Genomic DNA, 121,896 nt, shown 5'->3' with positions numbered 1-121,896 from the left:
ACTGTAGCATAATTAAAGAAAAAGTATTATATGGAAATGGATTTCTAAATAGAAGAGCCTGCGTTTTAGCATAATAGTACTGAGTAATGGTGGTGTGAACCGTGGCATAATAGATGTTGGATATTTATTATGTTTTCCAGACCCCTCATATGTATTATGACATTCAGAGGTGTTCAAAATGCACTGCATTTAAAGGATTCAAAACAATGTTTTTAAACAGACTAGTACTGGCTGGTAATGCATTTTAAAATAAATGTAATAGCACTAATGATGAATTTCTGTTTGGATGGTGTTCATTGGTTGCTGTGAGAAATTGAATTGGGTGTTTAAGTGGTGCAACAGTCAAGGCCATTGTCCCATTGTTTTCAATGAGAGATTGCAAGTTTAAATCATGATTAAAATCCATCTAAGAACATAATTCAGAATCAACTGATCATAAAGTTACTAATCATGTATCCAAGAACATTTATATATATTTTAATTTTGCAGATACTTCTGAAGCTCTACAAGGTGACATCTTTTTAACCTGGGTACTTTAAGTTAAGATGGCTTCCCTGCCACTGTTGTTCTAGGCTTATCTATTGGCATTTTGGAGCTTTCTGTTATTTGGGGAACATTCCAATATGAATTTAGAGATTCAAATTTAAATTTGAATACCCTATATTGTTTCAAATCTTCTAAACAAATGGCACTTAAACAAAATAAATGTTTGCTGGTATGCAAAAATGGTCTGCGCTTACATTTACCCCCTTGTGGAAGATAGATTTAAAGCTTTGGTATCAAAGGGCCTGGACTAAAAAAAAAGAAGATTTTTTAAGATTTTAAGGTGATAAGCAAATGTTTACCAGATTCTAAGGTGATTAAGGTGATTCTCTGGGCAGGTGAAAAGATGTTGGGAGACTATACATGAGTCGGAAAAACGGTGTAATAGTCTCAGCCTTCCTCGGCCAGCTTGGAGGAGGTCCTAGCGCCATGATTCAAACTGGAGGGAACTGGAGATGACTAGACTGGGAGCAAAATGATGCACTATACCTGATAACAGTATAACAGTCAAGTAGGAGTGCCTACAAGTCCCACATAGAATAATATCTGAAAGCTAGTTTGTTGGCTATAATGTGGCACAACTAAGTGTTTTTACCCTGTTTTAGAGATTGTAATGTTGAATTTCAATAAGGTCATTTGCACATTTTTGGGGTCCCTGTCGGGTTTCTCTCAAGGTTTATTTTTTTATTTTTTTTATTTTTTTTAAATATATTTTGTTTATGCATTTTTTCCCCTTTTTCTCCCTTTTAGCCCGATTGCGTCACGCTTCCTCTCCACCAATGCCGATCCCCGCTCTGATTGAAGAGAACGAGGCTAAACTACGCCCTCTCCACCTACACTTCGACGAGTACAATGCGGATCAGCTATGTGTATGGAGAGACACACCCTGACAGCACTCTTTTCCCCGTCTCTGTGCAGGCTCCATCAATCAGCCAGCAGAGGTCGTAATTGCATTAGCTATGAGAAAATTCCTATCCGGCTTTTAATATCCCACCCCTACCTGAACAACAGGCCAATTGTTGTTCATGAGGTTGCTCAGCCCAGCCGGCGGGCAGAGCTGAGACTCGATACGATGTATTTGAGATCCCAGCTCTGGTGTTCTAGCGTGTGTTTTTACAACTGCGCCACCTGCGGCTTCTCTCAAGGTTTTTACCTAATATTATACCATCATATAATATTGTAGTGTTTTTCTTGCCACGGTTGCTGTAGTCTTGCTTATTATGGGTTGTAACCAGTCTAAAATAAAACAAAAAAATTGACACTGACTGGCATCAGTGGGTAGGATGGGATTTCTGTTTTGCCTGTTCATTATTATGACATTATATGGCGTATTTTAAACGTATTTTAAAAGAGGATCCATTAGCATTTAGCTTCTCAGACTGGCTGATTAAGGTTAAGTAAGGCTAAATTGGGATAATATTGGGCAACAACGCTAAAACAAAGCTTTTCTGTGCTTTTCTTGAGATACGCATTAGGGGTATACATTTTATATTCCACAATTATAAATGAGATGACCAAACATCCATCACGCACTACCTCACTCATAAAACAACGGCTAGTTTTCCTCACTTATGAATTATTTGCATATCAGTTTAGGTTTGATTGTTCTTCTTGTCAAGAGCAAAAAAGTTTTTGCTTTGCGGTTTTATACACACCAGTCAGACACACCATTCAGATTGTAGGTAGTGTAGCCCTTGGAATACGTCCTCGCTCCATCAAAAATTGACAGGTAAAAAGAAGTAGAGCTGCTACGGAAATATAGTGTAATATAGACAATAAATTCTAAAATTCTAAGATTATTTTTCCTGTAGATTCAAAGATTACGTATCTGTAGTGTTTATATCATAAATGTCTCTGTTATTAATTACAGATTCAAGTGTCGAAGCAAGGACGTTAGTGTGTCTCTCCATGTACAATTGTGTGTGTGTGTGTGTTTCATATTTTTTACACTTGTACCTGTGCACTATAGCTTTACCATAAAAACATATGGCTTCATATCCATAAATAGTCCAAATTGTCTTTGGGGGTGAGGAGACACGAACTACAGAAGTTCATAAGCTGGCTACAGACAACACGACTCCCTCCAAGTCTCTCCATCTGAATCAGCACGGCACTCGTACACCCCAGCCTCATCTCCTGCCTGGTTTTGTGCATAGCAAGCTGGCTGGATAACATCTGCTTCCTTCTCTCTGTCGTCTCTTTCTGATCGAGGGGTGGGGATCCTCTCTGCCAGATCTCCTCGTGGTTTTATCTGTGTTTGACATCTTTTATCATCTCCCCGTCACTTCTTATGAAAGTACAGGATGTGAGTGAGGCCCGACTCCACCTTTGGTATCTGGTCACTGATGATCTCCACCAGCATTTCAGGGAATTCCACCTTCAGGGCCTGAGACTCACGGAACGTGTAGAAGCAGAAGTCTAACAGGTTTCCCACCAGCTGAAGAAAAAGTAATAAAATGTATTACGGTAGGAAACATAGTAAGATTCATTTGGAAAAAAGTCAATCCGATTATTTGTCTGGAATTTTATTTAAATATTTATTTATTTCCAGCAGTTTACAAAGAGATAAAGTCAGCAAATGAAAATACAGCTACATTTGCAATTATTATACACATCTGCACTGGACTGGTTTTGTTTGTTTGTTTATTAGGATTTTAACGTCATGTTTTACACTTTGGTTACATTCAAAAACGGTAGTTACTCATTACACAAGGTTCATCACTTCTCAAGGTTATATCGAACACAGTCATGGACAATTTAGTGTCTCCAATTCACCTCACTTGCACGTCTTTGGACTGTGGGAGGAAACCGGAGCACCCGGAGTAAACACACGCGGACACGGGGAGCACCTGCAAACTCCACACAGAAAGGACCCGGGCAGGGCCGCTTAGGTGGCGCAGTGGTAAAAACACACGCTGGAACGCGAGACGGGATCTGAAATATATCGTATCGAATCTCAGCTCTACCTGCCGACTAAGGCTGCGCGGCCACATGAACAATGATTGGCCTGTTGTTCAGATATGGGCGGGACTAAGCCGGATGGGGTCTCTTTCCCATGACTGGTGCTGATTGATGGTGCCTGCACAGAGATGGGAAAAGAGTGCTCTCAGGGTGTGTCTCTCCGTACACAACGCTGAGCTGCACTGCACTCGTCAAAGTGCAGGTGATAAAATGCATATGGCATGCTGCCCACGTGTCGGAGGGGGGCGTGGGTTAGCTTCATTCTCCTCAATCAGAGCAGGGATCGGCATTGGTGGAGAGGAAGCATGACGCAAGCGGGCAATTGGATTCGTTAAAAAAAGGGAGAAAAAGGGGAGAAAATGCATAAAGACCTAGGAACTGAACCCAGGACCTTCTTGCTGTGAGGCGACAATGCTACCCACTTAGCTACTGTGCCGCCCCACAGGACTGAGTTAAGTCCATCACAGTACCACCTCCATGTTTGATTGTTGGTATTTTTGCACATAATGAGCCCCTTACTGTTCACTACAATCCAACTTTGACTTCCCAAAAAAAAAAAACTCTTAAAGTTTTGAAGATCATCCAGGTTCTTTTTTTAAATATAAGCCTTAATATGTCATGTTTTGCAGTAGTTTCCTGTTTGCTACACTTGATTTCCATTCCCATCCCAAATGTATTACTCGGGTATTTTTAAATGGCAGGATGAGTTGTTGCCGAATCCTTAGAGAAATAAATCTGGGTTAATTCACCACTGTTTACCACAAGTTTCCTTCGTTTAGAAATAAGGGACACTTGAACTGTTTGACCAAATGACTGAAGGGAAGCTGTAATGTGGCATTACAGGTGTCAGACAGAGCCCCACATATGTGATTTGGAAGGATGAATATGAAGGATGTCTAACATCCACAAAACAAAAAAGAAATAACAAAAGTAAGAGTGGCAAAATTAACAGCATCCTGGGTTCGATCCCCAGGTGGAGCGGTCCGGGTCCTTTCTGTGTGGAGTTTGCATGTTCTCCCCATGTCTGCGTGGGTTTCCTCTGGGAGCTCCAGTTTCCTCCCACAGTCTAAAGACGTGCAAGTGAGGTGAATTGGAGATACAAAATGGTCCATGACTGTGTTTAACAATAAACTTTTGAACTGGTGAATCTTGTGTAACCAGTAATTGCTGTTTCTGTCGTAAATGTAACCAAAGTGTGTAAAACATGACATAAAAATCTACTGACACTTTTGATGGCTCACACTGAGCCCTAATGAATCACCTTTGGGATAAACTGGAATGTTATAAGCCAAGCCTTCTCTCCCAACGTCAGTGCCTGACCTCATAAATGCTCATTTGACTAACAGGCATACTTCAAAATCCTGTGAAAAAGCCTTCCCAGAAAAGTGGAGGCTGGTATAGCATCAAGGTGGACGTCAACTTTATATTAATCTGAATGATTTTGGAATGGAACGCCCAACAAGCGTCATGATCAAGTGCCAGCAGTGAATTTCATATGGCGAGTCTTAGAATGAATGGAGGACCACACTTGTGCTAGCACTTTAACCAGACAGTAGGAGTCACCTTGTCTCATTTTCCTCAGGCATGGTCAATTACGTCAGTGGAAGCATGTGACCAGGCCGGTGGCACTGCTGAGGCACAAACTGGAGAGTCAAACGTGTAAATAGTGTATTAGACCACTTCACCACCCGAGTGCCATGGAAATTCTGGGCTTTTGAATGCAAAAAACGACTAAATAATTCTATATGTTGATGATATGAAACTGTGTTCACGTTGAGGAGAAATTGTATAAATATATACACCGATCAGGCATAACATTATGACCACCTTCCTAATATTGTGTTGGTCCCACTTTTGCTGCCAAAACAGCTCTGCAACTGTGATGCACTGTGTATTCTGACACCTTTCTATCAGAACCAGCATTCACTTCTTCAGCAATTTGAGCTACAGTAGCTCGTCTGTTGGATCAGACCACACAGGCCAGCCTTCGCTCCCCACATGCATAAATATGCCTTGGCCGCCCATGACCCTGTCACCGGTTTACCACTGTTCCTTCCTTGGACCACTTTTGATAGATACTGACCACTGCAGACCGGGAACACCCCACAAGAGCTGCAGTTTCGGAGATGCTCTGACCCAGTCGTCTAGCCATCACAATTTGGCCCTTGTCAAACTCACTCAAATCCTCACGCTAGTCCATGTTTCCTGCTTCTAACATCTACTTTGAGGATAAAATGTTCACTTGCTGCCTAATATATCCCACCCACTAACAGGTGCCGTGATGAAGAGATAATCAGTGTTATTCACTTGTCAGTGGTCATAATGTTATGCCTCGTTGGTGTAAATACATCAAAACTTGATGTATTAAATAAAACTGGACTGGTCACTGATTAATTAAAGTGTAACTTTATCTGATTAAAAACAAAATCTTGCTTGATGAACTTTCCACCTTGAACATGTTCTATCATATTGATCGTACACTCAGATAACAAAGTGTCCCGTGTTGTGAACACAAGAGCATTTTTTGTTGCTTACATCATGCATGGCATCCAGTAGCTTGGTAAGCTGAAAGAAACGTTGCCACGTCTGGCCCGAGTTATTGGTGGCCTTGCCCACTGAACGCCGCAGCTCCTTGATGTAGTTCACCCTCATCTCTTCAAACGCTGCCTGGTTCTTCAAACCATCCTTGGGAACTGAGAAACACAAAAGAGGGACATTCATTAAGGACAAAACACAAGGAATGGTTCCATAGTGATGTGATTAAAGTATGTGGACACCTGACCATGAGCTTGTTATACACTTTATTCCAAAACCTTGGTCTTTAATATGGAGGTGTGTACCCTCCTCTGTGGCTATAGCAGCCTTTATGAGTCTGGGAGGGTGTTTACCAAGATTTTGGTACAGCCTAGCCATTGGTAGTTTTGCCGAGTTGTACAGAGATCTAGCTCCAAACCCCCTAATAACCAAACTTAGGGCAAAAGTGGCAAAAAAACTTTAATATTAAAAAGACCAAAACCATCAGAGGAACCAGACTTGGGTGAAACAATGACTGCAGCTAATGCTGTCAATAATTTAATATTTTGGAATCTGAGCCTACTCTTCTTCACAGAACTGCTTTAAATCAGAAGCACTGCTAGGTTATCATACTGGGGCTGTTTGGTACCCACAATTCCTTCTCGTTTTACATATTAAAATCATACTTTTTGAGAGGTAGGAGGAATCTAGAATACCTAAATGAAATCACCACAGACACAGAGCTAACATGGCAAACAGCAACAGTGACTGCAGGAGAGAGTCGAACCCAGGTCCCTGGGATCCACATCGCCCACTCTACCAGCTGTGCAATCATCCCACCCAATTAATTTTCATATTATTATATATCTGGCAGGCCGATCCGCCTCCCACTACAAAATTAACCTTCTCTGTAAACCTGTTTCCCATTAATATTTGGACAGTGGTTGCTTAGTGGGGACAGCTTTGGTCTATCAGTCAGAAGATTGGTGGTTCAAATCCAGGCCCCTGATTGGGCCCCTGAGCAAGGCCCTAAACCTTGTCTGCTCCAGGGGTGGCATACAATGGCAACACTGTGGTTGTCCACAGTGGATCCTGTTGCCAGCTTCTATGTAGCTTCAGTTTCTATGCTTGTGTGCTCACTGTAGGTGCTCTTTTATATATATATACAGGTCCTTCTAAAAAAATTAGCATATTGTGATAAAGTTCATTATTTTCCATAATGTAATGATAAAAATTAAACTTTCATATATTTTAGATTCATTGCACACCAACTGAAATATTTCAGGTCTTTTATTGTTTTAATACTGATGATTTTGGCATACAGCTCATGAAAACCCAAAATTCCTATCTCAAAAAATTAGCATATTTCATCCGACCAATAAAAGAAAAGTGTTTTTAATACAAAAAAAGTCAACCTTCAAATAATTATGTTCAGTTATGCACTCAATACTTGGTCGGGAATCCTTTTGCAGAAATGACTGCTTCAATGCGGCGTGGCATGGAGGCAATCAGCCTGTGGCACTGCTGAGGTGTTATGGAGGCCCAGGATGCTTCGATAGCGGCCTTAAGCTCATCCAGAGTGTTGGGTCTTGTGTATCTCAACTTTCTCTTCACAATATCCCACAGATTCTCTATGGGGTTCAGGTCAGGAGAGTTGGCAGGCCAATTGAGCACAGTAATACCATGGTCAGTAAACCATTCACCAGTGGTTTTGGCACTGTGAGCAGGTGCCAGGTCGTGCTGAAAAATGAAATCTTCATCTCCATAAAGCTTTTCAGCAGATGGAAGCATGAAGTGCTCCAAAATCTCCTGATAGCTAGCTGCATTGACCCTGCCCTTGATAAAACACAGTGGACCAACACCAGCAGCTGACATGGCACCCCAGACCATCACTGACTGTGGGTACTTGACACTGGACTTCAGGCATTTTGGCATTTCCTTCTCCCCAGTCTTCCTCCAGACTCTGGCACCTTGATTTCCGAAAACAGTACTTTGGACCACTGAGCAACAGTCCAGTGCTGCTTCTCTGTAGCCCAGGTCAGGCGCTTCTGCCGCTGTTTCTGGTTCAAAAGTGGCTTGACCTGGGGAATGCGGCACCTGTAGCCCATTTCCTGCACACGCCTGTGCACGGTGGCTCTGGATGTTTCTACTCCAGACTCAGTCCACTGCTTCCGCAGGTCCCCCAAGGTCTGGAATCGGCCCTTCTCCACAATCTTCCTCAGGGTCCGGTCACCTCTTCTCGTTGTGCAGCGTTTTCTGCCACACTTTTTCCTTCCCACAGACTTCCCACTGAGGTGCCTTGATACAGCACTCTGGGAACAGCCTATTCGTTCAGAAATGTCTTTCTGTGTCTTACCCTCTTGCTTGAGGGTGTCAATGATGGCCTTCTGGACAGCAGTCAGGTCGGCAGTCTTACCCATGATTGCAGTTTTGAGTAATGAACCAGGCTGGGAGTTTTTAAAAGCCTCAGGAATCTTTTGCAGGTGTTTAGAGTTAATTCGTTGATTCAGATGATTAGGTTAATAGCTCGTTTAGAGAACCTTTTCATGATATGCTAATTTTTTGAGATAGGAATTTTGGGTTTTCATGAGCTGTATGCCAAAATCATCAGTATTAAAACAATAAAAGACCTGAAATATTTCAGTTGGTGTGCAATGAATCTAAAATATATGAAAGTTTAATTTTTATCATTACATTATGGAAAATAATGAACTTTATCACAATATGCTAATTTTTTGAGAAGGACCTGTATATATATATAAAATGTGTTTTTCTCCTTTTTTCCCCCAATTTAGTGTAGTGAATTTGTCTTTCGCTGCTGTGGATCCCCAATATTTTGTCGAGGTGGGTATATTGCTGCTCACGCCTCCTCCTACCTGCTCACAGCCCTTAACGGAACCCTTTTCCACCCATGCCTTCTGCACAGGCGCCTCTATCCACCAATCAGAGTCCTTACACAGTGTCTGAAGACCCCACACACAGATTCCGGTCATCCCTCCCTGCAGGCACTGTCAATTATGCCCGCTAGATGGTGCTCAGCCGAACAGTGGCAACGTCGAGTTTTGAACAGAGGAATTCAGAATATCCCGCTGCGCCACCTGGGCGCTGCTGTAGGTGCTCTTGACAGTGGACAGGAGTTCATGGGCACTTTGGCCTGACAAAGACCCACCTCAGAAGGTTGCTGATTTAAGCCCTACTGCTGCCAAGTTGCCACTGTTGGGCCCCTGAGCAAGACCCTTAATCCAGTTGCTCAAACTTTATACAGTCATAATTGTAAGTCACTTTGGATAAAGGCATCTGCTAAATGCCACAAATGTAAATAACCAATCATATTTATTGATGGCACTGAGTCGTAAATGACAAAGCATTAAAGCAGCATGTCATCTTTTAACATCCTCTGATCTTTAATTCATTTGTTTCTATTTGTTTGTACTCCAGGCATCTTGTTATTTACTGTATCCAAGCCAATAAATAATGAAGTATGTTGGTCAACAATCTTTTAATACGTCAAATCAAATCCCTAAAAACAAATAAACCATTTACTATAAACCAATGAAACAGTGGAAAGGGCAGCAAGTCTGTGTACCACGTCTTCATCAGAGACGTTCTGATGATTGACCATTGGTTGAACACAGTTCTGATTGACAGGAACGTCCTAAACCCCTCCTCACTTTTTGCTTTCTCTTTAACTGACCCACATCCAGCACCATCATTAACCTCTAACTGGCATTTAGGGATCCGCTGAGTGGAACGTGGGGTGATTATGAGCTGCTAATACTTGCTGCCAACGTCAGAAGTGGTTTCATATACTTCTTTTTCCAGCCGCTGCCAGGTTAGGACACGAGAAACGTGAAACCAAGTGTTACAAAACTACTGACTCTTATTTAAACCGCCGTAATGTATACAAAGGTATGTTATGATCTGTTTGCCTAACATATACAGATGAGCCAAAACATTAGAACCACCCATCTAATATGCTGTCAAATCAGCTTTGACCTGCTGAGACAGCTGAAGGGAATCCTGCGATATCTGCCAACATCTCCTTCAGCTTCTGTACACTGAGGTGAATTGTCCACAGTGGATCCTGGTGCCAGCTCTTCTGTTGGTAAATAATGCACACGTGTGGCCGTCCACATTATTTGGAGATTATTATTTTGCTCTGATATCCAGTTTCAATGCCTACTTGTCCACTGTAGGTTCTCCCATGTCTGTGTGGGTTTCCTCTCACAGTTCAAAGACATGAAGTCAGGTTAACTGAAGACACTTAAGTCCCCTAGGTATTAGTGTGTGTAAATGTATGTATGTGCGTTTGCCCTGTGATGGACTGGCGACCTGTCCAGGGTGTTTCCTGCCTTTCGCCCAGTAAATCAGACCCACCGTGACCCTGACCAGGATAAAGCTGTGGTAAAAAAAATGAATTAATGACGTTAGTTGAACCTGATATTATACAGAGCAGTGGTCGCTCAGTGGATAAAATATTGGACTATTGATCGGAAGGTCACTGGTTCAAGCCCACCAACACCAAGTAAAAAGGCAGTTGTAGCCTAGCGGTTAATGTAATGGACTAGTAATTGAAAGGTTGCTGTTTCAAACCCCAACACTGTCAGGTTACCACTGTTGGGCCATTGAGCAAGGCCCTTAACCCTCAATTGAGTAGACAATATACTGTCACAGTATTAGACTATTTATCAGAAGGTCACTGGTTTAAGCCCCACCACCACCAAGTTACCATAGTTAGGCCCCTGAGTAAGACTCTTAATCCTGACCTGTTCAGAGTGTTTCCTGCCTTACTGCTGCCAAGTTATTACAGTTACTTAGGCCTCTGAGTAAGGCTCTTAATCCTCAATTGCTTGCATAGTATTCTGTCCCAACTGTAATTGGCCTTGGACTGGTGACCTGTTTAGGGTGTTTCCTGCCTTTCACCTAGTGAATCAGACCCACTGTAACCCTGACCAGAATAAAGTAGTGGTAAAACAGAATAAATTAATTAATAAAGTTAGTTGCCACAATCAGAAATAATCAAAATAAAAATTTAACTCGATATTCCACAGGGCAGTGATTGCTCAGTGGATGTAGTATTGGACTATTGATCAGAAGGTCACTGGTTCAAGCCCCACCACCACCAAGTTACCATTTATAGGCCACTGAGTAAGACTCTTAATCCTCAATTACTTGCATAGTATTCTGTCCTAACTGTAATTGGCCTTGGACTGGCGACCTGTTCAGGGTGTTTCCTGCTTTTTCACCCAGTGAATCAGACCCACCGCAACCCTGACCAGGATAAAGTGGTAATTAAACAGTTTTGCAACCACAAATAATAAAAATAAAAATGTAATGTGATCTTATACAGGGCAGTGGTAGCTCAGTGCATGAAGTATTGGACTATTGATCAGAAGGTCACTGGTTCAAGCCCCACCACCACCAAGTTACTATAGTTGATTGGGCCCCTAAGTAAGGCTCTTAATCCTCAATTACTTGCATGGTATTCTTTCCCAGTTGTAACTGGCCTCAGACTGGCGACCCGTTCAGAGTGTTTCCTGCCTTTCACCCAGTAAATCAGACCCACCATGACCCTGACCAGGATAAAGCTGTGGTAAAACAACATAAATGAATGAATGAAGTTAGTTGCCTCAACCACAAATAATCAAAATAAAAATGTAACTTGATATATAGGGCAGTGGTCACTTAGTGGATGAAGTATTGGTCTATTGATCAGAAGGTCACTGGTTCAAGCCCCACCATCACCAACTTACCATAGTTAGTTAGGTCCTTGAGGTAGGCTCTAAATCCTCAATTGCTTGCATAGTATTCTGTCCCAACCTGTCCTAACCTTGAATAAAAGCATTCAATAAATGCCGTAAATGTAAATGTAGACACAACAAAATCAATTTTTTCCCCAAATCTAGTCCTATCCAGTTTCCCTGGTTGTGTTATGCTTCACCTCTACCGATACAACCCTCCACTGCTGACTGAGGAGCTTCGCAACTGACACACGCCCCCTCCGACACGTGTGCACTACCGACTGCATTTTTTCACCTGCACGAGGCGAGTTCATATGCGGATCAGCCCTGTGCACGAAGAGCCACACCCTGATCAGCATTATTCCCCAACTCTGCACAGGCACCATTAATCAGCAGAGGTCATAATTGCACCAGTTATGAGAAACCCTGGTCCGGCTCATGTGCCCACCAGCCCAGCCAGATGGCAGAGCTGAGATTTGATACACCTATGATGTATTCTAGCTCTGGTGTGCTAGCGTATTTTACCGCTGTGCCACCCAAAGCTAAATTTTTAACTGGCCCCACATTTTTTTCTCCCATCTGAACAACAATCACACAAGCTCTTAACGTGACCTCAAAAGTCTCATACATTCCAGTCTTCAACCATAACCAGCGTTATCAAGCTATCTTGCAGCGTGCATGACCGTGTAATAAGCTTTTGTGACTGAGTTCATGAACCTCAGGAAGCAGCTGATATGAGAGGTTTTTATTGCATTTCTGATCATGATATAACTGAGGGAAAAGATACGACAGCAGAACTTTCACTATTTACACCAACTCTCTGTCTGCAGCACACAACTACGAATTCCTTCTCTCCCTCCTCTTATTGCTCCTTTTTGAAGGAAATAGAGAAAAAAACAGCAGATTTTGTAGCACAGCCCGTAGCTTGGCTGGATTTTATTAAGTACAGCAGGGCTCTCTGGAAGGGCTCCAGAGGATCAGTCGAAATCTTCGTGCTGCGAGGATTCCAGCTCAAACTTTCAAACAGAGAGAGCAGCAACGTAGCTAGCTACAGTAAATGAGACACCTCAGGATCTTTAGGATCTTCACCTCAGGGTAGCACTGTCGCCCCAGGTGGAGCCGTCCGGGTCCTTTCTGTGTCGAGTTTGTATGTTCATCCCGTGTCTGCTAGGTTTCCTCCGGATGCTCCACTTTCCTCCCCCAGTATAAAGACGTGCAAGTGAGATGAACTGGAGATACGATATTGTCCATGACTGTGTTTGACATTAAACTTGTGACCTGATGAATCTTGTGTAATCAGTAATTACCTGTCCTGTCATGAATGTTTGTTTGTTTATTAGGATTTTAACGTCAGGTTTTACACTTTGGTTACATTCATGACAGAAACGGTAGTTACTCATTACACAAGATTCATCAGTTCACAAGGTTATATTGAACACAGTCATGGACGATTTAGTATCTCCAATTCACCTCACTTGCACGTCTTTGGACTGTGGAAGGAAACCAGAGCACCCGGAGGAAACCCACGCAGACACGGGGAGAACATGCAAACTCCACACAGAAAGGACCCGGACCGTCCCACCTGGGGATCGATCGCAGGACCTTCTTGCTGTGAGGCGACAGTGCTACCCACTAAGCCACCTCGGTCATGAATGTAACCAAAGTGTGTAAAACATGACGTGTGTGTGTGTGTGTGTTTGCTCTATAATGGACTGGCAACCTGTCTGGGGTGTTTCATGGACCCACCATGACCCTGAATAGGATAAAGCAGTGGTAAAACAGACAAGGAATGAATAAATAAATATATTAACTATTTTAATGTTCATGTTTTACCATCGCTTTATCCCGGTCAGGGTTGCAGTGGGTCCGGTTTTCCTGAAATCAGTGGGCGCAATGCTGAAACACACCCCAGACAGGTCACTAATCCATCGCAAGCCCACTACTTCTGGGATCCAGGATACGAATCCCCAGCGGTGTTATCGACCGGTCGGGTGTCTCCAACCCCAAATCAGAGTTTCTTACATTTACTTTGATTTTTATTTGATTGCAGACAGGATGAACCTGAGATATTTTATGTTTCGTCTGCTCAACTTCATTTCATTTATTAATAAACATCCATTCCTGCATTTCAGGCCTACAACACATTCCAGAAAAAGTTGGGACAGTAAAGCATTTACCACTTTGTAATGTTGCCATTCCTTTTCACCACACTTAAAAGATGTTTTGGCACCGAGGAGACCAAGTGATTTAGTGTTTTAGCTTTTATTTTGTCTCATTCTTCCTGAAACACGTCTTAAGATGTGCAACAGTACGGGCTCGTCGTTGTTGCATTTTTCCTTTCAAAATTCTCTATAGGGGGCAGGTCACGACTGCAGGCAGGCCAGTCCAGTACCCGTACCCTCTTGACGTCTTGAAGGTAGCATATGTTGCTCTAAGATCTCCCTTCCAATCTTTCTTTGAGGTACATTGTTTCAAAGACTTAGCCTTTACTGGATGCTGCTTTTGTACCAAACCATGATTACAATCACCTGTTGACAACACCTGTTTGGAATCACATCATTATTTAGTTTTTTACCTCATTAATAGCCTTAAATTGCCCCTGTCCCAACTTTTCTTGGAATGTGTTGCTGGCTTAAAATACAGGAATGATTTATATTAACAAGTGAAATGAAGTTGACCAGACAAACTGTCTGCAATCCAATAAAAGTCAAAGTAAATGTAAGGATGTAAGTGTCCAGGATGTAAGTGTCCAGTCCAGGGTGTGTAAGCAAAAATATTATTGTGTTTTTCAGTATTCTTTTTCCTGAACCATGAAATGTATCCTTTTGAGGGACAGTAGTAGCCTAGTGGATAGAGCTTTGGATTATCAATGAGAATGTTGCCGGTTCAACAACAGTGGTTGCTATGCAGCAAAACCCTTAACCCTCTCTGCTCCAGAGATGCCGTACAATGGCTGACCCTGCGCTCTGACTCCAGCTTCCAAACAAGCTGGGATATGCAGAAAAATAATGTAATTGTACTATACACCTGTATATGTATATATGACGAATAAAGGCGCCGTTTTTCTTCTTCCTATCATTTCTGTTGAATAAAAAGTGATAATTGATCTGAAAGGGTTGAGAATCCCTGATGCAAAGAATCCGTCAAATATTCAACCTTGTGATTCCGTCAAAATACAGGGTGTAAAACCCACGTTCTACTTCCGTTATCTGTGAATGATACAGCAGTACGTTTATAATCTTATTTTTAACGAGATTTAATGATCTACGCAGTCAGACAGTTAGTGTACCGTTAGCGCTGTAACACAGCTACAGCAGACACTCATAAACATCACAAAACCAGGAATGTCTCAGCGTGTGAGAGCAGTAAGTAAAGCAATGTAACTCAAGGTGAATTTTTGAGACAGCTACAATATTTTCTCTGTGTGTTTCCTGTTACAATGCTGAACCTGTTAAGAACTTTCAGTGATTAATGACTGCACGTTAGGGCGGTACAACTGGTAAATATAACTCCTGAACTCAGTGACACTGTTTGTGTTTGCATGCTACAGTGTTAGCAGACGTGATTTACCAGTTCCTACACGAGCGTGGTGTCATTACAACCACGGCTCCAATAACACAGTTTCTTAATAAGATAAAAGTTTGGCTCCCAAACACAAAAATGCAACTCTGAATAAAAACAATCCAGTTTATTTTCTCTATAAACTAGTCTTGCAAAAATACCAATTTTGTACCAGAGAAAATATCACAACATGATGAAATATTCCAATACCACAGCAAATTATACTCAAGAAAAAGAAAAAAATTAAATCAATGCATTAGTTGTTTAAAGTAAACATTAAAAATGTTACAAATTAGAAAATTACTATGTAAAATGCTTTTTGTTGTAAATTCATCTGATTTAAAGATTATTATTAAGGTGCTTGGGTGGCACAGCAATCCTAAGAAGGGGCCTAAGATATTCTAAAAAAGAATATTAAAATATATATGATTTAAATGATAAAGTGAGCAGTGCCAATTTATTTAGTTCTATTTTATCTCCTCATAATTAGACAATCACCATTTAAACAAATACAAATCTAAGCAAATAAGTCCTTCATACCTGCTTATTCAATTTGTGTTGGAATGTAAAGAGTTAAAATAAAGAAGCCCCTTTGTCCCCCTATCACAATTTTAACGCCTCTGCTGTTGCTGGGAAGAATGTTGATAATTGGTGGTCCAGCTACGGAGGGTCAAGAAACCATAATTCAATAAGAGAGCAATTTAAAATTACAGCAAAATTGACCAATTACATTATTGCTTTAAATGGTTGGCCTTTGTTATCTCTAACTTAGTGACTAGTTCTGCACACTGTGGGGGCTTGGATACAGTGTATTGCACACAGAGCTTGTGTGACGGTAATATATATTATATACGACATATGACCATGACCAATCATGCATCAATATATACATACAAGTGTGTGAGTGTGTGTATTTTAACAGGTTATTGCAATCATGCCATCATGCAGTTATTGAGTGTAAACGGCTTAAACAATTTAACATTTATTTTGAAATGACCATATATTAACAACAGAAACAAACAAAAAATGAATTAATAAAGTAAAGCCAGTACCATACACTTATTATATACAGGGATTGGACAATGAAACTGAAACACCTGGTTTTAGACCACAATAATTTATTAGTATGGTGTAGGGCCTCCTTTTGCGGCCAATACAGCGTCAATTCGTCTTGGAAATGACATATACAAGTCCTGCACAGTGGTCAGAGGGATTTTAAGCCATTCTTCTTGCAGGATAGTGGCCAGGTCACTACGTGATGCTGGTGGAGGAAAACCCCAAAGTGGCTCAATAATATTTAGATCTGGTGACTGTGCAGGCCATGGGAGATGTTCAACTTCACTTTCATGTTCATCAAACCAATCTTTCACCAGTCTTGCTGTGTGTATTGGTGCATTGTTATCCTGATACACGGCACCGCCTTCAGGATACAATGTTTGAACCATTGGATGCACATGGTCCTCCAGAATGGTTCGGTAGTCCTTGGCAGTGACGCGCCCATCTAGCACAAGTATTGGGCCAAGGGAATGCCATGATATGGCAGCCCAAACCATCACTGATCCACCCCCATGCTTCACTCTGGGCATGCAACAGTCTGGGTGGTACGCTTCTTTGGGGCTTCTCCACACCGTAACTCTCCCGGATGTGGGGAAAACAGTAAAGGTGGACTCATCAGAGAACAATACATGTTTCACATTGTCCACAGCCCAAGATTTGCGCTCCTTGCACCATTGAAACCGACGTTTGGCATTGGCACGAGTGACCAAAGGTTTGGCTATAGCAGCCCGGCCGTGTATATTGACCCTGTGGAGCTCCCGACGGACAGTTCTGGTGGAAACAGGAGAGTCGAGGTGCACATTTAATTCTGCCATGATTTGGGCAGCCGTGGTTTTATGTTTTTTGGATACAATCCGGGTTAGCACCCGAACATCCCTTTCAGACAGCTTCCTCTTGCGTCCACAGTTAATCCTGTTGGATGTGGTTTGTCCTTCTTGGTGGTATGCTGACATTACCCTGGATACCGTGGCTCTTGATACATCACAAAGACTTGCTGTCTTGGTCACAGATGCGCCAGCAAGACGTGCACCAACAATTTGTCCTCTTTTGAACTCTGGTATGTCACCCATAATGTTGTGTGCATTGCAATATTTTGAGCAAAACTGTGCTCTTACCCTGCTAATTGAACCTTCACACTCTGCTCTTACTGGTGCAATGTGCAATTAATGAAGATTGGCCACCAGACTGGTCCAATTTAGCCATGAAACCTCCCACACTAAAATGACAGGTGTTTCAGTTTCATTGTCCAACCCCTGTATGTACCATTTTGTTTACATACATACACATTAAAGGAGTTTTACAAATCAAATCTTTCTCTTGCATTTTTCATAATGTCCCAACTTTTCTGGAATAAACGTTTGTACTTGGCATTTTTTGTGGTTCAAAATCATGATCTATGTAAAACAGGGCTGATGTCTTTCTGTTGGCATTGGAATAAATTATTCTTATTTCTTATTCGTGTCACTGTATTAATTGTGGGGATTTCTGAACCCTGGCTGATGCAGCGTGTGTTTGCCCTCTCTGTAAAACAGCGGGTGCGACGTTGCACTGGGCAACTGATGAAATTCTTTCTAAGCTCCTCTGAGCACTGGGTGCACACTTACAGATGATTCAAAACTTACAAGAACACAAATCTGCAGCACCTTAGGTACACACACACACACACACACACATACCTGTGCTGAGCAGCAGCAGGACCTTCATTGCGAGAAACTCCTCGTAGGTGAGCTGTAGGCGAACAAACTCCTGACTGACCTGCTTCATGCTCACACAGAGGTCGTACATGGCTGACTGGTGCATGCGTTCTCTACAGCAAACAGAAACAAAGGAGAGAACTGTTAGCATTAGCAGTTAGTATTGACAAACCTTATAAAAATAGCTTAACAATAATCGCTTAGCTAAATGCTAATCTATTGCTAAGCAGTGCAAGGCCGGTCCCACCAACATTAGCTGATCTGTGCTGTTTTAGCGAGGTTTTAGTGAAGATATTTTACTTCAGTAGTTCACCAGAAACCAGCTAACTCTGTTCTGTGCTGTTTTGTTTTTTTATCCCAGCAGGGTAAAGTAAGGTCACACTTATCCCTAAATCAAATAGGAGTAATGAAATCCAATCTATATGATCTATGGAGCACTGAGACCTCATGTTGACATATACTGACTACCATATTATGTGAACATGACTAACTAATATACTTTTATTATGTTTAAATATGAATGATGGCGGTTTAGCATTTAATTCTGCACAGAAAACAGGCAGGCACAGAAGTGTTCTGCTAATTTGTCAAACAGCATGCTACATAGTCGTGGTGCACAGCGTACAGTGGCTAGCTAAATGAAGCAGTGCTAACAGCACGACAATAAAGCTAAGTTGCCTCTGGGTGACCATAAGACTTCATGGATGAAATTACTGTTAATACTCAGGTCGAGCTTTTGCATTCTGACTTCTTAAATTCACCCCTTTAGCTTTAATAAAAGCTCTAGAGTGAAATTAAAAGCACACAGAGTAGAAATGTTGCTATAGTAGTTACAAGGTAAAATACAGCAGTAGATTATGCTTCTTTTTACTGTAATCACAGCATGCTGCTGTCAGGACAGCCAATCACACATCTGCTGGGTCTAGAGTAAGAAAGGGAGGCTGACAAGGATGTAACATCTTATCATGTCTGTTTAACATAAAGTGATGAGAAAGGAGCTAGAGATGTGGACAGGGCAGATGATTGGAAGGCGCAAATTTCTGCTCTGCTAGCTCACCAACACTGAGATTCAGGTTTGAAGCTCAGCATTGCTATCAGCCAGCCAGATGTCCATACAGACATGATAGATAGATATAGAGACAGATAGATAGATAGATAGATAGATAGATAGATAGATAGATAGATAGATAGATAGATAGATAGATAGATAGATCACAAAGTAAATTAAAGCCCCAGCTGCATGATACAACAAAGAATTAGCAGTACAAGTACAAAACAAAATCAAACAGAACAACTAGAATTGAATATTTCCTGTACTTTACATATAATGGATAACTTTAGCAACTAACACATACTGTATATGGATACTGTAATGTCACACACACACACACACACACACACGCCTGTACAGCCTGTACAGTGTCGTAGTTATAAGCAATGAATGAATAAATGTGCATGAGGTATAAAAAGTAAGATTTAAATAGTAATTAAATTCTTTTATATGATTGGCTATGTTGGGGGGGCCTGTCTAGGCTATTTCTGCCTTGACCCCAGTGTGAAATGAAATTGTTAATTAAAGGTTACACATGACAAAATGATAAAACATATATAGCAGTGATTGCTGCACAGTTAAAGAACTAGACTATTAACTAAAAGGTTGCTGGTTCAAGCCCCAAATCTGCCGGGTTGCCACTGTTGGGCCCTTGATTAAAGCCTACAGTCTCAAGTGTAAGTTGCTTCGGTTTGGTCAGTGCTATAAATATAATTGATAATTGATTAAGCTCTGGTCTCACTGCTTATCTGATCTGTCTTTTATTCTGCACACTACAGGATGTTAAGCAGTAAATAAAAATTACATTTATACAATTTTAATGTTGGTGTCCCCAACTGGACCTTAGGTAGATTTAATTTAAAGATAATAATAATATTTAAATATTATTATTTAAAATTTAAATTATTATTATTACATATTACAATACTACTAATAATACAATTATAAACAAATAAAAAATACATAAATTAGAATATATATTTTTTCTCTTTTATTTGCATTTTACATACTGTTCCAACTTTTCTGGAACACAGGTCTCTACTTTTTTTTGTTTGGGGGGGCGGGGTGGTTAAAATTATGATCTAATACCACTGTAAACAAATTATAAATTAAAATTAATAAATTATTAAGAAAAAAAAAGATTAACAGCAGATTTAAGAGCAGTACACTGATAGTTTATGAAATGTTTAGGCTGTCTTCTTCAAACACGTGACATCTTAGATTTTGGGCTAGGTTCAGCTTTTGAAGGTCAGGTATTAGACAGACTTTGGGTTGGATATATTTACTAAACCTGGCAACCCTGTGTGTCATTATTCATATACTGTAAAGATAAAAATTGTCTAGTTTAGTAAACAAGTGTTTTTTTTTCTTAATTGGAACCATGACCTAGGGGCACTTTAAAGCAGCTAATCGACCACTTTAATATTTTAGGAGGTTGTGGAAAAAATGGATATGGAGACAACATGACAACATGCAAACTCCTCACAGACAGTACCGGATATACTTTTTTTTTCTTTGCTACTGTACCACATAAAATAAAACAGACCTACACAAACACTACACATATTTACCCAAAGAACAGGAGACAGTGCTGCAGATGTTCACAAAAACTGTCACTGTTTAAAGTTTGACTGCTTATTGTTGTCAATGAAAAGAAACATTAATTAGAACTGTTGAGGAGCTGGGCAGCAGAGCCTGGCAGAAAAGACCACCAATAATGTTTCTCAGAGCACCTTGAAAAGATCCAACCCAGGTCCCCAGGAACCCTGCTGCTGTGCTACCTACACCAAGTCCTGCATGTGGTTTCCCAAATGTATTCTGTATGATACTTTATATATTTATGTGCTACATTATTTACTGAATACATTGAATACAGTGTATACATGATACAGCCATGCTATACTTCTTCAGATTATTTATTATATATTATTATAGCCCAACTCTGTTCAACAGGATGTTTTTAAACCCAACGTGAATGGACATCGAATTGTGCATACAAAAGCAAACCCTCTTTCACAAAATAGAACAAAAGAATAAAAAGAGTTAACAACATAGCAGAGCAGAGCAGAAGGAGCAGCTAAGAAAAATGTGCAGGCCAGATGAAGCCAGCGGGAGTTATGGGTTTTGGAAGCGTCCAGGCTTTCAAAGTAGTGGTGTGTTGACAAAAAAATAATCAAATGCTGAGGTTGAAGGATTGAGACTTTATATGTGATATCACTGGAGAGAAAGAGATCCATGTCCACCCACCCTAATACAGTCAGGGCTGTGTGCATGTGTTTTATTCATTTTATTTTTATTTAACCTTTATTTAACCAGGCAAGTCATTAAGAACAGCTTCTTTTGTACAATGGCGGCCTGGCAAAAGGCAAAGCCTCTTGAGGAACATGCATTCTTATAAACAAAATCACATTAGACATTGAAGCACAAAACAACACTAATCTCAATACAACAACAACAAATAGTCAAACAGTCCAACAACAGTGTAAAAAGAATGTGTGTGTTTTAGAGATGCGTGTGTGCATGCATTTGGGTGGGGGGGGGGGGGGGGGATTTAATGCAGTGTTCGTAGGGGGTGATATTGGAATGTTTGGCATCTATGTTTGGTATCTATCAGAAAATGCATAATGTGCACTGCACTGATGGTTTGTTGTAGGTGCGTTTTGGGTAAAAATCCATTCTCAACATTTTCAAAACGTCTAAAACCACTAATCATATAAACAAGCCTGAAAGTATCAAAAATTATAACAATAAAAAAATAATATAAAGGATTTATTTTTTTAATAATACACAAGAGTGTGTGTACTATTACATGTGTCATTATGCCCGTACTGCTCAGGATTCAGTAATTATTCAAACTCCTTGATGGTTTGCACCTTTTATTGTGATATGAATTTGATTTTGAAACAATAGTAATGCCATTTGGATGCCCAGGTTCTGCAGCAGTAAATTACGCTAACCTTTTACTACTGGGATCCAGGGTTTGAATGTTTGAGGATGGAGGGTGGCTGAGGCCCTCATTGAATGTTAAGAATTCTGCCATTGTCAGGTCCCTCCACCGACGTTCACTGTAGATTTGGCTTGATGAACTGTCTCCCCAGAGACTGTGTGCACCAATCTCCATGCTCCTCCACTTCTGTACAGGCCCCTTGGCTTGCTAACCAGGGTCCTTACACAGCGTTGAAGACCCCACCCACCTATAAGTCCGGTCTTTCCCACCCAGCAGACCGAGTTTAGAATCCCAGCACTGGTGCTCTACCTGATTATCCCGCTGCACCATCTGTGCTCTTACTTTTTTGTGCAGTGAAAGGAAAGGTCTGTGTGTTATATATGTCAGGAGTCATACTCTGTGTTTAATGACTACAACATGTGCAGCCATAACAAATTATACCAAAATACTTTTTTGAGGTTAAAACACCTCAGATCTCAAACCAGGTGACAGATCAACACTTGCATCAGCTATTATGACTGGCAGTAACAAACATAGAAACTGACATTGACTCGTCTTGTCAGCAAGCTCATTGTTCACACTGATTTATGGAAAAACCCCATGCATGGGGTAGGATAGTGGGAATGATTAAAAATAAATAACATGTCCACATTATTACTTCAACTGCAAACATACCTAGCACAAATAATACATCTATTATACACTGTAAATAGTTTTTTTTCTGTATGTGTTCTTTTTCACCTGTGGTCTGGCTCCACTTAAAGACTAAAGAACAGTGAGTTGGCCCTTTGGTAAAAAAGTTTAAGGACCCCTGATCAATAATATAAAGTGTGACAATGTAAAAAATCTAACCAGACCCCTGAAATGACACAATGTAAACCCAGCTTCAAGCAAGCTCAAACTAATTCAAGATTATGTGAATCATTAATGGAAAAAATGGCCACAGCATGTCAAAGCCACTGCTTCTCAAAACAGATCAAGAGCTTTAGACTAGAGTCCAACATAGACTGTCACTCAATATTGTCCCGGGCAGCGTCCCTGCAGTAGCAACAGCATCCAGGCAATAAAGCATCTGACAGCGGTGATTGATACACATACTTTCTGTATGTGTGACTCTGGAGCAGACGTGAAGCACCAGGCTTTGTAAAAGTCCCTGCCAACTATTCCACTGGACATGAGTTAGCCAGCGTTGTGCCAGAATACCAGAAATACCCAGACCACACTCGTCATGCTTCATGTCAGCTGTGTCAGGATGCGTGGAAACCTTTACGAGCTCCACACCTCCCAGAACACACGTCACGCTAAACAGAGAGGGACATTTTGAACACACTGGACTTGGAAGCACCTGAGGAGCATGCGGTGCCAGCCATTTTTTGCCGCGACCCAGGGAACACAAACAATGCATCAAAATAGAACACAAAACACTCTGCTATACTTAATTTAAAACACTGTGCCAATCTGGTTCCACTGTGGTTTACAAGATGTAATGTAGAGCCTCCACAAGAGGGTGTACATGTACAAGTTCTTTTCGTGTTTATGTGCCTGTTAAAATTCACTCACTCTCACTCAGTCTTAACCGCTTATCTAATCAGGGTCATGGGGGTGCTGGAGTAATATCCATTGCAGGGCAGACACGAATACATACACACACACACATACACACACTCATTCACCTATAGGGCAATTCAGTGTCTTCAATTAACCTGACTGCATGTTTTTGGACTGTGGGAGGAAAAAGGAGCTCCCGAAGTAAACTCACGCAGACACGGGGAGAACATGCAAACTCTGCACAGAAAGGACCCGGACCGCCCCGCCTGGGGATCTAACCCAGGACCTTCTTGCTGTGGGCCGACAGTGCTACCCACTTAGCCACCGTGCCGCCCCTGTTAAAATTCACTTATTTAATCATTATTTTATCTTTGTGACCCTAAAAAAGCCTGTCCTAAACTATACTGCCAAAAGTATGTGTACACCTCATCATGAACTTGGACATTTCATTCCAAAATCATACATGTTAATTAAAGCAATAAGCCACGAGAGACCGTGCGTTACTGCGATTTTATCATGGGGAAGGATGTTTTGGCACGACGCAAAGCAGAGTGCCTAAAACGTCTTTCCCAGTGATAAAATCATAGCAGTAACGCACGGTCTTGAGTGGCTTATTGCTTTAATTAACATGTATGATTTTGGAATGAAATGTCCAAGTTCATGATTCAACCCCTCCCATTGTTTAATGATTTTGAGGTCAGGGTACGGTGCAGGCCACTGGAGTTTCACCACACCTAACTTATTTAATCATTTTATTCTTATGGACAAACAGAGAGAAAAGGGGAGAAAATGCATACTAAATAAATAAATAAATAAGGTTCAGGAGACTTAACAAATCATGGATTCTTCTTTTTATTGCATTTTATAAAATGTCCCAACATTTCTGGAAATAGGGTTTGTACAATGTAAATGTATCAACTAATAATGCAAGGATTCCACGATTTACAATTTTAACGACATTTTCATGCATTACCACTGCTTTTATTCTGGTCAGAGTTGCTGTGGGTCCAGTTTTCCAGGAATCACTGGGCACAATGCAGTCACACACCCTGAACAGGGTACCAATCCATCTTAGGACCTCGACCATCCACACCTCCAGACACAGCACTCATGTCTGTACGTAGATGCCCAACCGGCTGATAGCACCGATGGATATTCGAACCCCGGGTCCCAGTGATAGTGGGCTAGCTTAATTTACTTCTATCCCCCAACCCACTTGCACCACACTTTGGCTGTATTTATTATGAGCCTGTATTTGATGAGTAATATTGCAGCTCTCCTAACTTCTCAGTGTCATGTAATCTCTTGTCTGTCTGGGTGAATCACATGCCCCATTAACCTCAACATCAGACTGCATTGATGTGATCAAGGGGTGCTTAAAGAGAAAACGTGCTCTCTGATGTGGCAGAACAATTCATTCAGCTCGCGGGCGCTACGCTGGCACAGCTCGGTTTTACACCGGGAGCTTGTTTTTGTAGTACTGAAATCAGAGCGGTGTTAAACATTTAATGTTCTCCCGGATTTAAGACTGACGTTTCCGATCTACATTTTTTTTTTTACAGTTTTACACATTTTGGTTACATTCATGACAGAACAGGCAGTTACTGGTTACACAAGATTCATCAGTTCACAAGTTTAATGTCAAACACAGTCATGGACATTTTGTATCTCCAATTCACCTCACTTGCATGTTTTTGGACTGTGGGAGGAAACTGGAGCTCCAGGAGGAAACCCACACAGACATAGAGAGAACATGCAAACTCCACATAGAAAGGACCCGGACCGCCCCACCTGGGAATCAAACCAAGGACCTTCTTGCTGTGAGGCGACAGTACTACCCACGAGCCCCTGTGCCGCCCCTGAGTAGCACATAAGCCTGATTTGGACTATACTAATTTGTGGTTTTGGGTTTTTAATCTGGTAACACAGTGCAAGAGTCACACCAACACACGTCCTCTCCGACACGTGTGCAGTAGCTGACCACTTCTTTTCACCTGCACAATGTGGGTTCATGCACTGATCTCCGTTATCCCCCGTCTCTGTGCAGGCGTCATCAACCCGCCAAACTGCAGAAGTTATGAGGTATTCCCTCCAACAGTCCCAGCCTTCAGACGAGCCAATCATTGTCCGTATAGACGCCCAACCTGCTGGTAGCAGAGCTGAGATTTAAGCGAATGAGTTTGATTTGTTAGCTCTGGTGTGCTAGTTTGTTTTACCGCTGCTCTACTTGAGCGACACCTCTTATTGTTTTTCTTTTCTATTTTATTTATGCATTTTCTCCAACTTTCTCCCAATTTAGCGGAGTCAATTCGTCTTCCACTGCTGGGGGATCCCTAATTGCAGTCGAGGAGGGTATATTGCCCTCCTCCGACGGAGGGTACAGCCCTTTGCGGTACCCATTTTCACCTATGCACTCGTGCCTCTCTATCCGCCAGTCAGGGTCCTTACACAGCATTTGAAGACCCCACCCACACAGTCCGGTCATCCCGACCTAGCAGAACTAATTATGCCCACTAGATGGCGCCAAGCCGACCAGTGGCAATGCCGAGTTTCGAACGGAGGTATTCAGAATCTCTGCACTGGTGTGCTAGTGGAATATCCCGCCACGCCACCTCGGGCGCACACCTTTTAATTTTTGGCTTAAATAAATAAGTGCTTCCAGCTTTAAAGCAACAGTATGGGGAAGACGTTTTCCTGTTCCAACATGACAATACAAAGTAAACAAAGCAATGTCCATACAGACATATTTGAAGTTTGGTGTGGAGTAACTCCAGTGATCTAAAACCTTCTGAACACCTTTGGGATGAATTGGAATGTTGACTGCGAGCCAGTCTTCTGGTCCAGCTTTACTGTCTGACCTCACTTGACTAAATAGGCCTGAATTCCGACAACCACACTCAAAAATCTTGAGAAAGACTTTCCAAAAGAACAGATGTTGTTATTTTACCCCAATGATGACCCTTTCTGCTAAGGGGATAAATGCCCCACCCAGCACATCAGAGCCATTAAACTAACTCAATTTAGGGGTCAAACAGAGACACCAAAGCCCCTCACTTTAAGGAACAAGCATTTAGGCCCGTACTGTTCTCTTAGTGTACACACGAATCATGAAACATACAACACACATCACAGTCAAGCATTCGTTCCCATGATCAGTTACTCATTGATAAATGCAAAAAAGTGATGTACATGTTCTTCTTTTTTTTCTTAATATGTTATGGTCAGCTGAACCTGCTCACCCTTCTCTTCACACCACAGGGTGTTCGGGTGTTATTTCTTTAATCATATTATGCAGTATGACCTGCCCGGAGGCATCCACGATCGATACGTTTCTCCATCTTCAACCAGCAAACATGTTTACAATAATCAAATAAGAAAGGAAAACGGCTGCTTACTCATTGAAAACCAGATCCGGGGCAAAGTAGAGCATCTGGCCGTTGGTGTGTTTGTAGGATCTCCAGCTGAGAGAGAATGAGGAGAGACACATCCATGAGTACTGGATCAGCGTGATTTGGTCCTCAATTGGCAACGAACGGAAACCTGGAGAAACGAAAAGCACAAAGAGACTCAATTTAACTAAAAAATACACACGATTCATTTATTCCATTCATTCATTCATCCGTATCAGGGTCATGGTTGGTCTGGCACTAATACCAGGCTCATGGCAGGAACACTCTCACTCCTTCACATATAGAGATGATTTACAGCAGCCTGTCCCAGTCCACCCTCTAAGGGCAGCTGTAGCCTAGTGGTTAAGGTACTGGAATACTAATCGAAAGCTTGCTGGTTCAAGCCCCACTACTGCCATGTTGCCACTGTTGGGTCCTTAAGCAAGGCCCTTAACCCTCAGTTGCTTAAAACAATATACTGTCACAGTACAGTAAGTCGCTTTGAGTCAAAAAGCGTCAGCTAAATGCCAAAAATGTAAATGTAAATGCATGATTTTGGGATATGGAACGAAATAGGAGTAAAGGAGGAAAACCTGCATGCAAAACTCAATGAGAATAGATAAGCAGCGAACCTTGGTCCTCAAAACCCATGTCACTAAGTGGTACCCACACTACCTGCCGTACCATCATGCCCCCCAAGCTAAACTATTCTTAAAGAACAGCACACAGATGTGTGTGTGTTGTAGGACACATTATGACTCTATAAGTATAATCAAAACTCCACCATGTAGCTGGACACTGTAATGTAATGCTGGAACCTTTCTGGAATTCCACCTGGTGTTTTTCCAGCCCCTGTGGACCATCACACAAAATTTGAAAGTGGGGTTGTATCACACAGAGGGACAGAAGAACTTGATTTATATTTGAACCCTTGTATACATTTGTAATATTATGACTAGCACTCGGGTGGAGCAGTGGTCTATTACTAGCACCACCACCACTGAGATTCGGGTTTGACTCAGACATGATTGCCTGTGTCCGAGGATAGGAAAAGGGATATATGCTCAAAACCCTGTGACTGATTGGCATCCTATTCAGGGTATTTCTGCCATATATATACTCATCAGCCATAACATTAAAACCACCTCCTTGTTTCTACACTCACTGTCTATTTTATCAGCTCCACTTACCATATAGAAGCACTTTGTAGTTCTACAATTACTGACTGTAGTCCATCTGTTTCTATACATACCTTTTTAGCCTGCTTTCACCCTGTTCTTCAATGGTCAGGACCCCCACAGGACCACTACAGAGTAGGTATTATTTAGGTGGTGGATCATTCTCAGCACTGCAGTGACACTGACATGGTGGTGGTGTGTTAGTGTGTGTTGTGCTGGTATGAGTGGATCAGACACAGCAGTGCTGCTGGAGGTTTTAAATACTGTGTCCACTCACTGTCCACTCTATTAGACACTCCTACCTAGTTGGTCCACCTTGTAAATGTAAAGTCAGAGACGATCGCTCATCTATTGCTGCTGTTTGAGTTGGTCATCTTCTAGACCTTCATCAGTGGTCACAGGACGCTGCCCATGGGGCGCTGTTGGCTGGATATATTTTTGATTGGTGGACTATTCTCAGTCCAGCAGTGACAGTGAGGTGTTTAAAAACTCCAGCAGCATTGCTGTGTCTTATCCACTCATACCAGCACAACACACACTAACACACCACCACCATGTCAGTGTCACTGCAGTGCTGAGAATGATCCACCACCCAAATAATACCTGCTCTGTAGTGGTCCTGTGGGGGTCCTGACCATTAAAGAACAGGGTGAAAGGGGGTTAACAAAGCATGTAAAAAAAAACAGATGGACTACAGTCAGTAATTGTAGAACTACAAAGTGATTTTTATATTATGGCTAATCGGTGTATGTGTACATGTATATAGATTTGTATATAAAAGATATAACTCTCAGCATTACGTTGCACAGTATTTTTATTTTGCACACTGTATCTCTATTTTCTACTTTAAATTGATTCTATTTTTTATTTTATTTTTTATTATATTTGTTTTACATTTTTTAAATTTTTTTTTATCCTTAAGTAATATTTTTTCTCTAATTACTAATGTGTCCCAGCAATAACCAAAGCATTTCACTGCCATTTGTACTCTGTATGACTACGTATGTGACAGATAAACTTTGATTTGATTTAAATTTCCATATAAAATGAGTCCAATAAGCTCAAGGTCACTTGTCCATAAACCCCTGGTGCAGTGTGTGTGTGTGTGGCTTCAGTCCTTCCTGATCAGACGAGTAAACAGGCCGAGCGTTTCTGTATGAGCAGACGGAGGTGGACTGTTTTTTCCTGCTCTGTAGACGCACTGCATGTGCTGATATTTTACTAGATGTGATAAACTGCTGCTGCTCAATTACTGGAATTAGCATCGCACCGAGCGCTCCAGGCTCGTGTTTATCACCCTGTTAGACGTGCAAAACAAGGACACCAAGCAAACTTCAGCCTGTTTACCAAAAAGTGTTGGTCTGTCAAAGGTGAGGGTTTTCAGCCCTGTCAAAGACAAATACAGTGTATCACAAAAGTGAGTACACCCCTCACATTTCTGCAAATATTTCATTATATCTTTTCATGGGACAACACTATAGACATGAAACTTGGATATAACTTAGAGTAGTCAGTGTACAACTTGTATAGCAGTGTAGATTTACTGTCTTCTGAAAATAACTCAACACACAGCCATTAATGTCTAAATAGCTGGCAACATAAGTGAGTACACCCCACAGTGAACATGTCCAAATTGTGCCCAAATGTGTCGTTGTCCCTCCCTGGTGTCATGTGTCAAGGTCCCAGGTGTAAATGGGGAGCATGGCTTTTAAATTTGGTGTTTTGGGTACAATTCTCTCATACTGGCCACTGGATATTCAACATGGCATCTCATGGCAAAGAACTCTCTGAGGATGTGAGAAATAGAATTGTTGCTCTCCACAAAGAAGGCCTGGGCTATAAGAAGATTGCTAACACCCTGAAACTGAGCTACAGCATGGTGGCCAAGGTCATACAGCGGTTTTCCAGGACAGGTTCCACTCGGAACAGGCTTCGCCAGGGTCGACCAAAGAAGTTGAGTCCACGTGTTCGGCGTCATATCCAGAGGTTGGCTTTAAAAAATAGACACATGAGTGCTACCAGCATTTCTGCAGAGGTTGAAGACGTGGGAGGTCAGCCTGTCAGTGCTCAGACCATACGCCGCACACTGCATCAACTCGGTCTGCATGGTCGTCATGCCGGAAGGAAGCTGACGCACAAGAAAGCCCGCAAACAGTTTGCTGAAGACAAGCAGTCCAAGAACATGGATTACTGGAATGCCCTGTGGTCTGACGAGACCAAGATAAACTTGTTTGGCTCAGATGGTGTCCAGCATGTGTGGCGGCAACCTGGTGAGAAGTACCAAGACAACTGTATCTTGCCTACAGTCAAGCATGGTGGTGGTAGCATCATGGTCTTGGGCTGCATGAGTGTTGCTGGCACTGGGGAGCTGCAGTTCATTGAGGGAAACATGAATTCCAACATGTACTGTGACATTCTGAAACAGAGCATGATCCCCTCCCTTCGAAAACTGGGCCTCATGGCAGTTTTCCAACAGGATAACGACCCCAAACACAACCTCCAAGATGACAACTGCCTTGCTGAGGAAGCTGAAGGTAAAGGTGATGGACTAAACCCAATTGAGCACCTGTGGCGCATCCTCAAGTGGAAGATGGAGGAGTTCAAGGTGTCTAACATCCACCAGCTCCGTGATGTCATCATGGAGGAGTGGAAGAGGATTCCAGTAGCAACCTGTGCAGCTCTGGTGAATTCCATGCCCAGGAGGGTTAAGGCAGTGCTGGATAATAATGGTGGTCACACAAAATATTGACACTTTGGGCACAATTTGGACATGTTCACTGTGGGGTGTACTCACTTATGTTGCCAGCTATTTAGACATTAATGGCTGTGTGTTGAGTTATTTTCAGAAGACAGTAAATCTACACTGCTATACAAGGTGTACACTGACTACTCTAAGTTATATCCAAGTTTCATTTCTATAGTGTTGTCCCATGAAAAGATATAATGAAATATTTGCAGAAATGTGAGGGGTGTACTCACTTTTGTGATACACTGTATATATATATACGTTCTGTCATTTCTGATCATTCCCGTCTTTATCTAGGATGCAGATGAAGCTGACTTATGTGTGAACTGAATCATAGTAAGAAGGACTTCATTTACCTCAATTTATTTTTCAAGTCAATTTTATTTGTACAGCGCTTTTTACAATGAACATCTCAAAGAAATTTTACAGACTCCAGGACCAACAGACCAAAAACCCCTGTTGAGCAAGCCGAGCACGACAGTGGCAAGGAAAAACTCCCTTAAAATTGCAGGAGGAAACCTTGAGAGGAACCAGACAACCAGGCATTTACCTCACTCCATCTTATATATCTGATTCTGATTTCAATAGCAGGACACTTGGGTCTGCTGAGCGCACGGCCAGGCCACCAGCATCACCAAGTTCCAAACTCTGGAGCTGGAACTCTCTGTGGGGATGGGCTAGTGTTTTAGACTGCTGTGCCACATGTTATACGTCTGGGTTATTTTACCCAATATTTTAAATTTAGCAAATAAACAACGATCTTGTACTGAAGTTGTGCAGAAGTTTGTATTCTGTAAAGGATGTTACATTATTTTACCTCCTAAAAATCAGCAAAACATGGAATCTGACCAGCGTTTTTAACTTTTGACTTTTGCGTAAGACTAGATGTCGTGTTAACCTTTTGCATGAACACTACATAAAACATTAACATTCATTAACATTCAACATATCATTAACATTCTGTCTTTATCTTGGATGACCAGAACCCGATTCTAGTGGTGAGGCGACTGGAAATAAGTTGGGAGCAGTGGTTGGTGGAGAAGTGCTCATCCCACAACACGCATGTGGCTCCCTATTCAGCCTTTTCTTCCCTAGACACAAGCTATTGTGTTTGTTGCATGTTTGACCAGGCCAGGTGCTGGACAAGCATATTAACCACACACATCCGTGCATTTACACATACAGTCCCTGACAGAAGTCTTGTCGCTTATCCAAGTTGTAGGAACAACAAATAATAGTTGATCAATTGAAATCAGAACTGGCTTATATGAAAGGCAAAGCCCTCTAGATTATGCTTATTATACCAAAAGAAAGTTTTGTATCATTCATTGAGTTTTATCATTTAATTAGGACAGAAAGGTCAGATTTTGCTTGGACATAAGTCTTGTGTATACAAAAATAATGTTGAAATTATACATATACTTTATTTTGAATACACAAACATGCTTCAATAACATTAGAACATAAAGTCATGGTGCCTTGGAAAAAATAATTAATATCGTGTATGACTTCCATGGGCTTGGAGGACTGCATCCATACGTCTTGGCAATGACTCAAATAACTTATTGATTAAGTCATCTGGAATGGCAAAGAAAGCAGTCTTGCAGGACTCCCAGAGTTCATCAAGATTTTTTTGTTTCATCTTCCAAGCCTCCTCCTTCATCTTACCCCAGACATGCTCAATAATGTTCATGTCTGGTGACTGGCCTGGCCAATCCTGGAGCACCTTGATCTTCTTTGCTTTCAGGAACTTTGATGTGGATGCTGAAGTATGAGAAGGAGCGCCATCCTGCTGCAGAATTTGCCCTCTCTTGTGGTTTGGAATGTAATGGGCAGCAAGAATGTCTTGATACTTCAGGCTGTTGATGTTGCCATCCACTCTGCAGAGCTCTCGGACACCCCCATACTGGATGTAACCCCAAACCATGATTTTTCCTCCACCAAACTTGACTGTTTTCTGGGTGAATCTTGGGTCCATGCGGGTTCCAACAGGTCTTCTGCAGTATTTGTGGCGATTGGGATGCAGTTCAATGGATGCTTCATCAGAAAAATCAACCTTCTGCCACTTTTCCACTGTCCATCCTTTCTGCAAGCTGTGGGCCTTGGCAAATGCGACATGTATCCACTTGACGTTTGGATACATTAAAGATGTCTGCCACCTCAGCAGCAGACTTGGTCTTCAAGGTCTTGATGATCAGCACTTTGGTTTGTGGTTGAATCTTTGGCATGTTGTCAGAGGTCAGGTTGCACTTCACATGAAAGTCTGGTGTGCTGGGGTTCTTTTTATACACACCTGGGAATGTGTTAATTACATTATTTGTCCCAGGTGAAGCTCTAATCTGTGATTGGTTGAATCATTTAAAGACACGACAAGACTTTTGTCCTTGCAAAAACAGATGTTATGGGCTTTACCAAGCTGTGGACATCAGGACACTTTTTGACAGTTTCATTTTGCACCCAGTTATTAATGTGAAAGCCCTTGACATTAAAGTGAACCATTTATTGTAACAATTGATTGATTACAAATAAAGTTATATACCATTTTAAGTTACTATGTCCTTACGCGACAAGACTTCTGTCAGGGACTGTATACAGTCACATTATTATGACCACCAGCTAATATCTAGAGAAACCGCCATGTGCTGCACGGACAGCAGCTAGACGGGCTGGGAGTGTCTCAAAAAGGTCCTGGTAGGTTGTCACAGGTATCTGGAGCCATGCTGACTGCAGTGCATCCCACAGCTGCTGGAGGGGGCGTGGGGGAGGATCCATAGAGTGAACATGACGATCGAGGTGGTCCTACAGATGCTCAATTGAGTTAAAGTCTGGGGAATTAAAGGACCAGGGTAGTACTTGGAAGTCTTGGTCAAGCTCTTCCAACCAATGTCGGACATTTCTAGCCATGTGACATGTCGCATTGTCTTGCTGGAGGGTCCCATCCGCCCCGGGGAAGACAATTTTACCCATGGTACTTTTACCCATGACAGCAACCAGGGACAAATGTGCACAAAACCTTATATACTCATCAAGCCAACTCACGAAATGCACTGCTGTTGTCAAAAGTAGGAAGTGGTCATAATAATGTGACACGACTGTGTATATAAAACATCATTACTGTTCTTTCTTTATCTTGGATGGCCGGAACCTGATTCCAGTGGCGAGACAAAGTTGGGACTGGAGATAAGGTTGGGAGCAGTGGTTGGTGGAGGAGTGCTCATCCCACAACACAATCTTGCATGCATGACCAGGCCAGTATCTCTGCAGAGACTCGAACCCAGGTCTCAAGGTGCTACACACATCCATGCATTTACACATATATAGACAGTGTCATGTTATAATCAGGGTGTAGCTGATGAGTTCAGCAACACAGGTCATGAAAACCTGGCTTTGAATCCTATAGGAAGACCTCCCAAACACACCCCAGTAAGTGAAATAGCTACTTAAAAGTGGCGTGTGTTGCACTGAGGTGGACTGGCACACTGTACTGAGTATATTTCTGCCTTGTGGCCAATGATTCCAATAATGATTCCAATTTCACCACAACCCTGACCAGGTTTAAACATGTCATGTCATGTCACTACACCGTCATTGCTTTGCAATGGTTGGCTGCACAGATGGGTCAGATTTTTCCAATACCGTCTACTTTCAAAATTTGTCCTTGGGCAGGACATCAGTCCATCACAGGGCATTCCTGCTGAGGAGGATCAGGAGGTGAATCAGGGTGAATAGGGGCATGGTGGCTGCAAATGAAATGTAAATCAGAGGTAATTGTGTTTTACACAACTCTAGCAATTCATCAGCTGCATTCAAATCAGCACTTGTTTTGATTCTGTATGCAGTTTAATGAATCAGATGTAAAGTAGAGTGTATGTCATTGTAGGTACTAAAATTTAGAAAATTAGTTTCTCCTTTTTTGGTCATTTATGCCATTTTGGCCTTTAAAACAAACATGAAGACTGAGCAGGTTTATTTAAGCTTGATAATGCTTGATTGAGAGACGGTGTGAGAGATGAATTGGTACTCTCTTTCCTCTTGTGTGACTAGGTGGTAAAAAACCCACCACAACCCTGACCAAAGTAAAGCAAGAATATTAGCTGAAGAATGTTATTCAGGTGTTCCAGTTTCCTTCCACCTTTCAAAAATGCCAGCAAGTAAACTAGCTAAAGTAAACTTGCATCCTGTCATGTGTTCCTGCCTTGTTTCCACTGATTCTGGGTGACACCAAACCTGTCCTGAATAGAAATGATTTGGCTGTTTTTGTAATTGGACAGGTAGCACCACAGTAGCATCATGTGTAGCCCTGTACCTGAAAGAATTAGGGAATGAATCAAATATGCAGGAGGTTTACCCAAAGTAGGACAATACTGTCCTGGTGTTCTACAAAAACAATACAACTAAAAAGGGAACTGATGAAAGTAAGTTGTGGCCAGAACAACGGAAACCAATGAAAGTATCGAAAAAAATGCACATTAAGCACCCGCAGCACAAAGAATCAGAATCAGAATAAGAACTGTTCGTCACAATTGGGCCAGCTACTCGATCCACTAACATGCAGCAACCGATTCTCCAAAACACAAAGAGAGAGGAAACTATAGAATGCCTTTATTTGTCATATATACAGTGCATATACAGCCATTGTACAGCGCCCCTGGAGTAAAGAGGGTTATGGGCCTTGCTCAAGGGCCCAACAGTGGCTGCATGGCAGAGCTGAGATTCAAGCTCTCAACCTTTTAGTTGATAGCCCAAAGCTCTACCCACTACGCTACCACTGTCCTGACCACTATAAAAGTAACTATAAATGGAGCGGGGCAGCCACTTCACCGGCTGAAGCAGCCATCGTCCAGCATGAATTCATCTGTGCACTTCACCCGCCCCCCCACCCCCCCCTTTCAGGTTGAATTGGTCGTGATGACGGAAAAATTGCTGTCGCACCGGCTAAGTTCTTTGGAAAGAAGATAGAGAGTGCCGACATTTGCACTGGCGGAAAACCAGACTAGACTGATCTCGGAATTACTGCTTCAGAGACAAAAAGCCAGGAACTTTTCGGGGAGGAAACCGTGATTATATAGACCTACCTTGAATTAAAACCTCAAATTAACACAGCAGAGACTGTCAGTTGAAGAAACCGAGACTATCAGTCATCTGCATTAATGGCATGGCAAGTGGGCATGATACTGTAATATGCAACCCCCTGCCAAGCTATACTGAAGGTGGGCCTTTTACAAACAACAGCATATTCCAAATGTGGCGTGTCAGGACTACAGGAGAGTTGATTGGGAAAGTAAGCATGGAAAAATGTTCCATGTTTGTATCATGTCAAAGCATTTTTCCTGCATTACCTATAAAATAATAAAACTATAGCAATACTCTCATAAACCCATTCTTGGGATAGGCTCTGGATTCACTGCAGCTATCAAGTTACTCCATCAATGCTAAATAATAAAACTTTTCTCTTAAAACTAGGCGTCCTTCATGTAGCTTGCACTCCTGATCTCAGCACGAGTGTCTGAAAGTCAGCGAGGCTCAGTTTATCCCCCCGTCTGTTCGACTTTCTATTTTTACATCTGGATAGAGTGAGCAAACACCCTGGGATTTAATAATTGCAATACAACAAATGGTTTCTCCGTGGGGGAGAGTTTAACGGCTACAGTACAGTACACGACTGTTCCCCCACCTCACATTCACCCCACGGTAACGACAACTTACTGTATAAGAGGAATATACAGACCAGCTCCCTGATCAGACTGATTAGTGATTATCGGAGGTGGTGACTGACATTATCAGGACAGAAAAATTACTGTTACTGTAAGGTGCTTTTTACAGACACACTTTGCTTGCACTGCTGATTTCATGTCAATTGTGTTTTTGTTTTAGAAGGCTGTGGGAACAATGCAGAAATATTTCTAGGTTTAAACATACACTGATCAGGGATAACATTAAAACCACCACCTTGTTTCTACACTCACTCTCTATTTTATCAGCTCCACTTACCATATAGAAGCACTTTGTAGTTCTACAATTACTGACTGTAGTCCATCTGTTTCTCTACATACTCTTTAGCCTGCTTTCATGCTGTTCTTCAATGGTCAGGACCCCCACAGGACCACTACAGAGCAGGTATTATTTAGGTGGTGGATGATTATCAGCACTGCAGTGACAATGACATGGTGGTGGTGTGTTAGTGTGTGTTGTGCTGGTATGAGTGGATCAGACACAGCAGCACTGCTGAAGTTTTTTAAATACCGTGTCCACTCACTGTCCACTCTATTAGACACTCCTACCCGGTTGGTGCCCCTTGTAGATGTAAAGTCAGAGACGATCGCTCATCTACTGCTGCTGTTTGAGTTGGTCATCTTCTAGACCTTCATCAGTGTTCATAGGACGCTGCCCATGGGGCGCTGTTGGCTAGGTGTTTTTGGTTGGTGGACTATTCTCAGTCCAGCAATGACAGTGAGGTGTTTAAAAACTCCAGCAGCACTGCTGTGTCTTATCCACTCATACCAGCACAACACGCACTAACACACAACCACCATGTCAGTGTCACTGCAGTGCTGAGAATGACCCATGACCCAAATAATACCTACTCTGTAGTGGTCCTGGGAGAGTCCTGACCATTGAAGAACAGCATGGGGCTAACAAAGCATGCACAGAAACAGATGGACTACAGTTAATATATGGTAAGCGGAGCTGATAAAATGGACAGTAAGTGTAGAAACAAGGAGGTGGTTTTAATGTTATAGCTGATCGCTGTATTATTGAAGTACTTTATAGTTATTTGGCCCCTGCAGTTACATTACTATTATTATAACTTCAGACTCACATTCAAGTCATTGTCATTTCATTTGAACATTTCATTGTCATTACAGCTGGTGTAGAACACAATATAAGCAGCTCTCTTTTGTTGTATTCTCACCTTGTGCACAGTGATTAGGTGATAAGGAACCCACTGTGACCCTGACCAAAATAAAGCAAGAATAATAGCTATTAGAATAGAATATTATCCGGTTTTCCTTTCACGTTCCAAAAAAAGTAAACTAGCCTTTCGAAACTGATTTACAATAGGGCTTGTACAATAGGGAATTGAATATGACTTGATTGGGAGATAAAGGTGGAAAATCCAGAAAAAAGGAACACACTACTGTCTATGTACACCCTGCATGTTGCTGCACTGTATTGTCCTTCACTGTACTGCACTATATATTAATATACACTGGCTTTCTGTAGCTGCCCACATTCAGTTTAAAACACTGATGCTCGCCTACAAAGCCAAAAAATGGACCAGCCTCAAGCTATTTGAGAGAACTAATAAAACCCCGCTCTGTACCATGCAACCTTCGAGCCACTAGTCTTGCTTGTCTTGATCCTTCATCCAGAACTCGAGGAAGACAAACATCAAGGCTCTTTTCTGTACCAGCACCCAAGTGGTGGAACCAACTTCCTCTGTCTGTTCGTACATCTGAGCGTTTTACTGTCTTCAAAAGACAACTAAAGACCCACCTCTTTAATAAGCACTTAGACTGAGCAATAACATGCACTTACTAACCTTTATAAAGCAAGAATAAAAGCCAAAGTATATTATCCGTTTTCCTTCCACATTGCAAAAAATGCCAGGAAGTAAACTAGCTATTCAAAACTGATTTACAATAGAGATTTACAATAGGAATAGGGATTTACAGTAGGGCATTGGATATAACTTGATTGGGAGATAAAGGGGGGAAAATCCAGAAAAAAGGATCACTGTACTGCATAATATACACTCTGGTTGTCAACTCTACCTTACAGATAGATGAAGATATACTTTATTTGTCATATATACATATACAGGTGCATAGTACAATGAAATTCTTTCTTCGCATATCCCAGCTTGTTTGGAAGCTGGGGTCAGAGCGCAGGGTCAGCCACCTTACGGCGCCCCTGGAGCAGACAGGTTTAAGGGTCTTGCTCAAGGGCCCAACAGTGGATGCATAGCAGATCCTGGATTTGAACCGCTAATCTTCTGGTTGATAGCCCAAAGCTCTACCCACTAGGCTACCACTGTCCCAAATAAAAACACCCTGCCGTGACCCGGATGTTGTTACAGCATGTTGCTGCACTGTACCGTCCTTTACTGTACTCTACTGTACTGCACTATACATTACTAAACACTGGCTTCCTGTGGCTGCGGCATGCAGTTTAAAACAATGATGCTCACCTACAAAGCCAAAAATGGACCAGTCCCAAGCTACCCTAGAGAACTAATAAAACCCCACTCTGTACCACGTAAACTTTGAGCCACCAACTAGTCTTGCTCCTCCTTCCAGAGCTCGAGTAAGAGACGCATCAAGGTTCTTTTTTGTACCAGCACCCAAGTGGTGGAACAAACCTCTCACTGTTTTCAAAAGACGACCCTAAGCACTTAGACTCAGGAATAACATGCACTTACTAACCTTCTATAGCATCTTATTAAAATTTTTTTTATCTTGGACTGCTGTTTACTCCAACTATAGTGAGGAAATGTTTCATGTGTAACCCTCGTATTTTACAACACACTTGTGTCCCTGTTCAGGACTATATTGGGGGCCATAAAGGGCCCAACAGTGGCAACCTGGCAGTAGTGGGGCTTAAACCAGTGACCTTTTGATTACCAGTCCACCACCTTACCTTACCTTATTTATTGTGGATTGATATTCTGCTTTTCTTTGTTATTTACACTGATACTGTACTAGTGAATTTAGTTACTTTAGTTAGTTTACTTAACATTACTGTCTGAGCAGTGGCAACCTGGCAGTAGGGGGTCTTGAACCAGCAACCTTTCGATTACTAGTCCACTACCTTACCCGCTAGGCTACAACTGCCCTAGATGTTTAAGTTACAGTGGATCAATCGTTCACATATTTGATCTGGCACAGTTTTTACACCGGATGCCCTTCCTGCCAGAAGCTCTCCTGTTTATCCAGGCATGGGACATGCACTAAGGATTCACCAGTATGCCTTTCCCAATGGTTAGGTTTATATAACAGCCCAGCCTGGGATTGGAACCCTTGGTACACAGATCTTGCTGTTACAAGCAGTTACAAGTATGTACAAACACACATTATATGACTATTTCACTAAAATGAATTTTAATCCACTGTACTTTTGTTTTTGGAGAACTTGCTGAACTTTAACATACTTTACAGACAGTGTGGAGGCTCAGTTTGACAAACATACTTGGCTTTAAAATGAGACAAACTCATATGTTCTTAACTTGTTTATCAGCTGCTGCATATATGCAGTATTAATAACAGAACAAAATCCTCCTGCTGAATATCAGGAGCAGTATTTCTCAGTTCTATATTCTGTGATTCAAAGCTGAAGGTTGGTGTGAATCGTACCTGGAAGTACTTTGGCCCACTTGACAACTCGCACCATCTGCTTGCCGGCAAGTTTGTTGAGGCTGGTGAGCAGGTGATCGGTGGTGTCGGGCAGGGTGTTATCGTAGCCGGCGAACACAACCTCGGGCTCGATAAGCTCCAGCACGCTGCAGACAGACGGGGAGAGGAAGGGAGCGATGGAGGCGCCACGGGGAACCAGAGCCATGTTTGAGTTCAGCTCCTTCTCCGAGCTCTGCAGAGACGAGTCCTCACTGACGCTCTTCACTTTACCCAGCTTCTTTGACTTCCGTGCTGTAGAGGGAAATAATGATCAGGTTAAAAAAAATTATTTAGATTAAAATTAATCATTTACATTTAGTCTGGTTGTTATTAATAATTCTGGATATTTTTGACGTAAGACTGCAAGGGACAGTTTGTTTAACCTAGTGCCTTGCTGTGGTGTAAAAAACTATGTTATACACAGTGGAGTCACATTATTATGACCACTTCCTATTTTCAACAATGGCAGTGTTCCTTATAAAGGAAGTCATGTTTCGTGAGCTGGCCTGGTGGGTATACACGGTGTGCAATAGACTGTCTGTCTTCCCTGGGGCAAATAGGACCCTCAGCAAGATAATGCGACATATCACACGGCTAGAAATGTCCAACTTTGGTTGGAAGATCATGACCAAGACTTCCCAGTACTACCCTGGCTCTTTAATTTCCCAGACATGAACTCAATTGAGTATCTGTAGGACCACCTTGATCGTCGTGTTTGACTATGGGTCCTCCCCCACGCCCCCTCCAGCAGCTGTGGGATGCACTGCAGTCAGCATGGTTTCAGATACCTGTGACAACCTGCCAGGACCTTATTGAGTCACTCCCAGCCCGTCTAGCTGCTGTGTGTGCTGCACATGGAGGTTACTCTGGATATTAGCTGGTGGTCATAATAATGTGACTCGACTGTGTAAATGTGTTGTCTCAGTCGAGTTGTTATTATGTGTTTAGTTTTCCCCGTGTGTTTATTGTTACAATGTTTACTACATTGTAGGTGTTCAGGGTTAAGATTAGGGTTTAGGATTAGAGTAGTGGTATTCAAACACTGACCCTAATATGTTTAAAATAAGAAACAACCTTTCTGATATTGATGCTAAAAAACCATGTGTTTATAACATTAGGGTTAGATTATTACTATGCTCTTCTCACTGGATGCTTTGGTGGATCCATGAACAAAATCCAGTTGGTTTATTTATATTATTAGGTTTTTAATGTCATGTTTTACACACTTTGGTTACATGACAGAACAGGTATTCAAGTCTTTAATGTCAAACACAGTCATGGACAATTATGTATCTCAAGTTCACCTTACTTGTATGTCTTTGGACTGTTGGAGGAAACCCAAGCAGACACGAGGACAACATGCAAACTCCACCCACAAAGGACCCGGACTGCTCCATTTGGTAATCAAACACAGGACCTTCTTGCTGTAAGGTGACAGTGCTACCCACTGAGCCACCATGCCGTCTCCAATTGGTTTAAAATGCAGCAGCTCGAGTGCTAACTAGAACTAGAAAGTTGGATCATTTTAGTCCTGTTCTATGTTTTTTCACCTGCACAAGACGAGTTCATACGGGGCTCAGTCTTGCACACTGAGAGTCACGCACTGATCCTTTTATCCTCTGTCTCTGTGCAGGCGTCATTGATCATCCAGTAGAGGGCGTAATTGCATTAGTTATGCGGAATCCCCACTGATACTCACACTACAGACGAGACAATCATTGTTCGTGTAGCACCCAGCCTGCCGGTAGCAAAGCTGAGATTCGAACTCACAAGTTTGAGATGTCAGCTCTGGTGTGGTAGTGTGTTTTACCCCTGTGCCACCTGGGCACCATGAATGAATGTTTATCTACGAAATATTTTCCCCAAACTATTTTTGACACGTACATGCACCAACGTCTGTTAAAATGTGCTGTCTTCTTCTACAAAAATAGACATTTGTTAACAGATAAACAGCTCAGTGCGTCATCAGTGTTTCATTTTAAACAGTCTTCTAATGTTTAAATGTTCTTATGAGACTCCATCATTACTAAGTGATCCACGTGAAGTCAGACATTTCCCGCTGAGAGTTTGTTTGTTTTTTTATAGTTTGGCAGAGGTGGATTGTTTGTAAAGATTACCTCCCAGATTCATCCCCGCCTGGAGACACTTTCGTACTCGGCATGCCGGACAGTTTTTCCGACGGATTTTGTCGATGATACAGTCGTTCCTCCCAGCACAGAGGTAGTTGTGCTGACCTGGAAAGAGAGAGAAGGAGATTATTAAACCAATAAAGAACAACTCCGGCGTTACGGATGCAACTTTTAAACTCATACAGACGTTTATTGTGTTTTATTGCACAGCTAACAGACCTACTTATTTGACCTCTCAAGAGGAAACAAAGCTTATTTGTAAAAGATTTCTATTTTAAATTAGTATAATGTTTAGTACACAGACTTTTCTAGTGGTTCAAGTTTGGAATTAAATTTTAGCAGTTATTTGATTTTTCTTCATGACACAATTTGTTGTTTTATTTTTTATTTTTTTACTGAAATTTAATGTAATACTTTGTTCCACTTAACATCAGTTTGTAGTTTTTTTTTTCTTTTCAATTTCCAGTTCCCTTTTGTGATTTTACCAACCCTTGAAGCACAGGCAATCTGGCAAAAGAACACCAGAATACAGAATATCACTCACCCCGTCCTGCCAGTGGTGGATTCCCACACAGAGCCATACCACATACAGCACATGTTAAACCCGTGGCCCGCGAGTGCTTAAAAGACGTATGATTGTCTTAAAATACACTGTAATATCATACATAAACTACATCTCCCACAATGCATGCCGATTTTGTGACCCGCAAAATGACCGCATCCCACCACTAGATGGCGGTGTTTCCACATCAGCACATCAAGGCAGTTTTTCAACAAGTGATGTTGAGAAATATTTACAAATAATCCCAAAATGTCTAAGAAGAGAAAATTGAAGCAGAAGGAAGAGAATTTAATGAAAGATGGAAAAGTGAAAACAAGTTTGTGCTTCAAGAAGAAAAACCGGTACGTCTCTTGTGTTATGAGGCCGTGTCTGTGGTAAAGGTGTACAATATAAATGTAGATATACATTATAAATATACATTTGACACCAAACACAGAATTTAGCCTTCAAGAAAAACATCAAATTGTCCAAGACTGGAATCACAGCAGGATACATTACAGTCAGCCCATTGAGGGCCACCATAATGCATATGTGGCCCTAGGTAAAAATGAGTTTGACATACTTGACATACAGAGAGACACACTATATCTTATGTGATTCCCCCATTAAACAGTCTGGAGCCTAGACCAGTCCAGAAGATCTCATATCACAGTGATAGTGAAGAGAAACCCCAACTGATCTGTTCTGATTCCTCTCTCAGACATGGCTAATTAAGTCTGTTAGACGTTTCACTAGGTTGGTGGCAAGCACTGCTGAGATTCGGTAGTGAGCTAGAGTATCAGACCGCTGTGCCACCCGAGCGCCCAACTGTTTTTAGTGTTTAATATTTTAGTTTAAATTCTTATGGTACAAAAAAGACATTATACAAAAAATTCAGTACATCAGTGCTTTGAAACGCTTCCAAGAAAACAGAATCAAATGGTAAGCCTATTTCTAAAACCTTTCTTTGGAGGATTTTGTCCAGACTTGTTTTCAACGTTCTTTACAGCCAAACTTGTAAACCAAAGCACGAAAGTCATATCACAGTCATAGTGAAGAGAAACCCCATCTGATGTGTCCTCTCTCAGACATGGCTAATTGTGTCTGTTAGACATTTGGCTAGGTTGGTAGCAAGCACTGCTGAGATTCAGTACTGAGCTAGGGTATCAGACCGCTGCGCCACCCGAACACCCAACTGTTTATAGTGTTTAATATTTTATTTCAAATTCTTATGGTACAAATAAGAAATTATACAAAATACATCAGTGCTTTGAAACACTTTCAAGAAAACAGAATCAAACGGTAAGCCTATTTCTAAAACATTTCTTAGGAACGTTCTTTACAGCCAAACTTTTTTCAAAATTTCCCCAGACATCTAATTTTCATTGAGATCATGGCTAGTGACCATGGCTTACCCATCATATCACACTAATAGTGAAGAGAAACCCCATCTGATCTGTTCTGATTCCTCCCTCAGACATGCATAATTGTGTCTGTTAGACGTTCAGCTAGGTTGGTAGCAAGCACTGCTGAGATTCGGTAGTAAGCTAGAGTATCAGACCACTGTGCTACCCGAGCGCCCAACTGTTTATAGCTTTTAATTTTAATTTTATTGTTAGAATTCTTATAGTACAAATAAGAAATTATACAAAATACATCAGTGCTTTTAAGAAAACAGAATCAAATTATAAGCCTATTTCTAAAACATTTCTTTGGAAGATTTGGTCCACACTTTCAACGTTCTTTACAGCCAAGCTTTTCCCAGACATCTAATTTTCATAGAGGTCATGGCTAGTGACCATGGCTTACCCTATAACGGGGGGCGAGTACCTGTACAGGGAGGTGCGACCTTACGAGATTTTTTAACTAAAACTAAAGCAATTCATTTTTCACCCACAGGAGACATATTTGATTGGTCTCGCTGATCACGCACACTCGTACGTTTAATGTTATCCAGCTCAGTCCGAAAAAAAAAGGATCGTTGGCTAGCAAACTTAAAAATAGGGCTAACAGTGAAGAATGGTGACAAAAACAATGACTGCTGTTATAGGATGTGTGTGTGTCTTTAAGAAAGGTGTATAGTTGGAGATACTCTGTTCACAATATCGCTACAAGTGATTCAGGAGTCGATTCGTATAGAGTGAAGAGTTTCTCTACTCAGTCATCTCTCAGTTTTTACTGTTATTAATGAACGCTGCGGTTTTAAATAAACACCAGCTACTACAGAACATTTTGTGTGACTCGCTGTCTTTACAGGTGGGAGGCTGCATTAAACTGGCTATTACCACAGAGCGGTAGCCAAGTCAGACTCGTTCTGAGTTAAAAGTTATCTCTCCTTAGTTTTCTGTCAGTCAAAGCAGAGAATCCTGAACTAGCAAACTTAGCATTGATGTACTTTTGCTTCCACTTGGCTCTGTGTAGCAACGATTTTTGCTCTCATCTACATCAAAAGCAAGAACCGCTTATGATTTACAACTAGCTGTAACTAATATTGAACCACAAATTTCTATAATGCGTTTGCAGAAACAGGCTCAGCTGTCGCATTAAATAAGATCAGGCTGTATTATCTTTTTGAAGTAAATATTTCAATCAGCAAAATAGTAGGGCTGTCACGCGATTACAAATTTTAATCGAGATTAATTGCGATTAAAGAATCAAATTAATCGTGATTAATCACCTGCAAAAATAACAAAGCACAATTTAAACACATTTTTATTGCAAGAACATGTTTACCAATAAAAAATGAATAAAATTATGATCAAATTATTAAATCTAAATTATTTTTTGAAAGCCAGCCAATGCCTGTACAGAGTTGTTAACAGCTACCCATCTTTCAGCCAGTTATTTAAAATGAGCCCCAGTGCAAAAAAACAAAACAATTTTGGCCCCCTCAACAAATTGCATATGCTGATAGCTGATCAGAATGAATTAAAAGTACTCACTCAGAAGTTAGACTTCAAGTCCAAATTCCTGCCTCTGGTATTTTTAATGCACAGTTTTAGTTTTTTTAATTTTACTTAACGAAAATATTGTAATATAATAATAACGACCTGGCGAGTGCAGCCAATCGTAAACTATGTTAAAGCGTCTACAGTCCATTGCAATCCATTTAACACCAGTGTTTGTAATGTTCCCACGATGTGTACAGTTCATGGTCTTTCCATCCAAATTCCTCTAAAATAAGTCTGAGTCTGAGCTAATTTAGCCTGTATGTTTAATCCATGCGTGCAGATGCCTGAGACAAATGTGATCTTTGACCAAAGATGACATTAAAGTGTCCATTAATAACTGTAATTTTGTGTAGTGATGATTTCTCATGCTTTTTGAAAACAAAAAGTTTCATTATTTAAAATACCCTATATATCACAATCTGAAGCAGCAGCAGCTCGAGTAATTTGTAGCTGGAAAAGATTGGTTATCGCTACAGTATAAACACAATGTTGCTGTGTTAAAGCAGCGCAAATTACCACAGAGACACATATTTACGTGGCACAAACACAGCCCAATAAAAATAGTCTGATAAAAATTTTTAATCTCGATTAATTTTTTTAATCACGATTAAAGTTTTAACGTGTTATTTGCGTTAATTAATGCAATTACCGACAGCCCTAGTAAAATTTTATTTTAATTTCCTTTGGTGTTGCTAATATAGTTTGTTTTTATTGTTATCATCAAAACATGTTATAATAAACCTGCATATACCTTAAATAGGTACATAAAATGTACACTTGTTACAAATACAAATTACATCAGTGCTTTGAAACACTTCCAAGAAAATGGAATCAAATGGTAAGCCTATTTCTCAAACATTTCTTTAGAAGATTTTGTCCAGACTTGTTTTCAACGTTCTTTACAGCCAAACTTGTAAACATTTCCCCAGACATCTCATTTTCATAGAGATCATGGTTAGTGACCATGGCTTACCCTATAAGACGACTGCTCCTGCTATTCTACATTAGGCAAATTTATCCACACTGTTTAGTCTCAGTGCTTTTTCTCTCTCAGACTCTCTCTTACTGTATCTCTGTATCTCTCTCGCCCCTTTTTCTGTTTCCCACTAAATTCCTACCCATCTCTTCCTCCTGTGTGAACATTTTTTCTGTATAATTTTTCTTTCTGAACTTGCTCAGGCCGAGGCTCTCCACAGAGCTCAGGGATTTTTGGCCCGGGCTGAGTTGGCACTGCCAGAAAAGCCCAGGATCTGCTTTGGAAGAGCAATGGCAGCTGTAACTCTGCCACTATTTTTGGCTCGGTCATGTGACTCGTTACATAAGCCCATTTTTCTTGCTCTGAAAAAACAGTAAACTGCGACACACAGGAAGTACAACACAACCCCACCTCTCATGTCCTCCCTGTTCATCTCATCCTAACCTCCCCCACCTTTTCCATTGCTCCAGCTCAGATCCAGATCAGACCTGAAATCCATTTACACCTCTTAAGCCACAGTGCTGAGCTCTTCTATAAAGCCTGTTAATCATTACCCAGAAAGAGGGGAATGTAAATACTAGTATGTTTGCCCTGTGTCTGTCAGGAGAGTGAGACAGTAGGGTTTGGTTTTATCTGGATGTTGCGTATTTGTTCATCATCACAAATGTGTTCAAAAAAGTGTAATGGTCACGACAAACTCTCTGGTGAATTGTTGCTAACATATGCTTTAAAAAACAAGACTAAGAGTAAATTAAAGCTAAGACTTGGCTTGCAGGGCCAGACTTTATTTTAAATGAAAAGTCTGGAGAAACTGGAGTTGGATGAAGGACAACATCCTGAATGGGGCAGCTCGAAAGCAATATACAGCCAGTGGTTAACAGTATAGTACAACTGATTAACAGTATGGAGCCACTGGTCTACAGTAAAGATCCCATGGTTAACAGTATGAAGACACTGGTATAAAGTATGGAGCCACTGGTTAACAATATGGATATGTTGGCAAACAGTATAGAGCCACTGTTTAACAGTATGGAGACAGTGGTTAACAGTATGGAGCTAGTGGTTAAGAGTATGGAGACAGTGGTTAACAGAATGGTGACAGTGGTTAACAGTATGGAGACACTGGTTACAGTATTTAGACAGTGGTTAACAGTATATAGCCAGTGGTTAACAGTATGGAGACACTGCTATACAGTATAGAGCCACTGGTTAACAGTATTTAGACAGTGGTTAACATTATAGAGCTAGTGGTTAACAGTATGGCGACAGTGGTTAACAGTATTGAGACAGTGGTTAACAGTATAGTACAACTGATTAACAGTATGAAGCCACTGGTATACAGTATAGAGCCACTGGTTAACAGTATGGAGTCACTGGTATACAGTATAGAGCTCATGGTTAACAGTATGGAGACAGTGGTCAACAGTATGGAGCCACTGGTTAACAGTATGAAGCCACTGGTATATAGTATGGAGCCACTGGTTAACAGTATGGAGACAGTGGTTAACAGTATATAGCCACTGGTAAACAGTATAGAGCCAGTGGTTAACAGTATTTAGACAGTGGTTAACAGTATAGTACAACTGATTAACAGTATGGAGCCACTGGTCTACAGTAAAGATCCCATGATTAACAGTATGGAGCCACTGGTTAACAATATGGATATGTTGGCAAACAGTATAGAGCCACTGTTTAACAGTATGGAGACAGTGGTTAACAGTATGGAGCTAGTGGTTAAGAGTATGGAGACAGTGGTTAACAGAATGGCGACAGTGGTTAACAGTATGGAGACACTGGTTACAGTATTTAGACAGTGGTTAACAGTATATAGCCAGTGGTGAACAGTATGGAGACACTGCTATACAGTATAGAGCCACTGGTTAACAGTATTTAGACAGTGGTTAACATTATAGAGCTAGTGGTTAACAGTATGGCAACAGTGGTTAACAGTATTGAGACAGTGGTTAACAGTATAGTACAACTGATTAACAGTATGAAGCCACTGGTATACAGTATAGAGCCACTGGTTAACAGTATGGAGTCACTGGTATACAGCTCATGGTTAACAGTATGGAGACAGTGGTCAACAGTATGAAGCCACTGGTATATACAGTAGTATGGAGCCACTGGTTAACAGTATGGAGACAGTGGTAAACAGTATAGAGCCAGTGGTTAACAGTATTTAGACAGTGGTTAACAGTATGGAGAAAGTGGTTAACAGTACAGAGCCAGTGGTTAACAGTATAGGACTGCTAGTAAACAGAATATAGTAAAAGGTAAAAAGTATGGAGCAACTAGTAAACAGTAAAGAGCCAGTGGTAAGAAGTATGGAGCTGGCGGTTAACAGTATCGAGCCACTGGTTAACTGATAAACAGCATTGAGTCACTGGTAAACGGTATAGAGCCAGTGGTAAACAGTATGGAGCTGGTAGTTAAGAGTATAAAGCCACTAGTTAACAGTACAGCACAACTGATTAACAGTATGGAGCCACTGGTAAACATTATAGAGTTCTGGTAAACAGTAAACATCCAGATGTTAACAGTATAGAGCCAATGTTAAACTGTATAGAGTTGCTGGTCAACAGTACAGAGTTGATGGTAAACAGTATAGTGTTGTTGATGAACAGTATAGAACTAACAGTAAACATTCAAGAGTTGCTGGTAAACAATACAGAGCCACTGGTATACTGTTTAGAGCCGGCGGTTATCAGTATAGAGCCAATGTCACTACAGAGTTGCTGGTCAACAGTACAGAGTCGATGGTAAACAGTATAAAGCAGCTAACTAGTCAAACCATGCCTTTATTGATCCCATGTTGTACAAAGAGGCTCAGTCTTGCTGGATCATGAAAAGGTTTTAACCAAACTGTTGCCTTAAAGTTGGAAGCATTACTAAAATAAACGATTTTGTGGAACTTGTAAATAGGGTGGCCAGCCGTCCGGCTTTAGGTTGGACAGTCCGGTTTTTCAGATGCCAGTCCTCCACCCATGCAACGCTAGGACGGACACTTAAAATCCTCCTTTTGGAGTGAACTGGTTACATTTTTGATCATCATTGGCTCAGGTACATGTCAAAAGAAATGCTTTGTATTTAATTGGTTTAACAGCCTCACTTGACTGCTTATAGTGCTACCTATTCTGGGCGGACCCTCTAAATGCTAGTCTGTGATTGGGTGGTTGAATTTCGCCCGCTCGCTCTGTTCTGCATACACTTCTACCTGAGTCAATTAGTCAGCTCTCATGCTCAGGAACGCTGTGAGTAATTTGTTATAGAATTCTTGCTTAAATTGGTCAAAAACTCTGTTATATGGGTTATGGTTTCATTCTGTGTGTTGCAGTATCATGTCCCCCTGTTCCTGGTATGACGTATTCCTTTTAGGGGTGTAATGTCCTCCTTTTTGTGACTATGAATGTGGCCACCGTACTTGTAAAACACATTGGGTTAAACCAACATAGAGCAACTTGAGGAGTGAACGTTTTTACATTATTATTTATTCCTTGTTAGTAATTAGTAAGTAATCTCTCTGCTCATATAAACATAGCTTTACTAATTTAGAAGTACATAGAGCAGTTAGCATCTGCCAAGGTTGGGAGGAAAACCAAAACCATTAAAGCAGGTCTACCATAAATTAGAAGCTGTAGAAACATGGCTGACAACATACACAGTCAATCAAGCTTTTCTTTGGACTTAGATGCTTTCTTGCAGAAAGGAAGCCCATGCTTTTGCTTTCACTTTGTTTATGAGATCATAATAAACTTAAGTTGATTTGTAGGTCTTATTTTTTTTTTTACAAATTTACCAATACTATCCTGTGCAGCAACCCACGGCAGTGTAAAGCTTGCTTGACATTGTACAGTGTCATTCATGTTCTATCATTTACAATTACAGCATTTACCAGATGCTTTCCAATGAGATGCAGGGTTAAGGGCCTTGCTCAAGAGCCCAACAGTAGCAATTTGGCGGTGGTGGGGCTTGAACCAGCAGCATTCTGATCTAGTCTAGCAGCACAATCACTAAGCTACCACTGCCCAGCAGCTACCAGACACCATCTGACTGTCCTGACCTCTAAACATAAGGTGATAACTGACATTCTAACTTTTAGTTGCATACACCGATTAGCCATAACATTAAAACCACCTCCTTGTTTCTACACTCACTGTCCATTTTATCAGCTCCACTTACCATATAGAAGCACTTTGTAGTTCTACAATTACTAACTGTAGTTCATCTGTTTCTGTGCATGCTTTGTTAGCCCACTTTCATGCTGATCTTCAATGGTCAGGACCACTACAGAGCAGGTATTATTTAGGTGGTGGATCATTCTCAGCACTGCAGTGACAATGACATGGTGGTGGTGTGATAGTGTGTGTTGTGCTGGTATGAGTGGATCAGACACAGCAGCGCTGCTGGAGGTTTTAAATACCGTGTTCACTCACTGTCCACTCTATTAGACACTCCTACCTAGTTGGTCCACCTTGTAGATGTAAAGTCAGAGACAATTGCTCATCTATTGCTGCTGTTTGAGTTGGTCATCTTCTAGACCTTCATCAGTGGTCACAGGACGCTGGGTATTTTTGATTGTTGGACTATTCTCAGTCCAGCAGTGACAGTGATGTGTTTAAAAACTCCAGCAGCGCTGCTGTGTCTGATCCACTCATACCAGCACAACACACACTAACACACCACCACCATGTCAGTGTCACTGCAGTGCTGAGAATGATCCACCACCCAAATAATACCTGCTCTGTGGTGGTCCTGTAGTGGTCCTGACTATTAAAGAACAGCATGAAAGGGGACTAACAAAGCATGCAGAGAAACAGATGGACTACAGTCAGTAATTGTAGAACTACAAAATGCTTCTATATGGTAAGTGGAGCTGATAAAATGGACAGTGAGTGAAGAAACAAGGAGGTGGTTTTAATGTTATGGCTGATCAGTAGATTTTTTTTTAATATATATTTTTTTGCCAAAGCAATCTTGGTTTAATGTTATTCAGTCATAATAAGAGAACAGCTGAAAAGCTCAGTGCTGTTAAACGTTGACTAATGATGTTAATTATCCAATAAAAGAGCATGACAAAATGTTGATACATATTACAAATGTATTGGTAAAAATATATAAATGACCTGAGTCACAAAGACATCCAGCGCTTAGCATTAGCCATTTGCTACAACTTTCCACATTAACATATAAAACATATGAGCAGCAGCAGTTAGAATCACAAGAGCCAAAGGCACATGAATCAGTTCACAACTATTTCTTTAACCACACATGTCAGATCCATTCAGTTCAGTTCCCGCTGAGTCACTGTGGCTCGCTCTAATCTGTGCTATTACTGGAGCAAAACACAACAGTTCCTCATAACCACTTTCACATTAGCTCTAAAAAACAGTGCGTAAGTATTGGCGTGCTCTAAAAAGCCCTCTTTCTACCAGGTTTACCATAACTTTCTCCCTGTCTTTTCAAACTAATCCATCAATTTCTGACAAGCCTGAATTTTTCAACATTAAGTGTCCATGAACATTACAGGACAGGACAGGACATCAGAGCTAGTAATGCTACAGCTGAAGTTTGACAAATGTCCGAAGTTTTCTGCTGCCACACAGTACATCAGATTATACACAAATGGATCAAAATACAAACTCAGAATGGAATTATTTTGAGTGACGGCAACAGACTGGTGTAAATATGTCAGGAACTTCTGGGTTCTGTGATTATTTCATACACAATGGTCTCTATGCAGTACAACATGGTGCAAAAAAAAGAAAAGACATCCAGCGAGTGGCAGTTTTGGAGACAGAAATTACTTGTTGATAAAGGAGGACAGAGGAGAATGACCAGACTGGTGTAATTATGTCGGGAACTTCTGGGTTCATGGTGACAAAAAAACATCCAGTGAATGGCAGTTCAGGAGGCAGAAATGACTTGTTGATAAGAGAGGACAGAGGGGTATGACCAAACTGGTGTAATTATGTCAGGAACTTCTAGGTTCTGAGATCATTTCACACATAATGGTCTCTATGCAGTACAACATGGTAGAAAAGAAAAAAAAAACATCCAGCGAGTGGCAGTTTTGGAGGCAGAAATGACTTGTTGATAAGAGAGAACAGAGGAGAATGACCAGACTGGTGTAATTATGTCAGGAACTTCTGGGTTTTGCGATTATTTCACACATAATGGTCACTATGCAGCACAACATGGTGAAAAAAAAAAATCCAGCTAGTGGCAGTTCTGGATGCAGAAATTACTTGTTAATAAAAGAGGATAGAGGAGAATGACCAGACTGGTTGAGACTGACAGGAAGGCAAGAGTGGGCACAGATTCACCAACCATAGACAGCTGTAGATTGAGAAATGCTGCCTGGATTAATAAATCTTGATTTTTTTTTACAGTATGCAGATAAAAGGGTCAGAATTTGGTGTAAGCAGTAAAAAAAATAAATGGACCCAAACTGTCTTGTGTCAACAGTTTATGGTGGTGTTTAGGTATTGGCATAGTTAATTTTTTTTTTTTTCATGCTTTCAAGAACTTGTGGAATCCATGACAGAGAATAAAGACCATTCTTAGCACTAACAGCATCAATGCCTGACTTCAAAAATGATCTGTTGAGTGAATGAGCACACATTTCTACAGACACACACCAAAACCTTGTGGGACACCTTTCCAAAAAATTGGATTCTGTTATAGTTACAAGAATAAAGGGGACACTTTCAAATTAATGCCCATGGTATTAATGTAGATGTCCAACAAGCCTATAGTCAGGTGTTTACATTTGGCTCTTATAATATATATCAGTATGGAACTGGTTACAAAGCCATTTCTAAGACTGTAGGACTCCACAGAAGCACAATGAGAGACATCATGTCCAAACAGAGGAGACTTGGAACAGTGTATACTGTTCTATATAAAAGCTATGAATTCAACTACTGTACGTGTTTATTTGAATGGTCCTTAGGTGTTATTTAAATTGTAATAACTATAATGTTTTTACCAGCTGGCTATGTAACTGATCTGATTAATGAGGCTGCATTTTATATCAAGTGATTTTTACTGGCTTTAAGTGAAAGTCACTTTAAAGGTTCACAGTAGAAACTACAAACTCTAAATGAACCCTAAAGGTGTGAAGGTTATGCAGGTAATTTCCTATTTTGAAAAGACCAGCCAGAAAATCAGGTTACACACATACTTAGCACTTAGACTAAATATGTCTACACTTTCAGTGTTGCTATTACTGAGTATTCTAGGTGAGGACAGATGAGAATGACCAGACTGGTGTAATTATGTCAGGAATGTCTGGGTTCTGCGATTATTTTACACATAATAGTATCTATGCAATACAACATGGTGCAAAAAACATCCAGTGAGTGGCAATTCTTGAGGCAGAAATTACTTGTTAATAGGAGAGGACAAGGAGAATGACACCAGACTGGTGTATTTATGTCAGGAACGTCTGGGTTCTGCGATCATTTCACACATGATGGTCACTATGCATTACAACATGGTGAAAAAAAAACAAAAAATTCAGTGAGTGGCAGTTCTGGAGGCAGAAATAACTGGCTGATAAAAGAGGATAGAGGAAAATGACCAAACTGGTGTGCTTATGTCAGGAACGTCTGGGTTCTGGGATCATTTCACACTTAATGGTCACTATGCAGTACAACTTAGTGAAAAAAAAGACATCCAGCGAGTGGCAGTTCTGGAGGCAGAAATGACTTGTTCACAAGAGAGGACAGAGGAGAATGACCAGACTGGTTGGAACTGACAGGAAGGCAAGAGTGGGCACAGATTCACCAACCATAGACAGCTGTAGATTGATTGATTGGATTAATAAATCTAGGTGGTATAAATTAATAGACCCAACCTGTCTTGTGTCAACAGTTCATGGTGGTGTTGAGGTATTGGAACTGTATATACAGTTGGGAACAAAATCTCATTGTTTTGTTTTATTAGGATTTTAACGTAATTTTTTTACACTTTTTGTTACATTCATGACAGGAACTGTAGTTACTCATTACACAAGATTCATCAGTTCACAAGGTTATATCGAACACAGTCATGGACAATTTAGTGTCTTCAATTCACCTCACTTGCACGTCTTTGGACTGTGGGAGGAAACCGGAGCACTCAGAGGAAACCCACACGGACACGGGGAGAACATGCAAATTCCACACAGAAAGGACCCGGACCGCCCCACCTGGGGATCAAACCCAGGACCTTCTTGCAGTGCTACCCACTTAGCCACTGTGCCGCCCATATATCTCATACACACAAAATCTCAGAAGAGTGAACATACAAAATAATAAACTCTGAAATTCAAGGATTTTTAATTCTTAACTTTTTTTATTAACTGAGATGCTAACTGCTAATTATGTGATTTTTAATTTAAAAAAAATTACATTTTAGGCATTTCCAGTGGTGTTCTTAGAGTTTCAATCCTCAATGTATTTACATTTTTAGCATTTAGCAGACGCTTATTATTCAAAGCGACTAACAGTACCGTAACAATTGAGGGTTAAGGGTCTTGCTCAAGGAACCAAGAGTGAAAACCTGGCAGTGGTGGGGCTTGAAACAGCAATCTTTTAAATATTACTCCAGTTCCTTAACCACTAGGGTATAACTGCACTGTATATGTAACCGGCTACATAAAATCAATCAATTAAGTTCAAAGTATCAAAGCTGCAAATAATTATAAAAATGCACCTGAGTTTATTACAAGAATGGCATTGCTATTGGTGGGAAAGATTACACTTCTATGGCACATGCACAATGAGATGAGGGATAGTGGAGATCAGTGCATGACTATGTGCGCAATACGGATCTCCTTATAAACCCGCCTGCTGCGTGTAAAATGAAGCGCCTAGCTACTGCACACATTTCAGACGGGACGAGTGTTAATTACGGCCATCCTCAGTCAAGACTGGAGGTCTGCAGCAGTAGAAGTGAAAATACAAGTCGGGTAACTGTATACGACTAGATTGGAAGGACATTTGAGGGGGAACATGCATAAAAATATACCGAGTACCAATCATGGTTAAGGTTAAGAAGCTTTCTTAAGTTTGCAGAGAGGAAAATATTTAACAAAAGCTAAATGAAAAAGCTTTAGAGCCACAGCAAACTTAAAGCCTTAAACATCTCAGACAGTACAACTGGATGCACCACAATCCTTTCAACACCCGACGTAAAACCTATCTACCGAACAATGATCAAAACAACAATAGAACTCAAATGAGTCATAAAACAGAAACAGAAATAGACTGTGGTAAGATCATGATTAGAGCTGATAAGCGTGTCTGTTTTAACATGACAGCACACAAAACAAAGCTACAAAAAAACTCCTGGCTAATCTACTGAATTGAGCCCAATTAAGAAAACTTTGGGGGATTTGGGAAAAGTGAGGGCAGCAGCGCCCAGGTGGCACAGCGGGAGATCCCGATTGCACACCAGCGCCGAAATTTTAAACTCACTGGTGCCACCGGTCGGCTGGGCACCATCTGGCGGGCATAATTGGCTGTGCCTGCAGCAGATACTAATTGGCCACTGTATCTGCTAGGGTTGGATGACCGGACTATGTGTTGGTGGGATCTTCATATGCTGTGTAAGGACCCTGATTGGTGGAAGAGACGCCTGTGCAGAATGCAAGGGGCTAAGGGCTTCAAACGCTATGTAAGGACCTTGATTGGTGAAAGACACGCCTGTGCAGAATGCAGGGGTGAGAAGAGCAGGGCTGTGCACGTGTCGGAAGAGGCGTGGGAAGACATGCTCTCCTTGGATGCAGTCGGGTATCCCTCAGCAGCAGAAGACAAATTGACTGCGCTAAACTGGCAGGAAAATGGGGATAAAATGCATGAAAATAACAAAAACAATACAGGACAAGTAATCAGAAGGTCGTTGGTTCTAGCCCTACCTCTGGCCAGTGTGTCCTAGAGTAAGACCCTTAACCCTTTAATTGCTTAGATAGTATTTAATCAAAACTGTTAAGTCGCTTTGGACTTAAGCACCAGCTAAACGCAGAATATGCAAATGTAAAATCTAAATATAAAGCAATCGGACAGATCTTTATAACCTTGGGAAATTAAAAACAATTTACATGGAGAAATTGTCCCAGTAACCTCTCCCCACCTGGGAAACAACACTGAAGAAATAATCACTTTTTACCCAGACGTGGACACAGTCCCTGCTGATTATTCCTCTGGATGTGTTGAACATGTGCATCTCTTCTACAGAGCTTCTATAGATAAGCCTGACAGTGGTGGGGGTTGATATTTCACCTCTATATTCCGAAAGCGGGTTGCTGTGGTTACTCAGATGGGATGATATAGCTGTAGGACAGTCTATCAACAAGCCCGGACAAAATCTATTTTATCGACAATATAAACACTTTGGCAGCCCACTGCACCCGTTGTGCCCACTCAAATCCCAGAAAACATTGTTGATGAAAACACATGTTCATGATCTGATACTCAGATCACATTTGCTTACACACAGAGGGTGTATATCCTGTTCATTTTGCATGGGTGTCAAAGAACAAAGGGCTTACCCAGGAGGGGTAAGATATGGCAGATATTTAAAGTGGCGTGCCAGGGGCAAATGCAAGGGGGTCAGCTAAGGACGGGGCTGATGGGACATGCTGAGTGTTGTGTTACATATCAGTTTTATCTTCACTATGATGGATCAATCAGCAGCTTTACTCAAATTGAAACAAAAATCTGATCTGTGATGCAGATATGTGGGTGCACACACTTCAGGATAGTGAGCATTTGGATTCAATTATGATACTTTTAAAAGATCATTTAGTCTTTTCTAAAGTATTCAGAGCTTAACCACACTAATATGAATACAAGTAAAACTGTTTTCTATTCACATTTTCTTCTTCTTCTTCTTAAAGCTTCTATCCTTATGCATTCTCACTCCCGATACTGCAAATTGAGTATCTGCCGATACCAATACCAATCTATAATACTACTATTATTACTAATCCAGTAATAATACATGTCTCAATGCACCATGGTTAAACTAGCTATTTAAATAACAATGCTCAGACTGTGAAACAAATATTCTAAAGGAATAAATACAGAACCAACAACATCACACTTATACAAAACTGCTGTTTTTATTTTAACTTTTACACACAACATTTGGCAGCATTTTTGGTTTCACTTACATTTGAGCTGTCGTTCACGTGACACATCTGGCTTTACGGTGTGTCGTCCAAAGTGTCTACAATTGGAAGATGTGGATGTCAATCAAACGCGATGGACCAATTAGAACTGATGCAGAGTTGAGATTTTCTGTTAAAGTTCTGTCACGTTTTTAGATGATTAGTTTGTTTTATTTCATAACACTAATGGATTAATCGTTGAGGATGTGAGAGATCTCCAAGCTGGGACAAGATAAGTTTTCTTTATCTCAGGTGAATGATTTATCATTTATACAGTGATTTCTATTGTGTTTAAACAGTGTTTATATTTTGGCTTTTACTAGTTTACAACAAGTAACGCCCTTATAGTAATAACAAGTAATAATAATAGCAAATGATTACACTGGGCTTTTTATTTTAATAAAAATAACTTTGCTTTGCTAAATAACTTTTGCCCTTTGGAGACCTCTTGTAGCACCCTGGCTTCACAGAGTACTTGGACTCAGCCTGTAGCATGAAGGGTCCATGGCAAACATGCCACTAATATCTTTATTGGGCCCCTTATATTATTACTTAATAATAATAATATTACAACAATAACACTCACTCACTCACTTTCTTAACCACTTATCCAATTAGTCGCGGGGGGTGCTGGAGCCTATCCCAGCTTTACAATGTGCACAAGGCACACAGTAACACCCTGGACCAGTCCATCGCAGGGCAGACACACATACACACACACACATTCACCTATAGGGCCATTCAGTGTCTCCAGTTAGCCTGACTGCATGTTTTTGGACTGTGGGAGAAAACCGGAGCTCCCAGAGAAAACCCACGCAGACACAGGGAGAACATACAAACTCCGCACAGAAAGGACCCGGACCGCCCCACCTGGGGATCAAGCCCTTCTTGCTTGAGGCGACAGTGCTACCCACCGAGCCACAGTGCCGCCCACACAACAATAACACTTATTGTAATTGTTGTGTGTGTGTGTGTGTGTGTATGTGTGTATAATTATCCTGATTTTCCATTTCTGTAAAATAATCTGTTTACATTTTTAGAGTTTTCATAATTCCTACAAGTGTGGTGTGTGTGAAGGATCTCCACTTACATAATTATATTAGAAAATAAATAAATAAAATAAATAAATAAATCTTAAATCTTCCCATCATATTCATTTTCCAAACACACAGATAATTTGACAGTTTTTGTTTACATTTGCATTTTTAAAATTGTTTTTTTAATGGCCTTGTTTTAAAAAAAAGCTTTTAAGCTTTCAATTCACCTGGTATATCTTTCAAAACTTTCAAAGGTTTTTCATATTCATTTTATATACATTAGTGGTGTGCAATACTGCAAAATTTGATATCGATCCGATACCAAGTAAATACAGGACCAGTATCGCCGATATTGATACCAATACTTTTTAATAAATAAGGTAGATGCATCTTCAAATTGCTAAATCTGAATTAATTTTCATGACATTTAAGTGTATTATTGTAATACATACATTTTTGTAAGTAGCTGCTCTCAGTAGGGTTGTAAATAAATTCAGTTGTTTAAAGCGGTCCGATTTCTTGTTTCTGGTGCTTTACTTTCTCACAACGTTATCATCACGGCGTATCACCACAAAGCGGCTAACTCATAGTTGTGTTTGCTGGGTGAATAAATTTGTAAAATTTTAATAGTGACCGAATACATGTGTCCTTGTTCATTTAAAATAAAAATCGATGCTATTCTGTTCACATTTATAAGCACAAAGTCAAAAGAAAAGAGCTCATTCTCCAAAACACGGAATAAGAGCCTCACTATGGATGGTCCGATTCATGTTCGTAAGGTGCGTCTGTACGTACGTATGTATAGTTTACACTATTATTTCCATAAAATTGCCCCTATTTCTGTATCTGCAAAGCAAAGTATTCAAAAACTTACAATCTTCCAGTGTCTACCAATGTACTGATGTCTGTTAGGATTTTAACAACATAACGTGACAGTACCACAATAAAACACAGCAGAGCCGGGGAGGAGGAGCGAGGTGAGCATGTAAGATGTAAGAGGAGCGGAGTCTGTACACACGTGGTCTTTACTTTCTGGCGAAACGGGACAAACGTGCTGAATGTAGCGGAGAAAAAGTAAAACTAAAGTATCGATCCCATCACACTAGTATCGATCTGATATCAATACCAACATTGGTATAGATAATATCGATATTTGGATCGATCCGCCCACCACTAATATACATTTTAAAGAGTTGTATTTGAAGTGGAAGTTTTAAAGTGTTCTAATCCACACGTAATATATTTTTAGTTGAAAAAGTTTTTTTTATTTGAATGTTAATAATGAGATTTTTTTTTAAAAAGGAAATTGCATTTTCATTACGATTGAAAACAAATTTTACACAGAAAAAAAGCAAAATGTATTAATGTACCATCAAAACAGAAAGTATCTATAAAACTGTTGACAAAATGCAAAAACAGGAAACACTTTTTTTCCGAGATCTAGATCTATTTTGATTCATTTTAGGTGGAGCCGTATTCATGCTTGACTGGCACAAAAAGCTGCCGGTTACACTGTAACAGAGAAGCTCTTGTCCTTAAATGACTCCGTCTGAGCAGAGTGATTTCCATCAGTATTACGGTTCCCTTTTCCTGGCTACGTTTTAGCCCTCCACACCTTCACTAAGCAGGTTTTCTGTTCCCTACAGCCACTGCAAGCTAAATAAAACCTCATTCATTCATCACTCATTACGTCTGGCATTGTATATCGTCAATCCCCCCGCGCCATGACAGGCTTCTGATGACATTTCAATAATATGCAAGCAAATTATAGCTAAAAAATAAACCACAATGCATATGGAGATATTTGCAGGGCTAAACTGCAACACACTTCCAAGTCATGGTTAGAGAGTCTGGTGAAAGGTTTGTTGAGTGATGCTGAAAAAGTGACAGAATTGTTCCATGGTTTTCCACACAATGCGAATCTAATGACCTTCATTCCTTTAAACTTTGTGAATTTTTAACATTGCATCCTGACCCAGCTGTAACCTTTTTCCAAATTAGAACACAGCCAATTTCCACCCACTGGTCTTTCCTGTTACACAAAAGCCGCTCGGGCGGCACGGTGGCTAAGTGGGTATAACTGTCTACTCACAGCAAGAAGGTCCTGGGTTCGATCCCCAGGTGACGCGGTCTGGGTCCTTTCTGTGTGGAGTTTGCATGTTCTCCCTGTGTCTGTGTGGGTTTCCTCCGGGCGCTCCGGTTTCCTCCCACAGTCGAAAGATGTGCAAGTGAGGTAAATTGGAGATACAAAATTGTCACTGTCACTGCTGGACTGAGAATAGTCCACCAACCAAAAACATATCCAGCCAACAGCGCCCTGTGGGCAGCGTCCTGTGACCACTGATGAAGGTCTAGAAGATGACCAACTCAAACAGCAGCAATAGATGAGCGATCGTCTCTGACTTTACATCTACAAGGTGGACCAACTAGTTAGGAGTGTCTAATAGAGTGGACAGTGAGTGGACACGGTATTTAAAAACTCCAGCAGCGCTGCTGTGTCTGATCCACTCATCCCAGCACAACACACACTAACACACCACCACCACGTCAGTGTCACTGCAGTGCTGAGAATGATCCACCACCCAAATAATACCTGCTCTGTAGTTGTCCTGTGGGGGTCCTGACCATTGAAGAACAGGGTGAAAGCAGGCTTAAAAGGTATGTAGAGAAACAGATGGACTACAGTCAGTAATTGTAGAACTACAAAGTGCTTCTATATGGTAAGTGGAGCTGATAAAATGGACAGTGAGTGTAGAAACAAGGTGGTGGTTTTAATGTTATGGCTGATCAGTATATGTTTATTTAGAGCTGACTGCACTGTAATATTAGAAGAATCTCTGTACGTGTAGTAGAAGTAAATAGCTGTGATAGTTCAGGTGGTTATGGTACTAGACAAATAAACAGAAGGTCATCAGTTCAAACCCCACTACTGCCAAGTTGCCACTGTTGGGCTCTTCAGCAAGGCCCTCCAGCAAGGCCCTCAACTCCTACTTGCTTGCATTGTATTTGGTCACAATTGAAAGCCGCTTTGAATAAAATGTATTTATTAGGATTTATTAGGATTAGGACGTCATGTTGTACTCCACACAGAAAAGATCCAGATTGCTCCACCTGGGGATCGAACCCAGGACCTTCTTGCTGTGAGGCGACAGTGCTACCCACAAAGCCACTGTGCCACCCCTTTGAATAAAAAACATCTGCTACATGGCGTAGATGTAGGTAAATAATGTGTGTTTGTTGGAGCTGAATGGTGTGCACCAATAGAACATCAGAGTACTCTCAGCTCTTCTTACACCTCAGTGGTCACAGCTAAAGAACAAGCTAAACCAAAAACTAAGAACTTCCCCTTAACAATATCTATAGTCCATGGATGTTTACATTTGCGGCATTGAGCAGACACTTTTATCTAAAGGGACTTATCCCTATATACAATTATCACTATATACTATTCTAGCAATTGAGGGTTTAGGGCTTTGCTCAGGGGCCTAACAGTGACAACTTGGCAATAGTGGGGCTTGAACCGGCAACCTTACGATTACTTGTCCAGTACCTTAAGCACTGAGCTACCACTGCCCATATCATACTAGGAGATTAGAACTAAAGACACTCACTCACTCAACCGCTTATCCAATCAGGGTCGCGGGAAGGTGCTGGAGCCTATCCCAGCTTTTCAATGGGCGCAAGGCACACAGTAACACCCTGGATGCCGTGCCAGTCCATTGCAAGGCAGACACACATACACACACACATACACACACACATACACACACCGATTCACCTATAGGGCAATTCAGTGTCTCCAGTTAGCCTGACTGCATGTTTTTGGACTGTGAAAGGAAACCGAAGCTCCTGGAGGAAACCCACACAGACACGGGGAGAACATGCAAACTCCACACAGAAAGGACCCGGACCACCCCGTCTGGGGATCGAACCCAGGACCTTCTTGCTGTGAGGCGACAGTGCTACCCACCGAGCCACCGTGCCACCCGAACTAAAGAAACATGACTCAAAATCTGATCTTGTGCTTATTTCTGAACTAAATTGTACAAGATATTCAAATCTTTTTATTATCAGGATTTTTAATGAATTCCAAACAGAGTTAAAACCCTAGAGCTAAAACTCGAACAGTTTGCAGTGCTGTGTTTCCTGCAGCAGCCAAATTCCATAAAGCATTGTCATTATGAAGGAACAGATGCTATTTTGGTCCACAGCTGTACAGCAGCACAGAAAGACCATTCAGTATTCTTTCAGCTAAAACACTTACACACTTCTCTGTGCACGTATCACTGATGGTATTTGCAACAATGCCAGAAGGGTTATTACAGAGGACAGCATCATTATTGGCCCTTACGCCAGATCTGACCGTTGAGTATTTTTATCTGGTTCTTATTATCAGAACTAAACATGATCAAATCCAATAGCAAAGTTACAAAGTTATGAGCAGTTAAAATAAGAATAATGATTCAGATTAGTATCAGTACCATTCAGTGGCAAAACTAGGAGCAAAGAAAAATTTGGGCCCCCTCAAAAAATTTCATTGTAACTGCAGGGCTGATAATGATAAAAATAACAAAAATAATAACAATGAATATAATATTAATAAAAATAATAACATTATTATGATTATAACAATTACAACAACAATGATTATATATATATATATGCATTTTCTCCCCATTTTCCTCCCGATTTAGCACACTCAATTTGTCTTCCGCTGCTGAGGGATACCTGATTGCATCCGAAGAGAGCATGTCGTTGTACACGCCTCTTCCGACACATGCACAGCCCTCCTCTGCATTTTGCACAGGTGTCTCTTCCGCCAATCAGGGTCCTTACACAGCGTATGAAGACCCACCCACCCACACATAGTCTGGCCCCCACCCTGCAGATACGGTGGCCAATTAGTATCTGCTGCAGGCACTGCCAATTGTGCCCTCCAGATGGCACCCAGTCAACCGGTGGCAACACCGATTTCGAACCGAGGAGTTCAGAATCTTGGCATTGGTGTGCTAGCGGAATATCCTGCTGCGCCACCTGGGTGCCCGATAATAGCAATATTAATAATATTACATAAGTAATAACTAAAAACAACAATAATAATTATTGTCATTGTTACTACTATTATTTTATTATTGTTGCATTATTATTATTATTACTATTATTCTTATTATTAGCATTGTCATTATTGTTGTTATTATTATAACAACAATTTCTTATCTTATTTTAATCAACCGCTTTATCTTGGTCAGGGTCGCAGCAGGTGTGGTTTCACTGAAAAACACTAGCCACAAGGACCAATGGGCTTGGCTGGGTGCAAAGAATACTCTGTACAAGGCACCAATCCATAGTATGGCCTCAGTCATTCCCCAATACGAATAGTTTCAGTGTTAGCCTAATAACGATTGGACCACTTACACAAAACTTTAGATTCTTTATTCAGGTTGAGATTTAGAAATACAGTGAGCTGCTTTTTCCTCCCTCGAGTGTAATTGTAATAAATGTACATAACGATTGCAGAACAGATCTTTTTTTAGGATATGGCTTTGTGCTGTGAGGGGCTACACTAGTAGCTTGCTTAATGAGGAGAAGCTTTAGTTTCTGAGGCAGCAAAATCTTTTGAATCTCTGTGGAAAGAGGCTGCAGCAACAGAAACAAAGTGGCATGCTGGGTTATTTCCCTGCTGGAATAATGCCTGTCTTCTGCTCTCATCTCATAACTCAAGGACTGAAACCCATTCCTGTTTATCACTAGACCGGTCCACATAAGCATGGGTAAAGTCTGTTAAGACTGCAAAAGGTGGACCTACTATATAGTAATACTACTATACTGATACTAATAATATGTTTTTGGAATGGGGTGTCCAACAAGCTCATGATCAAGTGTCCACATACTTTTGGCATAAAGTGTACAAACCCCATTCCCAATCAAAACAAGAATCTTTGAAATGATTCCTCTGATGAGTCTTCCACTGCTGGGGACACGTTGTAACAGTCCCTTTAAAGGGTATGAGCATTCGCATTATTGTGAGAGAGTATTCAGACAGCAATAGATAAGCATGCATAGTGATTAGCTCAGGTTGTAGCCTGACTGTTCTATTCTACTGCTACTATCCTGGATTGTGATGAATGGAAGTGTGTGTTTTCTTCGGAGGACAGGGCAAGTAGCTAAGCGCCATTAGTCTCTCTCCAAGGGGCCTCTCCAAGCTAACCTGTCGTTACAAAGTGCGCAGTCTTTTTTATTCGCCCATTCAGACACTTCAGTGGATTTGCACCTTACACAGCATTAAAGACCCCACCCCCTATTTTTAGTCCAGTCTTTTCCCACCCAGCAGACTAGTGGCCAATTTTATCTGCTGCAAGAACTGCCTGTTGTGCCTGGTAGGGGGTGCCCAGCCAACCGGTAGCAGAGCTGAGTTTCAAACAAATTTTGGAAAGCCCAAAATCCCAGCGCCGGTACACTAGCGTAATATCCCACTGCGCCAAGTGGGCGCCCGATCGTCTCATTCTCATATATTTTATATATATTCTTCTTTCCTTCTCTTCTTTCCAATCTATCATCTGCCTGGTTCTGTCTTCATCTTACTTCCTCTTTCTTACTGTCTCCTCCCCTCTGTATCAGGCTCTGTCCCTTACCCTTCCTCCCTCTTTCTCATACTGTAGGCTGGGGTCAGAAACACACACACACACACACACACACACACACACACACACACACACACACACACACAGGGAAATGTGTCTCTCCACCTACACTATATCAGGTCCAGGTGAGACTTCAAGCAATATAAATCAAAGTGAACATGGTTAATAGCTAACAGCTATTAGCTAAATTGATGTGATCTGCCATTATTATTTATTATTAGCAAATTAGTAATATCTGTCAGAACTACTGATAACATATACTTTTTAAGAATGTAAATAAGATACAAATTAATGGTGTTTACTGTTAACTGCAGTTTAAAAGGCCCCAAATTAACCAAAAGCATACAGCTGAAATATATCATTACAAGAAAAAAACATCAAGTTGCAGCCTAATAGAAAATCAAAACCAGCCAAAAACCCAATCCAATAATAATTTATTGTCAGCCTACAGGCAGCCCAAACATCCATCACAACAGCCCAATAACAAATCAAAACCACCTTAAAAATACAGCGCCATACAGCCGCTCAGGTGGCGCAGCGGTAAAAAGGTACGCTAGCACACCAGAGTTGGGGTTTCGAATACATCGTATCGAATCTCAGCTCTGCCTTCTGACTAGGCTGGGCGGCTGCATGAACAACGATTGGCTGTTGTTCAAAAGGGTAAAAAAGTCGGATCATTGGTCCTCATTAGTGGTGCAACGGCGGCCCCTGCTGGCTGACTGATGGCGCCTGCACAGGGCTGAGGAATAATGCTGATGGCGGTGTCAGTCAGTGTATGAACTCGACAGGTGAAAAATGCAGTCTGTACTGACTGTACGTGCCGGAGTCAGTTGAGAGGCATCCTCAGTCAGCAGTGAAGGGTCGAATCAGATTAGAGGACGCAAGCAGGGTAATTGGACACGGCTAGATTAGGGGAGAAAATTGGGGGAAAAAAGTGAGAAAAATAGAAAAAAAAAAATAAAAAAAAATAAATAAAATAAATACAGCCCCATCAGCTGCCCAATAATCAATGTCCAAAACCTACCCTTACACCCAGCAATAATCTGGTAAGTGGGCAATCAAAACAAGCCCAAATAGTAGCTCAGCGACCAATCAAAATCAGCCTCTAAATTGGCCAAACCTTTAATCAAAATCAGCTGACCAATCAAAACCAGACTAAGAACAACACACTGGCCAAAAGAATCCAGCATAAACACTGTCAAAACTATTTCAATCCAAAGCACACAATCAAACCTTCCAGACCACCGAGACAGAAATAAAGAGTTATTTTTACAGCATTTAGTCATTGTACTTTTTCTGTTATCTGTAGAATGAAATGCATAAATACACACTGCACCTTACACACCACAGTTTCTACACCAATTCCAGTCCATTTCGTTTTTTTAACATTTGTTTATGCTTGTCAATGTATACCAATCAGGGATAACATTATGACCACCTTCCTAATATTGTGTTGGTCCCACTTTTGCTGCCCCATACACAACAAACTGTGATGCACTGTGTATTCTGACACCTTTCTATCAGAACCAGCATTCACTTCTTCAGCAATTTGAGCTACAGTAGCTCGTCTGTTGGATCGGACCACACGGGCCAGCCCTTGATCCCCACGTGCATCAATGAGCCTTGGCCACCCATGACCCTGTTTCTGGTTTACCACTGTATATACTGACCACTGCAGACCGGGAACACCCCACAAGAGCTGCAGATTTGGAGAAGCTCTGACCCAGTCGTCTAGCCATCACAATTTGGCCCTTGTCAAGCTCGCTCAAATCCTTACGCTCGCCCATTTTTCCTGCTTCTAACACATCAACTTTGAGGATAAAATGTTCACTTGCTGCCTAATATATCCCACCCACTAACAGGTGCTGTGATGAAGAGATAATCAGTGTTATTCAGTGGTCATAATGTTATGCCTAGTCGGTGTATAAGAATATGTACGAGGGATCTTTAAAAAGTTTCCATACTTTTATATTTTTGTTGGAAGCGGTGAGGGTGGGAGAAGTAGTAAGTAATCGGCCGTGTCTGAGAGACTGAGAGACGCTTATAGTCGCTTATATAAAACCTTTTTGGACGCTCAAAGAAGCTTTAAGAGGAAGAAGATTTTCATGTGATGATGATGTGAAAGCAGTGGTGCATCAATGGCTACTCGATCAACTAAAATCATTTTTTGCTGATGGCATTAAAATGTTGATATGCAGAAGGTGGGTTGGCTGTTCCAAGATGCCCCCAGGAATGGTCAGTGAGTTAGAAAATAAGCTCTCCGTGCACAAGGCTGATCTGCATATGAACTCACCTTGTGCAGGTGAAAAGATGCAGTGGGCTAAGTGTCGAAGGGGGCGTGTCAGTTTGCTCTCCTCAATCGGGGCAGGGGTCAGCACCAGTAGAGAGGAAGCATTATGCAACTGGGTAAAAATTGGATGCGCTAATAAAATAAATAAATAAAAATGAAATGAAAATAGAAAGTTAAATTAACGGATGGGTGAGAGGTGGCCAATGATGGTTTCTTGCTTTGCCCAGCGTGTTGACTGCAGTTCTGAGTGGCACTGGAACCACTGCAATCCTGACCAGGACGAAAATGCTTATACAATTTAAAAGAATTTCAGCAGATTATTGTTTTGTTAATTTGTACTTAAGTAAGAAAATGTGTACTGAGGAAGCTTTTCAGTAGGTCGTTCTGGATACGAGTGTCTGCTAAATGCTACTTCAAATCACACCGTGTTAATGCTACATTCCAGATTATTTTCTAGCTACCTTTAAATCAGTGTTGCTCACATTTGAAAAGACTACAGAAATGTTTCTACACATTTCTACACAAGTTTGAGGCGTGTTTTCTTTCTCCTGACTGTGGCTTTCTGCTCGGTGCAGTTCAGGCCGGTCTGATTGCTGAGTCAGCAGTGTTTTTACTTGGACTTTTTTTCCTCGGAGACTGAAACAGTCCAATGATTTTTTTTCCCAGCACAGCTTGAAGTTCCACTCATTTGATTTTAATGGTGAGGTTGCAATGCGATTCACCACTTCCCCACACACAGTTAAGTTAAACCAGTATCAACTGGGTATCAATTATCCCATGCTTTATGATTAAGATATTGAAGTCTATTTTTTCTCCTGCTTTACCAAAAACTTAACTTTTTTATCAACGTAACTCTACAAAGTTCTCTCTCTCTCTCTCTACTGTTATGAATGTTTGTATATATATATTTTGTTTTGCATTTTTCCCAATTCTCCTCCCAATCTAGTTGTATCCAATTACTCATTTGCATTATGCTTCCTCTCTACTGATGCTGATCCCCACTTCTGATTGAGGAGAGCAAGACTGACACACACCCCCTTCGACACACGTGCAGTAGCCGCCGGCATCTTTTCACCTGCACTAGACGAGTTCATATGCGGATCAGCTTTGTGTACGGACAGCCACACCCTGATCAACGCATTATTCCTCATTATTACCCTGCGCAGACGCCATCATTCAGCCAGCAGAGGTCATAACTGCATCAGTTCTGAGGTCTCTATCCGGCTCCCACCCTGTATGAACAACAGCCAATCGAAATGTGTGCTAGCGTGTTTTACCGCTGTGCCACCTGAGTAATGTTTGTATTCTTTTTTAAAGTATTTTCTTCCGATTTAGCGCACTCAATGTTTTTGTATTCCGCTGCTGAGAGATATCAGATTGCATCCAAGGAGAGCACGTCCCTCTACACTCCTCTTCCGACACGTGCACAGCCCTCCTCTTCTCGCCCCTGCATTCTGCACAGGCGTCTCATCCACCAATCAGGGTCCTTACACAGCGTATGAAGACCCACCCACCCACACATAGTCCGGCCCCCACCCTGCAGATACGGTGGCCAGTTAGTATCTGCTGCAGGCACTGCCAATTACACCTGGCAGATGGCACCCAGCCGACCGGTGGCAACACAGAGTTTTGAACCTTGGAGGTCAGAAACTCGGTGCTGGTGTGCTAGCGGAATATCCTGCTGCGCCACCTGGGTGCCCCATGTTTGTATATTTTTAATTTTAAAAAAGCATTTGTAAGGTAAGGCACTGAAGTTAATGTCCCAATTCATCGTGTAGGTTTGGGTTGTGATCAAGACTGATAGATCTCCTGCTACTAGAGTCTTTATGGATTTCACATTGAACATAGGGGCAGTTATACTGGAACAGGAAATCAAACTGTTTTGCACCTTGTAGCAAAGGGTGTGGCCGAAAAATGGCATAATTAGGAGGTGTGGCCACATACTTTTGGTAATATGGTGTATAGTTGAGCCATCATTGACATTCTTACTGTTATGGAAGTGGAAATCATTTATACAAACTAACATGTAGATTTATTGATATAAATATTTGTCCGTACATGTAACTGGCTAAACGTATCAAAATATTAAATCTGTTTGAGCACTCGATGCCTGCTTGCTAGTTAAATTCCTCTAACACACATACGTTTGTTTATACAGAACTACACACCGCTGCATCAGCACAAATCCCTGAAGCATCGTCAAATATTTCAACCTTGCAAAAAAAAAAAAAAAAAAAGAATCCCAACTGCTGCATAACTTTAACCCTGCCAAAAATCACACGTAGTCTGGTTTTAAATCTGAGACGCAGCGCAGAGGAAAAACTCCTGATCCTTCAGCGTAAAACAGAAAGCAGATCTCAGAATCGTACCTTCCACCGCGCGTTTGAAGAAGACTTTACAGCTGCCGCAGGTGACGACGCCGTAGTGGCACCCGGACGCCTCGTCTCCACACACCAGACACACTTTAGCAGTCGAGGACGAGTGTCTTAACGGTGTGCTGTAACAAAAACACACACACACACATCATTATCACCTCATATAGATTAAACCGCATGACTGATAATATGTGAAAAAGTAATTGCACCCTTTCTGATTGTCCATTATCACACAGATTTTATTTATCACACGGAACGATAAATAAAAGTCATTCAACACACTTTGTTAAAACTCGAATACAAGCACAATTTGTTTTGTAAAACATTTTTTTATTAACAAATGTGCAAAAGAAATGCAACACCCGGATCACTCTGTTGTGGCACCAACTTTAGTATAAATAGCTGCAATTATGAATATTTTCACATCTTTTACATTACAGTAGCAGGATGATCACCCACTTTTGTTTGCTGTAACATGATAAACACTGACACTGAAGCTAAAAATGTTTGTAGCTATTCAGATGTTTTACTCAAGCTTTATTTGTTTTACTGGGATTACTTTCTCGATTACTTATCATACACTGGTAGATTTGGTCCACACCAATGTTCAGTTCATGGCTACGGCTTTGATGTAATATGCTGTTTTTTTTAGCAGCAAGAACTAAAACACTGGTCCAGAATACCTCAATGAAATTTTAATACCCTCCCACCCCTGCCGAAAAGCGTATACAGGTAAGAAAGGTTAGCACAACTGAATGGTTTGAGGTAAAATGGAGTGGAATCATTTAAATGTCATTGATCAACCATGGTAAAATCTTGATGCCATACACCACAGTTCCAACATAACCATTCAGAGAATCATTTAAATAAGCCAAAATTTCTTAAAATAACTTTATTAGATTTTTATATATTAAAGTATTAAAGGTGTTTAATTAATTCATGTTTTAATTCATGTTGTGTGTCTGAAAGCATCCAGAAATCCTGGGTTCAGGTTGGGATTACACCCTAAATAGGTATAGGGCAGACGTATAAAATAGAATTACTATACTATACTATAGTCCGATTTAGATATCCCCCTCCCACCCCTGCCAAAAAATCTTATACAGGCAAGAACGTTTAAGTACACCGACATAAAGCACAACTGAATGGTTTAATTTCCCTCTGGGATCAATAAAGTATTCTGATAAAATAAAATACAGTGGAATCATATCAATGTCATTCATCAACTGTGGTAAAATCTTGATGCCATAGACCAGTGGTTCTCAAACTTTTTAGACCAAGTACCACCCATTATCAAACCAAAACTTCGAAGTACCACCTACGTTTCTCATCACAGAACCACATATGCCACACATTAATTAGGTGTGTTTGTGTGTGTATATACTGTATATACATTAGTGATGGGAATTATGGCTTCTTGAAGGGAGCCGGATCTTTTGGCTCGGTTCCTTTTAAAGAGTCGTTCAAAAAAATGGCTCTTCGTTCTTCGGGAGACGCTACTGGATAAACTATAAGACACCCCCGATATTAATATCAAATTTTGCTACTTTGCCTTAAATGTATTCCTAATTCAAACAGCACTTAAATGAAAAAAAAAAAAGATTTATTTTAAAAGTAAAAAAACTACAGAGAAGAGACAGACTGTGGTTGCATTGCATTAAGTTTCAGAAAAATCCTCTCTTGTATTTAAAACAAACAAGTTTATAGTTTATTTCTCAATTATTTGTCATTATACTACTAGCGCGCTCTCTCTCTCTGTGTGTGTGTGTGTGTGTGTGTGTGTGTCTCGCTCGCTCTCCGCGATACTGACAGTGTTTTGGATTTGAATTTCGACAATAAACAGCTCTTATTACGACTTACGATTAATTCCCTCTACTGATGGAAGCTGAATGGGTGGATTACAGCCGATAAGAACTGCGCAGAAATAAAAGACTCGGTTCCTTTCGTTCATTTCAAAGATCCGTTCAATAGAATCGGATCGTTCGCGAATGACTCATCACTAGTATATATGCAGTTAGCATTTCAGTGAGTGCACCTGTTTAGCGGAGCAGCCTCGTGATGTCAGGAACGAGATCAGTGAGATTCAAACGCAGATCTGGCTCTGATAAAAGCAAGAGAGCTACTGATAACTTTACTGATAACTTTACTGATAACGTTTCGGAAATTCCGAGATGGAAACCGCGAACGTGAAGTATAGACGTAATGAAGTACAGTGGCTGCGTAGCCCCGAATATTTTTAAAAACACATTAGTTTTAATACAATTTGTTTTCATTAAACTGATTTTATTAAAACAGAATTATAAGAACTTGAAACAGATTTTATTAGTAATTTACACAATTTGTTTCATATGATTTTTTTTATTTATAATTATTAAATTATTTATTTTTTCGGTGCATGTAATTACTTTTCCGAGATTATCTGGCGTACCACCTCGTGCTGCTTCACGTACCACCAGTGGTACGCGTACCACAGTTTGAGAACCACTGCCATAGACCAAAGTTCCAACATAACCAGAGAGAATCATTTGAATGAAAAATTTCTTCATCACAGTATTAATATAACTTAATTACTTTATTACTTAAAACGTTATTAAATAACTTACATTACAGTGTATATATATATATATATATATAAAATTACTACTAAATAAATTTATTACTAAAAACATTATTGAATAATCTACATTTCAGTTATTAATATATACAGTGGGGGAAATAAGTATTTGATCCCCTGCTGATTTTGTAAGTTTACCCCCTTACAAAGACTTGAACAGTCTATAATTTTTATGGAAGGTTTATTTTAACAGAGAGAGACAGAATATCAACAAAAAATCCAGAAAAAAAACATTAAATAAAAGTTATAAATTAATTTGTATTTAATTAAGGGAAATAAGTATTTGATCCCCTACCAACCAGCAAGAATTCTGACCCCCACAGACCGGTTATGTGCCCATGAGGCACACAAATTAGTCCTGTCCCTGTATAAAAGACTCCTGTCACAGAATCAGTTTCTTCCATTCAAATCTCTCCACCACCATGGGCAAGACCAAAGAGCTATCAAAGGACGTCAGGGACAAGATTGTAGACCTGCACAAGACCTACATCCCCACCGGGCATTTCTCTGCCTCCAAACATGGCGAGTGGAGTTGATGCCAAAGAGCTCAATTTTGGTCTCATCTGACCATATCACATTCTCCCAAACTTTCTCTGAATCATTCAGGTGTTCATTGGCAAACTTCAGACAGGCCTGTACATGAGCCTTCTTGAGCAAAGGGACTTTGCGGGCACTGCAGGATCTCAATCCATTACGGCGAAGTGTGTTACTAATGGTTTTCTTGGTGACTGTGCTCCCAGCTCCCTTGAGATCATTGACAAGCTCCTCCCGTGTAATTCTGGACTGACCTCACCTTTCTCAGAATCATTCTTACCCCACCAGGTGAGATCTTGCATGGAGCTCCAGAGTGAGGGTGATTGACTGTGATCTTGTATTTCTTCCATTTTCGAATTATCGCACCAACAGTGGTCTCTTTCTCACCAAGCTTCTTGCTGATGGTCTTGTAGCCCATTCCAGCCTTGTGCAGGTCTACAATCTTTTCCCTGACGTCCTTTAATAGCTCTTTGGTCTTGCCCATGGTGGTCGAGAGATTTGAACGGAAGAAACTGATTCTGTGACAGGAGTCTTTTATACAGGGACAGGACTAATTTGTGTGCCTCATGGGCACATAACCGGTCTGTGGGGGTCAGAATTCTTGCTGGTTGGTAGGGGATCAAATACTTATTTCCCTTAATTAAATACAAATGTTTTTTTTCTGGAGTTTTTGTTGATATTCTGTCTCTCTCTGTTAAAATAAACCTTCCATAAAAATTATAGACTGTTCAAGTCTTTGTAAGGGGGTAAACTTACAAAATCAGCAGGGGATCAAATACTTATTTCCCCCACTGTATATATATAGTATGATATATGTTACTATATATAGTATTTAGTATATATAGTATAATATATAGAATAGAATAGAATAGAATCTTTATTGTCACTATACACAAGTACAATGGAATTTCGAGTGGCATCTCTCCAATAGAGTAGCAGCAGTAGAAGAAAGACAGTAGTAGTAATCACACAGAAAAATTATTTAGTATTGAAGTTAAGTTTCTGTTTAAATGATATAAATCCCAGGATGTAACAATTGTGTGACATTTTTTTTAAGGCGCTTAAACAGATACAACAAAACAAAGAGGGAAAGCTTTCACGTCCTGTGCCCTCCAAATGAAATTGAAACAGTCAAAAAGAAAGAAAACCCGAGGCATGCACTCCAAATAGTCAGGCTGACTCGGCAGAAATCCGATTAAATCAGGCAGCAAAACCCAACGTAGCATGAGTGCAGAACTGTTCCTCAAAGTCACCCTAGAATTACAGACATCTGCAAACTGCATTGACAAGGTCTGGGTTTATGGAAAGGCTTCATCTGTAAATAAGTTGTGATTTTGTGTATTTATTTACAGTCCGAGCTATATTTATCTGTATAGCACTTTTTTAATAAACACTGTCCTGATGCAGCTTTATAGAATCCTGGGCCAAAACCCCTAATGAACAGCCAAGGGCCACAGTGGCAAAAAAATCTCCCCAACTGTGTGAGATATGAGCTGAACCAGACACAAAAGGGTCCCATTATCAGAGGGCAGCTGTAAATACAAACTGGCAGGTAGAGGATGTAACAAATGGGTGCAGCTGGATGGAAAGTAGTTCTCTCTCAACTACACTTCATCACATTTTACTCTCTACATCTTGGGAAATGCATTAAAACTGTATCTGGCTCTGACTGTCTGACACCCTGATGCAATCTCTGGGTTTTTTGCTAGCGCTCTCGCTAGTAGTTCAAAGTTTTTGTTTCAGCAAAACTTAGCAGGTGAATGGTAGCGACTTTTTGGTTCTGTATCTGTCACTGGAATCCTGTGTTAAACGTTTGGGTTGTACTCTGTGGTGGACTGAGTAGGTGGCAGAGTTGTACCCAAGTGCTCTTTTATTACTTCTGGAGTCTTTACCTGTGTTTTTTTTTTTGTTCTTGACTCCCACTTCTCACTGTAGCTTATGGGTTAGTTTTGTTTTACTTGTTAGTTTCATTATTTACAGAGACAAAGACGGAATTCCTGTGTTGAACGTTTGGGTTGTACTCTGTGGTGGACTGAGCAGCTGGCAGAGTTGTACCCAAGTGCTCTTTTATTACTTCTGGAGTATTTACCTGTGTTTTTTTTTGTTCTTGAGTCCCACTTCAGACTGTGGTTTATGGGTTGGTTCTGTTTTCCTTGTTTCTTGTTTTTATTTATGTATTTTCTCCCATTTCCCCCCAATTTAGTGTAGTCAATTTGTCTCCAGCTGCTAGGGGATCCACAATTGCAGTCGAGGAAGGTATATTGCTGCTCACGCCTCCTCCGACCCACGCGCAGCCCTTAGCGGAACCCTTTTTCACCTATGCACTCTGCACAGGCACCTCTATATCTGCCAATCAGTGTCCTTACACAGCATTTGAAGACCCCACCCACATAGTCCAGTCATCCCACTCTAGCAGAACCGTGTCTGCTGCAGGCACTGCCAATTATGCCCGCTAGATGGCGCCCAGCCGACTGGTGGCAACGCCAGAGTTCAGAATCTCGGCCCTGGTGTGCTAGCGGAATATTCCACTGCGCCACCTGGGCACCTCATTTTGTATTATTATTTTCAGAGACAGAGACTATATTAAAAACATTATTTGTAAATATGGTTATCAGAAAACTAGACGGTGAAGTGTAATGCATTTCAACAGATGTGTTTCTTTTGCTCAATGGTCCAGTAGTGGTCTGCTTTATACCACAGCACCTGATACTCAGTGAGCATTGAGCGTGATGATGAAATAATTATGTGGGGTTATTAAACCTAGGCATTAAACCCAATTCATGGAGTTCAGATAGCTCTTGTGTCTACATTAGTGCTCTGTTAGCCTGTTGAGCCGCTATTGCTCCTGGACATTGACAGGTTACAATGATAACAATAGCATTTAACAGCGTGGCATCAAGATGGCATCTGATGAAAGTACCATGGTAAAAGCCACAATGCTTCTCTGTACAACCCATTTACTGCCAGTGTTTGTCTATGGATAATAAATGGCTGTATGATAAATTTAATGCACTCATTATTAAACAAGTATGACTAAAGAAGCTGTAATATAATTATTTCCAATATTTACATTTAAATTTTTTGCTTTTCTAGTATTAGTCGAGGACAAATGTTCTCGTTCTGTGGTTCCACCTTCTTCTTCTCTTCCCCTGTGCTAATGAGCACTCACCCATCACAATCGATAGTGCATGGTAATTGTCCGTTTAACATTCTGACAACATCATCGCATCCTAACGAGCCGTCTGCTCTCGGAGGCACACTCCGCTTCGAGCGGGAACTCACAGCGCCTCCCCGAAACAATCAGGGGACCTGATCTAATTCTATTGCGCCAATCTAACCGCACATTCAATTTGTTAGCGGATCAGCTCGCCTCTGGTGAGGCGGACCGTTGTACAGCCCGGAAGAGCCAATCGCTGTGGGCACTTGGCACACATGATTAAAAGAAACCCTGCTTCATTAAACTATGTGCTAGCTGAATTGTGAATTATATATAATCTATTGTCATGACTTGTGGTACCGAGCACAAACAGATTTAAGTCCTTAAGCTCCTCGGGTGATGTTAACATTCCATACCTGGAAGGGGATCAGAAAATCACCTAGAAAATGAAGTACAAGCAATTTCCTGATGCACTGTCATACAGAACCCCACAAAAACAATAATGACTTTAAAAGAAACCCTTTCCCCCAGCATTATACACTGATCAGCCAGAACATTAAAACCACCTCCTTGTTTCTACACTCACTGTTCATTTTATCAGCTCCACTTACCATATAAAAGCACTTTGAAGTTCTACTATTACTGACTGTAGTCCATCAGTTTCTCTACATACTTTGTTTGCCCTCTTTCATGCTGTTCTTCAATGGTCAGGACCCCCACAGGACCACTACAGAGTAGGTATTATTTAGGTGGTGGATCATTCTCAGCACTGCAGTGACACTGACATGGTGGTGGTGTGTTAGTGTGTGTTGTGCTGGTATGAGTGGATCAGACACAGCAATGCTGATGGAGTTTTTAAACACCTCACTGTCACAACTGGACTGAGAATAGTCCACCAACCAAAAATATATCCAGCCAACAGCACCCCGTGGGCGTCTCTGACTTTACATCTACAAGGTGGACTAACTAGGTAGGAGTGTCTAATAGAGTGGACAGTGAGTGGACACAGTATTTATAAACTCCAGCAGCTCTGCTGTATCTGCTCCACTCATACCAGCACAACACACACTAACACACCACCACCATGTCAGTGTCACTGCAGTGCTGAGAATGATCCACCACCCAAATAATACCTGCTCTGTAGTGGTCCTGGGAGAGTCCTGACCATTGAAGAACAGCATGAAAGGGCGCTAACAAAGCATGCAGAGAAATAGATGGACTACAGTCAGTAATTGTAGAACTACAAAGTGCTTCTATATGGTAAGTGGAGCTGATAAAATGGACAGTGAGTGAAGAAACAAGGAGGTGGTGTTAATGTTATGGCTGATGGGTGTAAATGCTTTAATTAATTCATTAATTAATTAAATTAATTCCTTTTACATTTACATTTTACATTTTAATTAACGTCATCATCATTATCAGGCTCGAAGAGGTCCAGCATCCCCTGAAACACTTGGCACAAGGCAGAAACACGCCCTGTACAGGACATCTATTTTTTGTGGACAACACACAACTACCAGTTTTATACTTACTCACTTACGCCTAGGTTACAACCCCAAATGAAAAATGCAAATGAATAATAAATAATTAAAAGCAAATAATAATGCTATGTTAACTTTCCACCTGTTTAAAATCACTTTTTTATTTATTTATTAATTTTTTTACTTCATAGCCCTAAATTGCCAATGTCCCAACTTTTCTGGGTTGTGTCACAGTCCTGAAATGTAGGAATGGATGTATATTAACAAATGAAATAATCACCAGACAGAACATAAAATTTCTTGGATTCACAGAGTCTGCAATGAAATAAAAGTCTTTTTAATATGCTTTTTACATACTGTACCATTGTTTTTCTGATGTGGCCAATCCACTTTCTGCACTATCTGGACACACATGAATATGGGGAAAGAAAATGAAACTGGTCTGGAACAGGAAGCAATTTATTTCAATTTATTTAAATATTAGTGCATGTGCATATGTTGCTTTTCACATTGGACGCTCGTGCTAACTGGAGTCAGCCGCTGGAGCAGCTTATTTGTATATTTTTCTATTATTCTCTTATAATGTTAAACAGTGCCTCAGTACTGCAGAAAACTATGTATATATGTCAGAGATGACAATGATTACGGTGATGGATTGTCCTGTTTGGGGGTGTGTTACTGTGCTGCACCCAGTGATTCACTTTCTAAACTGAAGTCTGTACAGAGTAAGAACGCTCATAACACAATCTCACCCACCCTCAGTGCGCAGCGCCAGCACCAGTTACAGGAAATACACCCCATACAGGATGCCAATTCATTACATTCATGCCAAATGTACACTAGTTCAGTTTTAAAAAGCTGGAAGAAAACCAGAGTACCTAGAAGAATTCCACAGCACTGGCAGTGATGTATCCTACAGTGCTAAATTTGTGTAAACAGCACTCAATTAGGTTAATTATACTGCAATATGGGATAAACAACTGAATTAGCTGTATTAGCTCTATAGTTTAGGTGTACATAGCACAAACTGCTTGGCAAGTGTCATTCTTCCAGTTTTTAGTTCCATATTTACATATTTTATTAATGTAGGTAAAATTTTAGATGTAACCACAGTCTGTACCATGTAAATCTAAAAAACATCTTTTAGCTTTCTTTTTTGACAAAAACAAACCCAAGCTTTTACAAACTCAGACTGATAAACCAAAATATCATGAGGACCCACCTAATACACAGAAACAGATCCGACTCCACAAGAGTCCATCTCTGAAGGTGTCCTGTGGTATCTGGTACCAGCAGGTCCTTCAACTCTTGTTCATTGTGTGGTGGTTCATCCTACAGTGCATCCTGGTACTAATTCTACCCAGATAAACAACACACACATGGGTACAGGCAGTCACATGATCTAGGAGAAACTGGGATTGATCAGACTTGCTTCAGTGTCCAGTTTTATATATATATATATATATATATATATATATATATATACGTATACAGTGCCTTGCAAAAGTATTCAGCCCCCTTGAACTTTTCAACCTTTTGCCACATTTCAGGCTTTAAACATAAAGATATGAAATTGTAATTTTTTGTGAAGAATCAACAACAAGCGGGACACAATCGTGAAGTGGAACGAAATTTATTGGATATTTTAAACTTTTTTTAGAAATAAAAACTGAAAAGTGGGGCGTGCAATATTATTCAGCCCCCTTGCGTTAATACTTTCTAGCGCCACCTTTTGCTGCGATTACAGCTGCAAGTCGCTTGGGGTATGTCTCTATCAGTTTAGCACATCGAGAGACAGAAATTTTTGCCCATTCTTCCTTGCAAAACAGTTCGAGCTCAGTGAGGTTGGATGGAGAGCGTTTGTGAACAGCAGTTTTCAGCTCTTTCCACAGATTCTCGATGGGATTCAGGTCTGGACTTTGACTTAGCCATTTTAACACCTGGATAAGTTTATTTGTGAACCATTCCATTGTAGATTTTGCTTTATGTTTTGGATCATTGTCTTGTTGGAAGGTAAATCACCGTCCCAGTCTCAGGTCTTTTGCAGACTGCAACAGGTTTTCTTCCAGAATGGTCCTGTATTTGGCTCCATCCATCTTCCCATCAATTTTAACCATCTTCCCTGTCCCTGCTGAAGAAAAGCAGGCCCAAACCATGATGCTGCCACCACCATGTTTGACAGTGGGGATGGTGTGTTCAGGGTGATGAGCTGTGTTGCTTTTATGCCAAACATAACGTTTTGCGTTGTGGCCAAAAAGTTCGATTTTGGTTTCATCTGACCAGAGCACCTTCTTCCACATGCTTGGTGTGTCTCCCAGGTGACTTTTTATAGATATCTTTGAGAAATGGCTTTCTTCTTGCCACTCTTCCATAAAGGCCAGATTTGTGCAGTGTACGACTGATTGTTGTCCTATGGACAGAGTCTCCCACCTCAGCTGTAGATCTCTGCAGTTCATTCAGAGTGATCATGGGCCTCTTGGCTGCATCTCTGATCAGTCTTCTCCTTGTTTGAGCTGAAAGTTTAGAGGGACGGCCGGGTCTTGGTAGATTTGCAGTGGTCTGATACTCCCTTCATTTCAATATGATCGCTTGCACAGTGCTCCTTGAGATGTTTAAAGCTTGGGAAATCTTTTTGTATCCAAATTCGGCTTTAAACTTCTCCACAACAGTATCTCGGACCTGCCTGGTGTGTTTCTTGGTCTTCATGATGCTCTCTGCGCTTTAAACAGAACTCTGAGACTATCACAGAGCAGGTGCATTTATACGGAGACTTGATTACACACAGGTGGATTCTATTTATCACCATCAGTCATTTAGGTCAACTTTGGATCATTCAGAGATCCTCACTGAACTTCTGGAGTGAGTTTGCTGCACTGAAAGTAAAGGGGCTGAATAATATTGCACGCCCCACTTTTCAGGTTTTTATTTCTAAAAAAAGTTTAAAATATCCAATAAATTTCGTTCCACTTCACAATTGTGTCGCACTTGTTATTGATTCTTCACAAAAAATTACAATTTCATATCTTTATGTTTAAAGCCTGAAATGTGGCAAAAGGTTGAAAAGTTCAAGGGGGCTGAATACTTTTGCAAGGCACTGTATATACATGGTGAGTCAAAAGTCGCAGGACACTCTTTTATTTCAGAAACTAAAGGGAAAATGACATCTGAATACCCCAGCAAGTAATGGGTGAGGGGGCCTATCTTTTAGGCTATGTCCGGAACATGGCCGCCATCTTGAAAGCCGCCATATTGGATCAAGGGCAAGTTTTGTATCCTGTAGCATATCAAAGAAGACCAGAATTTTCTCAGAAATCGATTGCCGCAATCAGATTTGCAATATATCATGTGGTTCAAAAGTTATCAAAACAGAAACTTCAAAACTTCTGTTGTTCGTTACAGGTAACTGAAGATGGCGAGGCCAGTTTTTACGTCAGTGGTGAGGTCAACCGCCAGAACGTGAGGTACTCCCTGACGTGATGAAAACCCTCATTGGACGGGAGACACCAAAGTCGTAGGTGATGTGAAGGTTACGGTGTGGTGTGGAATATGGGGCACCCGTGTAATCGGACCCATCGACCAGACCCTAAATGCTCAGCGCTACCTAACAATGCTACAGGTGTTCCCATCCATTCTGACCGAAGATGGCAGTTTCCCCGGTTATTTCCAACAGGATGGGGCTCCACCACCCTACGGAGCAGGTGTTCGTCAGTGGCTGGATATTCAATTCCCTGGTCATTGGATTGGCCGTCGTGGTCCTCTGGAATGGCCGCCCAGATCACCCGACCTCACACCACTCGACTTTTGTCTCTGGGGTCATCTCAAACAAATTGTGTATGCTGAGAAAATCCGCAACAAAAACCACCACCAGCACCACATTGTGAAGGCTTGTGACCGCCTTTCTCCAGAGATTCTCATGCAGGTTCATAACGATTGGATCCAGCACCTTCAGCTCTGTGTTCAGCACCAGGGACAACACATTGAACACGTCAAATAGCTGTGCATCACAGGGAACGTTCCCGGTTGTTGTTGCAACTTTCTGTGTTGATAACTTTTGAACCACAAGAGATATGCGGCAATCAATTTCTGAGAAAATTCTGGTCTTCTTTGATATGCTACATGACCACCTTCCCATTGGAAAAACTTGCCCTTGATCCAATATGGCGGCTCTTAAGACGGCCATGTTCCGGATATAGCCTAAAAGATAGGTCCCTCTATATATATATATAAACCCGCTGCTGCAGATGTGTGTATAAAGGTGCAAAAATGAACTGCATGAATAAATCTACATGCAACACTGATGTGCTGGTGTAAATCCCTTCAGCTATGGAGCAGATGTTGGAGACTGTGTGAGACATGGTGGTGAGAGCATTCTCATGATTGTTTGGATTCTGAACACTTCATGCTGCTTTAAGAAGTCCAGCATCTGCAGAGATCTGGAGAAACTCAGCACAGACTTTCATGCTAGATTATCAGAGATTAACTGTAAAAACAGGGCAAGATGACCTTGGCTTGTACATCACGGTGATGCTGTCGGAGGGAAAGTCTTACATTTAACCTGGTTTTACAAGAAGTCTTATAAATGGTTTAAAAGTCTGAATAAATATTTATATGTGTTTATTGTCTGTAATGAAAGATGCAAGTGCGAATGCTTAGTGGGTTATTGGGGCGAATCATAGAATCAAAGACCATACACAGGCTAAAAATGAGGCAATGGTCATACACTAGGGTGGCCATACGTCCTCTTTTTAGGACCTAAAAAATGTGCAGGATTTCTAAATCAGCAAAAATGTCCAGGATTAAACTTTTTGTAGTCTGTGTCCGCTATTCTTTGTGTGTTTTTGCACTAAATTCACCTTTCTCTTTAGGTCCCGTCTTCTTGCACATCTCTTAAAAAATGCCCAAGAGCGAATGAAAATTCACAGATGAATTACAGAAACAAAATCTGGGTTTTTGTCTCGGTCAAGATCCTTGGGAAGCACTAAGATAGAGGTCATTGTAACAACATGAAAACACCATAAAATACAGAACTAATTAAAGTGAACAATTACAACAGTAAGTGTCTGAAAACACAATAATCAGTGAAAATGGCTCCTGGATTAGTTGTAGAGAAAAAAAACGCTGCAATGAGGAATCAGCAGCCACTCATTCCGTCAGCAGCGGCCTCTTCACTATAGCAGAGTTACATAACATCATTCTGCAGGGTAGTAAAATATAAGAGTAGATCAGGTAAAACAAACAAGAGCGCAGACAAAACGGTCTGAACCACCTCAGGGGAAAGTCTAAAGATTATGACTGAACTTGCTCAGAGCCCCACACAGAGTGCTTCACAGCAAGGAATCGTGGGTAAAACCACAGGGACTTGTGGTTCTTCTGATCTCAAGCTGAACAAACTGAAGTGAACAGAAACGGCAGAGCAGAAGTTCTACAAGTACTACAAGTACAGTATACATGAAATAATCCAATTATACAACAGTAACCAAGAGGAGAAGCTGCACAATGAGTTATTCAGTCATTTCCCTCATGATAAATGAAGTGCCTGCCTGCCTGCCTGTCAAGTCAAATTTATTTATATAGCGCTTTTTACAATGAACACTGTCTCAAAGCAACTTTACAGAATCCAGGACCAACAGACCAAAACCCCTGTTGAGCAAGCCGAGGGCGACAGTGGCAAGGACAACCTCCCTTAAAATTACAGGAAGAAACCTTGAGAGGAACCAGACTCAGCAAGGACCCCCATCCTCCTTGGGTGGCCTGGAGAATAATTTTAATCTATCTATCTATCTATCTATCTATCTATCTATCTATCTATCTATCTATCTATCTATCTATCTATCTATCTATCTATCTGTCTGTCTGTCTGTCTGTCTATCTGTCTGTCTGTCTGTCTGTCTGTCTGTCTGTCTACCTATCTGTCTGTCTGCCTGTCTGTTAGTCGGTCAATCTATCTGTCTATCTATCTATCTGTTTATATGTCTTTTTTCTGTCTGTCTATCTATCTATCTGTCTATCTGTCTGCTTGTATGTCTGTCTTTATATTCATCTACCTGTCTGTCTATCTACCTGTCTGTCTGTCTATCTACCTGTCTATCTATCATCTATCTTCTATCTATCTTTATCTATCTATTTACCTGTCTATCTACCTGTCCATATGTCTGTCTGTCTACCTACCTGTCTGTCTGTCTGTCTATCTATGACGTCCCTGATTTAACCAATGTTAACCAATGTATGCTTCAGCTTGAGCTGTACCTTTAATGCACACCTGGGCATTGTACCATGAGGTCCCATGTGGTCAGTGGTAATTAGAAATTGAACATAAATAAGTGTAAATCATGAATGCAATATGATGACTGTTTTTATTCTGAAGGGACTGCTGTTTTTCAGTTTATGTTAAGTTTAGTTTACATCTGTGTGCATGTGTGTGAGAGTGTTTGCAGCTTCACCATAATGTGCTAGTGAACAGAACTAATAGATTAATAGAGATGGTAGAGTTTCAACAAGACATTAACTTCTGTGTTTAGTTTATGTAGAAAAGACTGCTGTATTTAAGGATTACAATTTAAATCACAATTTAAATATTTCATAAATATTTTTAAGATATATTTTTTAATTTTATTTAACAGTCCCAGTTTTTGATCTCCTGAACTCCCTTAGGCACCCTGGCAACCTATCAACATACAACTGTTGGTCAGTAAAATATAAAGATTCAAGAGAATGCCTCGCAGCCTACATTTATCGATCTGCTCCCTACTCTTTCCTTCCTACATATTCCACCTGACTCCTTCACATATATAGTTTCTGTTCTTCCCTTCCTGTGAGATATAGGGGAAAGCAACACGGCCTGCAGGTACATGAAACACTGAATGTGAAAAAATGCACACTTCACTGTATCACCCTCACACATCCTCTCTTTACCTGAATCCCACCTGCACACATCCAGCATGAAGACAAAAACAAAAACAAAGGGAAGAGCAAAGGAACAAGACACATTAGTTCCAGCAGTGTTCACATGGGCTGGCGGCAGCACCTTTGATACAAGTTAAGAGTATAGCTTTGGGATGTGTCAGATTCGCAGGGTGACGATATTACGCTTAGCTTCACATCACACTGTGAGAAAATTTTATTCAGCTCAGTGTGTCACGGCTCACTGAGAAATTAACAAGCTGTCGACTGTGCAGGACTACTTTATAATTATCAAATAAATGCATATAAAAAGTCACAAATGTGGTGTATTTCTGCCTAACCAGGATGAAGCGGTCACTAAAGCTACAAAAATAAATTCACTAATATTTGGAAACAACTTTGAATGCTGTAAACTTGAAAGTTATGGAAGTGGCAAGATTTTATAATGAGTGCAGATGTGGTTACTGTATACATTCTAAATAAATAATAAGAAGAATTATACCACAGTTAGTTCTGACCTTACAATCTGATTGGTTGAGAAGCGTTCTAACGTTTATCACGAATATCAGCACGGCCTTTTCACACCACAACTGTATTACTCCGCTGACGTGTTGCCGGTAACGACAAGCTTCATGCACACAAACGCGCACGCAGGCGACACAGACTTTATTCCCGATCATGTTTTAAATCCGTTATCTGATATACAATCTAGCGCACTGTGTAGGGAACATAAATCCGCGATCTGATACACAATCTAGTGCACTATGTAGGGAACATAAATCCGCAATCTGATACACAATCTAGTGCACTATGTAGGGAACATAAATCTGCGAGCTGATACACAATCTAGTGCACTATGTATGGAACATAAATCCACAATCTGATACACAATCTAGTGCACTATGTAGGGAACATAAATCCGCAATCTGATACACAATCTAGTGCACTATGTATGGAACATAAATCCGCAATCTGATACACAATCTAGTGCACTATGTAGGGAACATAAATCCGCAATCTGATACACAATCTAGTGCACTATGTATGGAACATAAATCCGCAATCTGATACACAATCTAGTGCACTATGTAGGGAACATAAATCCGCGATCTGATACACAATCTAGTGCACTATGTAGGGAACATAAATCCGCAATCTGATACACAATCTAGTGCACTATGTAGGGAATGTGTTTGTAACGTGAACAGTTAGCTTAATAGCCCTGTAAGCAGCTCCTAAGAGTTCTGTTATCACCCATATCCTTTGGTGTGTGTGAGAGGTTTTTTATTTCTTTTTTTCCCTTCGGAGGTTCTTGCCTTCTTCTTCTTCTTGTTTTTACCTCCCTAAAATGAGGTTTTGCAACTTGGGATGTCTGCTTTGTAGTGTTAAACTTTATATTCGTTGTGGAACTATATTCGTTCGGCTCATGCCTGCGACCGAATCACAGCCGTGATGTTATTCGCGATAACACTCCCTCTCGTGTTCTATTGCTTAAGAATACCTTTATGTGTCATTTATACATATAAACATATACAGTACAATTGAATTTTGTTCAAGGGCCCAACAGTGGCTGCTTAGCAGAGCTCTACAAAGCAACCACTGTCCCTATGAAACGATACATAAAATTAATATAAGGACGCTAAAATTATTATGCTTTTTGTTTCTAACCAAATCACTTTAAAATAGGGATGTCACATGATTAAAATTTTTAATCGAGATTAATCAACTGCAAAAATAAATAGCAACATTTGAACAGTTATGCACATTTTTATTGCAAGAACATGTTTACCAATAAAAAAATTAATACAATTATGATAAGATTATTAAATCTAAATTATTTTTAGAAAGCCAGCCAGTGCCTACATAGACTTAACAGCTACCCATCTTTCAGCCAGTTATTTAAAGTCTGTTCACATTATCTGGCAAAAGGGAGGATATTTTTCTTTTCATAACCCTGCCACTGAAAACAGGCGCTCAGGGTACTACAATCAACCATTTCTAGATGCAACACGTATAACGTCATGTGGACCCACATTGTTAACTATGTTTGATCTTGTTTGTGATTATGATTCCTATGTAAAGCGTCCTTGGGTACTATGAAAGGCGCTACATAAGTTGAATTTATTATTATTACTACAACCCCAATTCCAATGAAGTTGGGACGTTGTGTAAAAAATAAATAAAAACAGAATACGATGATTTGCAAATCTTTTCAACACATATTCAATTGAATACACTACAAAGAAAAGATATTTAATGTTCAAACGGATAAACTTTATTGTTTTTTTGCAAATATTCACTCATTTTGAATTTGATGCCTGCAACACGTTCCAAAGAAGTTGGGACAGGGGTAACAAAAGACTGGGAAAGTTGAGGAATGCTCAAAAAACACCAGTTTGGAACATTCCACAGGTGAACAGGTTAATTGGAAACAGGTAAATGTCATGATTGGGTATAAAGGAAGCATCCCTGAAAGGCTCAGTCGTTCACAAGCAAGGATGGGGCGGGGTTCACCACTTTGTGAACAACTGTGTGAACAAATAGTCCAACAGTTTAAGAACAACGTTTCTCAACATGCAATTGCAAGGAATTTAGGGATTTCATCATCTACAGTCCATAATATCATCCAAAGATTCAGAGAATCTGGAGAAATCTGTGCAAGTAAGCGGCAAGGCCCAAAACCAATATTAAATGCCCGTGACCTTCGATCCCTCAGGCGGCACTGCATTAAAAACCGACATCATTCTGTAACGGATATTACCACATGGGCTCAGGAACACTTCAGAAAACCATCGTCAGTGAACACAGTTCGTCGCTCCATCTACAAGTGCAAGTTAAAACTCTACCATGCAAAGCGAAAGCCATATATCAACAACACCCAGAAACGCCGCCGGCTTCTCTGGGCCCGAGCTCATCTGAGATGGACCGACGCGAAATAGAAAAGTGTCCTGTGGTCTGACGAGTCCACATTTCAAATTGTTTTTGGAAATCATGGACGTCGTGTCCTCCGAGCCAAAGAGGAAAAGGACTGTCCGGATTGTTATCAGCGCAAAGTTCAAAAGCCAGCATCTCTGATGGTATGGGGGTGTGTTAGTGCCCATGGCAGGGGTAACTTGCACATCTGTGAAGGCACCATTAATGCTGAAAGGTACATTCAGGTTTTGGAGCAACATATGCTTCCATCCAAGCAACGTCTTTTTCAGGGACATCCCTGCTTATTTCAGCAAGACGATGCCAAGCCACCTTCTGCACGTGTTACAACGGCGTGGCTTCGTAGTAAAAGAGTGCGGGTACTAGACCGGCCTGCCTGCAGTCCAGACCTGGCTCCCATTGAAAATGTGTGGCGCATTATGAAGCGCAAAATACGACAGCGGAGACCCCGGACTGTTGAGCAACTGAAGTTGTACATCAAGCAAGAATGGGAAAGAATTCCACCTACAAAGCTTCAACAATTAGTGTCCTCAGTTCCCAAACGCTTATTGAGTGTTGTTAAAAGGAAAGGTGATGTAACACAGTGGTAAACATGCCCATGTCCCAACTTCTTTGGAACGTGTTGCAGGCATCAGATTCAAAATAAGTGAATATTTGCAAAACACAATGAAGTTTATCCATTTGAACATTAAATATCTTGTCTTTGTAGTGGATTCAATTGAACATGGGTTGAAAAGGATTTGCAAATCATCGTATTCTGTTTTTATGTATGTTTTACACAACGTCCCAACTTCATTAGAATTGGGGTTGTATGTTAAATCATCTACAGTCCATTGCGATCCATTTAACACCAGTGTTTGTAATGTTCCCATGACATGAACAGTTCATGGGCTTTCCATCCAAATTCCTCTGAAATAAAGTTAGACTGAGTCTGAGCTCATTTAGCCTGTAACGCGTATCCGTGCCCGCAGATGTCCGACGAGACAAATGCGTGCTTTGACCAAAGATGATATTATAGTCAATTCATAACTGTTATTTTTTCTAGTGATGATTTCTCACACTTTTTGATTATTTAAAATACCCTATATTTCGCAATATGTAGCAGCAGCAGCTCAAGTAATTTATAACTTACCACCGCAAACTGGAAAAAGACCCGTGTTATCGCTACAGTATAAACACAATGTTGCTGTGTTAAAGCAGCATAAATTACCACAGGACTGTCGATCAAATTCCTCCATCTGGAAACACTGGGCGCAGGGCAGGAATACCATGAACAGGGCAGCATTGCATCGCAGAGATTCAGACCCTGATCTTAGCTGTGGTGTGGTAGGCTGGAGTAATAGAAATGCGCCACCAGAGTGCCCTTTGCCAAAACCTCTGCCACTTATGTTAGCGATTTTTAAGCTTTGTCTACTTTGAACTATTATCACCCAAAAAGTTTACTGATAGGAATCAAAGATCATGACATGTTCTTAACATGATTTTTTTATATAATCCGACACAGTGGATAAGTGGGCCGACACTGTCGCCTCACAGCAAGAAGGTCCTGGGTTTGATCCCTAGGTGGTGCGATCCGGGTCCTTTCTGTGTGGAGTTTGCATGTTCTCCCCGTGTCTGCGTGGGTTTCCTCCGGGAGCTCTGAATTCCTCCCACAGTCCAAAGACATGCAAGTGAGGTAAATTGGAGATACTAAATTGTCCATTACTGTGTTTGAAATAACCTTGTGAACTGATGAATCTTGTGTAATGAGTAACTACCGATCCTGTCATGGATGCAACCAAAGTGTAAAACATGATGTTAAAATCCTAATAAACAAACAATCCTATATAATCATATGTAGAAATGAATTGTGTCCTCCCAACACTCCCTCACGTTGAATTTCCCTCCCCAGCTGTTTCTCCAGCAGTGTCATTTCCATTTTATTCTATGCCTGATTATTAATCTTCATAACAGCTGTGCATTGTAATGAGCAGATATATTAATGCTTTATGCTAACCTGTTTATTTTTAGACTTTTTTGCTAATTCAGCTTTAAACAGATGGGCTGAGAAATGAGCTATAGGCTGTTTATACGCCAACAAGAAGTCTCTGGGAAGTGAGACTGGAGTAGCCATGAAACAGAAACCCTTCAGTCTTTTCTAGGAAATAGTTTAGGTGGTAAATAATGATATCTGGTATTATGCAACATATTCCACTACTAAAAATAGACAAATATGACACATTCCCTTGAAGCCAAAACATCAGAATTAAGCTTGCATGGTGAATCACCTCATGGCCAGACAATGTACCACAGTGAATAGAATTCATTACTTCAGAGCCTACGGTATACAGAAATAAATGTGAGACTCTGTCTCTCTTTAAAAAAAAAAACAGATTATAAACATAGAAGCCAGTGAGTGTCTAACACACAAACTGGGATTTAAATAAACATCCCTTTATCACTCCAAGAGGTTCAGGTGACTATCAGTTAAAAGAAACAGGCAGGTCAATCATCTGCCCCTCTATGCCCTCGTTTTCCGTCCATAAATGGCATGGCACATGGGCATAATTCTGTTACTTGTGACCCCTTCTTAGGGGCATTACTACCTGGGGTGCAGGGGGGGCAGGTGCACTGGGGCCCATGGCTGGGGGGGGGCCCTCCACGACATTAACTCAACCCCCCACCGCACTGCCCCCCCATTGGCTGCATTCGCCAGGTCTTTATTATTATATTACAATATTGTAGCGGTGATATGTGAGTGACATTCAGCTCAGCCAATCAGAATACAGCACCCGACAATATTTTTATTAAGTAAAATATTAAAATAACTAAAAGACAATGAAATATCAGAATACATGTAATCAAAATATACAGTGAGTGCACAGCAAGGGATTCTGGGAATCTGTGTAACCTACTTAACGTTACCAGACCAATTTATATATGTGTGTATGTATATATGTATATATATATATATATATATATATATATATATATATATATATATATATATATATATACTGTATATATACAGTGTATCACAAAAGTGAGTACACCCCTCACATTTCTGCAAATATTTCATTATATCTTTTCATGGGACAACACTATAGACATGAAACTTGGATATAACTTAGAGTAGTCAGTGTACAGCTTGTATAGCAGTGTAGATTTACTGTCTTCTGAAAATAACTCAACACACAGCCATTAATGTCTAAATAGCTGGCAACATAAGTGAGTACACCCCACAGTGAACTTGTCCAAATTGTGCCCAAATGTGTCGTTGTCCCTCCCTGGTGTCATGTGTCAAGGTCCCAGGTGTAAATGGGGAGCAGGGCTGTTAAATTTGGTGTTTTGGGTACAATTCTCTCATACTGGCCACTGGATATTCAACATGGCACTTCATGGCAAAGAACTCTCTGAGGATGTGAGAAATAGAATTGTTGCTCTCCACAAAGATGGCCTGGGCTATAAGAAGATTGCTAACACCCTGAAACTGAGCTACAGCATGGTGGCCAAGGTCATACAGCGGTTTTCCGGGACAGGTTCCACTCGGAACAGGCTTCGCCAGGGTCGACCAAAGAAGTTGAGTCCACGTGTTCGGCGTCATATCCAGGGGTTGGCTTTAAAAAATAGACACATGAGTGCTGCCAGCATTGCTGCAGAGGTTGAAGACGTGGGAGGTCAGCCTGTCAGTGCTCAGACCATACACCGCACACTGCATCAACTCGGTCTGCATGGTCGTCATCCCAGAAGGAAGCTGACGCACAAGAAAGCCCGCAAACAGTTTGCTGAAGACAAGCAGTCCAAGAACATGGATTACTGGAATGCCCTGTGGTCTGACGAGACCAAGATAAACTTGTTTGGCTCAGATGGTGTCCAGCATGTGTGGCGGCGCCCTGGTGAGAAGTACCAAGACAACTGTATCTTGCCTACAGTCAAGCATGGTGGTGGTAGCATCATGGTCTTGGGCTGCATGAGTGTTGCTGGCACTGGGGAGCTGCAGTTCATTGAGGGAAACATGAATTCCAACATGTACTGTGACATTCTGAAACAGAGCATGATCCCCTCCCTTCGAAAACTGGGCCTCATGGCAGTTTTCCAACAGGATAACGACCCCAAACACAACCTCCAAGATGACAACTGCCTTGCTGAGGAAGCTGAAGGTAAAGGTGATGGACTAAACCCAATTGAGCACCTGTGGCGCATCCTCAAGTGGAAGGTGGAGGAGTTCAAGGTGTCTAACATCCACCAGCTCCGTGATGTCATCATGGAGGAGTGGAAGAGGATTCCAGTAGCAACCTGTGCAGCTCTGGTGAATTCCATGCCCAGGAGGGTTAAGGCAGTGCTGGATAATAATGGTGGTCACACAAAATATTGACACTTTGGGCACAATTTGGACATGTTCACTGTGGGGTGTACTCACTTATGTTGCCAGACATTTAGACATTAATGGCTGTGTGTTGAGTTATTTTCAGAAGACAGTAAATCTACACTGCTATACAAGCTGTACACTGACTACTCTAACTTATATCCAAGTTTTATTTCTATAGTGTTGTCCCATGAAAAGATATAATGAAATATTTGCTGAAATGTGAGGGGTGTACTCACTTTTGTGATACACTGTATATGAACTTTGTTGAGGGGGGCCCAAAATTTTTTTTTGCACCGGGGCCAATGAGCTCCTAGTTACGCCACTGCCCCTGTTGATCTCCAGAGCAGATGGACCTATCTTAAAAACAACCTTTGTGCATGCGTTATAGCTAATCTAATAGCTTGGGTGTGTCCCTCATTGATAGCCACCCCAGTTTATTTCATTCTATTTAAACCTCAGCACACACCCCAAACCCTAAATATTAAATGTTCTAAACTAAAACTTCCGGGTGTGGTTATTTTAGTCATATCAAAAGATATCTATAAAAAGGCCACTCAGGTGGCACAGTGGTAAAACACGTTAGCACACGAGAGCTGGGATTTCGAATACATCCGGCTGGACTGGGCAGCCACATGAACAACGATTGGCTGTTGTTCACAGGGTGAGAGCTGTGAACTAAACCAGGGTTCCTCATAACTGGTGCAATTATGACCTCTGCTGGCTGATTGATGGTGCCTGCGCAGATTTGGGGAATAATGCTGATCAGGGTGTGGCACTCCGTGCGCAAGGCTGATCCACATATGAACTCGCCTTGTACAGGTGAAAAGATGCAGTCGGTACTGAGCACGTGTCGGAGGGGGCGTGTGTCAGTTGCGAAGCTCCTCAGTCAGCAGTGGAGGGTTGTACCGGTAGGGGTGAAGCGTAAAGCAATCAGGGTAATTGGATATGACTAGATTAGGGTAGAAAATTGGGGGGAAAAATTCAGAGAAAAAGAGAAAAAAAAAGGTCTATTAAAATATAATCCTTGGCTTTGTTTACATTTACATTCTCTGACGTTGGCATCTGCCCCAAAACACTGACGTGCGATGCTGGTGTGTTTGTGAATGAACTTCATTTTCCCACAAGTGAACCAAAAAGCCCTCATTTTTCTAAGATAGTCTACACGATGCCTTCCGGCTAGTCAGTATGTTTTTCATTTATTAGCCCTATCATGAATAAATCTGAACTTCTTATCATTTCCATTCTTTTTGCAACAACAAACTCTTTGGTTTTTTAGGGTAATTAGGGTATCAGTTTTAATTCCAGGTGTTTTTTTGTTTTCAGTTTGATAACTGAAACACATTCACGTGATCAGTGATAAGGATCTCAGTAGTCATCATGGTTGTTTTTCCAGTTTGAGTTTATGGTATTTAAGCTTGTACTTGTTGACCCTGTGTTTCTAATTAGGAAGTAAAAGCCTGTAAAACAATCCACAGTTATGGCATATGTACTACAATAAAGTATAATAAAATACAATTAAAATTTAAAATGGTTTAGATCTCTTTGGGTACTGCACATATACACACATAATCATGAATTCTATTGAATACAGTTAAATAATCATACACTTAAAATAGACTTCAAAGGGACGATGATTGGAAAACATTTAATACATACAATTCTATGTCTAAAAAATAGTGAATTTAAGTTTATTTGAGAATATACTGGATCAAAATCTACATACATTCATTTAGTGTATCAATTCCATGGTGTAGAAAGTTCTATAATGTTATTTATCTTTGTTATATGTTCTTATGTTCCTCATTAGATATGATAATTGGTTACAGCTAGGGACTTTTCTGTGCCTATACAAATATGGCAAGTTTGACAGCACAAAGTAATGGAACAGTGGTCTCTTGCCAAGATAAAAAAGAAACCCCAAACTTTTACACTATGCTTAGCAGAAATTGGTCTAGACAGTGACATGTTGTCGGAACCATTACTACTATTACTACTACCACTTATATTACTACTATCACTACTTCTATTACTACTACCACTACTATTACTACTACCACTACTACCACTTCTATTACTACTATCACTACTTCTATTACTACTACCACTACTATTACTACTACCACTACTACCACTTATATTACTACTATCACTACTTCTATTACTACTACCACTACTATTACTACTACCACTACTACCACTACTATTATTACTACCACTACTACAATTTATATTACTACTATCGCTACTTCTATTACTACTACCACTACTATTACTACTACCACTACTATTACAACTACCACCACTACCACTACTATTACTACTACCACTACAATCACTTCTATTACTACTACCACTACTATTACTACTACCACTACTACCACTTATATTACTACTATCACTACTTCTATTACTACTACCACTACTATTACTACTACCACTACTACCACTACTATTATTACTACCACTACTACAATTTATATTACTACTATCGCTACTTCTATTACTACTACCACTACTATTACTACTACCACTACTATTACAACTACCACCACTACCACTACTATTACTACTACCACTACAATCACTTCTATTACTACTACCACTACTATTACTACTACCACTACAATCACTTCTATTACTACTACCACTACTACTACTACCACTACTACCACTAATATTACTACTATCACTTCTATTACTACTACCACTACTATTACAACTACCACCACTACCACTACTATTACTACTACTACTATTACTACTACCACTACAATCACTTCTATTACTACTATTACTACTACCACTACAATCACTTCTATTACTACTACCACTACTATTACTACTACCACTAATATTACTACTACTGTATCACTACCACTATTTATATTACTACTACCACTACTATTACTACTACCACTACTACCACTAATATTACTACTATCACTACCACTATTTATATTACTACTACCACTACTATTACTACTACCACTACTACCACTAATATTACTACTATCACTACCACTATTTCTATTACTACCACTACTATTACTACTACCACTACTAACAATACTATCGCCACCACCACTACAATTACTAATATTACTTCTAACATTAATACTACCACTACCATCACTACCACTACTACAACTACCACTACTATTATTAATACTACTACTAACATTAATACTACCATCACTACCACTACTACCACCACCACTACTATCACTAATACTACTACTAATATTACTATTACTACCACTACTACTATTACCACCACCACTACCACTACTACTACCACTACTACCACTATTACTAATACTATAACTAATACTAGCACAACCACCACTACCACTCCTACTGTTACTACCACTACTACTATTACTACCACCACTACCACTACTACTACTAGTACATCTACTCTGACTACAACTAGTACTACTACCACTACTACTACCACTACCACCACTACCATTACTAATACTTCTACTACTAATACTAGAACAACCACCACTAGTACTATTACTACTACCACTACAACAACTACTACCACTATTACTACTGCCACTACTATTACAACCACTACCACCACTACCACTACTACGAATACTAGGACAGCCACCACTACTACTATTACTACTTCCAATACTACTACTGCTAATAATAATAATTATAATAATAAAGAAAGCTGAAAACCTAGCTATAGGAACACAGTCTTAAAATCTACAAAGATAACAGTACACTTATTTTACACTGTAAACCAAACACGCTAACAATCACGAACATCTTGTCCAGGTTCCTAATCACCGCTCTTCAGAAATGCACAGTTCTTTCAACTTCTCTCAACTAGCATTGTACATTATTAACTACATTCTCTGTTGTTTTACCCCGAGGGCATTCTGATGGAAACCTGTTTACCCGCCGAGGTTAAGGATTAAAGTCAAGACTGCCGAGACGATGCTGTTCCTGTCAGATGTGACGGGTCTGGAGTAATTGCAACGACAAGAAATCACTACAGACTTTATTGAAGACTAGAGCGGATAACAACTCTATTATTATTTAATTGTTTATTTATCTATTTATTACCAGTTATGACTTTTAGATCATTTAATTCTGTGTTTGTATGATTTGTGTAAATCGTGTATTTATTTAAAGTATCCTCCAGGCCACCCAAGAAGGATGGGCCCTGCTGAGTCTGGTTCCTCTCAAGGTTTCTTCCTGTAATTTTCAGGGAGTTTTACCTTGCCACAGTCGCCCTCGGCTTGCTCAACAGGGGTTTTTGTATCTGTTGGTCCTGGATTTTGTAAAGTTGCTTTGAGACAATGTCTATTGTAAAAAGCGCTATATAAATAAAGTTGACTTGACTTTTGGTAACAAGCGGTAACCTGCATATTCAGCACCTTTACAGTAATACAGTTTATTATCAACACTAATCTGGCTTAACGACAAACCCTGCGATTCAACCAATGCAGTTTCAAAGACTGAGCACAGCAGGCTAGGTTATTAATGTAACAGGGCTGGATGTGTTCCAAATCCACACACCTGCAGGAATGGAAATAGAACCCAGGAGTAAATGCTTGAACCAAATGCTGTGTTTAAAAACTATTAAGATAGGGATAACTAAAAGAGGCGGCTAAATTCTTTGAAACAAAGTAACAAAGGAAGACACAAAAACATCCGCAGCCCTCAACGGAGAAAGAGGACAGAACAGGATAGTGCAGAACTGAGAATGTCAATATGACAGGCTGCTCCAGCCATCTACTACAAGCCAGCTCTAGGAAGAAGGATATATAGAAAACCCTCAGAACCTACCAGTTGGGCCATGCAAAAGCAGAACCCCTACCCTACCAAGTGGTGCTCCCCATGCATAATGCATAATCCCAGAATGCTAAAGAATGCTGCCATTGCTTACAAGTGGAAGACCAGAGCGGATCGAGCAGCCCAGCATTACAACTTTGGAGAAAAGTAAGTGTGCCAACAAAGAAGCTGGTGAAACTGAGAAGGAGAAACCTTGGTATTGAAGGATCCCTACCTGGAACCAATTAATGCTCACAAGCCACAGGTCAATCAGGACAAACTAACACGTTAATCATGTATGCCTCTGTGCCCCCTCTGCTGGTCAAAAATGTCAGCACAGAAGGCTATGATTTCTAGGCTCGCAATTAAAGCCACAAATCCCTGTTTTTTGGTGAATTGTGACGCAACGTTTGCCTGCTGATTTTGTCCCCATCCTCAACCTGCTTTGGGTCAGAGCTAGGCTCTATTAACAGGTGACCTCCAGACTACCATCAGCCTAACTAGAACAAACAGGAAAGACAACTTAAAAGTCTTAGCAGCCTATCATTGTGGACAACGTCAGCAAAGAGAAACACTGATCACAAGTCATGCTGGAGTCCATGATCTGGTGTGGATTGCACAACTGATAATAGAATGATAGAAATCAGGTCCAATGATTTACGCAAGTGAACTTTGTTCTACAAAAACAACCTGAAGATTTTGTACTTAAAGTGCTTCAACATCCCACCAAAAACTAATCAAGGATTTAAACTCTCCTCTAGACAAACTCTAACTAAATTGTTGTTTATGTTTGTTTATTTTGTACACTTCCTATAAATCTGGTGCGCTAAAAAAGCTATTTTATTTAAACTTGAACATACTGTTCAAAAAGTGAGTTTTAAGTCCACTAATTACATGCAGATTTCTATTAAGCCATCACTGGAAACCAGCTGTTAGCATTAAACCAGAGCCTTCGAGTAACACTGGTCACCGGAGCTCCTGCTGTTTTTTATTCCTCTGAAAGCTTTCAGAAGTTTAGCCACATTCTGTTTTCTGTTAACGACAAATTGGAACCAATAAGTTGTTTTTATTTCTTCCACATGTCACACGACGCATCGGCCAAACGGGAAATAAGGACCATTTAGGCTTGCTGGCTTGAAGATATACTGCAGTGATGCCTGCACCAAAACACTGTCAAATCCTGTCCAAATACTAAGTGAATCTAAAATCCTGAACATCTGACTATTTATTATATGACCAATTGTATCTAAACACCTACTTAACTTATTAGGTTTGTGTGTTTAATGCTAATTCAAACTGTGATGTGTAGCCGGCAGAAGAGGCAGGACGATGAAGTGTAGAGAAACAACCATTATTCTTTTTAATTAATTCTATAACACTAATACTACTCCTGCTACTACTACTAGTACTACTACTAATAATAACAATAACAACAACAACTATCAGCTAAAAAGGACCATGAAGGCAACCAAACAAATTCTACAAACAAACAATACTCAACAAAGAAACAAACACACCCGATGAGGTACTACTACAAACACTAATCAAAGGAACATGGGAAACGGGTAGAACAATAAGGACAAACTCAATGAGTGGTGACAGGAAATAAAAACATTTACATTTTCAGCATTTAGCAGATGCTTTTATCCAAAGCGACCTGCAGTACAGTGACAGTGTACTGTCTAAGCAATTAAGGGTTAAGAACGTTGCTCAAGGGCACAACAGTGGCAACCGGGCAGTGGTTGGGCTTGAACCAACGACCTTTTGATTACTAATACATTACCTTAACCATTAGGCAACAACAAAAGCTGAAATGGCAGAAATTTTACATGTCGCCATGAGAACCACAATGCCAAGAAAGAGTTTCTAGAGTTTCTTCAAACCAAGCTTTTCTTTATGTCTTTATAGGGGCACAGTCATATTGAAACAGGAAAGGGCCTTCCCTAAACTGTTGTTGCAAAGTCACATAATATTTCCAGTATATAATTGATGTGTTGCACATTTTAGCAATTGTTGTGACTGAAAATAATTTACATTTTCAGCATTTAGCAGACACTTTTATCCAAAGCAACTCACAGAAGTGTCAAAGTACACCGATCAGCCATAACATTAAAACCTCCTTGTTTCTACACTCACTGTCCATTTTATCAGCTCCACTTACCATATAGAAGCACTTTGTAGTTCTACAATTACTGACTGTAGTCCATCTGTTTCTCTGCATGCTTTGTTACCCCCCTTTCATGCCGTTCTTCAATCGTCAGGACCACTACAGGACCACCACAGAGTAGGTATTATTTGGGTGGTGGATCATTCTCAGCACTGCAGTGACACTGACATGGTGGTGGTGTGTTAGTGTGTGTTGTGCTGGTATGAGTGGATAAAACAAAGCAGTGCTGATGAAGTTTAAAAACACCTCACTGTCACTGCTGGACTGAGAATAGTCCACCAACCAAAAATATCCAGCCAACCACTGATGAAGGTCTAAAAGATGACCAACTCAAACAGCAGCAATAGATGAGCGATAGTCTCTGACTTTACATCTACAAGATGGACCAACTAGGTAAGAGTGTCTAATAGAGTGGACAGTGAGTGGACACAGTATTTAAAAACTCCAGCAGCGCTGCTGCGTCTAATCCACTCATACCAGCACAACACACACTAACACACCACCACCATGTCATTGTCACTGCAGTGCTGAGAATGATCCACCACCTAAATAATACCTGCTCTGTGGGGGTCCTGACCATTGAAAAACAGGGTGAAAGCAGGCTAAAAAGTATGTAGAGAAATAGATGGACTACAGTCAGTAATTGTAGAACTTTAAAAAGAGCTCCTATATGGTAAGTGGAGCTGATAAAATGGACAGTGAGTGTGGAAACAAGGAGGTGGTTTTAATGTTACAGCTGTATTGGTATTTAATTCGAAGGGCAAAATTATTCAGACTATGTTAGTATGTAAAACCATATGCTGTGGCTGTAACTTATTTTTATAGTGCTGCTTCATAGGTTGCATTTGCCAAGCCACTGACATGTTTGCTTACTGAATATACAGTTAATGACCAAGAGGGTATGAAACCACAACTACAAAGAACAGCAATCCCCCCTTTAAAACACATAGAAAAAAATAAACTGGCTACATCCCAGCTGTTGCATGTTTGGTTTTCACTACGCCTGTATTTGACACACAGCGACAGAATATAACAGCACACACCTCTTTAAAACACCATATTAGGCATTTTACCAGAGAGGTGCCTCCAAACTCCCAAATCACACTGGGAACCGTCTCAAATTGCACAGCTTTGTTCCCTTTATGAGGTGGTTTTCCGCTCTTTTGGGGTGTGATTTACAGATTAGCACTTGTTTAATAAAAGAGGATCAGCCGTCTTGGATATGACTGACAGGAATTCATTCTGCGAAAGTCTGAAGGCCATGTTGCGTAACCAGAACCAGTGTGTTTGTGTGTGTGTGTGTGTGTGAGAGAGAGAGAGAGAGAGAGAGAGAGAGAGAGAGAGAGAGAGAGAGAGAGAGAGAGCGTGAGGAAAAAGAGAGGAAGAGATTATATTCAGTGGTGGGTCAGGAGGTTAAACTCAGGTTAAATTCATGAGCTCAGATAACCACCTGTCTTCATCAGATTGGAGACGCAGGATTTGGTTACGCCGAGGTGAGTTCTGTCAGCATCTACAACACATCAGCGTTCAATTGTGAAGACCACAGCTTTTAAACGGCTTGGTATTGCAATGAGCTCTGCAAACACTGTTTTCCCCATTTTACTGACTTACTGAATATAATATACACTGCTTTGTCATTTAGAACCTAGACTGTGGGTTACAGTGGCTCAGTGGGTAGCACTGTTGCCTCACAGCACAGGGATCCTGGGTTCATTTCCCAGGGTTTCATCTGGGTGCTCCGGTTTCCTTTCTCAGTTCAAAGACACACAGTCAGGTTAATGGGAGCTACTTACGTATATTCCCATGTGTGTGTGTGTGTGTGTGTGTGTGTGTGTGTGTGTGTGTGTGTGTGTTTCTGTCCTAGGATGAATTGGTGACCTGTCCAAGGTGTTTCCTGTCTTTTGCCCAATTAATTGAACCCATTGTGACCCTGACCGGGATAAAGCAGTGATAAAACAGACAATGAATGAATAAATGGATGTAAATATAGATGTAGTATTAAATACAGTTGTACATTTGTAAAATATACATATTTTAGCAAATTTCACACAAAAAGGACTGTGGCCACCTGACAGGGGAGTCAAATCCGGGCCCTACTTGCTACTTACCCACTGTGCCACCCTATATTAGACTTAAATACATTTATAATACAATACAAAGCACATATGAAATGTATATTTATAGCAAAAAACACAATCACACACTCCATCATGATCACGGCGGAGAAATCCTGAGCGCTGGACAGGGCGGCAATCCCTCACAGGGCTTCCAACACTCATCAGGCACAGCTAAACATGTCTGTATAGAGGCCCGGCTGGCAGATAGCACTCCTGAGATTTAAGGGGGGGGGGGGTTGCTGCTGGAGCCTATCCCAGCTCAATGTCTGCAATGACTGCATGTTTTTGGACTGTTGGAGAAAACCAGAGCTCCTGGAGGCAGACACAAGGGGAACATGCAAACTCCACACAGAAAGGACCCGGACCGCCCCGCCTGGGGATCGACACCCGAGTACTATATATATTAATTATTCATTCATTCATTTTCTTATCCAATTAGGGTCGCAGGGGGGTGCTGGAGCCTATCCCAGCTTTTCAATGAGCACAAGGCACACAGTAACACCCTGGGCGGGGTGCCAGTCCATCACAGGGCACACATACACCAACCCATTCACCTATAGGGCAATTCAGTGTCTCTAATTATCCTGACTGCATGTTTTTGGACTGTGGGAGGAAACCGGACCTCCTGGAGGAAACCCATGCAGACACAGGGAGAACATGCAAACTCCACACAGAAAGAACCCGGACCGCCCCGCCTGGAGATAGACACCCGAGTACTATACATATATTAATTATACATTTAAATAAATAAAGCAGTACAAGATTTAGTCATTGATTAATCAAATAATTGCTAATTTTCCAATAAATAAACATGCATTATATTATAAATAATATTCAGATGTCGTTATTGACATTATGTCCCTTGATTGTTACCTGTATGATCTGATGGACAGAACCAGACCTGAGTAGTACTGGATGTCCCATAATTAAGGTCAAGTCTACATAGACAAGCTTGGAGAAGCAGAACAAAATGTAAAGAACATCACTCCACAAACACACAAACACACACACACATGCAAACACACACACCGCCGTGTACCATCGGTGTCCTCGTTTCATGACCTTTTTCAAATTTGGTGTGACCATGTGGTAGGATTACTGGACCATATGGCTGCTTTTGAGAAACAATACCTCACCTGTCCAGCACATCGCATACTAACACCACACAAGACGATCAGAGGCTGAAAATAGAACACGGTGTAACCGAACGTCTGTTAACCCAAATATCCCGGCACGACTGAACTGTGTAGAAGTGCAAGTCATCACACGTAATCAGACGACCGCTGCTGAATGATTCTCTTATAAAAATGGTAAATAAGAGCAGCATGAGGGGACGGTCACTGACACTGTCACTGACAGTCAGCTGGTTCATATGAAACGCTGATGTGCTTGTTTTGTAATCCACTCAGTTGTAAATCACCCCTCTAATTTTATTTTAAATAAAACAATATCGGGTGCCCAGAAGGTGCAGCGGGATAATTTGCTAGCGCACCAGCACTGAGATTCTGAACTCCCGAGTTCGAACCTCAGCTCTGCTACCGGTCTGCTGGGCACCCTCTAGCTGGCATAATTGGCAGTGTCTGCAGCAGACACAATTGGCCATTTACATTTTATCCAAAGTGACGTACAGTACTGTGACAGTATACAATGTAAGCAATTTAAGGTTAAGAGCCTTGCTCAAGGGCCCAACAGTGGCAACCTGGCAGTGGTTGAGCTTGAACCAGCAACCTTTTGATTACAGGTCCAGTACCTTAACCGGTAGGCTACAACTGCATTTAAAGTCTGCCGGGTGGGTAAAAGACCAGACTGAATGTGGGTGGTGTCTTCAACGCTGTGTAAGGACCATGGTTAGTAGCCCGAGGCTCCTGTACAGTAAAAGACGAATTGACCACGCTAAATTGGGAGAAAAGGGTAAAAATGCATAAACAAAATAGCAAAAAATAATAATTACAAATAAAACAATATCAGGGCGGCGAACGCTCGCACCACCACACAGAGGCTTCAATTCCCTTTCGTGAAAATGGAAAGTGAAGCTCATTTAAAGTATGAGTCAATATATTCAGCATCAAAGACACAACATCCCGCAGCCATGCCACCCAGTACGCCTGGCACGGTGGGCACAGACTCCGCCCGGAGAAGCGGCATGGCAAAAGCACAAATTGCATCACTTACCACAGCACATGTGTGCACCATGTGCCCTGGCCAAAGTCAGGCTGCTTTTCAGGAACACTTACACTCTTTTTTTCTCACTCTCTCTCTCTCTCTCTCTCTCTCTCACACACACACATTTATGAGTATCCTCGGTCAATTGGAACTCGAATAAAATCCACCAAGCACAAAAATGACCCAGGTGAGCCTCTATTAAATAAAATTATAAAATGAATTGGTAGCCACATCTGGGATGAATGTGTATTTAATAAGGAGAAAAATCTGCAGCTCTCACGCGGGCGCTGCCCTTTCGCTAGCCATCCTGTCGCATTGGGTAAAACGTTTGCAAGTGATGTCCATGCAGGGGAACCGTGGAGAAGATAAAAAAAATAAATAAAATCACTACATTTTGTGTCATAAATGTAAACATACTGTATCACTTTATATCACTACATCCATGCAAGGAACTATAACCTGTTAACCTGGACTGTACAGCACCTACACCACACTGATAACGGTACCCCATTAAAGCTCAATTCTCACTGATCACACAGAGGAAGCAAATATACATCTGTATAAGAGTTTTGCAGCTGCATAGGGATGCATAAAAGTCATTAAGATACAAAGAGAAAAATTGTGTTTGGAGGAGAAACCCCAACAACACTGTACCTACTGTCAAGCCATTAGAATTTGATGCATTGCAGAAAGTGAACAGAATAGTGAAGAAGGACGATTGTTTAAAAATGACATTACATTTATGAGCCGCTTTTATCCAAAGTGACTTACAGTATACATTCTAAACAATTGGAGGTTAAGTGCCTTGCTCAGGGGTCTAACAGTGGCAACCTGTTGGGTTTGAACCAGCATATATATATATATATATATATACACACACACACACCAATCAGGCATAACATTATGACCACCTTTCTAATATTGTGTTGGTCCCCCTTTTGCTGCCAAAACAGCCCTGACACGTTAAGGCATGGACTCCACTAGATCTTTGAAGGTGTGCTGTGGTATCTGGCACCAAGATGTTAGCAGCAGATCCATTAACTCCTCTAAGTTGCGAGGTGGGGCCTCTATGGATCAGACTTGTTTGTCCAGCCTTCGCTCCCCACGTGCATCAATTAGCCTTGGCCGCCCATGACCCTGTCGCTGGTTTACCACTGTTCCTTTCTAGGACCACTTTTGATAGATACTTTTTTTATTTTTCTTAAACGCATTATTAACCCATATTTTGTCATTACAAATCTAAAATCTCATTAGTGAGGGCACTAAAAGACTAAGCCAGACATTCAGTAGCCTCACATGATGTTTTCTGGAATACAGAATCCCCCCTTATCCACTGTATAAACAAATATAAATAAATAAAAAACCCTTCACAAGTTCATAATTGCACTGTGTTCCGAGTAGCGTGTCAATCACACATGGTCCTGTTTGAGACGTGACTCATCTCTTTGTCCACGCCGTGCACGCTGTCCACAGTTAGTCACGTACGAGCCTCAGTGTTCAGATCAGCTGCTGCTGTACTGCAGTGCTGTAGCCTTTCGAAGAATTGTTATTTTGCCTGACGTGACCTCAAAGTGCAGGAGTAGTGATGCTGGGAATTCGTCTCAGACAAAATGAAGCTGTGAAGTAGTTTTTAATAAAAAACAAAAAAAGATGAATGATTTAGACCCGATTCAGAAAGAAAAAAATGGTATTTGGATTGGATTATTTTCTTGTTTTATTATTACTGTTATTAATATTAATAAATAAATAATAAATAATATTAAATAATTTATTCTTATTAATAATAATAATAATAATAATAACAATAATAATAATAATAATAATAATAATAATAAAAATAATAATAATAATTTATTTATACTAAAGTTTTCATAAATAAAACTATTACAGGTATGTATGTATAGGGAATATAGGGTCGGCATTGTACCAACATTTTAATGCCATCAGCAAAAAATGTTTTTGGTTGAGCGTATAGCCACTGATAACCACTCTACAATTACTAACTGTAGTTCATCTGTTTCTCTGCATGCTTTGTTAGCCCCCTTTCATGCTGTTCTTCAATGGTCAGGACTCTCCCGGGACCACTACAGAGCAGGTATTATTTGGGTGGTGGGTCATTCTCAGCACTGCAGTGACACTGACATGGTGGTGGTGTGTTAGTGTCTGTTGTGCTGGTATGAGTGAATAAGATATGAGTTTTTAAACACCTCACTGTCACTGCTGGATGGTCCACCAACCAAAAATATCCAGCCAACAGCACCCCATGGGCAGCGTCCTGTGACCACTGATAAAGATCTCAAAGATAACTAAAATAAAGATAAAGATAAACAGCAGCGATGGATGAGCGATCGTCTCTGACTTTACATCTACAAGGTGGACCAACCAGGTAGGAGTGTCTAATAGAGTGGACAGTGAGTGGACACGGTATTTAAAATCTCCAGCAGCGCTGCTGTGTCTAATCCACTCATACCAGCACAACACACACTAACACACCACCACCATGTCAGTGTCACTGCAGTGCTGAGAATCATCCACCACCTAAATAATACCTGCTCTGTGGTGGTCCTGTGGGGGTCCTGACCATTGAAGAACAGGGTGAAAGCAGGCTAAAAAGGTATGTAGAGAAACAGATGGACTAGTCAGTAATTGTAGAACTACAAAGTGCTTCTATGGGGCTACTCTAGTGTCAAATCATGCTGGAATAAGACGGATTATCAGATTTTGTATAAACTTGTGGAGTTCATGCTAGGGTGAATGTATGTTGTCATTACAGCAAAAAAGGTGGATGGGGGGTCAAATACTGAGTAATTCTATAATTCATTTATATTTTATATTTGTGCGCTTTCAGTGCAGGTTGAGGATTCAACCAGGAAAAGCCAGAAAAGATCCAGTGACTGACTAACTCACTAACCAACCAACTAAATAAATGAATTAATATCTTGTTATGCTAATTATATAATTTGTAATGAAAACCCTTGTATTCATTTTGAGTGAAATGCAAAAAAGAAACATTTTCATTGGTAGTCGCTAACTTTTGGCCCCCAGTATATGTTGTTGTATCTGTAAAAATACCAGAAAAAACGTATTATTAATAATTCTGAAAAGCTGAACTCATGTAGGGCATCCGGTGTGAAAATTGTGCCAAATCAGATATGTGGACCAGAATAGAGCTGGGCGGTTCCTGAATCACCCGGGTTAATGATTCGAATCTTTGTACTGAATCAGGAATCACGAGTCCGAAATCTCAATTAACCCGGATCGTATGAGTTTTCTGATTGGCTGCTGCTAAGTACTCAAGGCGAGCGAGCAGGCTCAGTAAAAACACCGCGAACTCAGATGATTTAGCTGACCCGACTTCACTCCAGTCCGTGAATCTAAGTAATAAATGAAATATTCCAATAAACAAGCGGTTAAACACACTGGTGTTTTTGTGACTGATTTTATGCACATGCTATTATTATTATTATTATCAGTAGTAGTGGTATAGATTAGTAATGCAGCATATTATCTTGTAAGCAAAACAACAACAAAATATAGTTATATTATTATTACAATGCAAATGCTTACAGTACCATAAGCACTGTACCACTTGAGAAGTATCATAGCCCCATGGTAATTTATTGACTGTTTGTTTTGGTGCCATGGCAATTTGTTGTTGACCATCCCCCTTGAATCCTTGACCCATTAATATACCCAATATTAATATAATAATAGGTGATTCCACCCCCCTCTCCCCCATGATCAAGATTCCACTTAGAAAAAACTGTCGAGATGTCAAGAGAATTAAGAGAGAAGGATGTATTTACAGAAGATCAGTGCATGGAAGACAAGTGATATTTGGATGAATTTTCATGCAGTAAATCAATCTCAATGAAGATGTCAGTACAAGTGATTCAACTGACTCAAGTGAACCGGATCACATTACTGAGTGACTCAGATTAACCCGAGTCCAAAAAATGAACCGAATTTACCACCACTAGTAACTAACTGTTTTACAAAATAAATAATTATCTTATGCTAACAATATAATTTGTAATAAAAAACCTTGTATTAATTTTGGAATATTGCTGAATACTGAAGTTTGACAGACTCGGGTACATCTACATATTAGTACAGTAAAGCCCAGTAAGTGGATTCTTGCCCAGACTTCTCAATTACTTGCAGGTTTGTACATTTTCTGTGCATGTAAACGCCCTCAGTGTGCCAAGGTTATATCAGCTCTGTGAGAAATCAACAAAGTTACACACTCGCCATCCATTTCATTGTATCCATAGAAAACCCGGAATAAACTTGTAAAAGGAAACGTTCCAGTCATTTAATCAAAACAGTCACAGATATAATTAAAAAACCTCCCATGAAGTATTTGTCTATTACGAGTGAATGCAAACATCTAACGCTGAGTGCACATCATAATTACCCAGCTTTATTAAGAGTATCTGAGAGTTGCTGCCTGGCATCTGCCAATATGAAAGAGGAAGAGATAAATGAACCGCTCTTATCTGCAGTCTGGCCACCACAAACAGCGAGCTGGAGAAGAGAGAGAAACCACAAGAGACCAGCTTACATAACCGAGTGTGTATGTGTGTGTATGTGTGTGTGTGAGTGTGTGTGTGTGTGTGTGTGTGTGTGCGGCGAGAGAGTCCGTCCTGAATCAGACCTCTGTCTGACTTTGCAGCTACATAATCATTCCTATCACGTCACAATTTTAAGGAATTGTGGTCGATTCAGGCCGCCTGTTTAAATAAAGCTGTGCCCAGCTAAACACTCTGGTCGCTCTGTGAGCTCGCCACCCATTTTACAGACCAGTAAAATGCTGCCGAAACGCGTCCAGTAGCCTCCCCAAACTCCTGCCCCACACCAACACTGCTCATCACTGCATGGGTCCATGTGCATGCTAATAATTCCATCATGAACTGATTGCTGAGGTTTCCTGGATTTTAGCTTATTAATTAACACATAATCTACTGGATTTCTACAAGACTACACAAGAGAGACTGCAGAGTGAGGTTTGTAGAAACAAATGACCTTGAGAGAACTACTCTGATCAGCCATAACATTAAAACCACCTCCTTGTTTCTACACTCACTGTCCATTTTATCAGCTCCACTTACCATATAGAAGCACTTTGTAGTTCTACAATTACTGACTGTAGTCCATCTGTTTCTCTGCATACTTTTTTAGCCTGCTTTCACCCTGTTGTTCAATGGTCAGGACCACCACAGAGCAGGTATTGTTTGGGTGGTGGGTCATTCTCAGCACCGCAGTGACACTGACATGGTGGTGGTGTGTTAGTGTGTGTTGTGCTGGTATGAGTGGATCAGACACAGCAGTGCTGTGTCCACTCACTGTCCTCTCTATTAGACACTCCTGCCTAGTTGGTCCACCTTGTAGATGTAAAATCAGAGGCGATCGCTCATCTATTGCTGCTGTTTGAGTTGGTCATCTTCTAGACCTTCATCAGTGGTCACAGGACTCTGCCCATGGAGTCATGGACTCTGCCCATGTTGGCTGGATATATTTTTGGTTGGTGGACTATTCTCAGTCCAGCAGTGACAGTGAGGTGTTTAAAAACTCCATCAGTGCTGCTGTGCAACACACACTAACACACCACCAACATGTCAGTGTCACTGCAGTGCTGAGAATGACCCACCACCCAAATAATACTTACTCTGTAGTGGTCCTGGGAGAGTCCTGACCACTGAAGAACAGCATGAAAGGGGCTAACAAAGCATGCAGAGAAACAGATGGACTAGAGTCAGTAATTGTAGAGCTACAAAGTGCTTCTATATGGTAAGTGGAGCTGATAAAAAGGACAATGAGGGTGGAAACAAAGAGGTGGTTTTAATGTTATGGCTGATCAGTGTATGTCATCCCACTTTCTGCATATTTTTGAGAGGTGAGAGGAAAACTGCACCTGGGAGGAACATCTGAAACCGTTTATTTGTCACATATAGGTCATACATGGACAACTAGCAGTGAAATGCTTTTTTATAACTGCCTGGTCATATATAAAAAATGCAATATGAGATGCAATATAAGCCTATAAAGTGAACACAGTAGGCAAACAGACAGTAACTGCAGTACAGAATCGAACCCTGGTCCTAACAGCATGCTGCAATGTTGTGACACCCACTACCAGCTGTGCATCTGTGCCACCCGGGTTAATCTCTATACTGGAAAGTAAACACAGTCACTGCAGGATGCCACACTAAATATCAAAGAAGCTCAATATTGAGCGACTCAATCAAACTGACCCATAAGATTTCTTGCAGATTTGTACGTTTTCCGTGCACGTAAACGCCCTCAGTGTGCCACCATTATATCATCCCTGTGAGAAATCAACAAAGTTGCACACTCGCCATTCAGTTCTGCTGGTAAAAGTCTCTGAATGAAGACAGAGCTTTATTCAGCCTCTGTGTGACCAGATTTGTTGTATTAGCGCTGAGGAAAATAAAGCCAGGGTTTGAGTGAGAAGTCTCAGCGCTCAAGTCTACAGCTGCTGCTAGTACAGAGGTTTCAGAGCCGAAAAACAAAAGGAAAAGGAAAAGGAAAAAGATGGGGGTGGAGGAGGGGGCTTCTGATTGGATATAGAAGACTTCCTAAAAAGCAATCAAACTGAATCTGTTGACAACTGAGCAAAACGTTCAGATAGATTTTGTCGTATCTGTAGAAAACCCTGAGTTAAATGATGTTCCAGTCTTTTAATCAAAACAGTCATAAAAATCATAGAAATCATTAAAAAAATGAGTTTTTTCTCTATACTGTATCTAAATATTGTAAAGTAAACAGTACCACTACAGGACGTTACACTAAGTATCAAGAAGTCCGAATATTGACCAACTCCAGCACACCAACACATCAAAAAGAAAAACAAAAGGAAAAGGAAAAAAGGGGGTAGGAAAGAGGGCTTCCTGAAAAGCAATCCAGCTCTGAATCTGTTGACGCATGAGCAAAACATTCAGATACATGCAGCACTAAGCTCCTAATTTGCTTTTATATTGGGTTAAAATAGTATATATAATTTTTTTTTTTTTTTTTTACTTGGTTAAAAATGACATTAAAAGTATTGATTCGAAAAACAGCTCTGCTACCGGCAGGCTGGGCGCCAACACAAACAACAATTGGCTGTTGTTCAAGGGGGGTGCCGGACGGGACCTCAAAACTGATGTAATTATGACCTCTTCTGGCTGATTGATGGCGCCTGCACAGAGTCGAGGGATAATGCATGATCAGGGTGTGGCTCTCCGTACACAAAGTTGAAAAGATGCTGTCTTTGTATCTCTTTGTATCTTTTGTTTTGAACCTTTCCAGGTACTTGTTTTTTTTTCTTAACTAACTCTTTTTTTGCTTTTGTAATCATTCTGGACTCATAGTTCTGCTCACTTTGCCTTATTATTGGTTGCTCTGTGTTTGTACCAACGTTTTCTACTTCTTCTGCTGCAAGCTCTCTTCTCACGGTTTGGTTCCTTCTTTGTTGGTTGGCGGCATGGTTCAGTCATTCATGTCATCCGGATCTAGAGGTTTACTGATTAGTGGACGTAAGACATTCGGACCGGTGGCGGTGCTGTTCATGGGGGTGTGCTGGCTCCTGCTGTGGTTCAGAACCGGTCTGCTAATCTTCAGTGCAGTGGTACAATCTATATCCAATACTGGTCTGTTTACAGGATTGGAGGGCAAGAGGAGGCTCTGTGCATTAGCTGCAAACACTGCTCCATCAAACATGCCACATTGTCTTGGCACTGGACCTCAGGCTGCCCTACGTGCAGGACCCGTGTTTGTGGGCGACATGTCTCGCTGTCTCTTCACAACTGCACCATACCATCTCTTCCCCGGCAGCTAAAATTACAAAGTGTTCATGAGTCTTTCTACAAGTGACCTAAAGAGCTTGGGGGTTCTTGGTCATAGAAACTTGTGGTGATCAGGGATGTTGGGTTGCTGTCGTTCTGCCTCTCTTGTCCGATCACTCAGGTTTGGGTAGGGGAGGTGGGCGCTGATGCCCTATGAAAGCCTTCATGACCTTGTTACCTGCTCGCTCTCCCTTTTAGTTCTGCTGTAATAATTAGGGCTGCCGGAGTCTAAAACTCTCTGTAAAACTGTTTTACTCAACTAGCATTGTACATTATTTACCTACATTCTCTGTTGTTTTACCCCGAGGGCATTCTGATGGAAAACTGTTTACCCGCCGAGGTTAAGGATTGAAGTCGAGACTGCCGTGACAATAATGCTGCTCCTGCCGGATGTGACGGGTCTGGCGTAATTGCACCAAGAATGACAAGAACTCACTACTACTTATTGAAGACTAGACCGAATAACAACTATATTATTAGTATTTATTTACTTATTTATTGCCAGTTATAACTTTTAGTTCATTTAATTCTGTGTTTGTATGATTTGTATAAATCCTACTTATTTAAAGTATCCTCCAGGCCACCCAATAAGGATGGGCCCTGCTGAGTCTGGTTCCTCTCAAGGTTTCTTCCTGTAATTTTCAGGGAGTTTTACCTTGCCACAGTCGCCCTCGGCTTGCTCAACAGGGGGTTTTGTATCTGTTGGTCCTGGAGTTTGTAAAGTTGCTTTGAGACAATGTCTATTGTAAAAAGTGCTATATAAATAAAGTTGACTTGACTTGACCTTAAGTATGTGAAAGGTGATATATAAATCAAACTTATTATTATTATATTACTATACTACTAGAGAGCTAAAACTTTCCCTGGTGGTGGACCAGGTCATAATTACTGACACCCCTGTGTTTAAGTGTTTATGAACTGGGATTAAAATTAAAGGTGACACAGAAGTTACACTTTCTTAGACATAAAATGAGTCAAAATAGTTCTGACATTTATAAATGATCCATGAGTATAAAAAAGCTGACCAAAATCATATTAGATAGTGACTAAATACACCGACCAGGCATAACATTATGACCACTGACAGGTGAAGTGAATAACACTGATTATCTCTTCATCACGGCACCTGTTAGTGGGTGGGGTATATTAGGCAGCAGGTGAACATTTTATTCTCAAAGTTGATGTTAGAAGCAGGAAAAATGGGCGGACGGAGGATTTGAGCGAGTTTGACAAGGGCCAAATTGTGATGGCTAGATGACTGGCAGAGCATCTCCAAAACTGCAACTCTTGTGGGGTGTACCCAGTCTGCAGTGGTCAGTATCTATCAAAAGTGGTCCAAGGAAGGAACAGTGGTAAACCGGCGACAGGGTCATGGGCAGCCAAGGCTCATTGATGCTGAAGAAGTTAATGCTGGTTCTGATAGAAAGGTGTCAGAATACACAGTGCATCACAGTTTGTTGCATATGGGACAGCAAAAGGGGGACCAACACAATATTAGGAAAGTGGTCATAATGTTATGCCTAATTGGTGTTATTAAGTATGGACTGTCAATAATGAACTGTTCTTACTAAAAAAAGAATGGAAATTGCTAAAGAATGTGAAGGAAGCCTTTATAAAACAATGGGTTTAAAGAACTCAATATACAAGAGGATTGTCAGATCCACCCACAACTTGTAGACAGAGCAATGAATTCTTTTTTTTATCTTCCAGCTTGTCTGAAAGCTGGGGTCAGAGCACAGGTCAGTTATTATACAGTGCCCATGGAACTAAAAGGATTAAGGGCTTTGCTCAAGGGCCCATCAGTGGCTGCTTGGCATAGCCAGAATTTGAACCCTTCACCTTCCAATTGATAGGCCAGGCCTCTAACCACTGAGCCACCAGTGGCCCTGTAACACCCTCACATGCTAGTCACAGTGCAGATTCTTCACCAAGGGACTTCAACTCCACCCCTGCTTTACTGTTCACCCATGCGTGGCAGACTCCTGTGCTAAACGGCTAGTTGTTACAGGGGGAAAAAACACATGCTGCTGCGAATCTTCAAATCTCTGAGAGGCTTACAGCTTTGTAACCACAAGGTCTAAAACAACCCAAACTGTAATGAAGATGTCTGGATGATGGGGCATTTGTATCCATCTCCCACCAACCCACACACACACAGTAATGAGGATGGTTAGGAAACAAACATATTTCCAGTGACTTTGGTTAGAGGTTTGCAAAATATGTGTGTTATAAGTGTCATAACATTTCCAAATCTACAATCAGATGCTAACTGATTGTAGATAAAAAGGAAAAAAAATTTCATTCATCTAACTACAAAGGAGTCAAACAGGGTTCTAAGATCAGAACAAAAAAAATGGTATCAGACAGGAATGCCTATAAAGAAAAGAACCCAGTTACCACTGTTAAGAATAATGGAGGATCTGTGTTGTGCAAGCACTGTTTTTCCTTCAGGTAACAACCAACTAGGGACCCTCACTAGGGACATCAACTAGGGACAGTCATAGCCTTGTGAGTATAGCTTTGGGCTATCAATCAGAAGATTGTTGGTTTGACCCCGGTCAGACCCCGGGCTTGACCATTAAGGGCTGTACCTAATACACGCCCTCTATGCAGAGATGGGAGTCTGAGTCGCACGTAAGTCGCACACACAGCAACTTCAGACTCGACTCAGACTCGTTTCAAATGACTCAGACTTGACTCATGACTCGCAAAAAAATGTCAGCATATGTTAACATTAGTTACGTGTGGTAAATATATATATATATATATTATTATAAATTTTCTGCTCTCTAATAACGCTCCGGCCGCCTTAACCCAGCAACGCTCGCAATGTGTAAATGTTACAGCCAGCTTTGACATAGTTTGAAGTTTGACACAGTTTGAAGTTCACTTCATTTGAAAATTTTCGTTACCTTTGGATTGGAATTTCACTTAAAATGGTGAAATACCCTACGTAGTGCACTTCACAGGAACAACTGGGGTGAATGGAACGCTCCTACAGAATTGGCGCTAATGGTTGAAAGAACGCTTTCTGAACCAATCAGACCTTCTGATTAGAATTTTTAGTAAGAAATGCTGTTATTTGTATTTATTCAGTTTGTGTCACACAGATGATGTGTCAATGAAACGCTTGATTGGCTTTCTAACAAGTTAGTGTTTTAAGTTTGGAGGTTTTTAATTATATGCAAACATTTATAAAATAACAGATGATATTCCTAATGGGACACACGGTTATAAATGTAATAGCATCTGAAAGAACATAAGCTAAGGTAAGCAGTGGTTATGATTTTTTTTGCTATGTTTTGGATTTTGGCCGCTGTGCTGTGATTTATCGCACTTTTGTTTTGCAATGAAAACAAAACATATCAGTTTAAGCTTTTAACTGGAACCTTCTTGTTACGGAAATTACATTCATTTGCACAATGACTAACGTAAAGACACTAAGTAAAACGGCAAAATACAGCTGCTAATCTGTTGTTGTTTTTGATCAGAATTTACATATTTATTGTTTATTTCTATGCTACATTTCCGATATATGTTTTGTGTATATTATATTGACTCGTGACTTGACACGGACTCGTATTTTGTGACTTGTGAACATCTCTGCCTCTATGACACGTGCAGTTGCACTTCTTTTCACCCTCATAATGAAGTTCACACAGACATCAGTATCACATATGAAGAGTCAGGCACTGCTGTCCATTATTCACTGTCAGTGCAGGCGCCCTTAACCAGCTAGCAGAGGCCACAATTGCAGCAGTAATGAAGAATTCCTTCGCCCCTCCCACCCTCAGACAAAGCCAACTGTGTCTGTAAAGGCACCCGGCCAGTCGATAGCACAGCTCATTTGCACTTTTGTAACTTTTGATGTTGTAAGCTATTTTAGTTACAGCGTTTCGCCACACTGAGAAAGATTTCCCTTCAGGTACTTCAGGCACTAAGGACCCCCACTAGGGACACCAACTAGGGACAGTGCTAGCCCAGTGGGTAGAGCACAATCAGAAGATTGTTGGTTCGAATCCAGGCTCTGCTATGTAGTCACTGTTGGGTACTTAACCCTGTCTTCCAAACAAGCTGAAATACATTGTACAGTACATGTATAAATGTATATATGACAAATAAAGACAGTCGTCTACTCCAAAAAAGTACCAGGACATTCTAAATAAAAATCTGTCTTCTCTACGACTAGTTTATTCCAGCCACTGCCAAGAAATATGTAATGAAACATTTCCATCTTGACCTTTATGTCCAAATCCCATACGTTTTGTTAAATCCTTTCTAATTTGCACTTAATTGGTGTTGCCAGGTACACAAATATTAATAAATGTAAAATAAACATTTAGACTTTGGTATGTAAGAGATGCAGAATGTGGCTGTAATACGCTTGAAAATAACTGCACACACACAAGTACATCTAGTCCTAAGTGCTGCAGGGGTGCCAATAATTGTGACACATTTTCGTTAAAACAATTTTAAAAATAATTTTAATAACACTTTTTTGAGCAAGTGTGCCAATAATTCTGAAACTGAGAGTATTTAAATGTTTTTATTAGAATATGTACAATTAAACTGACGAATATTGACAGTTCTCATCAATATGGAGGCAGTTTTGAGCAGCTTTGTTTTTATTAGCTCTGGGGGAAAATGAAGCCAGGGTTTCAGTGGGGAGTCTCGGTGCTTGATTCTGCAGTTTCCTGGCCTTTACGAGCCTAACAAAATTAAGGGAAGAGGAGAAAAACGGTGTGGTGAAGAAGCCAACGTCTGATTGGATTTGGAAAGCAATTCGCTATGCTAGTCCAGCACTGTGGGCCTCTCTCTCTTTCTCTCTCTTTCTTTTTTTCCAGGTTTAATTACTTTTTGTGGGGTTTGAGATGGATTCAGTGTTTAATTGAAGGGCCACTGGGATTCGTTCATCCAGGACTAGATCTTTGTTTGATAAAAGGAAATGAGAACTGAATGAATAAATCAAATGGAGCATTTTTGGTGAATCGCTCACCACACAAAACCTGTGTAGTTAATTACAAAAAGTGAAAAATAAGAATGACCAGTTTTATTGTGGTACAGCTGTATGAACTGTGTAGTCCTTACTAAAGCCTAAACACTACTGGAAAGCGGAGGATGTGACCCAACCCCTTCGTGTCTATTCACCAGTGCTGCTTCCTCAACATCCAGGAGCAATATTTTCCATTCACTGCCTCCAGAGGAACCCACACAGTGGAAAAGCATTTTTCCTTCAATCATTTTTACAAAGCGTTTTGTGTTTACTTAGGTCTTTTTCTAATATTAAATACTTCATATAATTTAATGATCTGAAGCATGTAAGTGTGACAAATATGCAAAACTAGAATAAATTCAGAAGGGCTAAACATTTTTCACAGCACTGTATGCACACAGTGACTCAAAATGTATTGTGTCAGGTGGTGCAGTTAAACAGTTTTATTAGGCTACTGATAAGAAAGTGACTTTCCAAGGACAAAATAAAGTGAACATCATAGTATTGACACATACACCAATAAGGCATAACAATAAAACCACCTCCTTGTTTCAACACTCACTGTCCATTTTATCAGCTTCACTTACCATATAAGAGCACTTTGTAGTTCTACAATTACTGACTGTAGTCCATCTGTTTCTCTACATACTTTTTAACCTGCTTTCAACCGGTTCTTCAATGGTCAGGACCACCACAGGACCACCACAGAGTAGTTATTATTTAGGTGGTGGATCATTCTTATCACTGCAGTGACACTGACATGGTGGTGGTGTGTTAGTGTGTGTTGTGCTGGTATGAGTGGATTAGACACAGCAGCACTGCTGGAGTTTTTAAATACCGTGTCCACTCACTGTCCACTCTATTAGACACTTCTATCTAGTTGGTCCACCTTGTAGATGTAAAGTCAGAGACGATCGCTCATCTATTGCTGCTGTTTGAGTTTATCAGTGGTCACAGGACGCTGCCCACGGAGCGCTGTTTGTTAGATATTTCTGGTTGGTGGACTATTCTCAGTGCAGATTCATCTTGTTGAGTTGAGTTTAAGGGTACAAATTTCTTGACGAAGGATGTTGAGTTTCAAAGATTTTAAATGTAGGGGATGTTGAGTTACAAGTTACACTCCTTCTTATTTTAAGTGTGTCCACTACACCCATTGCTAACAAGTATATAAAACCAATAGCATCAAATCACCAAATCTTGTGAAAAGTACATTTTGGCTACGATATAACTGGGCCCCATAATTCCATAATTGAGGTGAGGTCCATAATTCATGATGTTTAATAAGTTTGGTTTGGAAGAACCTTAATGCCCTGCACAGAGCCTTGACTGTACTGAACCGCTTTAGACTGAAACTCTGGAACATCTATTTGAAGACAGACCTTCTCAAATGACATTGGTGCCTGACCTCACAAATGCTCCAGTATCTTGTGGCAGGTTTTCTGGTAGGTGGTTTCAAACAAGCTCATGACCAAGTGTCCACTGACTTTTGACCATATAGTGTATATATTTTTTGTAGCAATTTGATGCACAAACTGTCAAACTATCGGGAGCATAATACTTTACATAATACTGGCTTGTTCTTTTGAGGCGCAGCACAGACTACAGAAAGATGATCACGTGTGTGGAGAAGCGACATTTTTTCATTGATTATGGAATCCACAAAGGGACAAAATGCACTCAATATGTAAACACATACATCAAACATTGTCAGCTCACTACACTAACTTAATTGCAGAATGATTGCTAGAACCACCTCATATTGCGCCCATATTGCGAATTGCATATTACATTGGAAAAGGCTCATTTCATGCTCTGTGACACGATTTTCACGGCCGTGAATCAGGTAGGGCCTTATTGATATTGTCCGCATCCTGTATGTGTCTTAAAAAAGATCTTCTATTTTACCAACAGTAGAACTTTTACAAGCCTTGCATACACTACATTAGAAGTTCACGAAGCGAGATATAGCAAAAATATTCCCTGCGACCTGCACTGGTGTCTCTGAGACTTTTTACGCTCCGCTAGTACATGAACCCCGAAGTCTGTTTTCAGCTGAAAACTGCAATCTAGCACATTTTTAGAAAGTTGAAGTGCATGTGGTGGAATGTGATGTGTAGATTCAGCAGCTTTCACCACACTCTTCAGCTGACACCCACAGAACAGTCACCTGTTCCATGTGAAATCACACCTCGCATTAACCTTATTTCATTTACGGATGAAAAGTAGATGTGTCTACTGGGCATTTCTGCTCTTCATTACTTCTGAAAATACTTCTGTTTAGCTGATACAGAGTTGGAAAGGAAGTATTCAACCACTTTAGTTTTTTTTTATTATTTTAATATACTGTACTTCCAGTATGTACACAATATGGAAAATAAGTATGTACAGTAGGTGCTATTATGTTAGCTGGTCCTGGATCTCAACAGTGCTATTGGCCGGCTGGGCGTCTATACAGACAGAAGATAGAGATGGATGGATGGATGGATGGATGGATGAATGGGTGGGTGGGGGTGTGGGAGGGTTGGAAAGGATAGATGGATGGATGGAATCTGATTTGTATCAGATTTGTATTTCTATACTTCTGTAGATACTAGTCAGTAAAGTTGTTATTTATTTATTTTTGCCATCAGTTAAACCATGGCAAACAAACACCCATGATGATGACGCTTCTGGTGTGAACACAGGACGATGAGCGATCAGCGATTTGGGCAACAAGGAGTGAAAAATCGCTGCTGTCTTAATGTACAATTAGCAACTAGTGTAGCTGCTCAGTACTAAAGCTGTCCACATATTTTCTAAATATTTTTAATAAGATTCAAGACGAAAACAGACCAGGCCTCCACCCTCTCTTTAGGAAACCAGTTGTGTTATTTTGGTTTAATGTTTGTGTGGTTGTCTTGTTGTAGCACCTGATGGCAACTGACGCCACTTCACCTACAGTACAGTAGTAAGTGAAAAAAAAAAAAAAAAAAAAGTACGATCGATGAGCGATCAGCGATTCAAGCATCAAGAAGTGAAAAATGTAAATGTAAAATGTGAAAAATGTCTCAATGTAGGGTTTTAATAAGATTCAAGACAAAAACAGACTAGGCCATAAAGCCCCTCCACCGTCTTTTTAGGAAATTAGTTCAGTAAATTTGGTTTAATGTTTGGGTGGTTGCCTTGTAGTAGCACCTAATGGCAACTGCCACTTGCCACTTTACCTACTGCCATGTGTCGAGACGTGGAAAAAAAACAAAGTACGATCGATGAGCGATCAGCGATTTGAGCATCAAGAAGTGAAAAACTGCTGCGGCCTTAACGTAGGGTTATCAACCGCTGTAGCTGCTCAGTAATAAAGCAGTCCACATATTTTCTTCACATTTTCAATAGCATTAAAGACAAAAACAGACTTGGCCCGTAAAGTCCCTTCACCCTCCTTTTAGGAAACCAGTTGAATTATTTTGGTTTAATGTTTGGGTGGTTGATTTGTAGTAGCACCTAATGGCAAATGACACTTGCCACTTCACCTACTGCCATGTGTTGAGACATGTTGAGACATACAGTATTTCCCTCACACTTTCAATAGCATTCAGAACAAAAACTGACATGCTGTAATTAAACCAGTTGAGTTATTTTGGTTTAATCTTTGGGTGGTTGCTTTGTAGTAGCACCTAATGGCAACTGACACTTGCCACTTTACCTACTGCCATGTGTTGAGACGTGCCTAAAGGAAACCAAAGAAGACACTGTGAAAACAAACCGCGCACCTCACTGTTACCTGACAGTGACCCCAGGAACCTGAAGCCATGTGGGACTCTACTTTCTGCACCATCATGTCAAACAACCAAAGTGAAAGCAAAATAATCACCTGGTTTCACTGCCAGGTTTGTAGGTGTTGTGCTGACATTTATTGTACTGTGATTCTAATTTAATTAACAGCAGAAAATGGTTTGTTATAGGTTTAAATAATGAGCCTCCACCATATAGAGGCACTTTTTAGTTCTACAATTACTGACTGTAGTCCATCTGTTTCTCTACGTACTTTTTAGCCTGTTCTTTAATGGTCAGGACCCCCACAGGACCACCACAGAGCAGGTATTATTTAGGTGGTGGATGACATGGTGGTGGTGTGTTAGTGTGTGTTGTGCTGGTATGAGTGGATTAGACACAGCAGCGCTGCTGGAGTTCTTAGATACCGTGTCCACTCACTGTCCACTCTATTAGACACTCCTACCTAGTTGGTCCATCTTGTAGATGTAAAGTCAGAGACGATCGCTCATCTATTGCTGCTGTTTGAGTTAGTCATCTTCTAGACCTTCATCATTGGTCACAGGACGCTGCCCATGGGGCGCTCTTGGCTGGATATTTTTGGTTGGTGGACTATTTTCAGTCCAGCAGTGACAGTGAGGTGTTTAAAAACTCCATACCAGCACAACACACACTAACACACCACCACCATGTCAGTGTCACTGCAGTGCTGAGAATGATCCACCACCGAAATAATACCTGCTCTGTGGTGGTCCTGTGGGGGTCCTGACCACTGAAGAACAGCATGAAAGAGGGCTAACAAAGTATGCAGAGAAACAGATTGACTACATTCAGTAATTGTAGAACTACAAAGTGCTTCTATATGGTAAGTGGGGCTGATAAAATGGACAGTGAGTGTAGAAACAAGGAGGTGGTTTTAATGTTATGGTTGATCCGTGTAGTTTCTAACCAAAACACCAATAAAAGCTTTTTATATATTTCTTTTGTCATTTTCTCCACTTCCATTTAAACATCCTGTCTATTGTTTCCTTCTCTGCTTCCTTTTGCTGCCCTCTGCTCTGCCCTCTGGCACTTTGGCCAGCTGATGTGGCACTGCTTGTAAATGGCTGTGCTTCTAGTTTCTCTTTCTCCCTCACGTCCCAGAGAACTCTATTCATTCTAGAGTCTGCAAAAAAGAACCAAACCAAGTCTTAAATCAGCATTTGGGTTTATCCAGACGGGTCCACTTGTTAGTGTTGTATTGAATATAATTCAGATTTATTACTCTCCTGGCACCGGATTAATATGCAGCTGGTACAGTGGGTGCTGCATGGCAACATGGTTCCTGGGACCTGGGTTTGACCTTTGCTTCCAGTCACTGACTCTCTGCACTGACTTTCTCCAGGTACTTTAGTTATCTCCCACAAATCAAAATACTGTAAATAAAGATGTCTGTAAACATGAAGTAGATATACAGCATGCACTAACAGGACACTATTTGACCAGAAGTATGTAGACATCAGACCATGAGCCATGAGTCGGATATCCAGTTCAAAAGGGTTGGGGTGTTGGGGTCAGGGTCTTTAAGGCCACTGTAGTTCCTCTACACGGAACTCATCAAACCGTGACCCTGAGCTCGCTGTGGGGCCCGCATTGTGCACAGTGGAAGTGTCATGCCACGGAACAATTATGCTCAGAGAGA

General features: G+C 40.8%; 1 protein-coding gene across 1 annotated transcript; it reads right to left on the bottom strand.

Moving 5' to 3' along the window:
- Positions 1–2,421: 2,421 nt before the first annotated feature.
- On the bottom strand, positions 2,422–70,645 carry LOC134315296 (mineralocorticoid receptor-like). Its single transcript, XM_062996384.1, has 8 exons — positions 70,629–70,645; positions 70,414–70,541; positions 42,439–42,555; positions 40,283–40,573; positions 27,012–27,156; positions 18,053–18,183; positions 6,040–6,197; positions 2,422–2,980 (listed from the first exon to the last, which is right to left on the bottom strand). The coding sequence occupies exons 1-8, from the start codon at positions 70,643–70,645 to the stop codon at positions 2,825–2,827; spliced, it is 1,143 nt and encodes a 380-aa protein (XP_062852454.1). The 3' UTR covers positions 2,422–2,824.
- Between the last annotated feature and the right edge of the window lie 51,251 nt (positions 70,646–121,896).

This window comes from Trichomycterus rosablanca, chromosome 5 (genome assembly GCF_030014385.1).
Source record: "Trichomycterus rosablanca isolate fTriRos1 chromosome 5, fTriRos1.hap1, whole genome shotgun sequence".
Classification (NCBI taxonomy): Eukaryota; Metazoa; Chordata; class Actinopteri; order Siluriformes; family Trichomycteridae; genus Trichomycterus; species Trichomycterus rosablanca.
This window is presented reverse-complemented; position numbering and strand designations above follow the sequence as displayed.

Excerpts from the sequence above, each read along its gene's own strand:
- LOC134315296 (XM_062996384.1), bottom strand. Across the intron at positions 27,157-40,282 it reads GTGGGCCAAAGTACTTCCAG|GTTTCCGTTCGTTGCCAATT; the intron begins GTACGATTCACA and ends TCGTTTCTCCAG. Across the intron at positions 18,184-27,011 it reads CCGGATCTGGTTTTCAATGA|AGAACGCATGCACCAGTCAG; the intron begins GTAAGCAGCCGT and ends TGTTTGCTGTAG.